The 144179-nt window shown below is 41.0% G+C and overlaps 1 pseudogene; it reads right to left on the bottom strand.

The window, feature by feature from the left end:
* Positions 1 to 116682: 116682 nt before the first annotated feature.
* LOC137204097 (cyclin-dependent kinase 2-associated protein 2 pseudogene) lies at positions 116683 to 117509 on the bottom strand (annotated as a pseudogene).
* Between the last annotated feature and the right edge of the window lie 26670 nt (positions 117510 to 144179).

Genomic DNA, 144179 nt, shown 5'->3' with positions numbered 1-144179 from the left:
GACGCACGGGCTTAGTTGCTCTGTGGCATGTGAGATCTTCCCAGACTAGGGCTCAAACCCGTGTCCCACGCATTAGCAGAGGGATTCTTAACCATTGTGCCACCATGGAAGTCCCTTGAGAGGTCACTTTTTAGGGGATAAAACATTGCTATCTGGGAAGGTAACCCAGAATCTCTGAATATTTGATCGAATTAACTCAGTTTTGCCTGTTGTTTCTGAACTCGACCAGCCCCTCTTGCTGGGGTAGAAGGGAGGAAGGGTTGAAACTAAGAACTAAAAACTCAAGGAATTGTCCACATACTAGGGATGGAATTTGCATGTGGAATGGAGAGACAGTGTTTTCCTCTAGTGCACCCACACAATTTGTTCAAACTTTTTCTTTACAGCACTTGGTTCTGTTATAATGAATATTTCGGTCTACTCATTGACTCCTTAACACCTCCATCACCTGCACCTCTGCCTCATACAGGATCCTAATTGCAAAAAAAAAAAAAAAAAGGAATTAAAAAATTTTCTGCACCTCCTGGTATCTAGCACAATGCCAGACTTTCGGTATTTAGTTAATAACTGTTTTTTGTGTGAATAAAATAAATTTAGGTATATCTAAAATTAAAACACTGAATATGCAATTGGATGGTATGCTGGTTTTCTCAGCTCTGTTTGCACTGGAAATCATGTAAGGGATGATTTGAGAGACTTTTATGATATTGATTGGTAATTTACGTCACCAAACAAAATTCATAATTTGGAAGTAACATAACTGGGTCTATCCTGATAAGGAATAATTAAATTGTGTGTGCAAAGGTTTAGGTCAAGTTATTTAGAAGGGAAACTAAAGCAAACAGGTATTAATAGTCACCACCCTGCTAGAAAATCAGGAATTTATGGCTTTCTGGTTTTGCTTGTATGATTTTAAAAGGAAAATGTAGTTTTTCCAATGAATCCAGAAAGTAATATCCTAGTTTCACCTCCTATAGGATATCTCTATTTAAATGTCTAGCGAATAGCTCACCGTTAATGTGTCTGAGACAGAAATCCTAGTCTCTCCTCTAAACCCTCTTCCTCCCACTGTCTTCCCATCTCAGTGAAGGGCAACCCCATTCTTCTAGTCTCTCAAAGCCTGTAGTCATCCTTGACTTCTCGCTTTTTCTCATACCCTTCATCCCATCCATCAACAAATTCTTTTTCCCTCTACCTTGAATATACACCAAGAATCCGCCCCCTTCTCACCACATTCTCTGCCAGCACTGTGTCAAGCCACTGCATGTCACCTGGATTTCTGTAATGGCCTCTTAACTGATCTCCACCATACCCCAGGGCAGTGTAGCCTCACCCAGCAGGCAGCTGAGTCAGATTATGACCACCTCCGTGCTTAAAACCCTCCACGGGCTCCCATGTTCTCTCCGAGTACAAAGTAAATTCTCTTAACCGTCTTCGAGGTTTTAGACCATGTTGTTTCCTGCTCCCTCTCTGAGCTTTCTTATTACTCCTCCATTCCCGTTTGTTATTCAGCCTCACCAGCTTCCTGCTTTGCTTTAACCATGAGGCCAGATCCTGCTTCAGGGCCTTTACTCCACCAGCTCCTTCTTTCTGGAGCCTCTTCCTCAGACCTCCACACACCTCACTTTTCTCCCCTCAAGTCTTTGCTTAAGTGTCACCTTTAAATTGTAACTGCCCTGCACCCTCCCCTGTGGCACTCCCCATGCCTCTTACGTTATTTTTTTTTCTCTTTCCAATAGGCTGGCTCACCTTTCAGCATATTATATGATTTGCTTACTATGTTTATTGATTATTCTCTCTCTCCCTTCACTAGAACAGAAGCTCCACAAGTAGACGAAGTTTTTATGATTTGTTCACCGATGCAGCTCCAATATCCAAAATCGTGTCTGGCATATGCAAGTTGCTGAATAAATATTTGTTGCATGAATGGATAGATCAGTCTACCCATTCTGGACATTTTAATAGATCCAAATGTCACCATATCTCGGATAGGAATTGTACTACATTTAGTTGTTTTCCTTTTGTTCTATTTCTTCTAAGTTACCTGGAAATATAGTCTAACTGGCATGTCCTTCTTACAAAAGATGCTCATATCTCTTTTATATCATTTGAGTCTCCAAAAGAAGCCCCTTTTTTAGCAGAAAGTACAGCATCACCACCTAGAGGACTTTTGTGCCCTCCAATTGCCCAAGAACATCTCTGACTGTGTCCAGAAGAGGCCAGTTCTGCTTCCAAATAACAGACAGGACCAACAAGTCAGGAATGTAAAGTCCAACAGCTCCTCTGTCACTAGAGCTGCAGCTGGACACCAGTCCCACTTCCGTGGCTGCCCTCTGTATCAGCTATCTATCGCCACGGTAAAGCTGCAGAACATACAACTTCAAAACCTTAGTGGCAGATAACGATAAACATTTTGGGGGCTCACATGTTTTCAAGGTTCAGTCAACACAGGCTGGGTTCAGGTGACCTTGACTGGGTTTACACATGCGTTCAGGGTTTTACGTTTAGTTTAGCTTTGGCTGGGATGGTGGGGCTCTGCTCCTACATCACAGCTTCCAGCAGCCTCCCCCAGGTGTGTTCTCATGGCCACCACAGAGGAGCAAGAGGAGAGCAAGCGTGAACATGCCTGGGCCCCTGAGGCCTGGACTTGGAACTGTCACACTGTGATTTCTGCTGTATTTAATTGACCAAAGCAAGTAACAAGTCGGGCCAAAACTCAAGGGGAGGGGAATAGAGTTCACCTCTTGACTAAAACTGCAAAATCACGTGGCAGAAGGCACAAGTTCAGGAAGGAATGAGGACCATTGGAGACCATTGACTCAGTCTACTATACCCCTCCTGACCCATATTCTACACAGAGCCTAGTCTAGCTCAAGTCCCCTAAGCCATCATGTCCCAAATTTCTATACTGTTCAGGCAGGTCTAGGTTCAGTGGAGCCTCTAGCCTCAGCCAATTGTTACACCAGAATTAACCATGCCCTGAAATTTGACTCTAATTTAGTAAAGCAGAGAACATTCCGATTATCTAAGGAAAATTAAATATAAGGGATAAATAAACAGATGAAGAAACTGATGTCTTATAAAGCATCACTCTATGCCCAGCTCCATACTGGAGTCTGGGAGAGGGATACAGACATGGTTATCACTAGACTACAATTCTCTAATGACCTCAGCCTGGGGCACCAATTTACATAGAGTGGAGGAAGGATTTTAAAAGACAACAAACAGGGTAGAAGAGAGTAGAGCTAAACACAAACAAGATACACCAAATAACCAAAAAAACTTGGGGCTTCAGCCCATGACCACAAAGGAATTATGGGTATATAGGCATATATATGTACTTTTGTGGTATGTATGTACCACATAAGTTTCTGCCATCACCATCCTCTCCTTTGCAGGCTCCTCGTTTCTTCTTTAATAATTTCTTTTCATTTGAAGCCTGTCTTTATTACACACTTTAAATTATTTCAATTCTATGAAAAAGAGTTTAGAAAGGGTTGTGACTTAAAGAGCATAGGATTTAGTCTGATGTTGAACCAAGGAGTCCATGAATCTGGATACAGAAATGTAGAGCAGAGGCTTGGCTTTCAAAAGCCTTACAAGAGAGTTGGACTAGCGTGCATGAGTCCACAGTAAACAGGACAAGATAGAATGGATTTAGAGCTAAATCCGATGGTGTAGACAAGAAGCTCTCAGGAGAAAAAGTACAACCATTAGGAAGACACAGTTCCTGCCTGGAAAATTAGCCACTGCCCCAGTGGATTTTGGAATTACAATGCTAATAAGTCATGTCTAAGACCCAGATGAAACGACCATTTCTCCATGAACCTTCACTTGCTTCTGCAACCTCAGAAATGCCTGTGCACCCAAATCTTAGAATACTCAGAATCTGTACCGCATAACGGAACACCTAATTGTATTTTTTTCTAGTAATGCTTACTGTTTTTTCAGGATGCTTAGTCTTCAACTCCTACCAGATTGCAAACCCACTAAGGCCTGGGAACATATGTGTCTGCATAGAATTGAATGAGACCTTCGAGATCTTTCTGTATAATCTTTTCATTTCTATGCCTGGGAAAATCAAGGACTAACAAGTTGTGACTGGCCCAAGCTCATACAGCCCCTTCGTGTTTAGGAGACTCCTTAAAATTCTGTTTGTTTTCTCTTCCTTTGATTGGTTAGGAAAGAAAAGTGGGTGAAGCTTTTTCCAGGGACTTTGTTACATAGTATAATGTTTTGTTTAGGATTCTGTCACCTTAAGAAGTAGATAGAGAGGTTAGGCTGTAGATTTTTTTTTTTTTAAAGAATGTCGATTAGCTGCCACTCTGTGCAAGACTTGAATGTAGCAATGATGGGATTCTACACACTGCTTAAATTCTTTCTCCCCATGCAGGGTAAGGAACTAGAACATACAGCTTTTCTATAAGGGAGTCAGCTGATGAGCTAAGCCCTGACTATGGGTAAGAAGGAGCAGTTAAAACTGGTCTAGGGGCTTCCCTGGTGGCGCAGTGGTTGAGAGTCCGCCTGCCGATGCAGGGGACGAGGGTTCGTGCCCCGGTCTGGGAGGATCCCACATGCCGCGGAACGGCTGGGCCCGTAAGCAATGGCTGCTGGGCCTGCGCGTCCAGAGCCTGTGCTCTGCAACGGGAGAGGCCACAACAGTGAGAGGCCTGCATACCGCAAAAAAACAAACAAACAAACAAACAAAACCCAAAACTGGCCTATGTTGGTAGGACCAGAGACAGAAAGGGAGCATTGTAATCAGCTGAGTCTGGGTCTGGAAGTGGGAGTGCTGTGCTTTCTCTTCAAAGACCTAAAATGAGAGATGCTTTCTTTCCAGCCAGAGCCTTGAATGGTCCAAGGTGGCTAGCCATCACCAGTCCCATCCATTCTTGAGCTGAAGATGCCTGGAAGCTCAGTGTCTTCAGTCCTGATAGCAGAAGTGGGGAAAAGCTCAGATAAATCATTGTACATTTGCCTTTTTCTCCACTATTGCCAATAAATAGCCCATTTTAATTTTTTCTTAAAAAATGATCAATATAGTTCGATGTGTTAGCTTAGTTAGACAGAATTACCATAGTTCATCTTTAACCTCCTCTCTGTTTAGAAACCATTCTTGCACACTAATACTCTTTCCTTGCATGAAACTGAACTATCCATCCAGTTGGATTCTCTCCAGAGGATTGAATCATTCTGTAAAGCTGATGATTGGGTTTTTTTTTGGTATTGTAACAACCTTATGGAGGTATAACTAATATCCAATAAGCTGCAAATATTTAAAATGTACAACTTGCTACATCTTGACATACGAACACACCTGTGAAACACCAAAATTTCCTTGTCATTTTTTGTAATCTCTTTCTCTTATTCCTGCCCCATGGTCCCCAGGCAACCACGGATCTGCTTCTGTCCCTTTAGATTGGTTTGCATTTTCTAGAATTTTGTGTAAATGGAATCATACATTATATACTCTCCTTGCCTTGTTTCTTTCACTCAGCAAAATCATTTTAAAATTCCTTCACGTTCATCATGTAGTTCATCTCTTTTTGTTACTAACTAGTATTCCACTGTGTGGATACACCATAAGTGAATGTTTATCCATTCGCTTTTTTATGGACATTTTGGTTGTTTTCAGTATTTGGCTACATAAATAAAGCTGCTTTACATGTACGAGGCTTGGTATGGATATTCACTTTTATTTCTCTTAGGTAAATACCTAGGAGCCAAATGGCTGAATCATATGACGGCTGTATGTTTAACTTTTTAAGAAGTTACCAAATAGTTGCACCATCTTATATTCCCACCAGGAAGTCACGTCTGGTTTCCCCGTACTCTTGGTATGGTGAGATGTTTTCATGTTAGCCCCTCCATTTGATGTGTAGTGGTATCTTATTATGGTTTCAATTTGAATTTCCTTAATGACTTAGGACGTTGAGCACCTTTCTATGAGTTTATTTTCCAGTCGTATGTCTTATTTGGTAAAAAGTGTGTTCAAATCTTTTGCCAATTTTTTAACTGAGGGTTTTTGTTTCCTATAATTAAATTTTAAGAGTTCTTTATATAATTCGGGATAAAAATCCCTTATAAAAAAATCCCTTATAAAACATCGGATATACAAATATTTTATCACAGACTCTAGCTTGGTTTTCATTCTCTTAACAATGTCTTCCCAGAGCAGAAGTTTTTAAATTTGATGATGCCCAATTTATCAACTTTTTCCTTTATGGATCATGCTTTTGGACATATATATATACATTTTTGCCTTCCCCAATTTCACAGAGGTTTTCTCCTATCATTTTTTTCTAGTAGTTGTATAGTTCTGGGTTTTGTATTTAAGTCCATGATCCATTTAGAGTTAGATTTACATATGTATCTCTTATTATGATCATATGGTTTTTCTTGTTTGGTCTGATAATATGGTTGATGACTGTGATTGGCTTTTTATGTATTTTTTTATGAAAAAATGTGGCACCATTATAGGAAAAGATTCTGAAACCTCATTCAGGCTCAGCAGGAAACAATAGGGCAATTGATGAGTGATGCCTGATCTGCGTACAGGAAGTGGATAGCTGCTCCCGTGACACGAAGTTGCCATTTCGTCCCTCAATGGTGGCGTATTCACTAAGTGATGCTTTCACCTGTCTCCTTGCAGGCAGCTTGCTGGTCACTTCCGCTGATGAAATGCTTAGATCCAAATGCTACGGTCATCAGAAGGTAGCTTCTGAGACCCCAGTATTGTGGAGGTTGGATGTCATTACATTTTCAAGGTATTCAAAAAAAATATTTACCCTCTTCTCAGAGGAAAAAAAAAAGAAAGAATCTGATAGACAAACACCAGGCCAATGCGTATATTGAAGACTAGAGCTCCCATTTCTTCTGGATAAATTTATCCTTTTTTCCCTCCGTTTGGATCCGCCTGGGGTGTGAGTTATCTGGAGAAATGTGTTTCCTTTTGAAGCTGTGGAGTGTTAACAAGATATTGGCATAGGGATTATTTTCGCCTGTGTCACGCAATCCACCCTAACCTCACATGCCAGTTCTTCTGTCCCCTGCAGAGAAACCACCGAATGGGGAGAGATGTGTTTCTGGTATGTGTTACTGGAATTCAGAATGAATTTCTTATCATCACTGGTGGCTACGTGCCATTAAAATATTGCTGAAAGTGCTTTATACTGATGCATTATGGTTTAAATTATTTTTTGTTTTTCTTGGACTCTACCCTTTAATGCTACCACTGTTTCTCTAGGGAGATGTGTAACATGCTTTAAATGGTTGATAAAAGGGTTTTAGGAACTTAACCCATTTGTAAATTGGAGACAGTCTGAATACTGTCCTTTGCCATATCGTTAAAACACGTATGTCTTGTGTGTGTTGAACAATATGCGAGAGCATTTGAGAAGGCATTGAAAAAGGAAACTTAGTTTTCTTGTGCAACAAAATGAAAATTGTAGGAAAAAGTTCTCAGACTGCTACTGAACTCTCTGAGACAGCTAAAGTTGAAATTGATTCTGGCAAGGACATGACGGGGGTTATTGTCCAAGCGAATGTTTTCTTACACAAGAAATTAGAGACTGGGAAAACATTATTAAAAGCAAAAATTTGTAGATTTTTGAGTCTGCCAGCATGTGTAGCAGCTATTGTATCCCCTTATGGGATTAACAACTGAATTGAATTTTAGTTAGACTCAGATTTTGAGCTGAATTCCAACTTTGAAGAAGCTTCGAGGAGGAGGGGAAAAAAGGCAGAGGGATTCAAGATGTTTTTTGACACAGTGAAACTCACCCCTACAGACCCCCCCCCCAAATCACATGTTTTACAAAGTTACAAAACAAGGTCAAGCAAGGGGGTTTATTGCTTATATTAAATGAAAGATCAAAATGTTTTGATTTGTGCTTTAGAAAAAAATCTGGTCGTGATTCTGTACCAAAATTCACCATATGTACGTGATTCTACAAGTTAGATATGACAAGATATGAAAAATATCTGTCACTAAATCTTATGATTACACTCGACAGCAAAATGGAGAATTGGTTGGCTAATCCAGGAATATGGATGTGTGTTTGTGAGCAAGTGTGTGTGTTTGTTGTGTGTGCTTGTGTCTTATGTGTTATGTGTTGTACATGTTGGGTGAGTGTATGTATTTTGAAGGGGGAAGGAGTGGCAAGATTAAAAATGTTAATTTGAAAATAAAAGTTCTTGAATATCTAAATCACAGTAATGATTCATATTAATTAATTTTGCCAAGTAGTCAATTTATTTTTTGTTTGGCTTATATATCTATAGTTCTCTGGATTTTCATTTAAAAATGCACCTGTATTGATAAACAGCTTCTACCACTCTGCATTGATTTAAAGGAATAGTGATTATATTCTGTCATGTAGATAGACATTTTTGGACCAGACATGATGTGAATTCATTAACAGCTCATTTATTTACCATTATAAGTTTGGCATAAGTGAATTTTCCAGATAACCAACATTAAACCCACGAAGTTTTTACTTTAACCATTTTAATAGAAACGTCTTAACTTTCCGTGTTTTTTTTTTTTTGGCTGCGTGGCTTGCAGGATCTTGGTTCCCCAGCCAGGGATTGAACCTAAGCCGTGGCAGTGAAAGTGCTGAGTCTTAACCACTGACTGGACTGCCAGGGAATTCCCATCCTTATTTCTTAGATAAACCATTCTGATGAGGATTACAACTGAGTACCAGATAACTGTGAGAAGGAAATCCTGTTACCTGGTGAAGAGGAATCAGAATACAATATATAATTTAAAAGATACTTTTGCATGATATTTAATGATACGGAAAAAAAAACCCTCTATAAAGTTGAATGGCAAAAAAGGAAGTAAAGCTATATTCTGTATTATCTCAATAATGAGCTACAGATAGAGTATGTACAGGGAAAAGTAGATCTTTTGATCTACTTTTTAAAAATGATCTATGTGTAGAATATGGGCAGGAAGATAGGAAACACCACAAATTGGTACATGGTTCTCTTTGGGCAATTAAAGAGGATTTTAATTTTTTTCCTCATTCTTTTTTTTATTCTTCAGATTTTCAACACTGAACGGTTTTTTATAATCAGGTTTTCTTAACGTTGTTGGGGAGTTGGAACTTCCTTTCTTAATGTTGTTCTTAACGTTGTTTCTTAATGTTCTTAACGTTTTTTGAATTGTATGACAGGTACACTATTTACCCCCCTCTCAACAGTTCCTATAACATATTAAGTAATGAATACATATTTTATGTAATAGATGCTCAGACAACATTCATTTATTCATTTTTACATAAAGACACTCTCACAAAAATTCTGAGGACATTTCCATGCACAAGCTGCTCTCGAACTATTTCATATAAGAGAAAGATTTTTTTAGCTTTCTTATATAGACTAAGATTTTTTTAAAAAAATATATGCACTCATTTATTACAGAGACTAAGTGATATAACCAGAAGTTATAATATGGGTAATCCCTCACCTTGTACCTACGCTCTACGAAGCAAAGTAAGGATATGCCGTTTACAGGCTTCAGTCAGCGTAAACCCTTAAGGATGTGCTACTCCAGCCCCAAATTTTTGCCAAAAGCTAAAAGTTGTCTGACTTGCTGCTGCCATTAATCATGTGAATGGAAATATAAGCAACGATGTCAGTGCATCATAGAATAAAGATGTTCTCCACCAACAGTTAAATCTCCCCTTCCATTCTCTGTGGATAATCAAAAGGCAGCAAGAAAAAGAGAAGGAAGTTATCATGGCTAAAACGCTTTAGAGTGGTTTCTGAGGTAACGGTACTCAACCTTTAATATCGTTGAGGAATGGGCGATCACCGATGGCACTGTTGTTATTTCTTGGGTTACAGCTGGTTAAAGCACACTCAACGAGTCATTTTCACCGTGGTACCATTGGGCTTATAATCCTCACACCTAGAATCACCTGAACAGTGGTAACTAGTGTGGGCTCTCGAGGCTGACCACTTGGATATCTTTCAACCAATCTTGAGCAAAAGATACTCAACCTCTCTGGGCGTCAATATCCTCATCTTTAAAATATGACTCATATTAGAATCGACCTCATAAGGCCATGGAGCAAATTAAATGAGATAATTCATATACCATGCTTAACACAGTGCCTAGGACACATTAAGTGTTCAAGAAATGTTGTTGTTGTTCTCCTTATTATTAGCTTTTTAACGGTTAACAATGAACATAACTGTGCCCGTAAATATTTATAAATTCTTAATGTGCCAAAAACGTGATAGGATACCAGCAAGTCTGACCTGGCAGGTGATAGTCCAGAACAGAGGCAGGCAAACTGTGACCCAGAGGCTAAATCCAGTCTTCTGCCTCTTTTTATAAATAAAATATTATTGGACCACGGTTACAGCCATTTGTTTAAATATTGTCTGTGGTGCTTTTGTGCTGCAGCGGCAGAGCTGAGTAGTTGCTACAGAGGCAGCATAGTCAGCAAAGCCTAAAATATTTACTATCTGGCCCTCGACAGAAAAAGTTTGCCATCTCCCTATCCAGACCAAAAAGTGAATACAAGAAATCTGGGAAGAATATTTTGGAGCTAAAGGAAATCCAATACTTAGAGAAATACCAAAGGAAGAGACTCCGAGAATGACCCTGGTTCACTAATTAGCAAGTAAAACAATAATAGTAACCATGGTAGAAGCAAGTGATGACGTGAGCAGAGCAACATCAAGGAATAAATAGAAGTTGACTTATTTGAGGACAACAGTAAAGATCCCCTTGAAGGGAGAGGGACTGGATGAGGAAGAGGGAGTAAAAAAAAGTTTCGTGGGCTTCCCTGGTGGCGCAGTGGTTGAGAGTCCGTCTGCCGATGCAGGGGACGTGGGTTCGTGCCCCGGTCCGGGAAGATCCCACATGCCGCGGAGCGGCTGAGCCCGTGAGCCATGGCCACTGAGCCTGTGCGTCTGGAGCCTATGCTCTGCAATTGGAGAGGCCACAGTGGTGAGAGGCCCGTGTACCGCAAAAAAAAAAAAAAAAAAAAAAAAAAAAAAAAAATTAAAACAAATAAATAAAATAAGGTTTTGTGTTATCAGTGAAGGAGAATAAGGAATACCATCTTCATGCCGAATAGCTCTGTATACCAAGGCAATAATAAAACACAGAAATGAATCAATGATGTATACAATTCCTAAAAATGTATGTGTGTGCACATCAACAACATTGACACTATAACACGACTAAGGCAGAGAAAATAGAACCTAGAGAATTCTGCCAAATCCAGTTCTCTGATTCGCTAAAAGTAGGTGTCAACCTCTTGGGAAATATGTGAGGATAACACAAGAGCACCCAGCCTATCCAAAAATAACAATTGGAAGATGTCCTGCGTTGAGTTACATACTCTTTGGAAAGATTAAGGCAACAGCGCTTTCCCGAGACAATAAGTCATAGAAAACATCAGTCCAGAACTACTTTCCTGAGGAAGAAAGCACTGACTCTGGGATAAAGTAGCCAAAGCTAGAAAACCTCCCATCATTCCTCTCACACCGAGCTGACCTCTCATGTATGAAGGCACCAAATGCTAATACTCAAACCTACGTAATTTGAGTCTGTAACGTTTAGGTCTGTAAGCCACATCAGTGACAATTAATATCAAATCTCCATTCTCAGATTTAGAATAACTTCTCTTGTGCTTCCACTGGAGACAAGAGAGTAAGGGTCAGCCTGCTGAGTGACTGATTGTCGCAGCTGAACTTCCAAGGTCTCCTGAGTCCTCATTCAAGCAGCCACACAGCCGTTCAAGAGGGGTAAGCATGGACATGCACAGTCAGATGCAAAGTCCACTCCTACAGAACCTGAATTTCCCACAGAACGATCAACATTTCCCTTCACTTGGACTATGTCGACTGTTTTCTCATCAATCTTTGGTAAAAGACTAAGCAGTGCAGGGAGCAACTTACGCTTTAAGCTAATGGAATCAAAACAGACCTATTACTGGCTAATGTCTTCAGGGAAAAAAAAATTCTTACCATGTATTATGTTCCAATTTTGGAACCAATGGATACCTCCTGAGACATTAAGTTCATTCGATTTATTCTACACTGACACTCTGAATGGTGCGATTTCTTCATTGACGCTGCTTTCATGGTTCCATCATCATTATGATGCACTTGGGAGAGAGACTTGGGAACAGTCTATGGAGGCTCTGCTCTGTGGCACATATGGTTGAATACATCAAAAGCAGTGAGGGATGCAAGGTTGAAATTAACTCAGCGTAGACTAAAACATCATTTCTGCAGGACTCAGGGAAAGATGCATGAACTAAAGGTTCCTGAAGCATTTTGTTGCTTCTTTTCAATCTAGGACAAAATAATACGAATGTATCAGTAATTATTAAATATTTTAGTGGTTTGCAAAAATGTTGCTTTAAACCCGTTAAGTGGTCATAGGGGGAAAAAAAGACTGGAAGGAAGGAAATTCACTAAAATGTTAAGATTTGTTTTCTTTGGGTGGTTAAAAATAATGATTTTTCCCCTCTATTTTTCTTTATTTCAAAGTTTTCTAACAAGTATATTATTCTTGACAGTGGAGAAGATATATAATAAATTACATTACATTAGTTTATCTAATTTTTTCTAGCATATTTGAAAAAGAAAGAAAGAGAAAATTAGTCTATTTCCTGATATGACAGATGGGTGTCTGGGAACTACACTTTTAAAATGATTTTAATAAATGAGAGTCGGCAAAATAATTACATTTTTCTGGCATTTAAGCCTAATATAAATGAGTAAAAAAGGCACAGCCCTACCTTAATGAAATATTTCTGCCAAAAAATCATTCATTTTTATTCGTCACGTGGCTAAATAACTATTATTTCCCCAAACTCCCACCATTATTCTATTTCTGTTTTCTTCCTTTCTATTTTTCTTTCTCCCTATTTCCACCTTTATTGTTCAGATCTAGCAACAAGCCGAATTGTTCAAATACATAAAATAAAGGTGTTTGTCTTTTGAGGTAACGGACTTAGCATTTTGTACATTTATTTTCCATCTTGCTTCCTACTTATAAATTACGTATGTGTGAATTGCTCTATATTGGTCATTAAAATGAGGTAGGTATTATTCTAATTCAAGAAATAGAGAGTAACTGAGATATATTTGCAATTAATGAGAATGTTTGATATGTCTGAATCACAAGTCAACATTTAAAAAGACATTTCTCAGCACATATAGACTAAAATGTGTATTTTAAGCTGTTGTAAGAACTCTAAGAACAAAAATTGCTCATGTCTAAAACGATTTGTACTTTTGCATTTGCAACTTTCTTGGTCTATTATAAACAAACGTGCATTTTGTAGAGCACATTTAAGTGCATTATTTCCGTGCTTAAAAATGTACTCTTTAAAAAAGAGCATTAAAAGAAATGCTAATGTAGCCATTTTACTAATTTCACGTGGGCAAAAGGTGAAGTCAGTTGAAGGTCGGGAATTCAGATCAAATATCCTGTGTTGACAAGATATGTGATCCTGTACTTTCAGTACAGCAGTGAATCCGTCAGGCTGAGCCTGATCCTACGTGTAACAGACATTCCCAGACCAAGGAGATATGCTACAGCATCTAGTACTGTAAGCTTCCAAGTCAGAGAAATCTGTGTGCAAGTTCTACCACTTACACTGGTAAAGAGCACCCATCTCAAAGGGCTTCCCTTGTGGCACAGTGGTTGAGAATCTGTCTGCCAATGCAGGGGACGCAGGTTCGAGCCCTGGTCCGGGAAGATCCCACATGCCGCGGAGCGGCTGGGCCCGTGAGCCATGGCTGCTGAGGCTGCGCGTCCGGAGCCTGTGCTCCGCAACGGGAGAGACCACAACAGTGAGAGGCCCGCGTACCGCAAAAAAAAAAAAAAAAAAAAAAAAAAAGAGCACCCATCTCAAAGGGCTCCTGCAAATGAAACAATGCTTGTGAAACATTTCACGTAATGTGTGTCCTGTAGTAAGTACTCAAGCAAGGTCATCTGCGGCAGTGTTACCGTTGGCACTGCCCTCCGTCATTCTACGACCCACTCATAGAGTCCAATTTTAAAAACACACACACACATACTACCAGGCATTGAAATTAGTAAAATATTAGTAAAATTAGTAAAATTTTCAATTTTAACTCCTTAAAAGTAGCAGAACTTGACCATATTATTAATACATGTATTTGCCCTTAGCCCAGCTGGACACGCTCCTTTCTCTGTCTCTCTGTCTCTCTCTGTCTGTCTCTCTCCCCTGCAGACATAGCACTCTGGAGATAGAAGGCCAATCCTGTCTTTAGAAGGATGAAGAGAAGGAGTCAGAACCCCAGACATGCAGAGGGGGCCCTCTGAGGAGCTGCTCTGTCCATGCTCAGCGGTGGGGCTGCTACCATCTCTGGGAACCATCTCTCACGGGAATCTGCCTTGTTTCCCTGAGCCCAGGTCCATGCTTCAGTGACCTTTCCAGGTCTCCTTCAGAAGGAGGTGGAGAGGCCTGTGGCTTATTCCTGCTGGTACCCAGGGATGGAGGCCTGCACTGAGTTCCCCTCAGAAACTCTCCTTTACCGTAACTCACTTTCTAAACTCTCTCACCCTGATGCCAGGCCCACCCATCTGGAATCCCCCTGCAGCACCCGCTCCCTGATCCCTGGGATGCTGCCACCCCCTCCTTGCCACTCCACTCTCTGGACACAGAATTGCCGTAACTGGCTGCATGTCTTTTGTCATCAGCATGTGTGTGTCACCCCAATCACCATGCCCCCGTCTCTACCAGTGTGCCGCCTTCCCTGGTCTCAGTCACTCAGTCTGCCTCTTCCCAGTGTCTACTGGCTTCTGGCTCTTTCTCTGACGTGGAGGATACAAAAACGCACTTTCGGTTACGGCTTTTGAGCCCCGGAGAGCCACAACTGAAGAACAGGTAGAAATCTTGTGGCTCTCATTGTAAAGGCTTCAAGTAATGTGGATTGTTTTTCCCCTCCATTAATTTCATTCTGACTCTGTAAATGCCATCTGGGATTCTTTAAAAGTTTTCTCAATCAGTGTTTGTTGTTTGAAAAATACCCCAACTTGCTTCATTGCTGGCTGTTGAGAGAATTGACGCTCTGTCCTTTGTTCCACTGTGCTTCTCTGTTTACTAATGCCCCGAGAGCAGTATTTTTAACAGATGAAGGAGTTGGGAAAGTAGCCTTGAAGCAGATCAAAATCAAACAGAAAAAGGATAGTATTAAGGCTGCTTGAGATGGAAATGTTCACATTCCTTCAATACAGATCATATTTATATATATGATCAGGGAAGCTATATATAGGGAGATATAGATCTATATATTTGTATCTGCCAGGATTTGTAAGCGAGCCATCTCTACCTCTCTACCTTCCCATAAGAAAGGGAGCTGGAGCCTCAGCAGGGGTAAATGAGCTTCCTGTAGGTTTAAGAAGCTGTTCCCTCATCCAAACCGTGGTGCTTGAAAGTTCCGATAATGAAATGAAATGAATTTTCAACTGCTATAGAAATGCCGTTCAGCTGACCTAGACAGGAATGTCCGTCGGTGCTCACACAGAAAATGAGTTTATCACAGATGTTCCATCTCTTAAAAGTCTTCCTCCCATTTTATTTTAAGTAACTCACTCTCTGACTGGGTTCTTCACAAGGTTATCCACCTCTTAGCAGCAGAAAGAGCACCTAACCCGTACCTTTCCATAGAGCAATTGCAGCAAATGCATTTTTAACCTGGCCACCCTGATAGAGGCAGAGGAGTGAGGCTGGACGATCACCAGCCAGCAGCCACCTGCATACACAAATATACCCATTCCCATCTACAAACTATTTTAGGAATGTCCTGATTAGAAAGATTTATTTACGTATGCATTTACATTTGTAATCCTTTCCAAGTCCCTGAGATTTGAACATATGAGAATATTACATTCCTGCGACTGAAAATGACCATAAGAAAGCCAAATATCGAACCGAGAAAAATATTTACAATAAATGACAAAGGTTTATTGTTCTTTTACAGAAATAGTTCTTACTAACAAATAAGGAACAAATAAGACCTTCCATTCCCACTTCCCACCAAACTATATAAAGGAAAAGACCAGGTAATTTGCAAATGATAATATATGGTTGGTCAAAAAGTACATGGAAAAATTTTAAATCTGCAGTAATCAAATAAATATTTTCTAAAAATTGAAGACATACCGATTTTTATTTGTTTAAAATGAAATGAAATGAAATATTTAGTGCTTGTAGGTTTAAAGATGATGAATATTCTTCAACACGAGTGGAACTATGGATTGGTTCTCTTGCTTTAGAAGTCAGTTTATTTAGGCTGTATGTCGATTGATGCAAGTGGTAAAAAGTATTTAATAATATGTTAAAATGTTCACTTTATTATGTTAGTCATGCCGGCACTTAAAAATATATAACATAGTTGCTAAATATATATATAGTACTAATCAATACATTTGTAAGAAAAAGACTAGAAAATAATAGATCAAAATATTAGTGGTTATGTTTAAATTATAGACTTTGGGGTGTCTTTTTTAGTTTTGCTCTCCTATGTTTTCTAAAATGTCATCTTTTTTTATGTTAGGTAAAAGAAATTAAAAACATTGTATACATGTCTTTTAAAAAATACCTACCTAATAATTTTCTTGCTAAGAACTTCTAGCATCTCGTTCTTTGAACAGTTTTACAAACTCCCTTATATTTAACCAGTGCATAGTCAAGAAAGACTTTCTGGCAGCGGAAAGGCAAGTCTATGTGAGTTACGGAGAGTGAGAACCACAGGTGGCCATCAGCCTCGTTACTCCGTAATTATATGTAATGCTGTAAATCCTAGCTTTCAGTTTTCTCCTGGTAGAGGTTTCTGTTTAAAAAGAAATCACTGGCACATCTTATTGTACAACCGCTGTCAGTCTACTTTTTCAGAAAATTAACTGAATTTTGTAAAGTGGTTTTGTTTTTAGTTTTCTGGCTCTGAGGTTAGTGACGTCCTGGGCACTGGTTGCACTTCACTGCAGAGTCCAAGTGTAGTTTAAGCGGAGTCTTTGCTTATGCCTGCATTTTATAGAACCCTGCAATCTACAGTCCACTGTGTAACTCCAGGGTTGAGGGGTTGCGCCTGGCCCAGATGAGCTGGCCTGGCAGGACGCAGGCTAACAAATGCAGAAAGCTCCTATGTGTAGGAGGATGGACTCAGAGAGAGCCTGACGCGTTTCCAGAAAGTCTGATGTGACCCTCACTCATCCAAACCTTAATGCTTTGGGGACCAGCAAACGGTACGCTGTCAATCTTGGAGAAAGTAACTATCTTTTGCCATGAATCCTGACTCCAGTGAAGTTCTGTATCAATTTGCTACTATAATAAAATGACTGTGTCATTTACACAAGGGATTGTCTGACCTGGTTTTGATGTGTAAATCTCTGATTTTCATATGTCAATAGGGCGGTCATTCAGTTTTGTGTGCATTTCGTATGTGTGTGTGTATATGACTGAATATTTTATAAACATTATTTTTGTTAATTTTTTTAAAAAGCCTCTGAATTTATAACTATCCCATTATATAAAAAGGGGAAACTAAGTCTTACCAGGGGTTAAACAACTGCACGTTACCACAGAGCTAGAAAAGGAAAGGTTAAGTGTACGAGCCTCAGAGACAGACGGAAGTGGGTCCTAATCCCACCATTGACTAGCCATCTGACATTGAGATTTCACCTAACCTCTCTCTCTCTCCCCTCATGGTCTATCTCTCCAGAAATCTACTTGGATTCTTTACTTGGTAATGCCTTGTGAGAGACAAAGGTGAAAGCTGTCAGACTCTTCAGGTCTCAGACTCCCTTGCAGTCAGAAATAGCCTCCTATCATGGTTCTGGACAAGAAAATGCCTGCAAGAATCCTTGGGGAAGGAGAAACTGACAAACATAAAGGGCAAAACCTCCGTAGGAGAAGTTCAGCTTTTCCCCCTCGTTCTAGCGCCCCTTTCCCCTTTTCCCTGCCCAAACCACATATGTGATACTTATAACAGCAACCACCATCTTGTGACCGTGAGGTGACAGCGGTGAGGACAAAGCCTACATGGTAAGGATGGCAAAGCAGGAACATGGAATGATCTAGGTTTTCGATGGCCCTGGACTGCCCCGTACTTCACTAAACAGAAAAATCCCTGTATGTTTTCTCTCGCTGTTATACTTGCTGTTTTGATGGCCCAACCCTTTCCAATGGATGTTAAAGGGAATCCTTGTCATCTGAACCCCAATTCATATTTACTGTACTCACACTGCTCAGTTTCACTTTTATTCAGTAATCTGTTCATTCAACAAATATTGGATGTTATACGGCAGGAACTCTTCCAGATGCTGGTAATACAGTGATAAACTAGATCAAGTACCTGAACAACTGGGAATGATATTCCAACTCCTGGAAACTCAGACTCTGCCGCAAGACACTCTTCCAAATAATCCTATTCTTCATTCAAGATGCATGTTTTTGTGAAATCCACTGATTCCCAACATAAAGAGGAGCTTAACTAGGGAGTGATTATCTTGTTTCACCAACTAAACTGTAGGATTCTCAAGGTGAGAGACGCTGATTTGTGCTTCTTTTATGCCTTCATTTTTTTCCACTTGATATTTTATCATAAAGTCCTGTTGGTTGACTCATTTCTTGGCCAAAGGGGAGAAATCTTAAATTTTGCCAAAAATACCTTTCCAGCAGCCTCTACCTCCCTTTCATCTGCCACATGTCCTTCCAGGCAGGTTAGAAACCTGGACCAGGTCACTGACATTTCTGTTCCTCTCTGCTGTCTCTCTGGCTTATATAGTCTGTGCAAGTCAGATTTATTTACATTGTTCTTGGTTGAAATTTAGTTCCTACAATTTCTCCTTTGGGTAGGTTCCTGCAAATCTCCTCATGCTTCATGCCATTCCTTTAAGCTATGTTTCAGCACAAAGCTTTCTTTGTTCACAGGAATTCTGAGAGTCTCTCACCACAGCTACACGCAACCTATGCAGAAATGTTTCCACCCCTGCTTCAGGAAGGGAGATACATGCATGGTTTCCCAAGCACAGTGGGACAATGGAAGTGTAGAGGAAAGCTGACGTAAAAAAGATTTTCATTCTCTAATGCCAAGACAGTCGTAAGCTTGAAACAGAAAAAAAATGCAAGTCTGAAATGGAATGCCCTTGCTTTGAGCAGGCAAAGTGTGTCAGCTCAGTGTAGGAAAGTATCCTGTTCCACATTGGTTGACTATTAGCATATTGTAACTGAACATCATAGTTCAGAGATTCTTCGTGTAAATGGTTTAGAAAACTCTGTAGGCAATTATTGTTAATATCAAGCAATTGACAGCATACAGGGATCCCAAAGCCTGTTACAAACTAGTAAACAGCATCGTTTCAAGCTCACCATTATGAAAAGGATGCTCGGAGAGGTTAAATGGCTTGCAAAGACCCCATGGCCAATCACAGGGAACAGTGAAGCTACAAGAGTACAGGAGTCAACGGAATTCATCCCTGAAGCACCATTTTCCCCCAAGTCCCTTGCACCATAGCAATCCCACTGACACTGTGGTCCTCTTCTCTCTTGCATTCCCATCTCACCCATTCATCAGATTTTTCTGTATGGTCCATTTAGCTTTCAACGAGTTGAGCAAATATAGTCAAAGACATCACCATGGATATATGGACACAGTGGAATTTGAACACCTGCATGGGAATAATTAATAGGCAAAAGAAAACTGACAAAAACAAATTATTCCCCAAGTAACAGATTATTTTAATCAGTGTATAGGTGACTAGATATTGTTCATTTGGACCCCGACGATTCTTCTTCCTTACTCTCCCCGTCAGAGATTTTTTTTGTATAATGAGTCCCAAGTTAGAGAAACAGTCATAGTGGAAGTAAAAATTAAAAATAACTTGAAATCCACAGAAACCAAGGAAAGATGTTCCTGTTACCTTTCAGAGAAAATGAAAATATCCTGCAAGGCAGATACATCTGTGGAGGATACATGAGGGTCTGTAGGACCTATAGTATCTTTTTTGGGACACAGGGTGAGCTTTAAGATTGACAAGACTGACGGTTATAGAAGTGGAGGCTGAGTAATATTTATTTGAGGGAGAGAGAAAAAATAGCTGTGTGTGAGTTTTTCCACCATTCTGCACAAAGGGATTTATTGGCTGGATTCTAGCTCTGGTTTAAGCTCGTCTGTGGAATGCTGTGGCCTCACCCAGTAGAGTTTGAAGATCCTCTTGCATAATTTCTCCTTTCTTGCTTGCTCTTGTGCCAACTTTTTTTGTGATGAGGCTGTTTGCACCACTTCAATAGAGGAAAGCCTTTCGAGCTTACATAGCCAGCAGGTGAGAAAGTTCTCAAGACCACTGTGTTCCTTGAAGCTCTCTTCAACTACTCAAGCCAACCAATAGAATCCAATGCAGCTCAACAAAACTCTATAGTAGGTTTTGAGGGTGAGCAAAGGAATGAGAAATTATCTCATCCCCCAGGAGGATGCAACCTCCCTCTTTGCTAAATATCCATTGTCAAAAATATCTGTATCATGCATGTGACATTTAAATATATATGGTCTTTATTTTTATTTAACTTTTCAAGAGAGGCTGTCTTATCTCTCCAATTATGTTGTCAACTCTTAAAAGCCAGAAATTTTGCCCTTTGTGCTTTCCAAAGCACCCAGTAAAATTCAAGGCCTATAGTAATTGCTACTCTATAGATAGTTTTGGTCAATCAATCAATAAAAGAATATTAATTGCACCTTTATAGGAAGGATTATATTAGGCTCCTGACTCTTCACTTTAGAACTTCATCTTAAGAGCTCCCATCTAAAGGAGCAAATGTGATATTCACAAGAGATCAAAGTTCATAACCATATTCTGGAAATTAGAAATTACCCCTGTATGTATATGGAATTAGCTAGGAATTTCCCAGAACTTTCTACCAGTCTTTCCATCTCACTAAAATTATCTGGACTGTAACACAATGAACGTAATATGGCTGCAGTCAAACAATAAACAGAAGCCACAGATATTTGATAATATAAAAATCACCACTGGGCTTTCCTGGTGGCACAGTGGTTGGGAGTTCGCCTGCCGATGCAGGGGACACGGGTTCGTGCCCCGGTCCGGGAAGATCCCACATGCCGCGGAGCGGCTGGGCCCGTGAGCCATGGCCGCTGAGCCTGCGCGTCCGGAGCCTGCGCTCCGCAACGGGAGAGACCACAACAGCGTGAGGCCCGCATACCAAAAAAAAAAAAAAAAAAAAAAAAAAAAAAAAAATCACCACTGATATATAAAAGCTTGATCAAAAGCTCCTTTTTCAAAAGTGTTGTGCAGGGTGTTAATAGTTTACCAGAGAGAGAAATAAGGGTAAATAAAAATTCTTACATCACAGGATGTCTCAGTCTTCACTTGATTAGAGTGAATTGTGAATCTTGATAAGGAACATATATTCTGCAACATTTCCAACATACACGTGAAAATGGGACTCATGTTTTCAAAATACCTTGTAGGACTGGGGTTCCAATGGGACATAAATTGGCCAATCTATGAGGTTTGTAGGACACTGTATCCAACCTTCAGAGAATATGCAGAGCATGACTCAAGTTCTTTGTCAATCTGAACATATTTAGAAAATATGTATAAGTAGAAATTTGCTATAACTTTCAGCTCTACATTGATTAAAAAATCTTATTCTTATTACAAACTGACATGTGACATTGCTCTTCTCTAAACGTACTCTTAGACGATCATTCTGACCTGATTCTACAGCACTGTGCAAATAGCACACTTTCTTGCATCTATGCTTCCAGAGTATCTAGCCATGGTAGCCTGTATATGCCATTCTTGAGATAACGATCAAGAATTAGTTAGATTCATTTCCCTGATACGAAAGAGCACATTTGGACACTAAGGTCTAGGCCTTGCATATCCTCAAACACAGTATATTGCAGAATAAGTAATAACAGCAAATGTAGAGAAAATCCTGATGGCCTCCCTAGGGAGAGTTCTTTGTTTTCATGGTTTCTATTGCTTTTGTAACCGCCTTGACCTTCATCATGACTCAGGCCTTATTTTTGCAGAAGAATTCACATCAAAGCAAAATATCTGACAGAGTTTTTGTGTCTAACAAATTTTTTAATTAGACCCAAGAGTTCCTTTTCTTTCTCACATTGAAGATTTATGTGCTCACCCAAAGGTACCATATGCCCCTGAGTTTCTGGATCCTCAAAACCACCAGCCCTGATCTTTACTGTTTTAAAAATGGAATACACCCACACCTGAAATAACTACAAAGGTTCACTCCTCTGACCGTTCACCAATCAGACGACACCTGGTCTAGTCCACCGCTAATTGATCCCATGCGCAATACACACAGAAATGCACGTTGCTCTACTGAGTCCTCTAATGGCTTCCAGATCCCAGAATGCCATGAATCACAACAGAGCGTGTGTCGAAGTTTTAACTGGGAGGTTGTGTTATATATTTTTTGTTATATATTTTTAATAAGAATTCCTCAGAAAGGAATATTTTCTGAGATCTTTGCTACCCAAAGAGCAGCCCTCAGGCCAACAGCGTTGGCATCTTGTGGGATCTTGTTAGAAATTAAAAACTAAGGCTGCAGTCAAACCAGCCTAATCCAAATCTCCAATTGAACAAGAACCTCAGGTGATCCCTGCACACATTAAATTTGAGAAGCACTGAAATCTGGGAGAGATTTGGTCAAATTTCCCTTTTCTAGATTTAAACCTCACCCACACTCATTGTATGGCTAATGATTTCTTTCCTCTCGTACAGAAATAAAATGTAATTAACAAATCATGGTATATTACAAAGTGATACTAAAAGATTCGGTAGTTTTCCCAAAGATAAAAATCAGATGTTGCAACAAGCAGGGTGTGTAAAGATCTCAAAGTTCCTTTAAGAAATCTTTCCTAACCAAAATTTTGCTTATTAACTATAATGTTGCCGCTAAGTTATAGGGGGGCCTGTTAGTCTCATGTCATATAAGGTAATGGGTTTATGATTGACTTTCACAAAAGTTGATCATTTCTGCCTTGGGGAGGTAATAAAAAAGGTCAGCAAAACACCTCCATTTAAAGCAGTTTGCCTTGTATCATCTTCCCCACTAAGTGCCTTGGATTTTTGGAAAAAGATTATTTTAAGCCAAGGACTTGAACCAGAGTGGTACTTAACACACTTGAGATAGAGCAAAACAGCAGGGTAGAAAAGTGCCCTGGTCTCCATCTTTTGGTGTGCTATTTCTGCTTTGCTGTTAATTTTAAAAAGTCCCGAAATTAGGTCTAGCCCAGGAAAGAGAGTCATCCACTGATCTGAAACAGCAAAGAGCTAAACGGGACAAAGCACAACCCTAAGGGAAAGCTGTCAATTTTTAACAAACTCCAGATTTTGTATATTCAGGTTTGTTGGATCTCCTTCAAATTAAACACTCTAGGACAGCAGTCCCCAACCTTTTTGGCACCAGGGACCGGTTTCATGGAAGACAATTTTTCCACGACGGGGAGGGGGAGATGGGTCAGGCGGTGATGTGAGTGACGGGGAGTCACAGATGAAGCTCTGCTCACCAGCCTGCCACTCCCCTCCTGCCGTGCGGCCCGGTTCCTGGTACCCCTGCTCTAGGAGGCTCCTATGCTTTCATTCCCAAGGTGTTGCCATCACCAGAAGCATATTCTTCTAACTCATCTTTGAAGACTGACCTCAAAGTAATCTAGTGAGCATCACAGAAAAATGACATGATTTTGTCCTCACTGGTTAATTTTAGATGTTTCTATCCAGCCTGGTCTGCCACCTTGTCTCCCAAAGTTACCTCCCAGGGATCTCGAAAAATTTCTCTAAAATTCAGAAAGTAACTCTAAAATATATCTTGTACTCTTTGATTAATTAAAAGTTTGTGTCCCGGTTTTGTTATTCCAAAAAAGAATTCTAGGACTTCCCTGGTGGCGCAGTCATTAAGAATCTGCCTGCCAATGCAGGGGACACATGTTAGAGCCCTGGTCCAGGAAGATTCCACATGCCGCGGAGCAACTAAGCCTGTGTGCCACAACTACTGAACCTGCGCTCTAGAGCCCTCGAGCCACAACTACTGAGCCTACAAGCCACAACTACTGAAGCCCACGCACCTAGAGCCCGTGTTCTGCAGCAAGAGAAGCCACCATAATGAGAAGCCTGTGCACCGCAACGAAGAGTAGCTCCCGCTCACCGCAACGAGAGAAAGCCCACGTGCAGCAATGAAGACCCAACAAAGCCAAAAATAAATAAATAAATTTATTTATTTAAAAAAATAAAAAGAATTCTAGGGCTTCCCTGGTGGCGCAGTGGTTGAGAGTCCGCCTGCTGATGCAGGGGACTCGGGCTCGTGCCCCGGTCCGGGAAGATCCCGCATGCCGTGGAGTGGCTGGGCCCGTGAGCCATGGCCGCTGAGCCTGCGCGTCTGGAGCCTGTGCTCCGCAGCGGGAGAGGCCACAACAGTGAGAGGCCGGCGTACCGCAAAAAAAAAAAAAGAAAAAAAGAATTCTAAAGCAGTTTGGGGCAACAGCAAAATGATGGCAGCACCAACTCCCCCAGTTTCTCTTTGTGAAGACAGAAATTACTCAGATGAAGATAAAATGTTCAAAGAGTATTTGTAGACCACAAGGAATATTATAGTCCAACAAACTCAGGGATGTCTGTAGGCATTCTGGTAGGTGTTTGCAGATATCATTCAATTCACTCTACTGGCATGTCTCATCATGTATAATAGCCATCTAATTACATATATGTGAATTATACAACTAGTAAACTCTTGAAAGATTTCTCCATCTCTCAAGGCCCTTACCCCCAACTCCTCTGCCCTAGCTCCCTAGAGAGTAAACCAGAAATAGAGGGAGTGTGATGTCACAGAGAGATCTAGTATGTGCATAAGGCTGTGTGCGTATGTATGTGTCTGTGTGCGTATGTGTGTGTAGCTGTGTTTCTAATGCGCATTCATAACCCTATCACATCACTCTGAGTCTATTTTTCCTGCACACCCAAGTCAGTTGTAATATTTTCAGTGAATATGTGTGCTCCCCTTAATAGCATGGATATTTGAGAAATAATATTGATAGTACTGCATTTGAGGGCCCTATCCATGGGGGAATAATGATAGAACAGTCTGTCCCCATCATGGGGATCAGGGCAGGCATTGCCACATGGTCTCTAACGAGAGAGCGTTTTACAGAGCCAGGGCCAGGGCAGGAATTGTGAGTTGCAGCAGTGCAGGGCACCATGTGCAGGAGGGCTGAGTTGTCCCAGTGTGTTGGGGAAAACACAGCCCTGCACTGGGGATGCCCAGCACTACCTTCCAGTTCCAGGGGCCAAAGGTTGAGTCAAGTTTAAGTGAGAGAGTCCAGTGTTTGAAATCCATCAGCACCACAGAGATGTTCAGGAGATATCACAGATGACTTGTCATTCCCACTGGAGCCCCACAGTCATCCGCAGACAGAACTCTTGAGAGTCCTTGGAGGTACCTGTGCGCTGCTTTATAAGAGCCCCGGTGGTCTGGAGGGAAGACTGGTAACTACTCACAGGAAGTCTGGAATCAGACAACCTGGATTAAAGTTACAGTCCTGCCATTTGCAAACTGTATGATCTTATGATTACCACTCACTGTACATAAAAAAAGATAAATATTTTCATTAACTACTTATCCAACAAGTATTTAAGTTTCAGGGGACACAGCAATAAAAAAAATCACTATCTTTGATAATGTCACTAAAATGATGACAGCATTCATTTATCAGGCTCTTGCTCTAGAGCTGGATCGATTAAGGTGCTTTACACACATCATCATCATTAATTCTTCGAACAGTATTAAAACAGGTATTAACTACATCTACTTTACAGTTGAGGAAATTGGGGCTTAGGAAGTTAAATTACTGAAGTTTACAAAGTAAGCTTTGTAGATTGGGAGTTTGAACCCAGTTGTTCTCTGCTCACAAAGCCTGAGTGCTTAACCTCTTATACCATCCAATAGATCATAGGGAAAAAGCATGATAGGATCATAAAAGTCACATTACAGATACAAATACATCCTGCAAGGGTCAGGGACCACATGAGTGTTAGAGAAGGAAGAAGAAGCACATCTACATTTAACCAGGGGTATCAGTGAAGTCATCCTGAAGGATGAGATGGCAGAGATGGATTGGAAGAGCTTTCTAGGTAGAGAAAAATATATAGATTAATAATAATGGTCTTCCCTGTAGGAATTTATAAGAAATTGCTTATACCTTTCTCTATGGAACTCAAATAACTGCCCCAGCTTTATACTAATTTGCTTTCTCCCTTGAGAGGAAAGGAATAGGGTACTAATTTTGGTCTCTCATTTGCAGAAGAGGAAAACGACATTCATAGAGCTTAAATAAATCTTTCAAGATCATGTAGAACACCAATAAAACAAAAACAACAACTACAAATTGAGATCTGGGACTCTGTTTCAGTCCACGGTCTGTTCACATAATCACTCTCTTATTTAAACACAGGCCTGAGCATGGCTTATGATGTGTGCTATTATTATTTGCTTTGCAAATACTTTGCAAATCCATGCACATCTTTTCTTTTCCTTTTTGCACATATAGAGCTTTCTCAGGAAGACTGTGGGAACATGTTCAATTTTTGAGAACGATGTGGAGAATTCATTTTTCCACATTTTTCTTGGCAAACCTGGGGATCACAGTATATTGCTTTAAAAAGTTTATCTGGGGTTATTTCATTGGCTCTTCTCATCTGTAACCCTAGTGCAAGTGACTGATGCTTACCAAGGTGGAGAGAAGTAAAGACATGGTGATGATAACTTAGCTTCACCAAGCCATTTAGTCACTCAGCCAGGACAAGAAAGAAGTTATGGTAGGGTGTGAAAATGACCAGAGTCTCCATCCAATTTTTTACTTCTGAATCTTGTCAGGATGTGGACTAGCCTGTCAAAAAGTATTTGAGCTGGTGCCCATAAATGGTGATTTATGAGGCAGTAGGGCAGAAACTGACAATTGTCTTCTCCACCTCCCTCAGTAACAGAAATACTTTTATCCGATCATTTAGCTACCCAGAAAAAAAAAAACTGTATTTCCTAGCCTTTTGCAATCAGTTGAGTCAGGCAACTAACTTCTGGCCAGTACAATAGAGGCAGAATTTGATTGTACAGCTTCCAGGAAGCATCCTTAAAGATAAGCGGAAGATCCTTCTCCCTCTCCCTCTCTTCTCCATCCAAACGGCTGGAATATAAGCTTAATAGCTGGAGCTCCAGCAGCCACTTTGAACCATAAGGATCAATGCAAAGGAAACCCACAGATAGAACAAGAGAGAATGAACCCTAATACAATGTCTTGCCATACCAGCTTTAGACTTCATGATTTCTTGAAGTGACAAAGAAATAAACTTCTATCTCGTTTAAGTCACTCTTTCTTGGGGTTATTCTATTACTCATAGCTGAACCTAGGAGAGACTGGAACAACCTCTTGGGTTTTGTAGTGTGCTCCTCAATCAGGGGGAAAAAAAGTATCTTTCTCCTGATTTCTCTAAATAGTGGCTAGTGCAATAATTATTAGCTAGAATAGTTAATTTGCAATTTATCAAGACTATCTTTTGACATTTTTGTTTTCATTGTTTTAAACTCACATTTAAAGCATTAATTACAATTCAACTTTTTGTATATTTCCATGCATTACACCTGTTTTTTTAAACTAAATTGGGAATTTCTTCCATTATTGAGTTTCACTCATGAATTCCAGATTTTCAAGTTTCAGTGATAACTTAGGGATACATTTACCACCTGTGTTAAAATTGGAAATGCACTTTCTTTCAGAAGTTGTCTGTGCATTTGTATATGCAGAGTTACTGAAAAGGAAAGCAGCATGGGGTTTAAGAGCTTGGTTTCAATCCCAGATATATTACTAGGTGAGTTATTTACTCTCCTTGTTCCTCAGTTTTCTCATCTGGAAGACGAAAATAATAGATGATAATAACATAGATAGAAATGATAATAGAAAGTACTAATTTAGCAAGTTGATGCTATAATCAATCTTGTTTACAGATGAATAAACTGAGACATGGAGAACATAAATTGCTCAAGGTCACAGAATTAGTAAAGGGTGCCTGAGGGATGCACAGGCTGGCATCCTGTGTTTTCAACAAGTACTGTGTCCCTGAAGATGTGACAAAAGCAATACTGATATTTCTGCCCCAAACCAACTAAAAGTCTACCGTAAACCTATTACTTCTACCATTCATTTTACACTGACTATAAGCTACCTTGTAACTTTTGTTTTTACCTTGTTAGGATGCTTTCCAAAACTTAATAAAAATTAAAAATAATACAAATATAGTATACCTTTGTCATCTAAACACTTTTCAAGCCGTCAACAGATAGTGTTTATGCTGATGACGTTTTCAGGTTGGAGAGCATTGCAAATTATGGGTAACAAAAAGGGGCATCGATTCTAATAGTGTTTGGTGTTTTTTTTTTTACCACATTCCAAGCCTTTTTATGATAAGAGGAAAATGGCACAAGTAATACAGGACCCAAATATAAATCCTACAAACCTACATTGACCAATGCAATTTGCCATGGACACTCTAAACATTAAAATAATTATTCACATGATCGTTAAGACATTCACTGCCTATGTTTCTGTTTTAACAAGTAGTGGTTCATTTTGTACATTAAGTGAATTTATTATTTTTGGCTTATCAAAATTAGAAGGAAATTGCTTAAATCGAAGGATCAAGCAGTCAAATTCCCAATCTGAGCCATAGGAGATTTACCTAAGAATTATTTTGGGACTCCCTAGATGACCTCAGGGAGTCCCAAAACTACGTAACTACTTATTCATCACTGTTAAAAATGGCCATAGTGTAGTCTCAGCCTCTAGTAAAATCAACTGAGTGGAAAAATATTTAATAATGTGACTGTTACAATCTATCAGAGACTTACTACTAAAAATGTGTGTAATTTTAGAAGTAAAGTTATCAATATGAAAAATCCAAAATTAGAGAACAGTTATGTTAGGAGGTCATAATTTATATTTATAAAATAGTCTTCACTACTCAAAGATAAATCATAAATTTACTCTGGAAAATATGTATTTTGAGTGTCTATTAATAAATGTAAACATTCTACAAAATGGAAGTTGCATTGAAGTTAGTTCCATTTTTAACTGAAGACCAAAAGAGAATAATTGTAACAGTGTCTTATTTGTTTAGGACTACAGTTTGTAAATCATTTTGGCCTCTACTATCTCATTTAATTCTCCTATGAATTCAGAGGTAGCAGGTATTATTACCCATCTCTATTTTACAGAATGGAAAGCCAAGGATCAATGATCAGAGAAGTAAAGTCTCTTACTGTCTTTACATAGTAACTGACCTATTTATTTTAGGTCCAAATCCTGCAATCTTCCTAACACAATATGCTTCAAAATTTTAGCATAGGTTAGTAACAAACTCAAGTCCAAAAATCTGATTTTTAGCAAGCTTTCCAAGAAAAGTGAATGAAAAATGACTATAATCGGTACCTTGCATGAGTATGCTAAGTTAAAATATATTTGTCCCCAGTCTAGTGAAAAAATTTTTAAATCCCTAAGAACAGATCCATTAACTCTACTCTCAATGCATGTATATTATCTACACTTAGGCACCAAGTCTACATTTATCTCAGGAGGTACAAGCAGAAATAATTTGAATTAATTCCTCCCCATCTCAAAAAAACCAGAGTCAAAAATCCTTGATTTTTCCCCCAATCAAAAGAACAAGACAGAACTGCTAAAATCTTCCTTCCACCAATACTGAGGTGCACATGCTTTTTCGTCAGCTATCCCAGTAGTTTGTTTCACAGAATTAAACACTGGGTGTGGAGTCTGTGGCCATCCAATGACTGAGTACACAGGGGAATGGGCCCGAATGATCCGGTCCAGGTGCAGAGTAAACAAATGTTCTTCCTAAAGTGTTTCCCCTTCTTAATAATAATAGTAAAGTTATAATCACTTTTTCAATAAGTTTTTTCCCATTTGGAAAAGCACAGTCCATGAGTGTGGATCTCTCTGCTCCAAAGTGTGCTGTTTATGCCTGTTAATGATCGACCCCCATAGTTTACTAATCATAAGCTCATCTCACTTTGGTGGGTTCATATTGACACTCAGCTCACTTACAAAGACTATTTATTATCAGTTTTTCAAATCAGCAGTTGATTGGCATTCAGCATAACTTCTTTTGAGGGACAGTGTCTTTGTATACAAGTAATTAAACTAAGAAGCTCATCTGTTCAAAGTTGCTAGAATTAGGATTGTGAAAAAATAATATTTTTTGCCTCAAAATTGCTATACTCATATATACAAAGTTTCTATATAATGTGATGAAATAATTATTGTAATTAGCATCTTAATTTGAATTTAGATGCAATTTATTTTGTCTTTTTAGAAATCTAAATTAATTCCCTGGGAAACTGATGAGAATTTTTCAAAGTAGAAATAAATGCTGTAATAAATCAAGAGATAAGGGAACAGGCAGACATTATTCTGCAATTAAAGTTTACTAAATTAATCCCACTTAAACTCCTTGGAGTTTAATGTGAAAAAACCAGGAAGTATGTATCTTCTTGAATTAAAAAATTCACACACTGAAATTTAAAGGCAAAGAAGAGAAAAGAACCACATAATCAGTATTTCCCTAAGCACTAATCAGAAAATAAATGTTAATATTCCTCTCACAGTTTGATATTAAAAATATAAATAAAAGGCACCAAACTTAAGAAAATTAAATGAAAGCATGGACAGGTGATTGGAAGTTGAATGTGAATATTTGTTTTACCCCAATGAATGTAAATTTCATTAGTTGATAATTAAAAGGAAATTATACAGACATTACAATTACTGCCAACGGCATAAATTATGAAGCTGTATGGCAAAACAATTTAGGAACCCATATTACCATTATTATTGTCCAACTGGTTACCAGAGAAATCTAGGGTAAATAATATACTCTGTGACTATGGAAATGAGGCCTTGATGTGTTGCTAGACGGTTAAGGCTAATGTCATTGTATAAAACAATAATGTTAAACATTATTAGTTTTTTAATTATGTCGGTTAATTAGAATTGTTCCTGCTAATTGCCTATGATTCATCTCCGAATGAAAAATGCTCAAGTGAGAGCTTTGGTTTCTTCTCCCCCAATACACCATCTACAATAAGGTCTGAGTTTTGTACCATTGGATTTTACAGATACCATTAGCCTGAGCAACAACGATAATGATGATCAAATTCATCCATAATAAAAGGTACTTTAATAAAGATATATTATTAAGGAAGGTGCTCAAGAATAAAAGGCCATCCTTTTACTACTGTGGACTCAAAAATAAACCCTCATTTCCCAAATGTTGGTTTTATGTCACAGATTTTCACCAACAAATTAAAAAATTAAAAGCATATCGTAAGGTTAAACTAAACACTATCTGACATTTGCTTAGCCTACAAAGACCAAAACATTGAACTTCTATGAACCCTCAGCTTCTTCTCTTATATTTCATGACCTCAGGAAATATTTATATTTTCTGAATTTTACTCATATGGTTCAATACTTACTGAGCACCTTAATATACGATTAAGACCATGTAAAACACTGGATGTCCAGTTGTGGGGAAACCTTATGAGCCTGCCCTTGCAGGGCTTAGAATTTAAAACCACAAGGCAATAGTAAACCTTTGCTGTCATTCAGACCATCAAAACTTTAAAACCGTGCCATAGCTTCATGGCCAGAATACCAACAAACTAACTCTAACTTCCTCAGTTTTCCCCCATCTTGAATAAAAACACAAATGCTTGTTCATGAAGTTTTGTCCATTATTGCATTCCTAGTGACCAAACAGTGGCTCATAATAGGTGTTTACTTAATATTTGTTGAATGGATGAATTACCCATTACAGAAAATGCAAACAATATCAAATAAGCCTCTCAATATAGATTTTTCCATTGATATTAAATGTTCTTAATAGAACACTGAGATCGTTTACACTGAAGAAAAACCATTTTTTAAAAAAATAGGTTAATTTTTCAGTGGCCATAGTTTAGTATTAGGTACAAGGAAATGTTGTAGAATTTCGTTTATATTTTGATGAGAAGGCCTCGTTTTAAAAATATTTAAAGTGTTTAGGGAAAGAGGAGATTCCAAAGAGCAATTTTTCATACCACAATAAAATGACATCTGTGATATGATTGCTCCAACCTTCTACAATATGTGATATCAAGGAAGACTCATTTTATAGATAGCAAAAGAATCTGAACAGGACAGGCCTTTCCACCCTACCAGCCATCTGCAAGATAGACCCTTCAAAGAAACTTTCAGAAGTGTTTACCATCATCTGTGGGGTGGCTTAATTAAGTCAAGATCCAATCCTTACCTTGGTTCTGAAACAAAGCTGGTATTTTAGATTTTATATTTCCATTTGGGTTTTAATGAGAAGGAGAATTTTCTGCTCCTAAACCACTTGAATTGGTTACAGTGATTTCAATTCAGTGGCAGGAGGGACTGACTAGGACAATGTAAAGATGCTTTAACACCTGCAAGTTTCTGGAAAACATCACGTGTCATATCCCATAACTAGAATCTGGACCAATGGGTCAGGATGGATGTATTGCAGAAACCTACTATCCCTGTGTTACAAAGGGAGCGGTATTGAAGAATAAAGAAAGGACTAGACAATGTTAACACACAGAATGATGAACCCTGTACACATTCGTACCTTTCTAGAAAATTGCCCAGCTTCTTCCACATGCTATTCAGTAGTCAAACTGCCAAGCAGACTTTTTGTCCTTCCAAAGATGGTCTCATTCCTTGACGTTTCAGTTTTTGTAATTTGGTTGATTGGAGAACTTGGCTGAGCAAAGCATCATCAGAGATGATTTCTCTTGTCGTGAATTCAAAAGGCTTCAGCATACAGCATAAATGATCCATTAGCGTTCATTGTCTAGAGTTCAAGAAAACACCTTCTGCAGCATTGTCACTAATGTGTGTGGATTTTTTTCTTTATCTTTCTTCTCCTTCTATGGGGAAAGCCCGCCTCCCGACGTATAGAATGACTGTGTTTTCAGTATGTGAGCGCTTTGTGTGATTAACTAAAGTTGGGGGAAACTGTCACGTTTCAAAAATTCTCAAAGAATTCTGGCAAATGGCAAGAACAAGTTCCAAAGAGACTGGGAAAGACGGCCGTATTTCTAAGTTTATTGAAAAAGCATAAATCAGATAAAATTGCTAGACAAAAAAAAAAAAAAAGGATTTAGCGTGCATGGTGAAATATTTTCAGGTGGTCAAGATAGAATAAAACATTGCCAACTCTTTTTTTATTTTCTTTTTTTTGGCGGTACGCGGGCCTCTCACTGCTGTGGCCTCTCGCGTTGCGGAGCACAGGCTCCGGACGCGCAGGCTCAGCAGCCATGGTTCAACGGGCCCAGCCGCTCCGCGGCATGTGGGATCTTCCCGGACCGGGGCACGAACCTGTGTCCCCTGCATCGGCAGGCGGACTCTCAACCACTGCACCACCAGGGAAGCCCCATTGCCAACTCTTTTTAGCTTACAGTTCTAGTGTAAAAACAAGGACGCAAAACAATACATTGAAAAAAATAGTAACCAAAATAACTTTGAGAAAGCACAAAATTGGAGGATTAACACTATCTGATTTCAAGACTTATTAGAAAGCCATAGTAACCGAGAAAGTGTGGCAACCGGTACAAAGATCAATGCATAGAAAAATGGAAGAGAGTAGAGTCCAGAAATAGACTCATACATATATGAAATGTGGATCAATGAATTTCAACAAAGATGCAGAAGTGTTAGTTGGAAAAAGGATAGTCTTTTCAAAAAATGGTGCCTAACAATTGAAATTTCAGATGCAAAATACAACTTACTTTGATTTATACCAATACAAACATTGATTCAAAATGCATCATAGACCTAAATGTAAAACCTAATAGTTTAAAACTTTAAAAGAAAACATAGGAATAAGTCTTTGTGACCTTGGGATGGGCAAAGATGCCTTAGATTCAACACCAAAAGCATGATCCATGAAAGAATAAACTGATGAATAAGACTTTGTCAAAATTTAAAATTTCTGTTCTTAAAATCACTGTTAAGAAAATGAAAAGACAAATCACCAAGTGGGAAAAAGTATTTGTAAATCATATATTGGCTAAAAGACTTGTATCTAAAATATATAAAAAATTCTCAAAACTCAATAATCAGAAAACAAACAACCTTTTTTTAAAATGGGAAAAACACTTATACTGACTTCTCCAAAGATATACAGGTAGCAAATAAGCATATTAAAAATATACTTGATATCATTCATCATTAGGAAATGCAGATTAAAATCACAATGAAATACCATTACACACCTAATTTAATGACTAAAATTTTTAAAAACTTACCACCCCAAGTGTTAATAAAGATGTGGAAGAACTGAAACTCGCATATACTGCTGATATGAATATAAAATTATCCAACCATTTTGGAAACAACTTGGTCATTTCTTAAAAAGTTAAAGGTACACCTACAATGATATGATTCAACCATTCAATTCCTGTGCAGTTACACAAGAGAAATGAAAACTTGTCCATACAAAGACTTGTATATAACTGCTCATAGTAGCTTTATTTGTAATAGCCAACCCAATGTCTATCAATAGTTGAATGACTAAACAAACTGGGGTATATCTGTACAATGGAATACTATTCAGCAGCAAAAAGGATTGAATTACTGATAACCCAACAACATGGATGGACTCAAATTATGCTTAGTGAAATAAGGCAGACAAAAAAATGAGTACATACTTATGATTCCATTTATATAAAGTTCTAAAAAATACAAATGACTCTGTAGTGACAAAAAGTCAATCAGTGATTATTTGGGGAGGGTAATACAAAGAGAGGTTAAGGAGCACAAGGAAATATTTAGGAGTTATAGATGATGTGTTAATTTTTGTAATCGTGGTGGTTTTTTCATGGGTGTATAGATATGTCAAACCGTATCAAATTATACACTTTAAATGTGTGTAGCTTTTTGTATGTCAATTATACCTTATTAAACCTGTTAAACCAAAAACAAACAAAAAAGCAGTATGTGATGAAGTTGGAAGAAGATTTGGGGATGATGAATTGTAGGAATTCTAACAGGATCAATATACCGCATGGTCGATTGGAAACGTTTCCCAGAGGAAATGACACCTGGCATTGTCCCGAATGAATGAGGAAATCTTAGTTCATGCAGATCAGTTCAATAAATAGTTTTTGAGCACCTACGATGTGCCAGGTGTGGTTCTAAGGAGCTTATTGCTTAATGGGATAGACAGAGCTATAAATACTGCATTTCAAGGTAATTTGGAGTTAGAGCTGGATAGAAGTTTGCACGCAATGTTCTGAAAACACAAAGGAAGGTGGATTAGCTTCACTTAGAGATTCTGGGAAGGCTTCATAAAGAACACTTCCTGAGCTAGGTCTTGTAGATGAGAATTATTAGCCAGGAAAAGAAAGGCAGAGTCAGTGCCCAAGAAGAAGGATACATCTGAGCAAAGATTTGAAGGTGCGGACAGTATGGTGCCTTCCGAGAAATCAAAGCAATTGACATTGGTAGATAATAAAAATGAGGTAAGGAGTGACACTCATGTATTCATCCACTCAGTTTGTTATTCAACAAATATTTATTAAGTGGTTTCTATGGACCAGGCGACATCAGGACAAAACAGGTGAAGTTCTTGACCTTATAAAGCTTCCATTGTGCAGAGGGAACTCATACTAGAGGGTGCCCTTGATTCAAAAACCCATAAAGGTCAATGAAGACCAGACTATGAAGAGTCTTGGATACCATCCCAAGGTACTCAAGCTTTATTCTGGAGGCAAGAGGGATCCATGAAGAATGTTAAAAGAAGAATAATGTGATCAGGTTCATTCTCTGAAGATCATGCAGACTTAGAGGGGAGGGTTGATCTGATGAGAACAAGACTAGAGAAGGGGAAACCTGTTAGTTCACTGTTATAAGAACCAGGATTGGAAACAGGAGAACAAAAGGTTTGAGGGCAAATCCATGATGAGTTCAGTTAGAGACATGAAGCTTTGACGCAACCAGGAAGCAGCTGGCTGTATTCGTCTGGGGCTCACCACGAAGGTCAGACTTAGAGATGCAGACTGGTGCTGAGAATCTGAATCAAGAGAAGGAAGGAAGCCTGAAGGGACGTATTTCCCACTGGTGTATCTGTTAGACATTGGATGCTCACTTAATTTTTGCCTAAGGCTTCCTTTGTCCTAGCTATTTCCTCTTATTTCCTATTCTTACATAGCCACCCCCAGCATAATCTACTGCCCCTAGGAGGTGCCAATCTGTGGCAGCAGACTCAAGATTATCAAATCAGGCAATGTTGGATTCAGAAGGGGTTTTAGAGATCATCTCACTCATTCTCCTCCACTTACAACACTATTGCTTCAAAAATACTATTTTGATAATCTACCATCGATTAACATATAAACTATCCAAAATGACCTCACATCTGGGAACTAGAGGTGCAAAAATCCCCCTGTAGAGTTAATAATCTGCCTAAACATTGCTTAATGATTTAAAGAAACACAAGCAACAGACATCTAAATAGAATGACGTTTTATTTGTATGTGAATCTCTCTGAGTGTGAGGGAGGATGATACCTTCATCATGCTAAATTGTAACCCCTAAAATTTAGACTAATGATGGTGTCACTTGTCCTAATGTTTTTAAGATGCCCAGAGATGTAAATGGTCACTTATGTCTCCCATAGACCTCACACTTGAACTGCCTATCAAGACCATATCTTACACATATCTTCATGTTGAAGCGATCATATATGAGAAATGAAAGGCAGTTACAGAATCATAGTCCTTGATACGTCGATAAACCAGGCACATATCCTGGCCATTAAAATGAACAGAGCAACTTCTGGGTGGGCGTTTCCATAATCCCATTTCTTCCTTTTTGACAAAAGGGCCCCTGATTTCTGTCCTTTGCTGAATGTAGCCTAAAAACATTCTAACCTAGAGTTTAACCAATAAAGGCAGCAGTCCTACATTTAATACTGAGTGTTGTGATGGAACAGAAGATTTCCATCCTTGTGGAAACAATGTAGAAACCTGTAGAAGCCCAAGAGAAGAAAGAGTCACACCCATCTTTTATTTCCTGTCAAGGATATTCCAGCTTTCTTGACAGAAAAATGGCCTTTTCAGTGACAGGAAGATAAAACTCAAAACTTTTGAGTTGTGGTGAAAGTTATCGTTTTGATGGTAGTGATGGTGTCGCTGCCTCTCCCCGCTTCCTCCTTCTATGCCTCTATATGACTGTCTCATCTAATTGAAAACAATAGCTCTTATTCATCCTACCTGATTCCAGGGACCCTAAGTAGACTGTGTAACTCTCACGGCTCAGAGCAGCTCAGACACCATGCAAATATCGATTAGTTTCTGTCTCACACAGCCAATTATATTTTTCTGGATTTGCTTTGATCTGCTTGGTGACACTTTGGTCCTCTGTACTTCCGATAACAAGGAGAGTTGGAATGCCTTATGGGACGCCCAGCACAGCAGCCTACACACAAAGGTCCTAGCTGCCAGGTGATGTAGAGGCTCTAGGTCAGAATGTTGCTACCTAAAGTCATTATTTTTGCTAATATCTATGGAACCCCCTTCATCCTGTGCTTTAGCACTAATGTAGGAACAAGAATCTAGCCTCCCTCTTCACTCTTATAAGAGGCTCCCTTATTTAGCTAAACTATTGTCAAACTTCTTATGTTGAATACTTTAAAAACATAATTTGTATCAGGTTTAGATGACTAACACATATTTACTTTTGACATTCATCAGAAGTCTTTGACAAAATAGTCACAATTCATTTCTTAGTTCAGAGTTTCATAGTAGAGAATGTTTGTGTGTACTGTTTGGGACTGTCTTTGACTGGGAGATCGTTTCAGTATTTAAATCCAGAAATTATATGGAGTAGTTCTTATCAAAGTGTTTATCATTTCTAAATGAAGTAATCTTAGGAAACATTTTGTTATAACTTTCAGTTCATAGAAAAGGTCAATCACCATTCTAAAAAGAAGGTCTTAAAACTTCACTAGACGGAGTGTTTGTTCCTCTTTCTGAATTACAAGGATCAAAGGCATTAACTCCAGCGAGCATATATGCTAGTTTTGTTTGGCACGGTGAAGGCAACACACAGCACCTCTCATGTGAGTTTATTGAACTCCCAAAGTACAGGATCTGGGTCCTACAGTGGTTATAAGTGAAGACATTATAAATTTCTGACATCTTCTAGAGACTGACAGTAAAGGAAATGGGCTTTCATTGTTTCTCCCTTATAGTTCACGAATACAACCCAGGCAATTTAGGAAGAAAATGAAAGACAAATCACTAGATGCCAAATTACAATTTCCATACTTCGATCTTGCTTCTCCACTGCGGGATGGGGCTCTTTAATATTCTACAACGCCTGTGACAACTACTTCTCCAAGTGTTGGATATGCAATTTCGATCTTTTTCTCTGAGTCTTTGTACCTTTTAGTCTAACAACAAAGAGGAACAAAGATCCTAATTATACCCATAATCATTATTATCTGAAGAAGTTCCCAGTAATTAAATTTTAAAGAAAATTTATTTAATGAGCTTCCTACAGTCACATCCAAGCAATACACATTCAAGTAGATAGTGATTAGTATGAAATAGCACTAATTTGAATGACTTGATAAAAGCTCCTACTTCACTACTATGTTTTTAATAATTGTGTAATTACATAGAGAATTATTCCTGTAAATATCGCTTGTTTTATATAGAATAGAGGACATGAAGATGTGTTCTATCCAGAGCAAATTTCCAATATGTTGAAGCTGTAGCTCCTTGTGTCAGCTAAAAAGTTAATATGTATGTCTTAATTACACAAACACACACACTCTCTTGCATCGAATATACACCTTTCATTTGCATGAGTTCAGAAGAAGTGCTTAGCTTGGTAGATGCAGAGGTGGAGGGAAAATAAATCTTCTCTGAAGGAGTGCATGGTCATTACCAGTGAATGGAAATGAAAAGCATATTTCAGTGAACATCTCCTAATTATCCCATAAGAGAGGCGCGATAATTGGCATAGACTATATCGATGTTGTCGCGTCTATATCATTTCCAGTGATTCATGAAGCTTTAGAAATGTTAGCATGTAATATTGTGCATTTGTTCTTTTCATTTCAGGGCAAAATAAAGTGCTGATCTTAAATACAACTATAGAAAGAACTACGGCTCAAAGCAGACCTCGTTCATTTGAATATTTTTTCATATCATGGGACTAAAGTAACAAAGGATCCCACACATCCTCAAATAACTATTATAAGAGGCAATGAGACAAAGGCGACATATACTGGCCAAGGACTCAGGAGACCTAGGACCAAATTCCTGCCCTACCTCTAATTAGATGGGGTAACCTTTAACAGATTACTTGCCCTCCCTGGGTCTCAGTTTCTTCATCTATAAAATAAGATTAGAGATCTAATTTCTAAGGCACTTCCAACTTTCAGCTGCAGTTTTTCTCAACACCACTAGCTCTATGATACGTAGCACTTAATTTTATAAACAGAAACAATCTGCTAGATATATTTCCCTCTTCCTACAATTCAAAATGAAAGGCAATATTTATTACTTTCAAAAGGAAACATTTGGATATAAAGCATCTAATGCAGCTCTGGGTACCCAAAATATTTATTCAATATTTTATTCTATACATCAGTGATACAATGTTATACTGACTTGTTCAATGGGCAATAAAAAGTCAACAAGGTTAAAATGAGAAAGTAAATAAGATAGATTTGGCATAAAGTTTTGATGTCACGCAAATAAAATTAAAATGGTCCTTCCTTCCTAACTCCTACCAAACCCTCCTTTTCAACTGCACACAATTTTATCCTTGGGAAATAGGACTTGGGATAGATGGAAAAAAGAGAAAAGCATCCAAAGTCATTGGAATCCAGCTCCTTATTAGCTGACACTTCATCAGTAGAAGTAATTGGCCATCCTTTGTGCAATCTATAACTTGCAGAGAGATATTAGCAGTTTTAGTGCTGGAATGGAATAAAGAAAAGTTGAGTAACTCTAATGGCAATGCCCTGGGACTCAATTCCAGAAGCAAGGTTAGTGTGGCTCCGGCTGGTGTGATTGGCCACAGAAACCCTTGAATTGCAAAAGAAAATGTACTTGATCTTGATCTGGCCGTGTCTGATTATGCATTGTTAGAATTCCTCTTCTGGTCAACTTAAACATTATCATCCCTGCTGATATCAACAAAACACAAACGAAGTATGAATAGCCCCTGGAAAGTCCATGGTTTTCCTAAGCTGAAAAACAGGTTTGGAAAGAGAAGTTTTATCACCATTTATGTAGAGAAGTAAATTTGGGTGCAAAGCATCCCGACTGAATTTCGACCATTACATAATTCACTTAGACTTTCAGGAATCCAGGACCTGGTCATTCACATAGGAAATAACTCCAGGTAAAGCTACTAGAAACACAAATCCAAATTCAGGTTGGGTATTTATTGAAGGTTAGAAGAATTAAGGAACTAGTCTTAGGCATTGTTCACTTGTCCTCTTTCTTATGGTTCTTACTAAATAAAAATTCTTTTTAAAAAGCACTGTAATTTTTGAAGCCAATTCAGCAGCCATATAAGATTCTAGAGATGAGGTTTTTCTTTCTTTTTTTTCTTTTTTGCGGTACGCGGGCCTCTCACCGTTGTGGCCTCTCCCGTTGCGGCACAGGCTCCGGACGCGCAGGCTCAGCGGCCATGGCTCACGGGCCCAGCCGCTCCGCGGCATGTGGGATCCTCCCGGACCGGGGCACGAATCCGTGTCCCCTGCATCGGCAGGCGGACTCTCAACCACTGTGCCACCAGGGAAGCCCTAGAGATGAGTATTATTAAAGCCAGCCTCCGTAATCAAAGTGGGGCAAATGACCAAATGATAAGAACACAGTTAAATTGTTCCCCAACACCCAGATTCCATGAAAAAGGAATCTTTGCATATGCTTCCCAATTTGGTGTGATCCTTTTGTGGAAGCTTTTTCAAGATGTATGGAGAATCAAACATAGCTAGATAAAAGGACAAAAATTAAATCTTCAAAAATTATAGATATTAAGAATTCTGTAGAGTATCTGCCACTTAGGGTTTTCTGCTTCAAGTCGGCTTTCAAATTAATGGTCGAAAAGATATTAATTGCTTTCAATCCAAAATTGTATTTACATTTGCTTTAAGTTCAATAACTACCACATTTCACATAATTGCATTCTAGTCAGCGCACTAGTCTTCATTTTAAAGTGTTTTGTGAGTCCTTAAGATGCGAAAAAATTAACATATCATGAAAAGGGCAATTCATTTGAGGATGAAATCTGGGTAGGAGAATTTCACTCCGTAAATACATTATTTGAGCAGGCTAGACTCAATAGGAATCATCTTCAGGTTTTCCTGTTTAATTTCAGAAATAAAGCAGGCAAATTTAGGAACAAGAAGAAACCTGAAAATAAAAGTAAGTTTGATAGCAACTCGTTGGCAATGTCGAGAAGCTGCCACTTTTCTGGCTGATTTTATTTTCTATGCCCATGTTGTGGGAGAAGAATGCCAGCACAGAAAAAATAAAAAGCTGAAAAGATGCATTTTGATTAGTAAGGAAATGGTCCTGATTGTGAATTTCTAGTTTGTCTCATTCTTCTGGCTTTCCTTTCAAAAGACTTTTCTTTCATGTTTTATGCTCCCGGGCTGTTAATGTACCCTGATTTGTTGGTTCTGCTTTCAACTCAGGCATTCAGTACCTATACCTGTACTTCTCCATCTCCTTTATTACACTACATCTTTTGATGCTGGTAGTTATTTAGGTACGCTTTTTATCAAGTCCCCAAGATACACTGAAAAGAAGTCTTTCTTCCAGCTCAGCAGGATACGTAAGAGCCCATTCAGCTTCATTCAATTCAATTTCACAGAGCTTCACTGAGCAACCTACTATGTGCTAGGCAGCTGGGCAGCAAGAGTAGGGACCCGTTAGTCTCAATGTACATGCAAGTTCTTCTTAATGTTGCTTCTTGCAGTATTTTCTTGCTTCTGATGTCTCATTTCTCTTAATTCCATCACACACCTCACATAAACGGCAGCCTAGGTCATTTAGCCATAAACTAAGTTTCACAGCTGGGTAGAGGCAGAACTTTGTATCGTGAAGCAATACCCAATGACCAGAACAGTACGCTGTCACCTTTTCTGTGTCTGAATTCAGTGACTGATTCAGTTGGCATTTAATTAGTTAATAAACAGACCCGTTTCAGGGAGAGCATGCATTAGCATCTGACACCGGCTGGCAGATGAGCCTTCTTGATTGATTAAAATATACATTTAAATATATTCCCTTAATTTATATCAGTTGCAAAGTGAGGCAGTTATCTTTATAACTGAGAGCATTAGCGTAAATTATTTAGTATCTTCATTCTAATTTGCACCATATTATAATATCTATCTTGATCTCAGAATGAAATAAATCATCTGTCCCAAACTAAGCACACTGACTCCTGAGATTTTTCTATCTCTTTCCCATCTTTGCCTCACAATTCTTCCAAAGGAGACTGGAACTTCAAGGAATAGCAGTAGATTACTTGAGTGGAGAAAATAAACTTTAAAAAATGTTGTGGTTATTTTCAGAAGAATGACGAGCTTAGACTCTGACTTATGTTTATTTAAATATTTTATGATAAATTGAAAATAGAGAATAGTCTGAGCTTCCTCAAGACGTTTTGAATTTTTTATTTTGTCGCTGTTGCTGTTTTGGGGGTTTTGTTTCTAATCTGGATTAAAAATCCTTCTCTTGCCAGTCACTGCTGATAGTTGATTATGTGGCTGGTTTTGTCCTGGGCTCCCTAGGCAGGATGGTACAAAAAGAAACAAAAGATTTAACTGCAGTCATGTTTGAAGAATGAAGAATACAAGAGGTAAGTGAAAATGTAAAATATTGTACAGTGTATTTAGTACAAATACACATAAAGAAAACACTTTTTCAAAATAATTTTTGCTGGTAATAAATACATATTAATTATAAAAGATTTAGAAAATATAGGAAAGGATCAAGAAAAAACTAAATTACCTATAATCCCATAATTCAAAAATAACCATTACTGACATATTGATGCTTAGCTTCCTACACTTATCTGGCTGTATTTTTCTCCCTAAATTATGATTATACTAAGCTAACTGTTTTGTAGCCTTCTTTTCCACTTAATGTTTTAACATGAACATATTCCCATGTTGTTAAATAAAATTCTTCTGGAACGTTTTTAATGACTGCTTAGAATTCCATCATGTGGATACAATGTAACTAAAGTTAACCAGTTCTCATTGTTGAATACTTTTATCATTCATTCTCTGTGAATATTTAAAGTAATACTTGAATATTTTAAATAAACTTTTCACACATCCGTGATTAGGAAACTATCTTGTGGTACACATCACTAGCACTCACTAACATCCAATCTCCTCTATTGCATGGGCAATTGGAAGAGAGAGAGATTTATGGGGCAGAACATGGAGGAATTTTAGAATCCATTTTAGTGAAGTTTGAGGCCAGATACCACATTGACCTTGGTGGTGATGGCGAATTACAGATATTTGTTACTAGATGGAAACTAAGAAATGAGATCACAAGGAATTCCCTGGTGGTCCAGTGGTTAGGACTGGTGCTTTCACTGCGGTGACCAGGGTTCAATCCCTGGTGAGGAACTAAGATCCCGCAAGCGCGAGGTAAGACTGGGGAAAAAAAAAAAGAAAGAAAGAAAAGAAATGAGATCACAGGTCCAGGAAATGGTAGTGTAGATAAGCTTTCATCCATTTAGGAGATAATACCCAAAACACAGGAAAAATTACATAACAATAAAAGATTTCAATAAGCTTCAAGACAAAAATGCGGGCACAATGAGGGAGTGAATGATTGTCAAAGGTTTTTCTACACCAGAAAATTCAAATATTTTGTTTATGTACCCTCTAAAATTTTTTAAATTTTGTATTCCCTTAAACACTTTAAATGTACACATATAAATTTTATTGTATATTTATAATTCCAAAAAAAGTGTCTTGCAATGTATTACATAATCTCTAAGTGTTTTTGATGTATTTTTATCAATATATTTTGAACTATGAATATATGTTGAATTTTAGATTTAGCTCACTCTAATAGTCTGTTAGTCCTCATTCTCAAAAAAATCAGCCAATCAGACTTACTTTATGCCGGAAAAATAAAATCTGACTTTATTTTTCTAATTCAAACAAAATGCTAATGAATGTCCCGATGGCAATCTTTTTTAAAAAATTTATTTATAATTAATTTATTTATTTTTGGCTGTGTTGGGTCTTCATTGCTGCATGTGGGCTTTCTCTAGTTGCATCAAGCGGGGGCTACTCTTCGTTGTGGTGCGTGGGCTTCTCATTGCAGTGGCTTCTCTTTGCTGTTGAGCACTGGCTCTAGGCACACGGGCTTCAGCAGTTGTGGCACGTGGGCTTATTGCTCCACGGCACGTGGAATCTTCCCAGACCAGGGCTCGAACCCGTGTCCCCTGCATTGGCAGGTGGATTTTTAACCACTGTGCCACCAGGGAAGTCCCCCGTAGCAATCTTTTTATTTCTGAATTCTATCTCTTTTTTTTCTGAATTCTATCTTTAATTATATCTGTGATAGATGATAGATAGTTAGATAGAGAGATAGATAGATAGATAGATAGATAGATAGATAGATAGATAGATGATAGATAGAGTAGGCATGATGCTTTCCCTGAGTTTTCCACCTTGATGAAATAAAGTACAGCATCCTTCAAGATTTCTTATAGTAGCTTTTTGCTTGGATCTTAAAGGACAGTCCCTTAGGAGTGAGTCATCCACAAGGAACACGTTTGCTTTATGTTACAATTGTGTTTACACCTTTTGCAATGATTTTTGTGCCCCAGAGGCTTTCACACAGTGGAGTAAGAAGATTCAGAATGGATGAGATTTGCATTTCTTTGGTAAAGTGGAGTAATTTTTAAAGAGCAGGCAGGAAAGGAGCATTGACCTACCACAGACCTCAGGCAGATTAACTGCAGGGGATAATGTGATTGAAGTTCATAATCAGAAGAGTGATTCCCTGAAAGTTATCCATGCCCAGACACCCTCTGGAAAGCCTTTCTTATGCCCCACGTTGAAGACTCTTGTTTAGATAAGGGATCAGCAAACTGTAGCCTATGGGCCAAATCTGACCTGCTGCCTGCTTTTGTAAATAAAACTTTATTGGAATACTGCTTTGTTCATTGTCTTACATATTGTCTCTAGCTGCATTTACACCATGACAGCATGGCTGAGTAGTTATAACAGAGACTGAATAGTGCTCAAAGCCTAACATATTCACCATCTGGACCTTTACAGAAAACTTTGCTGACTCCTATTCTAGAAATTATAAAGTTGCATAAGTAGATCAGAGAGAGAGAGAGTACTTTAGGTTGGGCTGGGCAGCCTAGAACGTGCTACTTAGCTGGAAAAGATTTGGAAATGTGAAGAGAATAAAAATGGACAAAAAGCATGCTATCACTGTATCAAATACCAAAATGAGGACTCCATATAAATAAGCAGGCCCATGCTAAATTTTATAGACAAGATAATTATATATGAAGAAGAAAAGCCCACGAATAATGCTTTAGTCAGAGAATGAGCCATTACAAACACATGCTATCATCCCAGCCAAGATGAGGGTAAATTGTTCCCAGTCACGGGGGCATTTCCCCTGGAAGTCTCAAAGTAGCAGCTAACAGTGAATGAGATCCTTAAGCAGGCTTTAATAATGGTGGATGTCTTCACTAATGCAACTAATTGATTCAGATATGAAACCCAAGCTCAGTAATGTAATCTAAGTGATATTTAGTTTTCTAATGTGACTCTGATTTCCCAGAAGAGGCTAGAGTGTGTAGGTTAACCCTCACTAATTTTTTCTTCTATCTGTTATTTCAGGAAAATTTCTATGTCAATCCTCAATATATTCTTAAAATCACCACCTAAAAGCCATAAAGAACATCAACAAAAACATAAGTAACAGACACCAATACTCCACTAATTTGACTTAACTAGGGTTGGGATTATTTTTAGAAATATTAGGAATGTGACTTTTGTGTAAATGCAGTAAATCCAGCTAGGGAGGCTAGGCGTATCTTAGAAGAAGGTCCTAGAGAAACTCCTTTAATAAACTGAAAGATTTGGTTGTATTCACCCCATCAGGTATAGCATTATCGGCATGTATGAAGGACCTGCCACATAGAATACATTGGGTATATCTGAATGTAAGGTGGCAATTTTTAAACCTTACCTTTGCAGATGTGATCATACTGTTCACATACAATAATTAGAAGAAAATTTTTGTAAGGAGTTTTTGAATTATTAAAACTTCAAAATTGATAGTGTCTAAATTCATATTTTTTTCTCTGTAGTTTCCAGTCCTGTCTTATGATCAGAGACTATTTCCAAATTCAGCGTTTAAAATTTAGTATAATAAACATTAAACATCTTATGTAGAGATAGATACATCCATAGACTTCACTATACCTTGACCTTGGTTCCGAAGTTCCAAAATTTAAAAAAAATGTCTTCATACCTTTATTTATTTGGCACTTGATGTATCGGTCAAAGCCCAACCAGGAGACAAAAACCACATGGTAATTTGAATATGGACAGTGTAATATAAAGAACGATTAACAGAGAGTTGGAGTAACAAGGGCTTGGTTAGTAGGAGTTAAAGAAAACAACAAAGAATACAGGAATAACACATATGAGGAGTAGCCACTATGCCTAGGACTGAGCTAGAGTGCCAGGAAAGACCCTTCCCCAAACAGGGCTGAGATACAGACCTCATTGAAGGGGGCCTGGCTATAGCTCAAGGGATAACAAGGAGTAGCTGAGGTGCCACGCTGGCAGGACTTGCTAGAAATCTGTCCTCTGGAGGTGCTGGGGAAAGCAATCCTCATGCTGGTGCCAAGCCTCAGAAATCACTATAAAGTCACCCAAGAAAGTGGTGAGAGAGGGTGTTCATGAGTCTCTGCCTCGCCAGCAGCACTCCATGCTGAAGCCATCACAGGAGATTCTGTGGAAGCTTCTGACTGCTGTGGGCCACATTAAGCTTCAGGAACTGGGATCTAGAATAGCCTTCCACAAAAGGAGCCAGGTATGGGGGAAACTGTGCCCTGTAAAAATCTGGTGAGCCAAGCACACCGGAACATGGAAGAGAAACCCCTTTTTCCTTATCCTGCCAGCACCCTCTTTAATGACAACTCTTAATGCTTTTCCAGCTGGCAGAGGAGAAATATTTACAAATCCCACCTCCATTATTACAGAGCAGCAGACAAAGAAGGGTATATTTTGAGCTAAGAGGTAATAAATCAATAACTGTCACACTTGGCTTTCATAAGTATGTCTTCGATATGCTGTAGATCTCCACACTGCTGAGAATTCCACAATTGTCCATTTTTCCATATAATACCTGGAAGGCTCTTGGTAACCATTCATTCAATATGTATCTATTGAGTACCCTTGGTAAGTCTAGAATGTTCTCAAAGTCAGGAGTAAAAGATGAAACTTTGTAATCCAGGCCATTTTGTACACTTGAGTAGGAGAGGTAAACGGATATCAGCAGTTGGATACGATGGGCTGGATACTCTACCAGAGGGGTAAATACCCAAAGCCCATGAACCCCAGGGGTGAAGAAACTAAGTCTGCCTTAGACGAGAGGAAGGTGAGGATGAACAATATCCTGCAGAGAAGGTGACATCTTATTTGCATCTTGAAGGAGGACTGGAAGGTTTCCAGAAAGACAGGAGGCCTCTTTTGAGGGTGCCAAACATGCAAAGGCCCAAGGTGCCAAAGATAATGAGTTATTGACTAAAGGGCCAGTAGTTCCAGGAGGCTGCATACACGAAAGTAGTTAGCAGCCACATGGGAAGACCCATTCGGATAGAAAAATTACAATTTGACTCTAAAGGTTATCTTTTCTCCATCTCCTGGAACAATTTTTTAGAGAAATATACTATTTTCATTCATCTTCCTAGGGAGTTGAAGACGGTAAAATTAAATGCTTAGATTTGTACTTGCTAAAAGAATCAAACTGAATGCAAAAGAGAACAAACAGTATTAAGAAAGAATTGACTTGCTCTGTTTTTTTCTTTTCTTTTTTTTAAATTCAAATGTGACTCTGGAGAGCCACCAACATAATATATTGGAGGATCAGAACATCTGAGCCACATCACTGATTAGCCTGCTTTTCACCCAAACTGAAGGGAAAAAAAAATATTGATGAACGAAATAAATGACTCATTGAAAATGACTGAGCATGCAACATTTCGGTAAAGGTGGCATGGCAACTCTACTGAGCCGTATTTTAATTTTGAACCACAGCAAAGGGCAATACAATTCCCTGGTCATCAGTTTAGAATTTTAGAAGAGCTAATAAAGGTTTAACATTGTATTATGGAGATCTGAGGAGCTTCCCGGAGCAGAAGAGGAGTGGAGATTTTTGGGGAAGATTCTGTTTTCTTGTTTTCTCTACTGTAGGGAAAATGTGTGCCCTGGGCATGGAGAGAGTGGGGAGGGGGTTCTTGCATCCAGAACTCTTGTTGGGACTTAGAATCAGGTCCTGTAGCAAATTTTATTCCAACTCAGGTTAGAAGTCAAATGTTAGCTCTAACACTTCTACGTGGCTCTGGAGAGACTCATTAAACTGGCTATAAAAGCTGGTTAGGGTTCATGGCTACTTTGACCCATGGGTAGAGCAAGTAATCATTTACATAACCCTCTTCTCCCAAGCAACGCCCCAGAAGACTTGTCCCAATGTCTTCTGCATGGCCTGGCATTTTACTGTGTCACATAATTCTCTGGGCATGTTGTAAATATTAAGTGATTGCATCAAGCTACTGCCTTTTCCAGAAATCTTCTGCAAACGGCGTATACCTCTAGGATAGATAATAATGGCTAACATTTATTTGGCACTTACTAATTCATCCCATGTCTAAATTATTAAAAATCATGTACCCATTTAATCCTCACTGTGAAATAGGTTCTTTGAGCAACCCTATTTTCCAGATGAGAAAAACTGAAGCGCAGAGAGATTAAGTAAGGTCCTACAACTAGTACTTCTTGAAGCTGCTACTTGAAGGCAGGTGGATTCTAAGGTCTTGCATGGACTCATCACTTGCCACTAGAACCTTGATCAGGATTACATTGTAGGATAAATCCTGATGAGGGCTTACAGGAACCAAGAACTGTTTTAAACATTTTGTATACATTATTTCATGTTTTCTTTAAATGTAATACTCCCATTCAGTAGGTAAATATTGAATGAAAAAGGAAACTGAGGTGCAGAAAGATAAAGAAAAGTTCCCAAGATCATGTAGTTATTAAGGACTGAAGCCAAGGTCCTTAGTAAGGACCAAGGTCAGCCCGATTCCCAACCCTACAATTCAAATAGATTGCTCAGTTCTCCCGATGACTATACCCCCTCAACTCAAACTGTCATCTACATTTTTGCCATATATATTCTTATTTCTGTACATTTTAATAGAATCTCCAGAGTCAGAGTTGGTAATATAGTTGGAAGAAGGAGGCGAAGAATTTTTCTTAGAGTTGATTTGCATAGCAAGCCCACTGGACTTAGTGGGGCTGATGGTAGTTGTGGGGAGGAGGTTGGTACCACTGAAGCAATCTCTAGGTGCCACTGTAGTTCCAGCATCTCTTTGCTTATCCTTTCTGTCCAGCTGTGGGCTTCTCTTCCATGTAGCAATTTTGATCGATTTCAAGATACTTACTCCTCCTCTGAACATTCAGTCTTTTTTTTGGTAATGCCTCCAATTTGACAGCTATAGTGTATGCAAAAAAGAAGGGGAAAGAACCATTATTTTAAAGCCATCTACTAAGTATGGAGTACGTATGGTACTGTACTGTTGTAGATCTGTATCTCATGGATTCTAAAATATACAGTATTTTTTACATCTTAATGCCTCTGGAATCAGGATGCCCCTCACAATCTACTGGATCTGGCCATCACTACTGACCATCCAGCAGACATGACATAATTCTTATTGTCCAGTTATTATTCTTGGTAAAATGACTGGACGACTCCAACCCCTTGGCATTTCAGTCAACAAAACACTGAAGGACAATTTGAAGAAGGAATAAAAGTGCTGGTTAGTATTTGAAAACCTCTATCGATTGACACCCCCAAATCAAAACATGTACTGTTTGTGAGAGCATCCTGGGAGAAATCCCAGATGTAAGAATAGAACATTCTTTTAGGAAACGCTGCATCACCATCGATCGTGCAAGCCCAGAGGGTGAAGTTGTAGAAAAAGCAGAGACATCAAGAACTCTGAGTCCAAAAGCTGGTAGGAAAGATCAGATGAGAAGTCTAGGAACCCTTGGCTTGTTCGTTTCTCTTATATTTCCCCTTTTATGTATGACCAAGGTCAGATTTGATTTTTAAAAGACCTATGTCTAAACAAGTCTAAAAGAACTCTTTGAATAAATAATAAATTCTAAGTAATAAGAAAGATTGTATTTGGAAATTAACTGGCATTTTTCTCTTAGTGAAACAAAATAATGATGCCACTTATGGTAGGTGATATCTTAAACTTGGGGAGGCACAATGCACCTCATTTTATTCTCACAATAACCCTGTGAAGCAGGGCTCATCATTCTCAGCTTACAGATGCAGCAGAGATTGCTCAGCTAGAAAGAGCTAGAGTGGAGGTTAAGGTTAAGTCACACTCTTGCCTTTTTATTACCCCATGTGGCCTCTACAGGGCTTGGGCTCAGTCACTTACCGGTTTTGGAGTCTTAGGCAAGCCATTTAATTTGCCTGGATTTCAGTTTCTGCTTCTGTAGAATAGAGATGCAAACACCTATATCACAGACGTGCCGGCAGGATTAAATGTGGCCAGACTTCACAACCTCCCAAACCTGTAAAGATGGGAGGCATCCTCCATGTCAGGAATCAGCCTTGGTCCCATGGCAGCTTCTTGAAATGCCTGCCTTTCGTTAGAGCATGGTTAGAAATGTTTTCCTGTGAATGTCCAATCACACCTAGATGGTCAGCATTTTGAGGACAGAGATTTATTGTTAAAAATCCTATCCTGTATTTATAGCATCCTGTGCACATAGCGGGCGCTGAATGGATATTTGTCTAAATGAATAAAACCGCATCTGAAAACTTGTGAAACTTCAATGCTACTGATGTTATTCCCTGTGAACCTGTTGGAACAGAGGACAGGCTGGGAACAGCATATGTTGGTGATGATTTGGCTGCAAAAAGCGTGAGACTTTTTAATAAAACTGCACTAGACCACATTCTCTCCCATAATGATATTTATGACATTTTAGGTAGCAGGAGACTCTGGAGAGAGGAAATAACAGAACAGGAGAGAGAATAAAGACTTGCAAACACTGATTTTTTTTTTTTAAAGGATGCGTGGCTACAAAAGAGTCCCACTTGGGGTGTGATACATGCCTTTTCATCGTGTACTAAGTCATATGAGATCCTCTGGAAGGAGCTTCTGTCCTTAGAAAGCAATTTTCACTCAAGTTCCAAAAGAATGTCAAATAATTATCTTTTTAAGTACATGTTTATGTATTGTAATTAACTTTAAAATCAGCCTTTCTAATTCCCAGTGCCTAAGAAATTCCCTGGTTGTAAGTTAGTTATTGAGGGAGGGGCGTTCATCCAGGGCCCGTAGATTTTGTTTAAAATTGAGCTGTCTTCCTGCTGTTTAACAGTCCCTGTGTTGTTTGCAGAAAAGTAATGCATCTCCCTAAATGCACCTAACTCTCTACCAGCCAATGAGTTGGACACAGGGGCCTCGATGTGTAATACCAAGAAGAAATTTGTGCATATGAACACACGCTGACAATGCAGTTTTTTGTTTTTTTTTTTTAATAGCCAAGATGTATGTGCTTTTGTCTTCTGGAGCTTCTCAGCCCAGCTTGACACCCATTCCATAGAGAGGGTTCCTTGAAGCCCACATGCAGGGACGCTGAACCAAGAGACTCCACAACTGTTCCCATTCGTGGAAGACTTAAAAGCAAATGAATAAACACGGAGCTGGGGAGTAGGGATGTGTTTAATAATTCTGATATATTGCAAGACTGGAGCTACATGTAGCAGAAAAAGAAAGCTGAGTATGACATTTGATTTGAGGGGGGCTCCCAAGTCCTGGGGCCCCAAATTCTTCACCTACCCTCTTGCCATGGCTTTCAAATTTCTTGCTATGATTGCCATTTAAAAAATTTTTTAGTTTTTTAAAATTTTATTGGAGTCTCGTTGATTGACAAAGTTGTCTTAGTTTCAGGTGCACAGCAAAGTGATTCAGTTATACATATACACGTATCCACTCTTTTTCAGATTCTTTTCTCATATAGGTTATCACAGAATATCGAGTAATGTCATTTTTTTAGATAAGGCCCTCTCTCCAAAGTCAAAGTGATACAAAGGACTGAGTATAAATCGCTTATCACACAGTCCTGAATTATCCTGAATCTCTTTCCCTTACATTAGACATAAGACTTTTTGAGACTAGTCCATTTTAACATTAAAGTTTAGAATTTAAAATGGCCTGGGATGAGTGGTCCAGCTAAAGAAGACTGATCCAGGTGGGGACGGTATTCCATTCTGGGAAGCATGTTCCCAGGAATGGAGCAGGTACAGCCAGCGGGAGAAAGTCAAAATAGCAAAGATCAATTCTATGTCTTTAAGGATTGTGGTGAGCTTGGAGGTGTCACATTCTTTTAAAATAACAATACACCCTTAAGATGACTGTCTGCTGTATCTTAATTTGAGGGATGTTGCAATGTAGTATAAGGCCATGGGAATTTATAACACATTTTAGTAGGAGGGTCAGCCATGACAACACATAACCGCTGCAAAAACCCGGCCTACCTTCCCGGATGGTAGAAGAACTCACAAAACCAGTGACAACGGGCTGCGCCACGTTACAGAATTCAAAAGCTATAACCAGTTGTTATAAAAAGACAATTGAGCCACATGCTACAGTTTTTCTTCCCCCCCTTTCCATTAAAGCACAACAGAGTATCTTTGGCCTAATGTCCCCTGTGGGACGGGTTAGGGTGATTTGTGTAGAAATTCTCCCTTGACAAGCAGCTGTGAGTGCAGGCTTGCCGAGTTGACAGGCAACGCAGAACACCCTCCACGCAAGAACTCAGGAACAAAAAGCAAATCAATAGACATAATATTGCAAAACACTGCAGCAGGATCAACAGAGCTCTCACATCTATTTGATTTTTTTCTCCCTCATCTGTCAACACAATTGAGAAGTCGCGCTTGCTGATTGTGTTCAACTGGCAGACTCCACCGACTCTGGAGCCGTGACACTTGGATGTCACAGTCTCTGCGGCTCTTGGTCGCCAGCCTGGCAGCCTTGGAAGCAGCCTCCCTTTCGGGCGAGCTGCGTGCATCGGCCCTGCTTCTCTCGGTCTGGATGAGGCTCACTCCCCATTATGCATCTCTTCTCATCATTAGCACCGGCAGAAGAATCTGTGCCATGTTCTCTGTATCCAAAATATTTGAGGGAGGCAAAGAATCCCAGGAAGTCAATGAAAATGCGCTTCTATTGCCAGCTAGCATTTGCAACTGCCAGACTGCCTTGCATTCAAATTAGATTACCCAGCCAAGGAAGGACAGGGAGGGACTGGTTTCCAATTCAGCTTGCTTTTGTGACTAAATGGCTACGTTTAAAAAAGGTACACTCGATTCTCTTCCTGAGAGGTTATGCTCTGCTGGCTCCCTTGCTCACTCCCTGCAAGATTGTGAAGTAATCAACAAACCCTGAAACTCCCCCAGAGACGGGAACAGTGAGCCGGTTGCCCTCTGCCCACCCAGCCTGGTGCTCGGCAGACAGTTGGGATTGACCAGTACCGGCCATGTTGAACCAAGGGTGCTAGGACCACAGAGAACAAATGTATGTTGGCCCAAGAGCCCATGGACCTGAACTTTTCTCGAAGGGAGACCAGGATGACCGCATCCTTCTCTAACACTCTGGATAGGATAATTCGTCCAGTCGGTCTGGCAGTGGTTGTCCAAGTTGCCCTTGCCAGGCCCTAGGAAGTAGGTCTCTGAGAACTTGACCATCAAGGTATAATAGGCTTTACAGGTGAGCCAGAGTGGGCAGGTCTGGTGGACTTGGTGAGTAAACGAGTTGAACTCCCTGTATTCCAGGCTTGAAAGACCTTTCACTAGTTGCCAGAAGTAATGCTGGGAGCTTCCCCTGTTGGTGCCTCTGCCTCCTTCACATTCCTGGGGTCCCTGAGCAAAAACTGATCTTCCGTTTGCAGATTGGTGCCCTGAAACAAGCTATTCTCGCTGAGCTGTTCCACTTTCCCCAGGCACCTTTGCCTTGTTTTATAATCTTAATCTCTCGCTGTCTTTCTGTCTCTATCTCAGTCTCCACAGATACACACACACACAAACTTCCTTCCTGTTTATTATGGACAATTTCAAATACAGCAAATAGACAGAATGTATAATTAACCTCCGTGCTCTCAAACCCAGCTTCCACCGAATATCAACTCATGGCTAACGTATTTCATTCATTTTCCCTCTCTCACCGTGATATCATTGTGATGCAAATCTCAGATAGCCTAACACATCATTTGCAAATAGTTTGATATAGATCTCTGGAAGGAAACGAAGTACCATCCGCAAGAAACCTCTGAGCCCTCCACAAAGGGTCCCTCCTTTGAATTTCCGTGACACTTTGCATGCTCACCACTAGAACAAACTTGGTAGCCCATCTGTTTCCAGATTGTCTTCCTTGCTAGAGGGTAAGATCATGGAAGCCTGAAAGCCTAGCCTAGCAAACAGAAGCTCACCGAATTGCACTGTATTCGATAGGTCAGCGCCCCTTCCACCCATCACCGATCACCCTCCCAGCCCCTAACTCACAGAGGCACAGAGGGAAACAAATCATTCCCTTTGTTATTCCCCTTTCAGATAAACCATCGAGATGGTGTGAGCGTGGTTTTTAGACTCTGGATTTTAAGTGTTTTTTTTGTTTGTTTTGGTTTGGTTTGGTTTTGGTTTCTTTTTTTCTTTCTTTTTTTAATTTTAAACTAGCTACTGTCAGTGCCTGTTCTCAAAGGCTATGGGAATCACCAGCCTCGTTTCTCAGCATCCTGCAGAGGACCTCATGTCTTCACACTTCTGATCCAGGCACTGAATTTTCCTGCCAGAAAACACAGCTTTAGGTTATAAAATCACAGCCACTGAAATAAGCAGCTGCCCGTTTCCACCTAGATTTCTCAGCTGCAAAAATCATTGTCTTTTCAGTGTCTGTACATTTCATCAGTAAGTAGCCACCCTCTACTTTCATTTTTGGTGGTAAAATAGTAACAAGGAGGAAAAATATGGATTTTATGAGTGTTCAAAGTTTTACATTGCAAGTCCGATCCCTATTTGTAATTTCCCTGTTCATAATTCTCCTTAAGTTTTAATACACGGTCAAATTACTTGGCTATAAAGCCACAGAGTGAAGCACAATTTTGATATTCTATGTTAAAATAACCATTTTACAGAATAATCAGGAGAGCCGAGTGTGGCTTTTACATTAAGGTTTTTAACAGTGTCATTTTATGGAACAGAAAATGTCTTTGGACGTGAAACATCTGAAAAATGAGACCAAAATGTTTTTATTTTTAAAAACCACTGATTAAAGATATTTGTCCATAGGAGAATTATGTAGAGCAACATGCCATAGAATGGAAATAATATGATTTTATGAGACCCAAGTTCCAAGGGTGAATGTGCCACAAAGTAGCTCCTGACCTTGAACCCATCACCCAAGTTCCCTGCTTCTAGGGTTGCCAGATAGAATACAGGATGCTCAGTTGAATTTGAATTTCAGATAAATGATAACTACTTTTTCAGGATAAAAGTATCCCAAATATTGTACTGGACAAACCTATCCCAAAATATTATTTTTTTACTTATCTGAAATTCCAAGTTAATTGAGGGTTCTATATTTTGATTTGCTCAATCTTGCAACTTGTCCTGGGTCTCATCTTCGGAGGCCCATTGTCCCTTTCTCAGCTCTTGCTTTTCCTCTTTCAATTTTCAAGAAATATTTTTGTTAACCTGAATTTAACTAATCTGTACATTAAGTTATTAAAGGAATAGTATTTCTATTTTCCCGTTAATTTTACAAAGGTGTTTCGAATTTATCCTATTCCCTTTGAATATGTAATTATTTCTGGATACATTCTCAGAATATAGAACTTATCCAGTTCAAAAATAAAAAAATTACCAAGTTACTTCAAGCCTTGTAGAATTGAAAACAAAGAAATAAATAAACCCAAAGTGTCTTTCCTTTCATAACCATTTTTCCTTAAGTAAACACAGCATTACAAGGCGTGGCCTCCATCCTCCTGTATGGCCAAGTACAGAAAGGAGATTCGAGCCCAATAATTATTAGTAAACATCATGGTTAATAAGAGAACATAAGGTTCATGGCCAGAGTGTTGGAGAAAAACAGCTTGGTACAACATGAACTGTTCCTTATTTACTATTTAAATCAGGAAGCTAATTGCTCCTTGTTTACTTAACCATTTACACCTGAAAAAAATGTCAGTCAGCTAAAAAATAATACCAAAAAACTGCATTAACTATTAACAAGCTGGAACTTCACAAGCTCATATATTCAATTCTGGGCAGTCTGTATTAGTGATACCTGAGACCAAAGTATAAATCGTGCCTCTATATAATGTCCTCGGAAAGAATAAATAGAAAAATATTTGCTTAAGACCTGATTTGTGTTTCTCCCCCTCGCCCCTGTGTTAAATATATTCCTTATTGGTACTCTTTTAGCCAAAACTTATATCTTTAGTGTTTGAGCTTCTAATGAATTATAGAACAGGTTTTTTTCTCTGAAATCTCACAAAGCTAATGAAAACCATATGTTATTGCTCTAACTCTAATCAAAAATAAAATATGGTTTTTGTTTGTTTGGTCTTATTGAAGAGAACATTATTGACATCCTTAATCTTGTATTCTAGAGATTCAAAATGGATATCCAAGCCTCATCAGGACAGGTGGCAACTAACAAGAGTCTTTCCTGAATTCTTAGTTTTAATGGTATTTTAAATTCTGTCAGTACCCCAGGCAGAGAAGGATAAAAAAAACAACCATAGTACTGATGGTATATGAGTTAATGGGAGGATAACTGATAAAATGAAACCTTTGTAACCTGCTGAGCTAACCCAAACTTGCTAAGCTACTAGAACATTAATGAGTAAGAGAGCTTAATTAAATTGTTTGTAATTAGTTCTCCCAAGAGGAAAAAGCGTAAAAGTATCACAAACTAAATACCTGTGGCACTTAGTTGCAAAAGACAATGTAATTACCACACAAATGATATGCATAGATACCTAGAAAATATAGGTGTGCGTCATGTATATCAACGCCCTACAAACCACTGTGATTTCTCTTCTCTTGAAATTCCTCCTAGCGATAGTTTTAAATTATTGATATTAATATCTACCTGTTATTTTATGAAAATGATATATTCTGTCTTATCTGTAACAACTCTGAGTCTTAAAATGAACTAGGGATCTTCAGTTAAAGGCATAACATTTTCTATCTAAGTTTTAATGAGATTTAGATCATCCGTAGACTCTAAGACAAATTTGCACGTCAGAAGACCTGGTTAGGAAGGGGCCAATGAGCAGTGAGTTTACGGACGTGTCAAAAGTCATCTCTGACTTTTCCAGAGGAATCAATGCAGCCATTTCCAGTGACAGTTGTGCATCCCCCCTCTCGGGAAGCCTGGCATGACGGTGAGCCCACTGGACCATAACGCACCGAGCCCGCCGAACTTACAACGTAACTGTGTTATGAGGGGCTTATTCGTGAGCTCAGGGATTGCATTAGGTGCTGAGATGCAGAAATGCAAAAGACACAGCCCTTGGCTTAAACACCTTGCAATCCAGTAGAGTTACGGCACAGAGAGGTAAAAGCTTTGACCAAGTGAGTTCAGTTTCCTAAAGCTCATTTTCATTTAGTGTTTTTTACATGTTCCTCTAGAAACGTCATTGGTTATTACATGAAAACTTCCAATTGTGATGAACTAACATAAATGATAGTGTATATGAGTATATTCTGTGGGACTTGTGATGGCTTCTGCCATTATCAACAATCCATATCCTCCATCCATGCCTTTTGCTCGTTTATATTTAGTCATAGTCGTCGGCTTGACTGGGCCATGCAGTGCCCAGGTATTTGGTTAAACATTACTTCTGGGTATGTCTGGGAGGGTGCTTCTGGATGAGATTGAATCAGCAGAGAGAGTAAAACAGATTGCCCTGCCCCCCAGCGTGTGGGTGAGCCTCAGCCCGTCCCTGGAAGGCCCAAACAGAATAAAAGGCTGAGTAAGGAAGAATTCTTTGGGCTGGGACATCAGTCTTCTCCTGCCTTTGGACTTGGACTCAGACTGGAACTTACCACCCCTGGCCTTCCTGGTTCTTGGGCCTTCAGACTCGGACTGGAATATGCCATCAGTTCTCCTGGGGCTGAACTTGGCCTCCATAATTGAGTGAACCAGTTCCTTATTGCTGTAAATATATCTTTCAGGTTGTTGCCTGACTTTTGATATTATTACTTCTTTGTTTTGACATAGCAAGTTAAACATTTTTATGTCATTCCCTACAATTTCTCAAGACTTCCTCTTAACAACTGTAGAATTGAATAAAGCAATTCTGCTACTTTTCTTATGACTTCTTTTCTCATTTATCTTTCTGTACTTCACTTCTAAAAGAGAGCTTTCCCCAAAGATATGCCCTGTGATTTTTTTTCTTTTTGCACATGTTATCACAGTATAAAATATATACAGATGCAAGTCATAAGTGTTCACTCCAAAATTTTTTTAAATGAACACACGTGTATAAAAAGCTTCCAGATCAGAAAAAAAAAAATATCCAGAATCCCAGAAGACACTTGTGCTCCCCTCTTGAAGGTAACTACTCTCCTGACTTCAAAAAGCAAAGACAACATTGCCTATTTTTTGAACTTCATATAGATGTAATCATAGCGTATGTCCTCCTTTGAATTTGGCCACTTCTACTCCGCATTTTGCTTGTGAGATTCAGCCATGCTGATTATGGTTATTGTCTGTTAATGCTCATTGGTGTATAATATTCCCTTGAATGAAGAAACCACAATCCATTTATTCATTTATTGTTGATCAGCTTTGGGGTTGCTTCCACTTTTGGCTTTCATGTATTATGAACATTCCTATAGATGTCTTTTGTGAATGCATGTGCCCATTATTGTTGGTAACTGTGTAGGAGTGGAATTGCTGGGTTATAATAGGATACTTCTGCTTCTTTGTCTTTTCTTTCAACACATTTTCCTTCATGAGTTTCATCAACAATATATTCTGGATTATCCTCTAAAACATGAGTAACTTGCTATTTTATATTCCCCACCTCTCTGCTCTCTTAAGCACCAACAAAATTATACATTAGTCATAAAAAAAAAAAGTCCAAGTTCAACTCCTTGACTGTCATCCCCTCCTAGATTGTGGACTCACCCTCCTGCTATATCCCAAGGCAAAGGAGCATTACTTCCCGTTGGAAGTTTGCACTCAGATATCTACCTGGTCTGCTACCTCTGGGACCACAGATGAAATATAAAGATTAATTTTTATATTTAATTTAAGGCCCAAGAAAAAAAAAAAAAGGTTAGAAGTGTTTAAAGATGGAATGGAATGCCTCCATAGCAGGGAAAGTTCCAATGCCTGCCTTACCACACCAGCTGCAGGAGAGACAGTTCTAAGTTGGAGGCGATTCAAGGAGGAAATGGTCCTTGCATGCAGAAGAGAAAGAACTAACCAGCCCACTCCTCCCTGGCGCCTTAACCCCAAACGCCTGGGTCTGCTTACGATGTGGACCAGATCACAGCTCCTCCTTGGGCACAGAAGGAGGGGAGGGGAAGTTTCATGTGGACCACGAACCCTAGTCCACAATGTCATAGTTCTTAATCAGAACACCTCCAGCTTAGCAAGTCGGAAACCAAACTCTGGTCTTTTCCCCAAACCAAGTCCCCTTTCAGACTTCTCAGTTTCTGTCAGCTGTAACATCACAATCACACAGCTAAAAATCTTAGAAACCATCTCAGATTCCTTTCCTTTATCTAGTCAGTCAAATGTTTTCAGCTCTTCTTCAAAGCTGTCTATTCTTCTTCAAAATGGCTTTTGTGTCCATATCAGCTTTTATTAACTCCCAAGCTTCCTGACTATCTCCCCGACTCAGTCTACTGCCCCATCCAGCTTGGCCACCACCTTGACACTAAGCTTTTCTAAAACAGTAACATCCTGAGGTTGCTTGTCTGACTACAAGCCTCCAAGGTCTCCACCAGAGCAACAGGAACCACTGTGGACTAATGGACTTTTGAGTTGATAACAAGCCACTCTAATTTACATAGTGAAGGAACTTTTTTCAAGGAAAGTATAGATAAGGAACTGTTGAAGGATGACATCTAGAAGAATCAAAACTAGGAAGATTTCACCCATTTGGGAATCCAGGTTTACCAGCACACTTTAGAGGACAGTTCCAGCAGAATACTTGGAGCTGAGGGCTCGCCGGTGGATTGCAGGGAGGTGAGGGAGGAGAAGATATCTTGTGGGTGGCAGATATGGGCCTGTGCAGGACACATAGGCAATGGGTTTTGAATAACGTACAGAAGCCAGCATTTTCCTTCATGAGAAACCCAAGATGGACTGCCTATCACTGCATCTCTTCAAAGAGCACTTGAACTTGAGCACCTGATAAAATTTCTTCATGCTTGAGATGGGCCATCAGTCTAGTTCCCCTTTCTGTCTCTACCACTTATGTCCAAAGCTAACCCAGGTGACCTGGCCACCGACCTACTCACCCACCAAACCACCAGTCTTGTTCTAGTTCAAGGGCTCCAGCTTCAACCATGACACCTCCCCCCTTCTCTACTCCTGTTCCGCATTCCACCATATACTTGAGCATACCTTCAAGATTCAACTGGGAATCCTGAAAGCAATGAAAAAAGTAGACTTGGTTTGATTAATCTCTCTTCTCTCCCCTCCATCTTCCTACAGACATTTGGTGAGTACCTGTTATATACCGAACACATTACCTGCTATAGGCTGAATACATTACTATGGGTTTTTGCAAAGGCAAAAGTAAATATCATACACTTCCTATCTTCGAGGAACTTACTCCCTAGACAGGGATGTAAGACTCTCTCTTTTTCTCCCTTTCTCTCTCTCTCACTCACTCACAGGCACACACATGTGCACACACACATACACAAGATAATAATATTGTGGTTAAATAACAATTGCGTATGGTCTGGCTTTTTATTGTGCTTGTCTTAGAGGATCAAGTAAGTGGTAGGATGCTCTGAATCTAATGGGCCTCATTAGCTTTAGGCTTCTGTAGCTAGAGGCACCCTTCCAGGTTATCTGGACAATCTGGCGACCACCAGACCAAGATGCAAGTAGAGAGAGAGATTGGAACAACACATAGAAGTGCCAAAGGAGGCCAACAGGAAGTCCAGTCCCCTCCTCCCACGCACTTTGTTTGTAGAGCTGATGTTTTAAGAGACTGTGCTCTGAAGGGCACAGGTTGGTGATGTGGCCTCCACTTCTTCCAGGAGCTTTGCTTTTCTGGATACTCAGCCTGTCATTGGATCCCCAGAAGACAATAAATAGAACAGGTGAGAGCTTCACTCATGGCTGCTTTGAAGAGATACTGAATGAAAGAGTCCTTGGGAGGAGGCGAACTAATTCCTGAAGCATGAAGATGACAAGCTAAGACAATAAATATCTGGGAGCTTGCTGACTTGTGAGGAGATCCTGTTCATCCCTTTTTGTTTCCATTTGGGCTTCCTAAGAGGTTCCTGGCCTGAAACCGGACCTTCCACAAGGGCTCAGACTTTTATCTCCACGGGTACAATTTCAGCTATAAAAAATGCAAATAAGAAGCTAGGAGTGCTTCTCAAGGGGGTACCTCACACCCAGGTACCTAGCCCTGGAAGTACTAGAGTAGAGACTGGAAAAAAGTAGAGATTTTCCTCATTTCCTTTGCTACCCAAGAGATGTGGGGACTTCCCTGGCCATCCAGTGGTTACGACTTCGTGCTTCCAATGCAGGGGTTGCGGGTTCGTTCCCTAGTCAGGGAACTAAGATCCCACATGCCACAAGGCATGGCCAAAAAATTAAAAAAAAAAAAAAAGAGAGAGAGAGAGAGTGATGGGAAGGTAGAATGTGGTTGTTGTTTAATGGCTGCACATTATTCGATTCTCATCCTATCAAGAGGTAAGGTCTTTGAAGCCTGCCCCGGAATCTGGGTGGGCCTCTGTGACCAATCTGACCAATGGACTGTGATGGAAATGGTAATTGTGGCTTTCCAGGTTAGGTCATTAAAGGCCATGCAACTTCTACCTGGCTTTCTTGGGACATTTATTCCAGGGAAAGCCAGTGTCCACGCAAGAAGTCCTAGTAACTTGCAGCCACCGTGCTCAGATGCTACGTGAAAGGATTTCAGTCACCAGAGCCTTACTTCCCAGTCATCCCCACCAAGGCACCAGACATGTGAGTCAGGTGGTCCTGGTTTCTCCAGACCAGCCCTTCCACCAGCAGAGGATGACTTATGGACCTTAGAAAATGCCAGGGGGAGAAAAAGAATCACCCAGATGAGCCTGCCTGAATTCTTGAACTATAGAATCCATGAGATGTAGTAAAACACAATTTGTATTAAGTTTCTGTGTTTTGAGATAGTTTGCTAGTGCAGCAATACTGTATACAGCCTGGGAATAAGTGTCCAAAGCCTTGTTGAAGGAGATTTGGGTGCAGAAAGGAATGCTTGTGTATAAGTTGATTTGCTGAGTGGGTCTAAAGTGGGGAACTGGGGAGATAAAAATGCTTCCTCATTGGCTTTTAAAATGTTAACGTTGCCATGGCCCTCGCATTCTCAGCTCCCCCTTGGTACAACATGCCTATAGCACTAGTAGAGAAGGATCCAGAAAACCTGTTTTATGTCCCCATGCTGTTGCTTGGGGGCTATATTAGTTTGCTAGGTCTGCTGTAACAAAGTACCAGGACCTGGGTGACTTAACTGAAATGAATTGGCTCACAGTTCTGGGGGCTAGAAATCCAAGATCAAGGTGTCAGCAGGGTTGGTTCCTTCTGAGGGCTCTGAAAAAGAATATGTTCCATGTGTCACCTCCAGCTTCTGGTGCTTTGCTGGCCATCTTTGGCATTCCTGGACTTGTAGAAACATCACTCTCATCTCTGCCTTTATCTTCACAGGGAGAACACCATGTGTATGTCTGGTATGTCTACTTCCAAATTTTTCTACTTTATAAGGACACTAGTCATTGAATTGGGGTCCATCCTAATAATCTCATCTTAGCAAATGACATCTGCCATGACCTTATGTCCAAATAAGGGCACATTCTGAGGAACTAGGAGTTACAACTTCTACATATGAACTTGTAGCAGGGGACACAATTCAACCATAACATGGGCTGTGTAATCTTTACTACGAGGGAAAATAATAATAAGACATTTACTACCACCTCAAAGAGATGCTGCAAGAGTTAAATAAAGTAGGGAAACCGGAAGGCTGTGCATTGGGTGCCAATGCTTAAATTTCCCTGCTCCTGTCCAAGCAAGAAGGCACGTGAGGTACACGGGGTGATGTGCCACATGTCAGGTGCTCAGCTGCTGTGCTTGCGTAAGGGTGCAGGCTGAGTGGGTGTCTCGGTGGCATTTTGCAAGGGGATTTTTTGGGGGCTGGCGTTTCTTTGTTGCGTGGGATGGAGTGCATTGATGTTATTTTCACTTCCTACATTAGCAATGGCAGGTGCACGGTTATGGAGAACTTCATCCCCCCGGTCTGCTTCGGGGGTTTGTGTGTGGTCAGGTTGTTGTGACGAAAAGCAGTTCACTGAACAGAAGAGGGCACAAAGCAGCAAAGAATTCAATCTAGGCTACTTCCCGCACCCTGTTCAGCTGGGGCTTGACGAACCATGATGAAAAAGGGGCAGTCACCTCTACGTGGAGGTCCTGGGACAGGGGTCTCCTTGTCGAGGAGACAAAGATGCCTGCCAAAATTCTCCATCACAGCCGCTGCCATCGTCCCTCCATCACATCAAGTGGACCCTTGACCCACTGCCCCAGGGAGCCCAGAAGCAGGTACATACTGCAGCACTGTGTCCGTGACTACCCTGCCAGAAGGAGATGTTCTGGGAAGCCCTCCCGGAAAAGCCTGATTTTATAGAAAGAGGCCAGTTTCCCAGGAAATGGAAACAGACGTTACTTACTTATTTTACTGGAACCAGGTTGATTCTGAAGTGGTGCCCACCAATGGCCTGAACAGAGGTCAGGACTGTGTCGGAAATCTGGGCACATTGCCCTTTAAGCATTTGCACATTGTACATCTGAAAGCCAAATCTGAGTCCGGGGACAAAATCAGCCTTAGTGAGGGCATCTGGGTGTCCTGGGATGAGATGATACAAGGAAGCACATTGGCTTCATTGGGATAAGTGGAAGATTACATGACTGGAACCAAAGCTCATGGAGAAGGGGACATTTCAAGGAATGGTGTGTTGAGTGACATTCTCTGTGTCTACTATCCCAAAGCCTACAATAGAGAAGTGGAGGAAGGCCTGTGATCCTCCTTCTGGGAAAGTCTTCTCACTGGTGAGAAGCAAAATTACATTTCAATTGCAGGATATGTATTTGATTCAAAATCCCTCCCCTCCCCCCATGCATCGTCCCGCAGCTTCATCCTACACCTCCCCAAGCCTTTTCTATCCTCCTCTGTGATAATGTTCTCCACTCTATTTATATGAAGGAAAAAAAATTCCAGGCATAAGAGTTGGGTTTCTCAAAGTGTGTTCTGAGGTCAACCTACATCAGAATTACCTTTCAACGTAGGGAAGGTCATCAAAAAGCAGAGCTCTGTCTTACACCCGTGGAAACAGAATCTCGGAAGGTAGGGTCTGTTTAGGTCCTTGGTGCTCAAAGTGCAGACCAGCAGCACCTAGAGGTTTGTTAGAAATGCACACTCTCAGGCCACACCCCAGACCGATCAAACCAGCAATGGCGTTTTAGCAAAATCCCCCACTTTTATACACATTACCAACCAAAGGTCCATTAATTGGTCTGACTCTCCAGACCCAAAGCTGGTTTCCCACCTCGGAAAAATGACTCAGGTACTTTGGTGGCCCTTGATTTCCACCTTCATCTTATTTTTATCTGGATACAGGTATCAAAGGCTACAAGGAAGGTTTTTCTAACCCCTGGATTGTCAGCAGCCTATATTCTCTCTCTCCATCCCGACAATGCCTTTGAACCTCACATTTCCTGACTTTCAAAGCACAAAGCCTCTTTTTCTTTTTGAGATTATTATACCAATTTATCATCCCACCAGCAGCATATAAATTTTTTTTACATCCTTATTGGAGTACAATTGCTTTACAATGGTGTGTTAGTTTCTGCTTTATAACAAAGTGAATCAGTTATACATATACATGTGTTCCCATATCTCCTCTCTCTTGCGTCTCCCTCCCTCCCACCCTCCCTATCCCACCCCTCTAGGTGGTCACAAAGCACCGAGCTGATGTCCCTGTGCTATGCGGCTGCTTCCCACTAGCTATCTACCTTACGTTTGGTAGTGTATATATGTCCATGCCACTCTCTCACTTTGTCACAGCTTACCCTTCCCCCTCCCCATATCCTCAAGTCCATTCTCTAGTAGGTCTGTGTCTTTATTCCCGTCTTACCCCTAGGTTCTTCATGACCTTTTTTTTTTTTTCTTAGATTCCATATATATGTGTTAGCATATGGTATTTGTTTTTCTCTTTCTGACTTACTTCACTCTGTATGACAGACTCTAGGTCCAAGCCTCCTTTATTGGAGCATGAATAGAATCTTTGCCTGAAGCAAGAGATCAGCTTCACCAGCTGACATACTATGTGTCACCTCCTTCTGAAAGCATCTGATACTGTTCCTTGGTGGCTAATGCTAACCTTCCATTGTAACAATTGTATATGCATAAAATGCCTGTGAAATTGTAAAGAGAAACCCACAATTAGCAAAGAGGAGAGGAGACTGGTGGCTTTGGAACCAGGAAAGGGTGACATGTCTCCCTGTATTCCTATTTGTAACCATTAAGGTATGACCTTACAAATTAAAAATAGATTTAAAGTAAAAATTAAATTGAACACAACATTGTAAATCAACTATACCCCAATAAAAGTTTTTTAAAAATTAAGTTGAAAAATCATCCTGTCCTTAAATTATTCCACTCAAAGACCTTTGCCAGCTTACCCCCTTGCTGTTGGCTAACCAACCGTGTCATCACTCAGCCAAAGGTTTGTGTATCAGTTACCGAGTACCTTCTTGGAGGTGAAAAGAAAAGAAATGTGAGGGTCATGAAGGAGGAAAGAAGGGAAAAAGAAAAAATAACATCTATCTCAGCACACAGATTTAACCTAGAAAAAGAACTCAAAGTTAGGGAAAATGGAAGTTGTGTGATGTGCTTTTCTCCTTGCCCCATTCTAGCCTGTTTTTGCTTTCTTTGAAAATCTCTACATGATGCTAACAGAAGCCAAAATGTCCATCTTCCCTGGCTGGCTTCCCAAATGTTACACCAAAGTCAATGTTACACGTTCTGGGATTCACTGAAATGACCAAGAGACCTCTAGTTACAGCTTCAGAGAGGCACCGAATGAGATGGAATTAGGACAGGAAGAAGGTGAAAATAAATTACTTTCTGAACCTTCTTGGAAGAGGTCCCAACCTCACGACTTCATTTTGAAATGGCAGGAAAAACAAAACACGTTGAAACAGGGCTTCGGTAGCAGCCCCAACTCAAACGGATGCAGAGAAGTGCTGAAGTATTCAAAATACTGCCAACTGGCACTTACGTATGCAAATGAGTTACAAATGTGAGGGTCCAAATTTTGGGTTATGTGTGCCAGGACGGAGGGGATGGAGGGAGCATGTGTCTATTTCTAGACAGCACCTTTTTTAGAAACTGATTTCTATATTGTCAGCTTCCCGAAACCATTATCTCACATTTTAAATGATAAACATATTTTTAATTCCATAGCCTGGTACACATTTCAGAAAGACTATTACGTGTATCTGGAGGTTGTAACTGGTATCAAGTACCGCGATGTTGAACGGCACTGTTCTCACCCATAGCATCACTTTTTCAAAGATCATCAAGGTCTGATCTGCTGGCAAAATGCAGGTGCTGAAAAGTGTAAATGTCAGTAGAGCTGGGGTTTAGTGAGGACACACCAAGAAAGATGAACTACATTCTTATTCTCCTCCAAGAAAATCCATTATAGTGTTTCAAAAAGAAGATGTCATCCTCAAAGCAGCTTTTCACCTACCTGAGTTAACCCAGGGTTAACTTGCAAAGCACTTACTTAGTCTCCTCTGAGCCCTGCCCTGGGACTGGCTCTGCCTGGGGAAGGACCCTCCTGCTGGGTGGGTACTCACTTCACTGACCAAGGTCCTTCCTAACTGCTGAGTCTCTGCTCACCCTGCCCTGAACCTGCCTTGCCCTTTCAGGTCTCCTGGTTCTCGGCTCTGTATAATGTTCTGGGTTTGCATCTAGCCTTACAACCTGGCATTTGTGTCCTGATTCTTATCTGCATACCTGGGCTCTGACCTGCTCCTTGCTTTAAATGTCACACTTCCTGGTACCTCATGTGGCCTGTTGACCCCTTGGGGACTCACTGCTCTTTGAATGCTCTATTATGACAAGTTCTGGCATCAGCACAGTTGCCTCTGATCCCTCCAGCTGCATCCACTGTGTGGGCATCCACACCCTTGTGTAATACCCCCAGTTTAATTCAACCTAGAATTATCAAAAAGAAGGCTTAACTAAGGCAAGCACCCTTCTGCTCGTTCATATTCTAAACCCACAAAGAGTAGAGAGACAAAGAGAGAGCAAGACCATCCTCAGGTAACAGACATCTCACTAAAAATGGCAAACAGGGGCTTCCCTGGTGGCGCAGTGGTTGAGAGTCCGCCTGCCGATGCAAGGGACACGAGTTCGTGCCCTGGTCTGGGAAGATCCCACATGCCGCAGAGCGGCTGGGCCCATGAGCCATGGCCGCTGAGCCTGCGCGTCCGGAGCCTGTGCTCTGCAGCAGGAGAGGCCACAGCAGTGAGAGGCCCGCATACCGCCCCCCCCAAAAAAATGGCAAATAGTAAATGTGCACCATCACGCTTGAACCGTGAATAAAAGTATTTCCTTTGGAGAGAAAGGAAGTGAGGAACAGCAACGTCCACCTTCTGCAAGTCTCCACAGCAGATTACACACGGGAACAAAATGGGTTCCAGGCTTTTCTTGCCAGACATGCAACCTGCCTTCCCAACCTGAACTCCCAGCCCTTATCAAGAACTGTGCAGGCTCTGAGATTTTTTCCTATGATAAGCTAATAAATTAGCTTGATATCATTTCATGGACACCAGCAAAAGAATCAAGACTCCAGGATCAGAGCAAAAGGTCTTTTCACTCCTAGTAAAAGCAGTTTTGAGGTCTTCGTGTTCTCATGGGTTTGCCCTGTGCCCCAAGCCCCAAGCGGTGATGCAAGGGCTCATTGTGGATGCCCACACAGGCAGGGGGTTGCATTACAGGAAAGGAACGCTGAACTTGGGAATTCGCCACTTTTATAGCAAGCAGAAGCAAGCCGGCCTGACCTCAGCCCTCAAGCTTGCACACAGCAAACACTTCAAGAAACAGGGCTGCTCAGATGTCTGGGTCGGAAGTAGGCAGGCGTTCTCAGCAAGAACACACAGGACTTTCAGAGCCATGGTGGATGGCCTCTCCCACCATCCCTGCCCCAAACAACTCCAGATACGTGGGACTCCAGGCTCTGTCCCACAGACTCTCGGTATGCTCCTGTGTCCTGCCCTTGGTCGTGCTCAGTTGCTCCACTGCCCTAAAATACGCTCTCCCAAACCTCCACCAAGGAAAGCATCCTCCAGTGATCTCTGCAAAGATTGCTTTCCCCCACGAAGCCTTCCCTGACCCCTATTCCTCCCTCCAGAGGATGCTTCTCCTGCATCTTGGAGTGAGCATAGCATTTCTTTTCTGGGCATGTATGTCTGACTCTCCACAAGACTGGGGGTGGGGAGGCCTGTGTATATTTCCAGGTATAGGACAAGCTCATGCACGTGTCAGATAAACAAAAATGACCAAGACACACAGAAGAGAAAAACGTTGAAATCCAAAGAAAAAATTAATTTGTAGACATCCTTAAAACCAACCACCTCCCTTTCAGTTCTTGGTTTGTAAACACCATTCCTGGACGGCAGTGTGGGAAGACGCAGAGTTAACATCTCCCCACAACTAGGGCGCCTGCCGGTCGCTCGTGAGGGCCTCTGACACCCAAGGAGATGGGAGGAAACCCAAAGTGAACCCGTAGGACGTAGAGGGACTGAGGAGGGAGGAGAAGTGGAGGCCAGACAGGATTGGCGCCCCTGAGGCCAGGGAGATCAGGAGAGGCAGGCGGGAGGGACTCTCCCGGAAGAACAGGAGAGGAGCAGAGGGCGATCTCCTGGCCCACTGAGGCCGGGGAGCCTGCCGAGCTCCCAAGCAGATACACCCCGCAAAGCCCCATCCAGGCCACGTGGGTCCTGGGGGCATAGGAAGGAGGCCAGGGAGATCAGGAGTAGAAGGCGGGACGAGCCACCCAGGAGGAGTGGCAGAGGAGTGGAGGGCGATTGCCCCACCCACTTGAGCCCAAGAAGCCTGCTGGGCTCCCATGTGAGGTCCCATGCCCTCTGAGACTGGGGGGTGGGGTGCAGGCCTGGGCCCCTTCTGTTTCTTGAGCCTAAGCCCCACCCCCACAGCCCCCAGAACCATTTCCAGCCCTGTGGGTCCTGAGCATTGGCCCCGCCCACCACCTAAACCTTGCCCTTGCTTAGGTCCCGCTGCTCAACATCCACCCTCTGTGGATTCCTGCTTCAAACCAGATGGACATTCTCCCATGAAGGATGCCAAGTTCCATTTGCCTACAAGCATCATCATAGCTGGAATCCATCAACCGCCTTTGACAACTTCTATCACCCCAGGCTGGATTGAGCTTAGTTTTGCTACCCACCCCCTCTTTAGGACACTTATTCTCATGACCCCTCCAGAGGACAGTGTTAAAATCAGATCACTCCACAGTTCCTCCTCATTCCCTTTTGTCACTGCTGAGGTTCCAACACACATCACTGCCAAAGCCAAGTTGATGATGTGCAGTCCTCATATCAAGGAACTTTGCAAACTTTGCAAAGTGTGAATGCTAATAAAAATTAATTCTTTTTTTTAATTGCATCAGCCACTGTCCAATTCTGTCACTAGAGACCTGGCTCACAAAATACAATTTAAAAGGAAAGATTTATTATTAATTAGCGTTCAGAAAGCTTCAACCACAAGCTCAAAGTATTCATAGGCGTGGGTCTCCAGTGATTCTAATTAAGCAACACTACTGTTGCAGCTTTCTTTGGGTTCTGCCGAATTTCACATAGGCAGCCGTTTGGGGTAACGTTACTAATACACACTTAATGCAAATGTTAACCAGGTTTTCTTTCCACCAGGAATAGTGTTAGATCTTCCAATTTTCTTCAGAAATGTTGAAGTTGGAAATCCACTTTTAAAATGATATATACATAATCTCACTCTTTCAAACATGTCAGCCACTAATTAAATTTCATTACACAAATAAAATTAAGGCCGCAACCTCTGATTTTATGAAAGGCACATATATTTAACGAAGATATAATAAAAAGGACCGTTTATGAGACAGGAAACAATGAAAAGAATATTTCTTAAGTATCTATTTGCTAATCATTGATTAGCATTAAGACATGTATTATCTCATTTATACGAAGAAGCTACTAAGAGTTGGGGGTGGGAGACAAAAGAGTGAAAAGAGGAAGAAAGTAAAGGGTTTTGACACAGATTTCTGGAATGTCTTGTTTATCACCGCAAGGGTCAGCCTACAGGAGAATTGAAGGTTTCACTGAGGGAGCAAGATTTCTAAGGCAGGAAAACAGCAGTCTTCTCAGGAAAACTTGGCTATTTTGTTAATTTATTTCCTTCATATGTTTACTTTTATTTTTAGAATAACGGATATACTTGGAATCCTAATACATCACCCATTAGGGAATGAAAGTCTTCAGCTTCCTGTCTTCAATTCTCTGATTAAATTTAAAAAGAGTTGGTTATCGTGTCTCGTCTGTATGTATGTGACCTGGAATTCTCGCTCCCTTGCCTCTCTCCCATCACTGTTACCCTGCGGGCTGTTACAGCATGGAGGACAAGGCAGATGCTTGGAAAAAAACAGTCTGGGGCAGTTGGTGGATCATGTCCATGGAGGGTTGGACACGTGCCAGCTTCCCAAACCTCTCTACTACAACCCCACTGCTGGACCCTGCTCCCAAGATCTGCTCCGCTGCCCTGCCAGCCCACTCTCAGCACATCGTTCCCCGTGTCTGATTTCATGCTTGAAGATGGGGTATGTATTGGTATCCCAGCAAAGCACCACCAACGGTGTGGCTTAAACAAGAAAGTGATCATCTCACAGTTCTAGAGGCGAGAAGTCTGGAGTCAAGGTATCAGCTTGATTTCTGAGTTTTATTTCCTACTAAGGGCTGTGAGGGAATCTATTCCATGCCTTTCTCGGAGTTTCTGTTGCTTTGCTGGCAATCCCCAGTGTCTCTTGAGTTATAGAATCATCACCCCAATCTTCCTGTGGACTTCTCCCTCTGTACATGTTTCTGTGTCCAAATGTTTCCTTTTTATTAGGACACCTTTACATTGGATTAGGGCCCACTTTAATGACTTCATCTTAATTTAACTAATCACACCTACAACGACCCTATTTCCAAATAACATTTCATTCTGAAGTACTGAGACTTCAACATGTGCATTTTGGGGGAAATGTTCAACCCATAACAGGGAAGGAATCTCAGAGACAAAATAGGAACTGCAAACCCAAGAAGAGTGAATAGGGTTGAGATCTGATCCTGCTCCATATTGTTCTGTGGGAAAAATGCCAATGCCTAGGATTTGGAAACAGTCCAGGAGCCCTTCAGAGCCCCCAAACAACCCGAGAGCTTTGGCAGAAGCTCTGGGGCTGAGCACTGCCTGACCGTGCAATGCCAGAACCGTCTCTGTTAATAACATTGCCTGGCCCCCGTCTCTTCTCTAACTTTGCCTTGGACGTGGACAGCTCCTGCAACCAGACCAAATGCGTGGAGGGGACGTGAGATCTTCTTTTGAGAACCGAGGTGGCAATTACTCCACTCCCCGTGGTAGTCAGCTGGAAAGAGGCAGAGCCAACAACCTGTTTTCCGTTTATTTTTGTCAACTCTGCTATAGGCACATCTCTGACTTCCGGCTGTGAGTCCTAGGGCAATGGGTAAGATCTTCCACATCAGGTCGCGAAAGACTGGTCTCTAGTCACTACTATTTATTTTCCTCATTTTGGAGTGAACTCTGTTCACCATGAGATGCCTCCTGACTAGTCGGAAACTGTCTGAGTCCCCACCTGTATTCTGTGAAATCCTTCCTGAGCGTTCCTTTGGCTGCTTCCAAGCAGAGCTGAGGGACGTGCCTGAACAGTAAGACAAACAAACCTGGATGGGCTCCAAGCCCCCTGGCAGGGCTCCCCCCAGCCTCCCCTGTTTTCTGAGCATCACTATAGGCATCTAAAATCATCCCCAGCCTGCTGTCACAACATCAACACAGCTCACTACTCACTCAAAAGTATAGCATCTTCATGCTTCATGAATCCTAGAGGCTCTATGGCAGCCAGGAGAACCAGAAGGGATGTCCCTACATTTTACTTTTGTCTTTGGGCCAGAAAGTGCATATATTAATGCCTCTACTGCCATATGCCGTTCTCATACTACACGTCTATAGCTATGCCTAGTACAGGGAGGGTTGGCCCTATACCTCTAATTTATGGTTTCCTGTTGACATTTCTAAACCAGACTCCCTTAATTTTGCATTTGGGACCATTCAATGGGGAACAGGACCAAAGTTTATCTTTAGAGTCTACCTAAAGTGTTAGTTATGCAAATGGACAATGTCAACAAGATTTCCAGGAAGAACTCTTAAACGGTTGGTACTCGTTTCCCAGGGCTGCCAAGAACAAAGTATCACAAACTCAGTAGCTTAAAACAATAGAAATTCATTCTCTCACAGTTCTGGAGGCTTTAAGTCTGAAATCGAGGTGTTGGCAGGGCCATGCTCCCTCTTTGACCTGCAGGGGAGAATCCTCCCTCACCTCTTCCCAAACCCTGATGGAGGCCTTCAGTCCTTGGCATCCCTTGGCTTGCAGCTCCATCACTCCAATCTCTACCTCTGTTGCCAGCATTCTCCCCTCCCTCTCTCTGTCTCTGTGTTCCAATGTCCCACTTTTTATAAGGACATCAATCATATTGGGTTAGGGCCAACCTTAATGACCTCATCTTCACTTGATTACATTTGCAAAGACCTTATTTCCAAATTAGTTCACATTCAAGGTACCAGGGATTAAGACATAAATATATCTTCTGGAGGCGGCGGGGGACACAATTCAACTTATAACATTGTTTAACTGTAAAATTGTGTTCAAATATTTCTAAACCACACATTTAAATACTGACAATAGCCACACTGACCAAAAGTAACTTGCTTCAGAAATCCTCAGTGGCTCCTTGTTACCCACATAATGTTGAAATACCAGGGTCTATGTTATGGACCTAATGCATCTTTCCAATCTCATCTTCTAGACCTCACCAGTGAGACAGCTTACCATTTTTGTGAGCACATGTTGGACTTTTCTACCTCTGATATACACTTCTTGGAATACTTTTCCCACACATCAACATCTTTCAATATCTCTCCTATGAAATCTTATCCAATTGCTCACTTGTTAGCTTACAAGTATCTCTTGAAGACACGCTATCTGCCAAACAGAGTGGAAGCAGATGAAAGGCATACACCCTTCTTTCAAGGTGCCCCTAGTCTATGGGGGGTTACACAAAACAATTGTGGTGCTAAAAACAAGCGTGAGCACCATGGAGGTAGATTATGTGTACTGAGTCCCTCTACTATATAACAGACACAGTGACAGATATGTTATGTCCATCATCGTCTCACCTGATCCTCACGTACACACCGTGGATGGCATTCTTAACCTTATTTTGCAGGTAAGAAAATTGAAGCTAAGAGAGGGTCAATATTTGATCTCGGTCACATAGCCAGCAAGTAAAGAATTAGGTCATGATCTCATATGCACCTCATTCCAAAATCCTTGCTGATAATGTTAAATGTGTTTAAAGCTGAATGATGGCAACATGGAGGGTTTTTTTTATAGTTTTCTCTCTAATACTGCATATGCCTGAAAATGTCCATGCAAAAATGTCCGTGCTAAAAGTGTTTCCGAAATAAAGAATGAATCCTTGCTATGAGCCACTGCATGGTAGTTGTGGGGTTAGAAGAGCAGGGCCTTGTATGTCGGCAGCTAGGATTGCCTCTTCTGAATCCTCATTGCTCTGGTTTGGAACATCACATAGAGCATGATATTTACACGTGCACTCTATTTTCCATCAACATCAAACCCCAACACCCGTGCACACACACATACACACAGCCAAATCCAAAGAAAGGGTAGAGAAAGGATATATTTATTGTACGATCAATATATTAAAATACTTATTTGAGCAGCATGGGGATTTGCATATATTACCCGGAAATAAATATTTATTAAATAAATAAATACGAAATCAGTGAAAAGACACTAACTACTTGGAACTCCCATCTTGTTTTCTTAAGCCCTTGACAATAGGAAAACTGTCCTACTTACAAATGTATGATTTAGACTTTTTACTATTACCTTATCACTGTATTATTTTACTACATATATATAGCTCGTCTTATATTATCTTATACATCTTTATCTTATTAATACCAATTAATAATATAAACTCACCCATTCCTAACACATAAGTGTGTATTTATTACCCACATGAGTGTAATCCAAACCTGACAAGGGGGTGAGCTTTGTCTGCTTTTATTCATGAATGGCCCCAAGCACCTGTGGTGCCATGCACACAGCAGGTATTTAACAACTGCCTGTTGAGCGAGTTGGTGAATGGACCAATACACGTAAGTCCTATGGATCCTATGGACTACCTTATAAAAAAAGAGATGCAAGTGATTCGGTAATTTTCTGTCAGTCTGTTAAAAATCTCCACATAATCCCAGGGATCATATATGTTGAGCTGTGTTGAAATACACCACTCAGCTCAGGTGACCTGTTGTGTTTCTTTTACGTATGGCGACACCTCAGTTATCCAAATATCACTTATAGAGTCCTCCCAACCTCCTAGGGCACAACTCTGAGCAAGGTGCAAGTAAAAAGACCACTGAGTTACCACAATAGGTATTACAAAGCCTCTGTCCCTATGGGCTATTCTAATACATTTGGCTCTCTGGTTTTCTATATCGCAACAGAATAAAGAGACATAGAAAACTGAGAGCTATGGTGATATCAGAACAAATGGACAACCATATGCAGAAAAAAAATGTTGTAACCTCACATCTTACACAAAAATTAACCCAAAATAAATCATAGACCTGAAGGTAAAACACAAAACTAGGGACTTCCTGGTGGCACAGTGGATAAGAATCTGCCTGCCAATGCAGGGCACACGGGTTTGATCGCTGGTCCAGGAAGATCTCACATTACACGGAGCAGCTAAGCCCGTGAGTCACAACTACTAAGCCTGCGCTCTAAAGCCCACGAGCCACAACTACTGAGCCCGTGTGCCACAACTACTGAGCCCGTGTGCCACAACTACTGAAGCCCGTGCGCCCTAGAACCCATGCTTTGCAACAAGAGAAGCCACTGCAATGAGAAGCCCGCTCACTGCAATGAAGAGTAGCCCCCGCTCACCGCAATGAAGAGTAGCCCCCGCTCACCACAACTAGAGAAAACCTGCGCACAGAAACGAAGACCCAACGCAGTCAAAAATAAATTTAAAAAAAATTTTTTTAAACCACAAAACTATAAACATTTTAGTAGGAAAAAAAAGAAAAATTTTTATGACATTGGGTTAGTCAAACATTTCTTAGATACAACAGCAAAAGCATAATCTAAAAAGAAAAAATTAATACATTAGAATTCCACAAAATGAAAACTTTTGCTCTGCGAAGGACATTGTAAAGAGAATGAGAAAACAAGATGCAGACTGAGAGAAAATGTTTGCATATCACATATTCACAAAGGACTTGTATCCGGAATATATAAGGAAACTTTAAACTCAGCAATAATTAAAGATACAACCCTATTTTAAAAATGGACAAATGATTTAAAGAAGCACTTCACCAAAGACCGTACCTGGATGACAAACACTTAAAGATGTTCATTATCATTAGTCATGCAGGAAATGCAAATTAAAACCACAATGAGATGCCATTCCACACTGGTCAAAATGACTAAAATTAAAAAGTATCAATAATACCAAGTGATGGTGAAGATGTGAAGGAACTAGATCTCTCATACATTGTAGGTGGAAATGTAAATGGGATTGCCACTCTTCAAGGCCGTTCTTTAAAAAGTTTAAATATACATGCACTTTCCATATAACCCAGCAATCCCAGGAGAACTGCAAATTTACTTCACATAAAAACCTATCCACAAATGTTTCTAGCAGTTCTATTCATAATCACCCTAAACTGGGAAAAAACTCAGATGTCCTTCAATGGAGGAATGGGTTAACAAACTGATGTCCATCCTTACAATGGAATACTACTCGGCAATAGAAAATAATGGCTTCCTGGTGCATACAACAACTTGAATGCATCTTATAGGCATCATGGTAGGTGAAGGGAGACAATCCCAAAAGGTAACAGACTGTATGACACCATTTATACACCACTCTCTAAAAGACAAAACTGTGGGGACAGAGAACAGATCTGGGAGTGTCAGAGTTTAGGGATAGGAAGACACCAATCAGAGATACAGGAAACCATGAGTCAAAGAAAGCTCTCATTCAGAGACAAGAGACTCAGGCAACCCAATGAACCAAGCTGGATCACCTCGACACAGGGGTAAACACAAAACAGGCTGCAAGGAAAGAGGAGTCCCCAACGGGAGCGCAAGGGGAAAAGGGGATGCACAGCCAGGGGCCAGCCAATCCCAGAGCAATTCTTTTCTTCTTTCCTGAGCTACCTGGTTTCCTCTCATCAGCCTGAGAATGGGATTTTAAGTGGCAGTCTCCTGCCAGAGTAGCCTGGAAGTACACAATGATTATTTTTTTTTAGTAGATTTCTATGCCAAATGATTAATGCTAATATTTCTAACTCATAATAGGATACACTTCGTTTCTTGACAAAACCACTTACAAGGAATAGCTCATTTACTGACAAAGTTGGATAATTGATGTGTTACTATCTCTGCCTTATGGTTTCTATAATGGCAGAATAATGAAGTATTATTTAGTTTAATACAATCACTGAAGCTTCTCGATGTTCTTGGAAGGAAGAGACACAAGCTAGGAACCTTTAAAAGGTATAATCAGTTTCTTATACAAGACTTTATACAAATAAAAAGTGGAATTAATTTAAATGGCAAGTGGTTCATTGTAGATCTTCATTATGTCCTAGGACTAGTGGTACCAGGAAAATTAGTCAACCAAGACTATTTTGAGATTATAGAGGCTGTAAGAATCTAGAATAGATCTATATAAAACAACCTTTTAAATAAGATTAGAGTTAAAGTGTATTATGAATTTTTATGTTTCATACGACAGCAAAACTCAGTTAAGTGGGAGAAAAAAATAAAAATAAATAATATTTAAAAAGGGACAAGAATAAGAGGTCAGAGTGGACTTTTCATTGACTCAGATTAGGTCTCTACCCAACTCCACCATCTGGCATTTGGCATTTGTCTGTCAGCAACATAATTTCTAAATGAGTTGACTGATTTTTAACCAAATTCAATACCTTCCCTAACAAAGAGTAATAAGATACGACTTAAATCCCTTTTGCAGCTCAGTTCTTTTCTTGCAACAGCTGATAGAAGCCTGTAAAACAATCCAACCAAGAAACTGTACCAGCCTGTTTTGCAAATAACTGCTTAATATTAACAAAAATATGTGTGTGAAAAAATATGTGTATGGCCGTGGCTTATTTGCAAATCATGGTTACTACTATATCCCTGAACTAGGAGTCTCATTTGGGCTAAACACATGCCGTAGCTCACAGCCTTTCCCACGTGAAATCTGTTGAAAACAAAGATATCACAACTTGAAAACTTGCCACAGAATCACAGGGCTATAGATTTGAGCTGTGGCACAGGAGTCCCGGAGAGTTAGTGATTTCTCCATAACCTGCTGATTCTTTACAACAACTGGTGGAGAAAACCAGTGCAAACTGAAGCTGAAAATTTGGGTTGCACAAATTGGAAAATTAGAGGTTCCAGAAGATAAGTAAAGTTATCTGTTTCAATGACAATGAAGCAATTGATAATAAAACATTTCAGAGTCTCCTTGGTCAAGTTATCAAATACAATCATTAATCCAGGAGGTCACCTAGTTAGGATGGAGCCTTCATTTGTCCAGTGGAATTCCTGAGTAAGAATGGAGCTTGTGTCCTCTATGGGAGATAGAAAGCAGTTATTCTCTTCAGGACCAGCGTCACAGCAGAGGAAAGATATTCATCCAACATGACTTCAGAAAGGATGTAAATTCCAGGGACGCGTAGGCTACAAATTGTGGGGCAAAGGAAGTGCAGAGAAAATATAAGAAGCAAGGGAGGAAAGGTGTCAATTGTTAGAGACTCTAACGGTGGTGCAGTCATGTTAATTAAAGGGTTCCACTAAATTTTCTGGGCTATTTTCAAAATGTGTGAGTGTGTCATGCTGTACCAGTTGGATCTTTTTAACTGAATCGTAGAATTAGAATAGGAAACTCAGTAAACACAATGCATCTGAATTTAATAAAACACCCGAAACTAAAGTGGTTTCCTGAAACGTGGTTTGAAGAATTGGATTGAACTGGGTCAGATGGAGGCCAGCCACGGAAGCAGAAATTTGGCCAGGGGTCCACACATACGATGGGGAACATAATCGACCAACTGTGAGGAACCTGGGAATGAGGAAAAGAGGGTGAAGCTCTACGTGCACCAAAAATACTCATTTGGGTTTCAAAAGGCTCTGAAAGTATATATGTAAAATAATTAAACTTAGAATATTGAGTGGGAAAAGAAAATTGTTAGTTCCTTAGAGATGACAGCAAATTCACACATTAGTTCTGGACAAGGCTATGGAAAAAAATACAAACTCTACACCTCAGCTTAACCCACCCTTAACTGCATCACCCCATTCTGTGTTCTTTGAACCCCTCTGATCTCCTATTTTAGTAGAACCATGCCAGCCTTCATTTCATATTATTATATCATATGTATTGGAAGCTTTCACATATAAGGCCTTTAAAACATTTAATTCTAATGGCCCTATAAGGTAGAGATTATTATACTTTTTTTTAATAGATGAGGAACAGAGGCTTCAAGAAATGAATGGTCCATGGTCACAAAACAGGTACTATCCAGACCCCAGCTGTCGGTCTCTACAGCCCGAGACCCTAACCCATAACTATTCCTTATTCTATTGTATCTTTTATTATACCATGTATTTAGTAAGTTTTTTTTAAAATCTAGATAGTAGTAAAAAACTTCATCTACTTTGTCCTGGTTCTCTTTCATATTGGACAAGCCGTAGATATTTCGAAAGAACCCAGAACAAGCAGCCCTCAGGCAGAATGAGAACTATATTCTCTTATTAGAATGTGGGAAACTGCCGGCTTGTAACCATGGTTCCTGGCGGAGGGGAGCTGGGGGGAAGCAGGCTTGGAGAAGCACCTAATGCCTTCCTAAGCACTGCTGGACTCATTTCTGAAGAGCAAATACCTTCCAGGGATGTTGGAAATCCTGTGAGGCTGAAGGGCCAAAAGAGCAAAAGAAGGGAGTTAGAGCTTAAAACAGCCTTTGGAATAAACGTCCTCTCTTCAATAAAATCAACATGACATAAATTGGGTCTTTGGATCAAACTTCAAAATGGAGCATTCAGCAATGTCTCTGATCTTTGTAACATGTTTTAGCTTTCAGCTGTCACTCTGTGTTCAGCTGCTGAGGTCTCCAAATGTGATTGGTTCTTTGCCAGAAAATAATTGTACAGGTCCATTCTTAGCTTCTTTCCGAGTGAGATCTGTGTTCACAGGAAGGCATGTTGTTTCTAAATAAAGTCTCCATCTTATTAAATTCTTTAGCCTATATTTTTTTCCAGAGCGAAAAAGATTTTCAAGAGTTTTATTTTTCCTAAGGGGAAAAAAAAAACCTCCTAAGTCTTGTCATGGCTATTCATGGCTCTGTGCCTGTGTTTTTTTGGTTTGGAACATGAAGGGGAGTTGAAAGCACCCAGATCAGCTGTTCTGCAACAGCACTGAGCACCTTTTGGTTCCATTTCCTTCTGGGACGCCCTCCATTAAACTTTCCAAGGGTAGGTTTGCCTATATTCCCAGAGTTAAAGAACATGATATTTTACCCAATTTAAACAAGGACCCCATAAAAGCCAATATGGCAATATGCTCTCCAAATGGTTTCCTGACCTCAACAGCCTTGAAATTAGCCACATGCTCCAGGAGGCAATTAAGTAGGGAGTGGAGACTAGTCAAAAATGACATGAGTCGAGGGATAATGGAACCACCCTCCACACCCCAAATGATTTCCTTTATAAGTCAGCCCCAACTTGTATGAACAGAGTTTTCTTTCTTTGCAGAAAACAATTTCATAAGTGCAACTATACTCAGGAGGGGTCCAACCAATTTCAGTCATTAATAACTTAATGTGAATTAATCCAGGGCATTGGAGAAAATTGGACATTGGAAAGACAAAGAGTCATCTACAAAGCATTGCCCCAGCAATGGCAGGGAGTAGATTGCTGGTCTCTTGGAAGATGTCTTTAAGTGGTGTTTGGGATGGGGCTGGTGAGAGATACCTACAAAAGGAGAAATACAAATAAGGAGAAAGTAGCCATGACTTCCCTGACGGTCCAGTTGTTAGGACTCCGTGCTTTCACTGCAGGGGGCACAGGTTCGATCCCTGGTCAGGGAACTAGGATCCCACATGCCACGTGGCACAGCCAAAAAAAAAAAAAAAAAAAAGGAGAAAGTAGGTAATTTGCGTATTGCACAATTTTAGTTCACCCCTGAATAAAACCATTTAACTTCCAGGAAACCTGCATAAGGCTATGATTCCAATGATGATAACTGCAGAGTTTGAAAGCAACCAAAGAACTTAGGTTTTGTTTGTGGCTAATTTGCAATACTTGAGTGACTACAACATACGGATTCTAAAAGCAAGTCACAGAGGCCCCAGAGTCAAAGCCCCAGGTAGCCTTGCAGCTTCCTGGGCAGTGCAAGACTGGAGTTTGTCCTCTAAGCAGGGAAGCTGAATGGGGACAGAGTATACCCGCATTTGGTCAGGTTAGAAACACATATACCTTATGATCCTCCCCACCTCATGGAAAACCATAACTGAATTTGTGAAGGACAGACAGAGGAATTACCGGTAATATCTTCCCTCTTCACAAATCTCTCATTAATCTCCAATTCTATATTTTCTTTGGGATGGAGTTCCTGGGTCAAGGGTAATGAATGCAATTACAGAAGGATTCCAGGTTCTAAAACATCCAGGGGAAAAAAAATCTAAAAAGTTATTTGTTGATGATGTATTTTCTATTTCAATCTTTCTCACATCTCCTGCTGCTAGCTCACTCCCTGCCGCTTCAGTGTGGTTATCAAAAGCAGAGTTTGCAGGATTCAAGCTCAGCCAAAGCAAACAGACCCAAAATTGAAGATATGATTTCTCTTAATCCAAGAGTAGTAATCCAATTTATTTGATTCGAATGCTTTAAATTTCGTCAGCTAAACTAGCAGCGTTAGGGTTTGGCCAAATGACGTCTAGCAAAAGCAGTCCATGAGGTGTTGACCACTTGTGAACAGGATGATTCTCCCCTTAGAAACACATGTGCTGTGCTAGCTTTTCACGTTGGTGGCTGGCTAGCACAGTTGGTGATAGGTTGAAACCACTTGGGAGGGGTGTCTTTGACTGTGATGTCCTGTATCCCCTGCCTGACCAGTCCTTGCATAAATGTAGTTGCTGATGGCAAGAGAGTGAGGAACGGTGGGTGAATTGGTGCGTGTCTATCTTCACAAGTGGAGAACTCTTGGGCCAGAGTGCAATCTACTTTTCATGGAGTTAGTGTAATATTTGAGTGGAAGAAGAGATTACTTGGTCAATGTCCCTGATATTAAGCAAGATGGAATCTCTCCTACTGCTTATCCACAATACAGAAGGAATAGAGACTGCGTCCAGATCTTATGGGTTCATTAAAAGCTTTGCATTTATTTAAAACTACTTTCAAGGCTTTGAAAAGTAGCAACATAAATAGAATAGCATCAAATGGGGCAAAAGAGCTCTAATTTAGGAATCTACTGACCTGGGTTCTAGTAATTCTCTGCCCCTAATTATAAATAATTTCTGTGATTAAGCCTAAGTCTCCAGGTATGAAATAGATTCCTGAAGTCTTTATAATGACCAATTTTAGAGTTAATAGAAGTAACTTTTTTTGTCCATTTTACATCGCTAGATTCCTATTATTATCATGTTTAAAGAGTCATTCCCAATTTTGTTCAAACTAATTTCTACGGTAGTCAAAAATACAGAATCTAACGTTCACAAGCCCAGCAATGGTGGGGAACAAGTTGTTGGTCGCTTGGAAGATGCATGTAAGTAATATTCAGGACAGGGGACTGTGGGAAGTACGCACGAAAAGAGAGCACAAATAAAGAGAAAGTAGGCAGTTTGCCTACTGCACAATTTTAGGTCATCCCTGAACAAGACCATTGGTATCATTTACTTAACCACCCAGGAATCCTGTATGAGGCTCTGATTTCAATGACAGCCACAGAGTTATTGGGCCATGATATCATGCCATGGCCAAAAGTGCTAGAAGTATGGTAAATCAATTTGCCTTGATTATTTCCTCCCTTGTTCTTTTATACCTTTGGCCTGTGGGCCAAATCAGTCTACTTCCTGGTTTAGTCAATAAAGTTTTATTGGAACACAGCCACACTATTTCCTTATGAATTGTCTATGGCTGCTTTCCTACAACTATAAGAGAGTTGAAGGGTTGTGATTGGGACTATATGGCCCGCAAAGCCAAAAATACTTACCATCTGGTCCTTTGCAGAAAAAGTTTGCCAGCCCTGTTCTACACATTTAGATCTATGTTCACTGTCTTTTCATTGCAATATATAATGGTTTCTCTTATCTTTCCTTGGACTTTTGGCTTCACATCTAATCAACATCTTCGACCTCATTAATGTCCCCACTCTTCTTTCAGTTCATTCTAGGGTCATGCTTTATTTGTTCATGCAATCTTTTCTTTCGACCTAGACTCATCTGCCAATTTAATATCAGCCAACATTCCTCCCTTTAAAAGCCTCTTGGAAAGTTTGTCCCGGAGGAAGATTTCAGTGACAATGACTGATAGTTAACGTGCCCTTAGTCTGTGCTGCGTTGTTCTGAATTCTTAGGTCATTTGTAGTGATACATTGAAAATTGTTCAGGGTCAGAGACTAGGTCCTTTGTTACATTATATATACAGAACTGCCTAGAGCCACCAATGTTTACAATGCTATGTAAATTACTTTTATTTTCTGTTGTGGACAATTCTTCTCCAAGAATTCTCTTACTGACCCCCAAACTAGGCCTATCCAAAAGCATTTCCATTTCTAAACAAACTTAGTTCTAATATATATTTGAATCTGTTGCCTCAAAAACTTGGTATACTTCTTTTATAGAACTTTACAGAATGATGGTTGTACACAGCACCATTGAAGAGCCTTGTTCCCAGTTGACAAATGAAGAAATTTAAGCTTGGGAGCTGACCCGTGGTCTTCACTAGAAAACTTGATGACATCTATTACCATATGTAATTGGGTAATAAAGCATGGCTCATAGCAGCTTTAAATATGGTAAAAGAAAGCAACCAAAATTTGCTTCAAACATTGTAGAAGAATACAAATGTAGTATAAAAAGTAATTCACCATTGCGTTGTTTACCATCGTTAGCCTGGTCTGACTCTCTTGACGTCAAAGATAAATATATAAGAAACAACTATGCTGAATTTTGTCCTTATAAAATTAGCTCTGGTGCTAGAGACACTTGCAATTTCACAAATATTAGTAAAAATACACAGACACACAAAAATACTATTGATTTTCCATCTAGCTGGAGTTGTATTTCCTATAATGGAGGTGTTCTTCAAAGCCACCTACTTTTCCTCACCTAGTAAGAGAAAGGCATGCTGTCTCAGAATGCAGGAGGTGATAATTCTCTTTGGGAACATAACTGATCTATATGAGGATTGACTCTGTAACTTTGAGTGCTGTGACCAGAGGAGCTTAAACAAATGGCATTACCAGCCTGACACACAAGTTTAATGATCAAAAATAAGAAATATCTGGTATTTCTGGCTTTCTTTCACAAAAGTTCTTAAATGTAAAAGTGTAATAACCATCCAGTAGTAGACATAAATTCATTTAAAAAATATTGAATGAGCGAGGGCAAAGGAGTAAGTGGAGATAAAAAGAACAGGGGCTGCTGGTGCTGTAGTCATATCACAGGTTCTATTATTTGTGAGATAATTCTGCTGTATCTTATCCACCAAAGGAATTACTATAAGAAAGTTAAGATAGCATTCAATCCCAATGCAGATTCCCCCCCGGGAGGAAATCAACCCCTGTTTGAGCACTTCCAGAGGCAGCATGGGAAGTTAGTTATAAAGTTTTTTGGTTTTCTCCTTGGTCCAAGTTTTATCATTTGTAACTAAACAGAAAAACAGAATAAGTTCTGGTAAACCCTTGACTTTGTACTTAGGATAGTCATGAAGCCTTGTTTCAGTTTCTGCTCTGAGCTAGGGATCTTGGTAGCCATTGAGGATATGAAGAAGTATATAGCATAATACTATAGTTCATGGTTAATTGTACAGAAGGCAAATAAATAATCGCAATCAATGTAATTATGTGCAAAGTGCTGTGGGGTCACAGAGAGTAGAAGAGATTTCTCAGAAGAAGTCTCAGATAAGCTGCCTCTTAAAAGACAATTAGGAATCTGGGGGTAAAGAATTTAGGGGAAGGCATTTCTGGACATAAGAAACATCATGGGCACGAACACGGAGATCTAAAAGAGGGCAACACAGTCAAGGAAAGGTCAACAGTTTGGAGTTGCTTGACCTAAGGTATGTGATTAGGAAGACTGGAGAAGGAAGATTAATCTCAGATAAATCGGGATCAAACAGAAAAACAAAAATCTTTGTCCATTTTCAAATAAGTTTAACTTTAAACATCAGGCAATAGGGCTCCCTAAGCAAAGGTGTACCTTGAACAAATTTATATTTTAGGGTAGGTATAGAATATAACTAGAAGGTAGAAAACCTGGAGACAGAATACAATGCAAAGATAGAACAGTAAAGATATAGACTAATAGGCTAGTTTGGTGATGGGCGTGAAACTTGTAATGAAAATTGAAAGGAGGGTATAGATTCAGGAGATATTTAGACAATAAGGTAAATGGAAGATGGGGAAGAATTGGGAAATGAGTGGTGAGGCAAAGAGTGAAGTTAAAGGATCACTAAAGATTCTAGCTGAGATTCCTAAATTGTATTGCAATAAAAGTGGACCATAGAAGACAAGAATGAGGAGAACGTGAGTTGGTTTAAGACGTGTTGAGGGTGTGGCCCCTCAGGAATGTCGAGACAGAGTTGTCTAGATGTGCACTGAAAGTATAGGTCTAAATCAGCAGAGAAGAGGGTGAATGTGTTTGTTTCAGAGTTGGCATTATTTGGTGATGGTTGAAGCCTTTAGAATGAATGAGATCCTCAAGAAATATGTGCAGAAAAAGAATCAGAACCAGGACCAAAAATCATAAATAAATCCATAAGGACTATCAAATGTTGAGGAACAAAGATATATAGGCAGTGAAAAAAACAGAAAAGGAGAGGAGAGACACAAGGGACCCTGGAGTGGCCTTACTGAAGTCAGAAAGGAGAGTTTTAGGGTCATGTCATCAATGTCAAACTGTAAATGATAAGTACAGTTTAAGTGGGACAGGTACAGGTACCGTAAAGACAAAATTAAGAAAACATTGGTACTCACCCATAAAAATTCAGAGCAAATGATGGTGGCGGTTGAGTGGAGTACAGGTGCTGGAGGTGAGAGCCAGGTTGCAGTGAAGTGAAGAGTGCAGGAAGTGTGGGGAAATAGAGACAGAGGGTTCAAATGCTCTCAGATAATTTCCAAGAAGCTTGCATTTTGAACCATACATTCAAACAAGAACACTACCATGAAAGTGTAAAGCAATAAGAATTGAGTGAAGGGGAAAAGATCACATAGAATCTGGGAGCTACAGGGCAAGCTCTGTGGGTCCAGAGACCACGTACTTATACGACACAGCCTTTGTAGGGCCAGCCTCATAGGCATGTGACTTGTGCAGTGGTACAGGGCCACCTGCTTAGAAGGACCCCACACTCCATTTAATGCTCTGCCCTCTTGATTTTGAAATTCTTAATAATTTTTGAACAAAGCACCACCGTTTTATTTTGCACTGGGTCCCACACATTACATAGCCAGTCCCGGGCCTTTTATCTCCCACTTGGCCCAAAGTATAGCTGATTGGTGTGTAACTCAGATGACCTGCCAACCTCTGACTATGAAGGCGGTCAAAAGTTGAACTCCTTGCCTTCCTTTTTGTTACTCTAAGAGTTTCCAGATCCAATTTTTCCATTAATTTCAACAAGGACATAATAATTGCTAACATGCTTTGAACAGTTACTATGTGCGAGATTGTTCTATGCATTCTATACCAGCAATTCATTTAATCATTACAACAATGCCATGAGTACATACTGTTATCACTATTTTTTTAAATGAGCAACTAGAGACAGAGCACAGTGAAACAACTTACACAAGGTCACATGATTCGTAAGTGGTAAACCTGGGGTTCGAAACCACACACAGTCCCAGTGCGTAGTCTGCACTTGAGCACTCAATTCCGTTGTCTTCCTTCCCTGGGTTCACGGTTATGGAGATTTTTCTTACCTCTGCCTCTGTCCTCATGTAACATACAGTCTGCCACCTGAAATCTGCTCCACATACAGCTGCTGCCTCGCTGCAAGAGGAAAACATTCTTCTCTCGACTTGAAGCATAAAGACCTCCTGCATGTGAGTTTAGGGATCCATACCCACTAAAATGTCTTGAATTGGCGCACACCTCTCTCCCATGTGGGAAGTGATAAGACCATGAGACTGGGGTATGGAATGGGTTATGGTCCCCATCCTACGGTCTCTGTCTCTTCCTCTCCTCCCTCTCCTCGACTCATGCACTTGGGTGTCACCAGAAATTTTAGTTCTCGTCCAGAAAAGTTGAAATTTGGATTTAGCTCATTCCTTATACAAGCATCAGATTGAACATTTGGTCACTGTTCACAGAGAGTTTTCCCATTACTTCTGTCTCCCAATGCTCCCATTTTCTCAGAGAGTTAAAGTAAGGGAGATCACACTTACATATGGAATATAAATTAGTCAAACTCGTAGAAGCAGAGAGTAGAATGGTGGCTCCCAGGGGCTGGGGGGAGGGGGAAAGAGAGGATGTATGTCAAGGGGTACAAACTGTCAACTCTGCAAGATGACTCAGTTCTGGAGATCTAATGTGACAGTAGGTAACAATACTGTGCTGTATACTTGAAATGTGCTAAGAAGGTAAATCCTAAGTGTGCTCTTCCCACCAAAAAATAAGGGAACTGTGTGAAGTAAAGGATATGTTAATTAGTTTGAGTGTAGTAATTATTTCACAATGTATACACATCAAATCACCTAGATGTGTATCTTAAATATCTTACAATTTTTAAAAAGAACGTAATTAGGGCAAGTCTTTTCTGGAAGGCAATTTGATAAATGTATTAAGAATGTTTTAAAAAACACACACAAAGAGAGGTCACTAACAATAAGATTTGCAGAATGAGATTGGCTAAGATAGAGTCCCTCAGCACTTCTGTGAAAAAAAAAAATCATTGCAGAGATGAAGGAACAGAGACAATGGAATGGACTTGAAACTTCTCAGCATTGAATGCTTTTGAGGAAATGAATCTTTGAAAAAACGCCAGTACCTATAAAGGCATAAAGCAGTATTTTCGCAATATAAATTTATCATTTCAAAATTTTACAACTATAACATTGGTTCCTTACAAATTCCGTCAAAGGGGCCATGAAAGTATTTCTAGAAGCATAAATATTTTCAGTTTTTTAGCAAAGCTTCTGTATGGTAATTTAAGACTTCGTTCAGCCTCAGCATCCGTGGGATTCTAATACAGTATTTTTTAAAGTTTTGAAAAACACGTTCATTTTTTTAACTTTAAAAAAATTTTTATTTTATTGAAGTGTAGTTGATTTACAATATTGTGTTGATTTTTGCTGGACAGCAAAGTGATTCAGATATAGATATAGATATAGATATAGGTATAGATATATGTATTACATTCTTTTTCCTATTCTTTTCCATTATGGTTTATTACAGGATATTGAACATTGTTCCCTGTGCTATACAGTAGGACCTTGTTGTTCATCTATTCTACATACAATAGTGTGCATCTGCTAATCCCAAACTCCCAATCCAATCTTCCCCAACGCCTCCATTTAAAAAATATGGACTTAGCCTATAACAAAAGATCTCAAGCTGGTGCTAAGGAGAAAAACAACAACTGTTCATGCTTGTGGCTACCTTTCCAGGAAAGGTAAGAGAACTAAAATGTATTGGACTTGATGGAGTGTTAGGTAAACAGAGCCCTGAGTATTAAAGTTTAGGCTCTAGTGATTAGGAGGGAAGTACAGGACAATAAGCCCAACAGGGTGTCCCTCAAGGTACTTTAGACTCCGACTGTGTTTACTGTCCAGTATCACTATGGAAGTATATGCCTGACTACATTTAGGGTACCATTTAGAACTCTAAATTAGGCTCTTACACTTAGAAAGAGGTTACTAAATTACTCACCCTGTAAGGTTTTCCTTGATTAGCGTAATTCCACCCATTCCATGCCTTATCAAGAATACGTTTCCATGGTGGGCACGTGTTTGGAAGAGACATTCAGGGGTATATTTTCACGGTATCATGTCAATGCTGAGATACCCACCTTTAACTGACATGAATGGCAAACTTTGGGATAAAATCCCTTTGCATAATTTGCAAAGGAAACTTTTCAAATTTCACACCTTTCCCTGTTGATGAGCAAGGGAACGTTGATAGCAAGTGACAATCTATTTATTCTTCCTCTGGCTTTCCACTAAAGGCTTTTCCTTTGTTAATCACCTTCAATTTCAACATTTTATTCAGAGAGAGAATGTGTGGATACCAATGGTTGGTGCCCTAAAGCTGGAACCTTTTCCGTGTAGAATTCAAGGTTCTGTCCTAAGTGGTAAGAAAGCTAGCGAGAGAAGCACACATGTCCATAACTAGAAGTGGGGTTATCACAAGGAGAAAGGAGGCCTCAGTAGTCCCACCGTTTAACATGAATGGTGCCTCTGTCTGTGAGCCTCTGGGAACTCCTGGCTTCATTTCTTTTTGTTCCTCAGTATCTCAGGAGCACACCAAGAAGTTCCTGAGCCCACACTAGGTGGCAGCATGGTATACTGGTCATGTGGGGAGAGCTGAGGCCCCAGCAGTCAGAGCCCACAAGGCTCAATCACAGAACACACACACACACACCTACACACACACATGACTTCTAAAGGGTCCCAGCTTCTCAAGTGTCATCTGTGACTGTACTTTACCTGGCAACGTGGGTCTCAGTGCTGGAAACGTCACCCTAGGATTTCTTCAAACATGATTAAAGGACTTTTACTCTGTGCAGCCCAGATCCTAATCTCATCCTCTGATGCCTGTGGTTTTATAATGTGAACAAGGTCTGCAGTTGCTTTCTGTTCACTTTGTGAGCACCCACAAGGTCCTTTCCATTGAATTCCTGCAACCTTGTACACTGGGTGTGTTTGAACGCTTCCCTAGCAGAGCTATTTCATTTAAAAATGACTTCCAGGGCTTCCCTGGTGGCGCAGTGGTTGAGAGTCCGCCTGCCGGTGCAGGGGACATGGGATCGTGCCCGGGTCTGGGAAGATCCCACATGCCGCAGAGCGGCTGGGCCCGTGAGCCATGGCCGCTGGGCCTGCGCGTCCGGAGCCTGTGCTCCGCAACGGGAGGGGCCACGGCAGGGAGAGGCCCGCGTACCGCAAAGAAAAAAAAATAAATAAATAAATAAAAAATAAAAATAAAAATGACTTCCAGTCACAGCCGGGTTCAATATTTCCATCTCAAGAGGAAAAGTCAAACTTGAATAGGACCTATGCTCAGAGCAGGAGCTCTCACCCTACGATTTCCAAGGCCTGGGGAGAGGGATCTGCCCACAGCATTTTAGAGCTGAGAGTCCATCAAAGCCAGTCAATCTCGTTTGACAGGAAAGGAAACTGAGACCCAGAAATCCAGCTTTGTCCGAGGCCACACAGCTTGTTAGAAGCCACGCCACAACTGGAAAACGGGTTTCCTGACTCCCTGTCCAGGGCCTCTTCCATCACTCCCTGTGTGATTTATAGAGAGTCATAAACACACAGCAGATGGAACCTCAGAGCCCCCCCTTCCCACCCCGCCCCCTGGCAGCTCTGGACCCCTCAGGCCAGCCCAGCCTGGACACCCCATCTCTCTGCCCCCAAGATCCTTCTCTTCATGAGCAGGAAGGTGGAGGGACAAAGAGAAAGCAGAGAATCAATATTCATTGGGAACTTGGATGACAGATACAGAAGTACTGAAATAGTGCAGTTCTTCTTTGGCATTTCCTTTTGACCAGAAGAAGGAAATACCAGAAATCTCATAAGCCAGCCCATTTGGGCAAATTTTTTATACTCAGTATTCATATAGTTCACATTTTTCTCCAAACCTTTGAGTACTAATTCAAACCGTCCAGCCTCCAGGTTCCCTAGGGGTTCACCTATCACTAAATAGTGTTGATTTGCAAAACACACAGATTCTTTTCATAGAACAGGCTCTTCTTTCATGACTTTCTTCAGATGCTGCGCCTTTTCCCAATTAAGCGATGGCCCAGCTTCTCTCTGGTTAGGATTACAAACAAACACCACCACCCTTTGCCTCTGCTCCAGCCACCCCTCCCTTCACTTTGACACATGGTTCTTTTGATCTCAACCCCAGACCATAGCAACAGGTTCCTAATTATTCACCAGCCATAAATCATGGCAGTAATGTGGTCCTTGCGAAGGAAGAGTATTCTGGGGCCATCAGAGTCTGGAAAACTTGGTGTGTTTAGTGTTTTCAAAAGCAAAGCAGTAGGGGGAAGGAAAGCAGGAAGAGAAAAGATGTTTAAAATGTTTGTCGAAATAGTTGCTTTGATCTTAAACCCTCTCCCAGAGGAAGTCAAGAGTCTGAAAACTCAGTCTATATTTTTTCATATTTGGAGGGGAAATGAAATCCACAAACCCACACTAGAGGCAGGTGTAAGTAGGGCCTCCTAGGGTGAAGACCAAGTACGTTTCCAAGTCATCAGAGCAAACAGAGTAAACATTTCTTTCCATCTACCTCTTAATTTTGTTAATTTAATTTTAGCTACTCACTTATGGGAAATCTTTTTAATTCCTCCATGACCTTATTGAATGGTAGTTAATCTGGTTAAATTTGGCATTTTCACCAGGAAACTCTATGCGAATCCCAAGTTGGTTTTTTATTTTTAATTGCCCTGGGCCAGGATGTGCTTCCTGAGTCCTCAAAAATCCCAATAATATCAGTAAAACAGGTCAGTATCAGTCTAACCTGTGGCCAGACTATGTGAATATAATATCATCTTGTTAATGAGGTTTGTGGCTTCATTGAACTGAAAACCATTCCTCTTTTTTATTTCAGGATGAGAAATGTGACATAAACATTGAGAATAGGCTATAGACATACTTCCTCTGGTAAATTCTTCCTCAGAAATAAATAGAAAATACCACAGACTTTTTTTTTTCTTCCATTTAATTAGTCATTCTACTTGGCTCTAACATGTGGACAAGACTGGGCTCGAGTGAAATTGTGAGGTTTGTCTTTGTTCAAAAAATAGTCATCAGGCTTCCCTGGTGGCGCAGTGGTTGAGAGTCCACCTGCTGATGCAGGGGACACGGGTTTGTGCCCCGGTCCGGGAGGATCCCACATGCCGCGGAGCGGCTGGGCCCGTGAGCCATGGCTGCTGAGCCTGCGCGTCCGCGTCCGGAGCCTGTGCTCTGCAACGGGAGAGGCCACAGCAGTGAGAGGCCCGCGTACCACAAAAAAAAAGAAAAAAAAAGTTATCGAAGATCTACTCTGGGCTAGAGCCTGGGGTGATGACAGCTATGAATTCAAGAGCAGACAAGGTTAATGCAACTATTTATCAAGGTGCGTTAGAACAGGAGCTCCAGACTAATGTATAATATAGAGCAGAGGTTGGCAAATTTTTTCTGTAAATGCCCAAGTAGTAAGTATTTCAGGCTTTGCAGGCCGTACAATCACTATGTTCTAGATTCTGCCTTATAACATGGAAGCAGCCATATGCGATACATAAAGAAATGAGCATAGCTGTGATCCAATCCAACTTTATTTAAAAACACAGGAGGGGGCCCAAATTTGGCCCATCTCCTATAGCTGGGAACTCCTAGTCTAGAGGGAGACACCTTTAAGTTTAGAGAAAATTACAAACCAAAATGATAACTGCAATGAAGAGGAAATACAGAGGACTGGGTGGCTCAGAGAAGGGCAACTGGCCTCATTGGAGCGTTAATGGAAGGCCTTCTGGGGCAAGTAATAACTAAGTTAAGACCTGCTGGGTTGGTAAGAGTCAAATTAGAGAAGGGAATTGGGGAAGCCGTTTCAAGGCAAGGGAATGGCACATGTCACAATTCAGAGGATGGGAACTGAAAGAAGTTCTGGATCACTGGACTGGAGAGAGCAAGTGTGGAAAAGATGAAGTGAAGCTGCAGTCATACAGTAGAAAGAGGCTCATCTGGAGGAAAATGAAAAGTCCATGAAAGATCTGAGCCAAATGCAGAATAGATCAGGCACATCAAAGAGACCACATTGGCACTTACATAACAAATGTTTTCAGGACCCTTTTAGGAACCTCACTGCTTCCATATGCAAACAGAAACAGAAAAGGCTTTACTGCTTTACCTTCTCTCCAAAGGTGCTCCCAGGGATAACTGAATGCAGTACGTGGAATTCCTCCCTCAGCATCTGTATCTTAATAGGGATCAAAGCCTTGGCTAAATGGATGACGTTCTAATGGTAGAATTTCAAGCAACAGCCCATGCAAGGAAAAGGGTTTTGTTGTTGGAGGAGAAGAGAGCGATTAGAGCAATTTCAGCCCCCTTGAAACCATACCACATAGTCTTTTTTTTTTTTTTTTTTTCACCAAAGCATAAGGTTCTACTTAGGGGTTTCCCTTGTGCCAAGTTTCCTAACTCATTTGTTCAGTTGGATCCTCAGAAATAAAGAGATTTTACTTTAACCAAGTGACATTGATCCTATGAACCCCTTGAAATGAGGCCCTGAGGATACAACATCATTTCTGTAATACTCTTACCAAAAATGCATAACCTCATTGTAACCATGAGAAAATATCAGATGAACCCAAATTGAAGAGCATTCTGCAATACGAACCAGTACTTCTCAAAAGTGTCAAGATCACAGAAGACAAAGACTGAGGAACTGTCACTGATTGGAGAAGGTGAAGGAGAAATAACAAATAAATGCCATGTGGGATACTGGATTGGATCCTCAAACAGAAAAAAGATCATTAGTGGGAAAACTGATGAGACCCCAATAAAGTCTATAGTTTAGTTAATAGTACTAGACCAATACTATTGGGCTGGTTTTAACAATTATGCCATAGTTTCATTAACATGAGGGGAAGCTCGGCTAGAGGTATACAGGGAACTCTATTATTTCTGCAACTTTTCTCTAAGTCGAAAATTGGATGAAAATAAAGTTTTTTTTTAAGCAACAGATTTCTTATTAAAATAATCCTGCTATAGTCTCCCATTCTAGACATAAAAGACTGATAGTATGTTTCCTTGTCGAGTTGTTAATTTCTCTGTTAATCACCATGAAGATTGCCAAACAGCTTTTATATTCTTCAGATCTCAGAGTACCAAAAGTCATCAATAAAATAGAGAATCTTACCACTTAATCACTGATGCATGTGGAATCTCCCCTTCCATTTGGTGCTGACCATAGCCCGCAGAAGCTTCCCCATCTAATGCCACCTCTTCCTTTCTTTCCCTTGTGGTCTTGGGCCAGTGGTTACCCAACGCTGTGCCTGTTTCTTCAATGAGTAACAAAACGGTTCCCTGCTACTTCACAGGGTTTGTGGAGGAGTATTAGAGTTCTGCACACTGTGCGGCAGAGTTTTGTCAAGTATAGAATCCTGGATGGAGAGTCAGGAAACCAGGATTCTTGACCCTGTTCTTCCATTCTTAGGCCCTGGAGTCTTGGGTAAATCACAGGTAAATCACTGACCTGAGATTCCTAACCCATAAAATCAAGCCTTTTCAGGAAAGATCTAAGATCTAGATCAGTAATTCTTACACTCGCCTAGGCTTTAGAATCATCCAAGAAGCCTTTTTTTAAAAAATATTCATGCCTGGCCCCCCTCATATTTCCTGATTTAACTCTTTTCACATGCAGGCTGGGCAACCAGAATTTTTTTAAAGCTCCCCAGATTAGTACTGACAGGTAATGGGGCTTGAAGACTACTGATCTAGATGATCTCTAAATTCTAACCTTCTAGGGGTTATCAATAATGATTATTTAAACAAGATGAGTCAATAAAACCAGGTCGTGGAAAGTATTATCTTACATCTAAAGGAATCCTGGCCGTGGGTAGATAAGACTACAGTAAGAAACACTTTCCATCCTTTCCTCAAGACTCTGTTGTCTGTGCCTGTCTGATGTGTTATCATCTTGACTAATGACTTACACAAAGAGCTGGAGTATTTGGCTTGTGGAATACGCCCTGAAGAAGATGAAAAACTATGTACAGACACTTTAGAACAGGGACGTCATTTTTCTATCTTCAGCACCTCTGTCACTGTGTCCTCTTTCTGTCACCTCCCTTTCCTCCTTCAGCTCCATATTCCACAATCTACACTAATATAGAGATTTACATTTAAAATAAGGTGAAAATGGCTGACATTGGTGAAGTATGTCTATTTGCGGGGGTGGGGCTGAGGAAGGAAGAAGGAGATCATTGCACTGTTTAAAAGACAGCAAGTACTTAAAGTAGGAGGAGCAAATCCAATGCCCACAGGAAGACCAACCTGGCAGACAGACAAGAGGGAAGTGGGGCCTCCTGGGAATCAGAGAGCTCACGGCCTTCCCTAATGGTCCCCCCTGAACAGGTCAAGTTTACTCTGCTCCACCCAATTGTGGCTGGAGCATGTTGGCTCAGCCACGCCAGAACTTTTGATTTTCAAGGGAATCAAAAATCCATAATTGACTTGTAAATGTTGAAAACCAACTTTCTAAATGCATACAAACACTATGTAAGCCAAATCAAACACTTGTACAGGCCAGATCCTGGCAGTTTGCCATCTCTCCTTTAAAGGTTAAAAAGTATGATAGGGGCTTCCCTGGTGGCCCAGTGGTTGAGAGTCCGCCTGCCGATGCAGGGGACACGGGTTCGTGCCCCGGTCCGGGAAGATCCCACATGCCGCGGAGCGGCTGGGCCCGTGAGCCATGGCCGCTGAGCCTGCGCGTCCGAAGCCTGTGCTCCACAACGGGAGAGGCCACAACAGTGAGAGGCTCACGTATTGCAAAAAATATATATATATATATATATATATATATATATATATGATAGGTAGAATTGCAGGTAAAACTTAAGAGTGAAAGAGGTGTTTTGTTTTGTTTCATTTTGCTTTGGGAGGTGGTAATATGGGAGCCTTTTGGTTGCCCTAAGACAGGCCAGACCCTCTCGATCCAGGCTTGCTGGGAGCCCACTGAGACGGGGACTAGGTAAACCAGAGCAGATGCAGAAGCTGACCCTGGTGAGAGTAACACGGCAGGACACCACACAGGGTCCAAGCTCGGATGCGGCTCAGGTAAGCATCAGTGGCCAGGGCAGCCCATTTGGCAAGTAGGAGTTTGAGAGTCAGAGGGTGTGGAGGTCAGGGGACAGTCAACCTGGAGCCACGTGATTCTGAGATGTATCAGTTCTGCTGGATGCCTTCCAGCAGATGTGATAAGGTAGGAAAATTCTAACAATTCAGGTAAGGAAGGAAGAAAAGAAGGAAAAGGTGTCTTGCCCCAGTCGGAAGGGCTACAGTTGAAAGAAGGGCTCAAATCAATAATAAACACTATATAGACCAAAGCAAACACTCCTACAGGCCAGATCCCACCTGAAGGGGAGATGGTAAGGTATCCCATGGACTGGAGCAATGGTTCCACAGACACAGGAAGAAGCAGTGTTCAAACTTTAAGGTTGACCTACAGCAACAAAAGCAATTGGACTGCCATGGCTCACTGCAAATCAAACCTATTGGGCAAGGTTTTTAATTCCAAGCCCTACCGGTTGTGAGACTGAGACTTTAATTTTTGCCCTGGTCAGGACTAGAAACAGAATGGAAATAGATCTTGGTTATACAGGTGCAGTTCATTTGACCAGTAGAGATCTGAGTATGAAAAGGGCAGAAAAAATGAGCCCGTCCCAATACCCTGAAATCACCCCAAGTGGATAGCTATCATCTCTGCTGTGTTCAAAATGCTTGCGAGAGAGAGAGAGAGAAACTTGATACCATCTACCTGTGCCAGCTCTGTCTTAGGTCACTGGGAACCTTCAACCTTCAGCTTTACTTATTCACATGTGAATCTGGTCTTAGAATACCAGAGATCAATGCTAGATAGACTATTCCAGAAGCAGTTCTGAGAACTACCCAGTTGTCTTTGCAGTGGGCTTGTTTGTTTGTATGTTTTGAGATTTCTGATTTTTTTTTTATTTTTAATAATTGAAGTATAGTTGATTTACAATGTTTCAGCTGTACAGCAAAGTGATTCAGTTATACATACATATGTATATATACTTATATATATTCTTTTTTGGATTATTTTTTATTGTAGGTTATTACAAGTATTGAATATAGTTCTCTGTGCTATACAGTATGTCCTTGTTGTTTATCTATTTGATACACAGTAGTGTGTATCTGTTAATACCAAATTCCTAATTTACCTATCCCCCGCCTTTCCCCTTTGGTAACCATAAGTTTGTTTTCTATGTCTGTGAGTCTATTTCTGTTTTGTAAACAAGTTCATTTGATCATTTCTTTTTAGATTCCTCATACAAGTGATATCAAATGATATTTGTCTTTCTCTGGCTGAGTTACTTCACTTAGTAAGTAATGATAATCTCTAAGTCCATCCATGTTGCTGCAAATGGCATTATTTCATTCTTTTTTATGGCTGAGTAATATTCCAGTGTGTGTGTGTGTGTGTGTGTATCACATTTTCTTTATCCATTCTTCTGTTGATGGACATCATTTAGGTTGCTTCCATGTCTTGGCTATTGTAAAGAGTGGTGGGTTTTTATTCTTTCCAAGAGCAAAAGGAAGCAAATGTGGACAGTTGTTCTTCAAAAGAGTAGATTTCTTAGCACAGTTATCTACAAATTCCCATTCACCAGATGAATGCCATCTTCATTCTATTCTTGCTTTGGTTAACAATGCCAAAGTGGTAAGAGCATAATGGAAAGAAATTTCCCATGAGTAAGTTCTGGCTTCACTGCTTATTAACTGGAATTGGGGCAAGTAACTGTACTCTTTGAGCCTCAGTCTCCTTGTGTTTAAACGAATTTAACAACATCTGCTCTACTTACCAACCTCACAGGGTTGGTGAGAGAGTCAATGTGATAACTTGGTTAAAGAACCTCATATGCCAGCAATTGTTAACGCAGAGGGGCAGTCTCTCCTGGAAAGAATATATCCACATTTCTAGGCATAGTGAAAAAGCACTGAAACTACAATTTTATTTAGAAAGCAACACTCAGTAAAACCTTCTATGTTGATTCTCACCTGGTGGCAGCTCCTCATAGGCAGATAGGGCCGTGACAAATATTTAGATTTTTTTTTTCCAAAAGGGATAGGATTTTGAAAAGTTGTATAACACTCATCTATGTAAATATAAGATTTTAGTTCTTTGATTTCCATTACACTTAGCATGCTTATCTGCCTTGTGTTAACGAAGAGGTACAGATTATAAACAGGAGGCAAAGACTTCTTGTGTTGCTTTAATCTGGTGTTTTTGTTTGGTTGGTTGGTTGGCTGATTGGTTGTTTAAAGCAACTTTACACTTAGAACCTTGAACCTGACTCTCCTTTAGGACCCCAATCCTTTGAGAGACTTCAAAGGAAACCTGATAGGAACATGGCATTTGAGCAGGTAACCCCAAGGAATGGCAATCTCACAGGAGGTTTATTTTATTTTATGTTATTTTATTTGGGAGACAGAGTTTTACAAATTTCATCCTCAATGGTAGAAACAGTTGCATTGGCTTGACGGCAGCTGTGATAAACAGAGCATTCCTTGCTGCTTTGCACGTAGATGTTTATGCATGGCCAGCACCGTTAACTCACACACCTACGGATCTCATAAAATCTGAGTGAAAACAATCAGTGCAAAGGTGCAAATTCTGAGTCACACTTTAGAAATTTCAGTCCAAGCTCCACGTCATTATAGTGAAAATGCTAACGTTACTTCTGTGTAAAACATTAATTTTTTTACCTGTCTTTATCTTTTTGTAAGCATTTGTTTCTCCCTGTATTTAAGGAAGAATTTCTATGATGAAAAAACCTTTTGGGGGAGGAGAACTGATCAATTTGCTCCTTTCCACGTTTACAGTTTATATGTCTGGGGGCAAGGTATCCTATCTTCCCTACTTGTTGTAAAATGGAGATAAATCCATAGTGTTTTGATGAGAATAAAAAGTCAATATATATATAAAACACATGGAATATCACAGTAGATGATTCATAAATAACTGTTGATTTTACTCTGAACTTTTTTTTCTTAACAACTCATCTGCTTCTATCTCACTTTGATTCTCAATTTTGTTTCTCAAATTTCAGGTCTAGAAGGGCTTAGAGGTAGAAGTAATCCATTATGACACTAATTTTATAGACTAGGGAAGACGCTAGAGGCCAGAAAACTGAAGTAGGTTTCTGCTTCATGAGATCTTGGAATCCCAAGATCCCATGACGTCTCAGAACCAGGATTATCCATGTTTCCTGATTCCTAAACCAGTGATCTTTCCATGAAACAATATTTAACTATTTCTTCTATTAATCAGTGGAACTTATTTCAAGCCTACTTTGCCTAAAGTTATTTGTAAGACCGTGATATAAGTTTTTAATTTGAATATTTTATTTCCAACTCATGGGATCTTTTCAGTCCCTGGAGTTTCACTGTACTGCTATCTTCAATGTTCACACCAATGAAAAGGCCTGTATCAGAGGTTATTTACAACAGGTACTCTTGCAATAAACTATTCTTAGATGATCCAAGCATGAGTCAAGACTTCCAGTACCTATCACAACCACAAACCCTTCCAGGGACTCCTGTCCATAGCTGCTGCTGAGCAAGGCTGCCCTGGGAGCTTCCTTTCTTGTTCTTTGGCCATGGTTCTCTACTACTTTCTGCCCTCAGCTGATTGGAGCAAAGAGTGGGCACCTGACCAAAGGCAAACAACACGTGGGTTTGTCAGCATCCTATGAAGAGGCCTGGAATGAAAGCTTTAACCAAAAAAGATGAAGATGAACAGAACCAGTTAGATTCTGCTTTGGGGAAAGAACCCATTAGTGACTAACAAGTGCTATAATTCATACTTTGCATATGACACAAACTCCAATACTATTCTATGGTAAAAGTGAAGAAAATTGAGTCATTAATTCACTGTCTATAATGGTGGTGATATGAGTAGAAACTTAAAAACATAAACAACATGTTCATAAAAAACATAAAGCCATGGAGGAATTCCCTGGTGGTCCAGTGGTTAGGACTTGGTGCTTTCACTGCCATGGTCCCACGTTCAATCCCTGGTTGGGGAACTAAGATCCTGCGAGCTGCCCAGTGTGGCCAAAAAAGAAAACAAAACAAAACTACAAAAAATATGTGTATAAAGCCATGAAAGTGAAATGCATTACGTTTAAGCTTTGGTCTGGATATCTCAACAAACTAAAGAAAGAATAACATAAAAAAATCTAGAAATATGAACCAGTACATATCCTTAGGTCTTAAATCTTCTAATTTAGAAAAGTGTGATCTGTGTCGTGTTTCATGTTATAAAGTTTTTCAAACTTTAATCAAAGACATCTTTCCTGTCCAAGCAAAACACACACCATAAAAGATATCTCTAAAAGCCAGTGGTTAAGAACCTGCCTGCCAATACAGGGGACACGGGTGTGAGCCCTGGTCCGGGAAGATCCCACATGTCACAGGGCAACAGAGCCCGTGAGCCACAACTACTGAGCCTGCACTCTAGAGCCCGCGTACCACAACTACTGAAGCCCGTGTGCCACAACTACTGAAGCCTGCACGCCTAGAGCCCATGCTCCGCAACAAGAGAAGCCACCGCAATGAGAAGCCCGCGCACCGCAAAGAAGAGTAGCCCCCGCTTGCCGCAACTAGAGAAAGCACGTGCACAGCAAGAAAGACCCAACACAGCCAAAAATAAATAAATATAAATAAATAAATAAAAATAAATTTTTAAATAAGTTTTTTAAAAAAGTCTTTAATATTGCCAGTATCATTATCAAGAGAACTAAAGGATCTGTGTAAACATTTTGTAATAGTGATCTGAATATCTTAGTGAGGAGACTTGGAGAAGCCAAACTAGGTAAGAGAGTGAGGTTAAGAAGGGCAAACAGCACAGAATCCAAGGTCAGGTGTGGGCCAACGGGTGTCCATAGGATATGTCAGTTAGAAAATTTCATGATCGTGGATCAAATTGTCTTTATAATTTCATGAAAAATACCATTTAAAATTGGTTTTAAAATGATGGTTCTTTCAAACTACCATACCAGACAGTGTCATTTGTAAATCAGTTTGTGGTTAATCTTGTAACCTTTTGGAAAAATATTCATTCCAGGGCTCCAGATTTTCTCCACATTTGGTTGACTTAGACCTCAGATTCTTTCATAGCCTGTTGGCCATTCTGACTGAAGCAACACCTCTCCAAAAATTAATACTGGTCATTTCAGTCCAGAGAAGATGTGCCTACTTATAAGAATCACTTTGAAAAAAATCTTGATGGATTTCAGGAAAATATTTAGAAATCAACTTTGGAGAATTTTACTGTTTTTATATTAACATTTTACCCCTTAATTGAGTTTCCCCTCTTATTTTTCCATTTGGTTTTATGCAGAAATGATTGGAATGTAAAACATGAAGAGGGGACAATACACTCATTTGGCATTATTTGCATCAACCACCTGGTTGATTTAAATCAATTATATCACTTCTCTCCACCTCCACTGCCAAGCACTGGTCCAGGCCACCCTCCCCCTCACCTGGATTATGGCAACAGCTCCCAGCCAGTCTCTCTGCTTCTCCTGTCACTCCTCCAATCTATTCTCAACAGACACACAAATAAAGGAATATTAATTGTATCACTTCACTCCCCTTCATTCATTTAATAAGCCTCCATTACATCTCTTCAATAGATTTCCATCCATCACAGTGGGAAGAATAAAACCCCCACTTCCCACTCTAGATTTTAAGGCCATCCTTGATCTGGTCCCTGCTTCTCTTTCTAGTCTTGGCTCCAACTCCTGGGGTCATAACCCTCCACTGGGCTTCTTTCATTCAATGTCTGGAACACACAGGCTTTCTCCCCTTAAGGCTATGCTCATGCTATTTGCTTTCTCCGCAAAGCTCTCTCCCTCTCCTCCCCAGTTTTTGCTTACAAAACTCTTTCTCATCCTTTTGAGGTTAAATACCACCTCTTTAAGTAGGACTTGACCACCCATCTAAAGTGTTCCACCTCCTCTACTTCAGTCCCTTGCTGGTTACCTTCATAGCACTTATCACAATTTGAAATCATCTTATTCATTTATTGTGTTTTATCCATAAGGGTAGACAAACGGCTGGCTTGCTGACTCTTTTATTCCCAGCATCCAACACAGTGCTTGGCCCAGAGTAGGTATCCAGTAGGTATTTGTTGAATGAATGAAAACAAAATGAATGATGTTTTCCCTTCTCAAATCTTTGCCATCAACTTGATCTGAGAGTTGAGAGTATAATGGCTGAATTTTCTAAAGAAAGTCTACGTATCCCTTACATTTCTTATATTCAGAAAATGGCCCAGCTCTAGTGCTGGAGCTGAGTGGCTAGACCTGCTTTCCTGTGGGAGGGGCTGGGGATACCATCCATCCCATGGAGCCCATCATTTCCCATCGTGTGTCATGTCTACACTCAGCTTTTTGTTGTCCCGGTTTTAGTGCCATGCGGAAGAGATGGGAGAACATAAGAATAGGAAAGTCCCAATGTAGAGTTTCCTGCACTCCACCAGGGAATGGAGGGTGGTTTAAAGCAGGTTCTCTGGACTAGAGTCCAGTGATTAAAATGCAAATAGTCAGGACAATAGCAGATGGGTATCCCCTGAGCACCACGCAAGTTGTTCCAAAGACCTCAGATTGAGTTTGGGAGCTACTGGAAGAACTTGGAACACAATCGTGCATCAACTTGAGAGAACACTTTCAGATGCTGAAAACTTTCCGTATTCCAAGGGCATGTTTGTGAGCTCTTTTCTCCAACACCCAACTCTCTTGCACTTGGTGACATGTGACTCTGGGTGGTGTTACATAAGCCCTAAACTCTCTCTCTAGTGGATATAGACTGGGATCTTCCACGGGAGATTCATTTGTAAAGGGATATGTCTTTCCATGGGTTCTTCGTAAATTGGGGCGGAAGGTGATGCTATCAATTGTTCTTTAGTGCTAAGCATCAGAATTGTATGGTGGAGGGGAACCTCACATAGTCCAGGGGATGCTGGAAGTTTCTACCCTCTGGGTGAATAGAGTTTATCATCTAAGCTCCTCTGGGGAAGATGACCTGGTAAGACTGGACACCCAGAGAATCTGACTGGGGCCAAAGCCAGAACTGGAGCTCCAAATTATGACCCAGATGTCCAATGAGAGAAGTAGCTTGAGAAAGTCCTACAGAAAAGTCCCTCAGTGGTTGTGTTTTTTTACAAGCTCCTCCTTGACTTCACCCCCACCTCTACCTTTGTTTGTTCAACCTTTCATTTATTGACTTTAAATTAAAAATAAACTTTAAAAAAAATGTAATACAATAGTGATTCAGTGGCTCAGTGATCACGCAGCCCTTGCCCTAAAAAATGAAACAATTAAAATCCAATCAGTCCTGATAACGTTTTGTAATATGATGCTAGACTTCCCTTTGCTTTGACTCCTCTCCTTCCGGCATCCTGTTCTGGGACAGAAATGACACCACAAAGGTTTCCTGTGCCTGTCCTCTCCACTTCTGACCCCTCACTACATCCTCTGCCCACCTATTTGGAGAGCAATGATTTGGTTCCTCTGGAATTCCTCCCTGTCCATATGCTTGATGACACTTGTTGCTAATTTGGGATGCCATAAATGCTGGGCAAGGTCCGGACTGAACTCTTGTCGACTGTTAGTCTCCTAGTTACTTGCTTATTAGCAAAACGGGAAATGTAATATTCCCAGCTATTATCGGTCCTAATTTGTTGGGGGTCTCTCCTCACTGCGGTCTGCCTGACTGTTCTGTATATCTGAAACAACTGAAATCCTTAAAATCTTTCAGATACTTTCTGAATGCTCACTTATTTTGAAAAGACATTCTTGAGGTGTCAGGAATCAGTGTCCTTTGGGGCAACCAGAGAGAGGGTCCTCTGGATGGAGCCTGAGGTCAAGGCTACCAAATCGGGGACTGAGGAGGGGCCCCCTGCTGTTCACTCTTCAGAGCCTTCCCTTGTTCTCTGGGGATCTTGTGTACATAGAATTAAGGTTTCCACCTATTGCATAATAAGCAACGGGCATGCTTAATTCTGTGGTCTGCAGAACACTTCACACATTGTTGTCAGTCAGAATATATTAAATGGTAGTTATGACCATAATACCATATAAAAATAATTAGAAGAAGTTGGGTCCTGTCGCCTTCATGGCACTCTCCTCCCAGCAAGTTAACCCCCAATGGGGTTGGGAAGTCGGGCCAGGTGCAGAAATGAGCCCCGGGCTGTAGATGGACATGCTGCTTGCTGTGTGCACATCCGCCCTGTGTCAGGAGGCCTTGGTCCCAGTCCCCGCGCTGCCTGCCTGCTGGCCCACCGCCTCTGGACACTCAACACTGCCTTCTCCTCCTCCAGACACACAACTGGAATTAACTTCCCAACGGCACACGTAGGCCACATATTTTTGTCTTCTTTCTTAAAGTGAAATCATTTTTTCCTATCTATTGAGAGACCTTGTTAACTCATTTTCTCTGAACTCACACCTAAACAGGATCACTGATGCCTCAGAAACCAGGACTTAAATATTGGCCTTCTTGGAGTCTGCATGTCCAGAGCTGAGAAATTCTAGAAATGTTTAGCCAAGTGCCTGGCCCAGGGATCGCAGTCAGAATGTAGTTTTCTGAAGGAAGGAAAGAAGAAGGAAGGGGAGCGGTGATGTTTTCTGACATTCTAAAACCCAGAGACATTCAAGGGTTAAGCCCTCTTTGGGTCATTCCAAGCCCGTCAAAGTGATCTAAATCTAAGAGAAAACACCTACTTCTTTGCTCCATGCTCTTGTGACAGAGATCTGGAGAGGCTGGGAAGGATAGAATAGCAACAGTTACATTAATGGTAGCTAACAGTAACTGAGAACTTTTTACAAGTCACTTTGTAAATCTTTTACATGCACGGGCTCACTGGATTCTCAGAACAACCCTACGGATGATGTAGGTTATACTGTTATCCCTCTTTTAACGATAAGCAGACAGAAGCTAGAGAAGTTAAGTAACAGGTAGGAAGTCTTAAGGGGACTGAATTAGATCTCACATTCACTTGGGAATTTTTGTAAGAACTTTTGTGAAGGTTCTGGGAGGCTTCTCCTCAGTGCCAAGTTCTCTTTGGCTTTGAGCTGGCAGAGTGTGAAGTAAGGGGCCCAGTGTCCCCATTTGCTGTTGCTCTAAATTTGAGTCTGACTTGACAGTGATGCTACACTGAGTCCTCTTCCCAACTCTCCATCAGCCAGGATCTCCTGGTTCTCAGGACCCCCATCTCCCTGATCCTGGCAGTCTCTTGAAACAGCAGCCATGTTTCTTCTCTTTATTGCCTCCCCATCTTCTGGGAGGCGGGGTGGGAGTGTGCGGGGGGGACGACGGTTCGGTCTCTTTCAGCTGGATGTCATCAAGGCTTTTCTGAGTCGCTGCTATGGAGACAAAGCCCAGGTACCGTTTCCATTTGCCACACTTGCTATTAAAAGACAGGCACGGCTTGTGAGCCCAAGATGTTCAGTGAATCAACCTGGAACTTACCCCTTTTTAAAAATTTTAATAGAGGGTAATGCATGCAAGTTTTTTGGCAAGCCATCTGCCTCAGGGACCCAGCACAGGTTAGATAATTAAACTCAACCTGTTCCTGCATGGCTGTCTGACTTACCATTTACCTTGTCTCAGACTCCTCGGCTCCAAAAACCCACTCTCCAAACTGGTTAACTCACTGTTTCCCCCAAACACCTGTCTCGCCTTCTTATTTTACCTCGTGCCATTCCATCCACCTGGAATGCCCTTCCCTTCCCTCTCCCTCTCCAGATCCTTCTCATGTGCTTCACAACGTGTTCCCTGATCACCTCCCTCACAAATATCCTTCTCCCTCCCCTGAATTCCAATCATGATGAATTCTATAGAATTCAGCTGGTAATTAATCATACACAGCCTTATGATATTCCTTCCATTGTTACCCTGAACTGTTATTTAAATCTTTAATTTTAATATAACTGTTTCCATATGTTTGCCTCATTGCCATAATTGGAATATAAGATCATCGAAAGCAGGAGATATAGCGTATAATTGTACTCCCTTTAGTCCCTTGTATGGGGCTGAGTTGCAGATTTTCCTTTTTCTTTGTGATTTATTTATTGGCCAATTAGACAATCAAAATGATAAAACTTTATCAAATTACTTTGGCAATAACAGATCATAGCTAGTGGGTGATAAACATGTGTGGGTGTTGGGAGAATGTGGTATTTTTGTCCTTGAGGTGTGTTTTAAACCAAAGCACTGAGGAATGAATGAGAAAAGGGGAGCCACGCTTGAGGTATAGCAGGATAAGAAGGCATTTGTGAAGGAGTCCACTGGCCAGATCCCCTCCTCCAGACAGCTTCCCTTCTGCTCTTTCTCTTCTAAGTGAGGACATAGTACTCTAGAAAAATAATTCCATAACCTCTTACCTTACCCTTCTCTTCTCCTCCAGCCACCTGGCAATTCACACACTCATATTTCTTCCCCTTTCCTCTCATCTCAAGCCCTCATGGAGACACAGTCTAATGCTTCCACTATGACTGAGGCATCTTCCCCTGCTCCTCAAGTCCAGGTACTTTGAACCCTCATTGTACATAGAAATTTAAAAATTCCAATGTTACCTTAGATGAATTTAGTGTATGTGGTAGACAGCCTCTAGGACAACCTCCAAGGATCTCTGCCTCCCAGTATTCATAGGTGTGTAGAGTCCCCTCCCTTGAATACAGCCTGGACCTAGTGACATGTTTCTACTGAGTGGAATGTACAAAAGTGATGGTTTGTCACTTTTAAGATTAGGTTGCAAAAAAAACCTCTGATTTCTGTCCTGTGCACTTCTCTCTCTCTCTCTCTCTCTCTCCCTCTCTCTCTCTCTCTCTCTCCCTCTCTCTCTTTCTCAGCCTTCCCTTGGAAGGAATCAGGTGGTGGGCTGTGAACAGCCCTGCAAAGAGGACCACATGGAAACTGATGTCTCGAGGGCCCGAGAACTGCCATGTGAATTAGTTTGGAAGCAGATCCTCCCCCAGTTGAACCCTAAGATGAGACTGCAGCCCTGCCAACACCTTAGTGGCAGCCTTGGGAGAGATCCTGAGCCAGGGAACTGAGCTAAGCTGCTGAGATTAAGTCATACTCACTGTGAAATGATAAATGTTTGCTGTTTTAAGCCACCACGTTTTTAGAATTATTTGTTAGGCTGCTCTAAACAACTAATACGGTATTTAATTCCAGTAAACCATCCGGGAAATGGCCAAGATTGTCTGAATGCCTCTGATTATATTTACAGCATTTTCCTTCTGAGAGCTTGAAGAATATGGATGGTTCATTTCAGATACGATCATTGAGTCGACACTCAGGTGGTTGCTACATCTCCTACTTGCTGCCTGCCTTTCATCATGGTGAAAACAGCTGATGCTTAGCAATCTAGATCAAGAGCTGGGCAAGGATTTTACAGCTAGATAATATCTGGTAAAAGAGGGAGCACGAAATGAGTCACTTAGCCAGCTCCGAATTTCAAGAAGTTCAGGGAAGTCTGGTATCCTCGGGGGCTTAGTCTCTGAAGTTCAGCAAAATTTGAACAGCTTAGAAAAGAACTAAGCTATTATTTCACTATTTGTGATAATACCTTCCCTCGTCAGAATAAATCTCACTTGTTTAATGGAGGAACTGGGGCAGCAAACCACAGCCCACAGGCCAAACCTGTACCACTGCCTGTTTTTATAAATAAGGTTTTATTGGAACACAGCCACGCCCATTTGCTTAGATACTGGCTATGGCTGTTTTTGCGCTGCAATGGCAGAGTTGAGTAGTTGCAACAGTCAGTGAAACCCACAAAGCCTAAAATATTTATCATCCAGCCCTTTACAGAAGAAGTGTGTTGATCTCTCCTCAAAGGCAATGATTTGCAGAACGTATTAGAAGGAACACTGTTTCTACGGGATGTTAATTAACGTTATATGGGAAAACAATGGGTTCTGTGGTCAAATGTTTAGGAAATACTGAGTTAAACATGTTGCTTTCCACAAAACTTCTCTGAGCCCTTCATAAATCTCTAAGAGGAGGACATGGAATACTACATTTTTTCAACTTTTTTGACCAGGAAGCTCCTTGTTTCAGATCGCCTCTCAAGAGACTAGTGTCCAGCTCATGGGGAAAAGCTATGAAAGCAGCAGTTTTTAAAGTATTAACTTTGCAAATAAAATGGGGTAGATAAACATCAACAACCTTTGATTTCTAAAAGCATCCGTAACAATTTGAAAATATGCAGAGAGATGGCCTTACTGATCGTGAGCCCAATATGAAATTGACATTCAGAAAGTCAGACATAAACATGAAGTTGTGTGTTAACAGTGGGCTCTGTCTTTGCAGAGATAGCCACACTCAAAATAATTTTAAAGTTGAAAGGAGAGCAATATGTGATTCTACTTCAGTAGGTCTCAAATTTTGTACCGTGGAGTCCTCATGCTTCACATAGATGCCTTAAGGACTATTGCAGCTGGGAATTAAGGATGATCTAGATTTCAATAGTCAATTTGAAAAATGGCTTCTGTTACTCAAAAGAAGTTTGATAATCATTAATCTATTCCAAACTTTTGTTCTAGAAATGAAGGACAACAAAGAATGAAGATTTCTAGAGGACTAGAGAGATCATGGTCACAGACGGTCAGCCCTGGATCTACAAGCCAAGGTTCAGACCTATGTTATGACTGTCCTTTCCCTCACACCACGATGTCCTGGTTAAGGTCTGTGGACATATTTTGTGGGTAACTGGCCAGGGTTAGAGGCCCAGTCTGTAAGCCTGTGAAACTGCTGGCTCTATTCACAACCCCCGTCTGAACCAGCATGGGATGAGGAGAAGAACACCAGGAAGAGTTTGGTGAGTTCAAGTGAAGACGATAAATTACAAAGTATGACACTGATATAATAGGATGTAGAGAGGGATGTTTCCTGTTGTCCCAGAAACATGGCCAAGGTCCAAAGCTGAGCATGAAACTATTGGTGATAAGCACTTTCCCAGAGGGCTCCATCTCCGAACTGTCCCCAGTCAAATTAAGAAATGAACTTAGTTGAAGATGGATGGGTAGTAACTAGTCTTTGGTGAAGTCCATGTTCATGATGAAAGCCTCTTTCCTCATGTCTCTGTGGCCATGGAGGGTGCCTCCCTCTCCCCAAAGCCAAGTAAGGCAGTCTCCAAGAGAATCGTGAGTAAACACTGATGGTGACGCTGAGAAAGGGAGACTGGTGGGGTACATGATGGGCTGCAGATCTCAAGTTCTCCTCTGTTGCAGCCACAGGAATGGGGCCTTGAAAGCTATTGAGAGAACGTGCTAGGAAACAAGAAGTATGGCATGCTTTCCTTTCTATGTTCTAATACCTGCAAAGGCAAAAGGATAAAAGAGTGTTCACTTGATGCATATGACCTGGAGTCTTGGCAGGGGGGGCGGCCAGGGGGAGCATATTTGAGTACAGAGACTAGTGTTCACTTAGAGGTTTCTGAAGGCAGTTGTCTAGGTCCAAAGCTCCAGTCAGCAGGGCTGGCATATGCCTGGAAATTAGATGCTGCAGCCCTACCCCATCTCAAGTCTCTGTGGACCTGGGAAACACAGAAGAGGACTCCAGCAGTAGAGAACTCTCACAGTTCCATGTGAAACAACATGGAAGTTAGAAGGACAGGGGCCACGGAGCCATTCAAGATAACCACTGGACCAAGTGATGAGAAGCCCAACACAAACAAGGGGTTGGAGATGTTTATTAATGCTCAAGCCCAAGATAAAACTGCCTTCTGGGTGGAAGGAGGAGTTCTCAGTGATAGAAGGGGCCAGGGAGAAGTTGAACACACATGAACACACACACACACATTCACACATACACCTCCTGCATGCAGGCTGACACATGAACTGAGAGCACCAAGATCAGAAAGGACTGGACTGAAGGAGGACTAGACCAGGACCCCTTCCTGTACCACATGCTCCAGTCCATCTGCTCCTTCCCTGCTGACCATGCCACGATGGAGGCTTCTGGTGTCTAAAGAAAGGAGTTCAAGGAGAGGAGGCAGGAGGCAAGTACGTGAAGAGCAGACTGCCAACTTCCAAGCCATCGAGTGGAAGACACAACAGTGTGTGTGTGGGGGGGGTGGGATACAAGATTTGAGTCTGATTTGAGACTGAAGTATCAAAATAAATAGGACTGAGTCTTAAATAACAAAATGGACTGTTCTCATAACCAAAAGGGACAGGGAAGTTAGAGGAGCTGGCCAAGTTGCTGTTAAGGGAATTACTTCCCAGCAGGAAAGGTGGGTCAACATAGCCTAGTTGAAGGGGCTGTTATTGGATACGTATAAAATGGTTTCATTTGTATATCCAGAACATGTTGAGACGCCCCAATAAATTTGTTCCATAAGATAAACACTTTGGACAGAATTTTAATGTTTTCTTATTTCTAATGCTTTTCTTCTAAGGGATTCTGAAGGCAACATGCCAATATTTTCCCCGTTCTGCAAATTAGCACACAGAGAGAGTGGTGTTGGTTATCAAAGGGACTCTGAATCTATCTACAGCCTTCTGTCTTCTACTCATATCATGAGGCAGCTGACTCCCTCTCAGACCCAAATGTGATCCACTTCTAATTGGGAACAGAACTTTTCAATGCTTGAGCCCAAAACAAATTAAAAAGTAGAGGCTGAGGAGGAGGGGAAGGAGATGGGAAAAGTTTTGCTTTTCCCCTAATTTGAGAATCTGTGATTTCTCACTGGTTTTTATCAGTACCAAGATTTTTTTTGTTTTGTTTTGTTTTGTGGTTCTTTTCATGTCTCTTTTCTTTTTTTTTTTTTTTAATTTTCACAGTTCTCTATTCAAGACTAAATTTGTCTGTTTTAAAAAGTCCATCTGGCTTTTGTGTTATGGAAGCCCACACAAGCCTGCACCAACCGTTCTAGAAGCAACAAAGAGTTATCAAATAGACCGAGTTTCAAATGAAGGGACAGCAAGCTAATTAAGGGATAAGTTTCTTAATAAGGAAAAAAGCACAGTGGAGAGTTGAATGATGCCAAAACACATGAAAGTTTCAAGACTAAAACTGTGAGAAAAAAAAAAGCAGAAATGAGTTGGCCAATTTTTCAGGCCTCACTCAAAATAAATACATCTATTCCCATTTGTATCAACAGATGAATGTAAATATCACTCAAATAATCTCAAACTAACATTAACATTATACTGAAATATAAATAATTCTGAATATAAAGACAAGTTCAAGACATACCAAAATATAAATATAATAAAACTAGAAATAACATTACATTATATTTATTGTTAAGAGAATGTCACTGGTTTTCTTCAGAAACTTTATTTTTCTGCCTCAACCATACTTAGATTTCCCTCTTACATACTATTCTGGACAGTTTAATTTTCTTTTAACAATGAATGAATAATGTCCAATATAAGAAAACTTTTGCAAGGAAATCATTTTGTTCAAATGATTCCAGTACAAAAGAAATGCAGTTTTTGGCTTTATTTTTAATATTTCATATCAATGTTAATGGACAAGGAAAGAGAAATCACCCAGGAAAGATCAATATTTTCCCATTTATTGAAAAGCTTGTAGATTTAAAATGTATATTCCTTCCATATTTGCATGATCTGGGGTGGGGAGAGTGGTTTGAAGAGGTTTGAAAGCTTTTTTCAATTTTGTCTCAAATGTGTTTAGGAAGCTGCTTTACTGCTATACCTCAGTTCACTTCTCAGAACAAGAAAACTGTTGATAACCACAGCAAACGCTGCATGCCTCTAGGAAATGAATTAAGAATTCATTTGTGAGATGTTTCTTTGAATTTCATAAAGAAATGGCATGTTGTAATTGCGTGATACCCCAAAGTGAAATCAGGGTGTGGTTACGTTGGAGCATTTCTTTGGTTGAACTAAAGATAAACAAGCAGCCCCTTCACAATCTCTCACTTTTCTGAATGTAGATTTCCTCAAGAGAAAATCAAATTGTTGCAAATTATAGAAATGGAGAGAAGACAGAGAGATGGATGGAGAATTTTGAGGAGGGCAATAGACCAGACAAGCTCAGAAAGCTCAGTTACCATCCTGTTAAAATATAACCCACAAAATGTTACACCATAGCATCCTTCACAGCCATCTGCTTCTGCCATTATCTTTGATTCCCACAAACAGATTTCAAAAGTTGAATCTGGCCCTCAGTGAGTTTAGGAACATTTAGCAGGATTTTCTGGGTGGGATCAGAAAAACCACTAATTAACTCAGCATTCCTCGCTTCAGAAACAATCTACCTCTCATCCTTTCAATTAAGACACAGCATGGTCTTATAATTCCTTGTGCCTTTTCACATACTCCACAGGACCTAGAATAGAATTTGAATATGTATATTATGCATTCCCATCCATTTCTCTGCATCTCCATTTCCACCCTCCCCCCAGGCCTCACCACCATCATGTCATCGTTCCACATCTGGATTATTGCAGTAGCCACCTACTAGTTTCCTGTCCTCCACTCTAGATTCCCTCCAATCTCTTCTCCACAGGCAGAGTGAACTTTGTCAAAAGTAAATCAGAGCAGGCACTCCCCTTTTAAAACCTTCAGTGGCGTTACATTGCATTATGGGGAAAAAAAAAATCCCAACTCAATGTAATAGCTGCTAAAGCATTATATGTCAGTTAGCTATTGCCGCATAACAAATTACCCCAAACTTAGTGGCATAAAATAGCAACAATTTCTCTTGTGTCAATGGGATTTTGCTGATATTGGCCAGGTATGCCTGGGCTCATGGATGTATCTGTGAGTTGGCTGGGGTTCTGCTTCATGTAGCTCTCATTATCCTACGTGAAGACTATGTGCTAATAAGCCAGATGTTAGTGAAGTTTTTTTTGTTGTTGTTGTTTGTTTTTTAATTTTAATTTGCAGCCAAACACAGTCTGGGAGTGGATCTGATTAGGCAGAGCATGTACTATACCTAGGGCCCACAGCACTTTCAGGAGTCCACAAAATTATTTTCATTTTACTTTAAAATCAGAAGAAAAAAATGAATATGATAAAAATAAATGTTCAATAATGAGTCCATTAGTGTCTTTGTCTTATACCAACACAGTTATAAAATATCATTTCTAATCATTTTTTCATAGATGATGTAGCCCTTGAAGATCAAAGGGCCTAAGGTCACAAAAGCCATAATGCAAACTTGCATAATCCTAACTAATGAAACTAGAACCCTAGAAAACTGATTGTTGGTCCTGTTTTTTCACTTCTGTAAGCCATGGAGATTTATGAAATTTCAATTTCATCCTTAAAAGAACAGGGAGTTAACTGGTGAGAGTTTCATCTAACCTCCTGGAAAGTGGGTACTGCAAACACTGGGGGATTCCTCCCTGGATTCATTAGCTTGCTCTACCCTAGCACATTTGGATGTTTTCCTCTATCTAGGAGACACAATTTTTAAAGAATATCATCCCATGATTGGTCTATTACTCTGAGGTGCTCATCATCAACTCATGATCATGAGTTGCTAATACAACAAAGCTATGTGGAGAATTACTTTAGGCCTTTACTGAGAGCAGTGGAAGACTCCGTCCTGCAAGAGTTTATGCTATTTTTCCAGGCAGAGTATTTTCTCATTTTATTTACATAGAAGTCCTCTTTACATTTTATTTACATGGAGGACGCAATCACATTGTCAATTCTCTTAGGTTTACAGAAATCTCATGCTGGCAAAACACCATGAGACTCAGAGGAGACATAAAAATGGAAGTTACCATTTGAAAAAGTGAGGCAAAACTATCCTTCACCTTTCAAGATAATTAGATTCAGTTTAAAAGAACTTTCCTTATCTGGCATAGTCTTGTCCTTCCTACAAGAATAAATATGCTTAGTCACCATATATATATATTTAGTTATTCCATCCTTTTTTAAAGAAGCTGTGCAAGTTTTTAGATCACTGCATAGAGTATATTCCAAAGTTCATCTGTCTTGTGAAACTGTGAATTAGCTTTGCAATTTTAAAATTATTTTGACATAATTCTTTATTTTTTAATAGATAGTTCATTTCCTGTTTCCATGTGTCTCTTAATGATTATGTGAGAGCTTGGATTACTTTTCCTTTCTGGTCCCCAAACCACAAGTGGGAAAAACTGCAATCCTGCAAGGGCCACGTAAGCTACCTAAATATTTTCACAGATTCTGTGATTTCTTTTTTTGATGAACTGGGAGAGAACGTTTCATGGCATTTTTACCCTTCCGGAATGTAGAATTCATTTAATATCTTCTCTGTTTACACATATTTCTCGGTATTCAGTATTCCTAATACCCATGGGGCTCCATAAAAATATGGCTTGTCAAGCCCTCCTCTTTCGGAGACTCCACAGGTCTTGTGGCCCATGAATTGAAGAAAACACTCCCTCTTTCTCAGCTCTCTGTTTGAATTATTGTGCTGAAAATTCCTAAGCTTGAGCCAGTCCCCTATTCCTCCCTTTCATTGCACTTCTGAAGGTGATACTTAGACATATCCTCAAACAATGTGGAGAGACAATTGGGAACGCCCTCTGTAGCATCCTGGGCAGGAAGCACAGGGGGCTGGCCTGGGCCGACTCATCCAGGAGTCACCTGGAGAACAAGCTTGTGCTGAGCAAGGTGGCCACTCGCTCTCAGCTGTCTCCCTTTCTCACTTCTAGGAGGGAATCCCTAATTTCCCTTGTGGGACTAAGACAGTGATTCTCAAAGGCTGGTCCCTGGAACAGCAGCATCAATATCACCTGAGAACTTGTTAGAAATGTAAATTATTGAGCTCCACCTCAGACCTCCTGAACTGGAAACTCTGGAGTTGATACCCAGTCACCTGCGTTTTAACAACCCTTCCCGGTGATGACGATTCTCATGTTTGAGAACCACTGGACTAAGACCTGGTTTTTATTGAAACTAAAAGTTAAACACACGACCTATTTACTTAGCACCTCCAGAGGCTTTTTGAAATCTGTGCTTCCTGGTCCCTATTAGAGCTCTCTGCTTCAGGTGCTCACTGCAGCCTCTGCCCTTCCGGGTCCCAGGCAGTGTTGGCAAAGGGCCACTGGAAGAAGTGTGCAGAGTCTGTTTTTGACAGCTTCTCCTAGTTCCTTTCAGCATTCTATCCTTTACATTTCTCTCTGTGTCACAGTCACACCAATTGCTGTTCCCTGGATCTTTTCATCCCCTCCCACTCTAAGATTTCAGGTGGTAAAGGCTGAAATTGCTACTCTTTCCAAGACAACTTGAATTTTAATGCAATATCTTAAAGACCTCATAACCATCATTATCATCTGCATCAGTCAGGATACCTCGGTTATATTGCACTGACAAACAACCCCCTAAACTCAGGGGTTTACAGCCATGAAGGATTATAACCACACTCACACCGGATGTCCAGTGTGATTCAGTGGGGAAAGGAAAACCTGCTGATCGAGGTGAACTGCAGAGGGGACCCCAGCTGGCAGCAACTGGAATCTGACCCACGAGTGTGGCAGAGGGAAAGAGTGTGGCAAAGCACAGACTGGTTCACCAGGCTCTGTCCGGAAGTGACAGTGACATGGCTTTCCTTCCCATGTCATTGGCCAAACCTGCTAACATGGCCACGCCTGACCTCAGTGGAACACTGAAGTTTAGTCATGCCCCAGGGAGAAGAAACGGCTATCGCTGAACCGTAATGTCATCTTGGCCCATCAACCAAAGGACAGACCACCAGTATAGAATTTCAAACTCTGTGGTAGATAATGAACAGCCTCTGGTGCACCTACTGGGTGGGTCCAGGGTGGAGGGAGCTTCCCTGGCGGAGGCTGCTCCTTGATGGTCCTCAAGCATAGCCATGGGGACTGTTCCCCCGAGGGAAAAGGAAACTGACTTGGATGAAGTGCCACCAGAGGGCTGGCAACTGTGCCAGACCTTCTCCATTCATATTCTCACCCAATCCTCATCTCAGCTGGAGACAAAGGAACTAACCTTCTACAGACAGAAAAAGCCAAGGCCCAGAGCAATTTGAAACTTGCCCACGGGGACACGGGATGTGGCAGAACTGGGATTCTGACTTCACGGGCGCCCACAAGACTAGATCTGCTATCAGAAAGATACAGGCTGGAGGAAAGACACCTCTCTCTCATGTGGCAAAGCAAAGCAGTGATTCCTCCCCTGAGCCCAGTGTTTCTGGGACAGAATCAGCCTCTAGTAGTGGGACAGGAATCACTCTCAGGCCAGTGCGGTTACTGCTGTCAAAGTGAAACTGTTTCCCCCACTATGGTTACAGATTTTCAGGATTTTAATCAAAGGAGCAGTTCTTCAAATAAATGTAGGGAAACTATATTATTTTTATTTAATGAATATCAAATTTTTTTTTTCCAAATTATCTTTTACTTATACAAAAAGGGCATGTTTAGCAAGAGACTCACTGAGAAAAGAGTCGCCACGGCCCAGGAGACAGGGCTGGGAGGCGACAGGCCTTCTGAGGCCCTGCTGGGGAGAAGGGGCTGGGAAAAGTGGTGAGAAGTCCTGGGTAAGTGCTGAGTGGTGTGGGCCCCAGAAAGGAGGAAGCTCCAGTTGGATCAACACTGTTGGCAGGTCACGGGTGGGATTCACAGTGACCTCGCTGCTAACTCCTTTGGGGGTTTCCAGTTAGTGCTGCCGACTGGAGTGAGAGCCGCCCACTGGTTCCTGGAGGCCACCCACCAAAGGACACAGGACAGGAAGCCCAGGATGGGAAGTGCAACTCGGGGTGAAGGCCAGGGAGAAGCAGGTGCTCTGCAGTGGCCCGGAAAGGTCCAGATGCTGAGGCAGCGTCGACTCCTGTTATGCGCGGGCATTCCGCCCTGTCTCTGCCAGGCACTCTCTGACTAGGGCCCGGGCATGGATGGTGCCTCTCTTCAGGTGCTCCATGGCACTCTTGCTGCCAGCATAGGTCGGATGGGCCGGATCTCTTTGCCCATCTCCTCTATGACTGACAGCAGGTCAGTGTAAGTGCTCCGGGAGCCCTGGGCACCAGGTGGTTTCACTGCCTGCACGTAGCCCATGGAGGGCGGTCCACAGTCATTAAACAGTGGTCTGAAAGGGGCAGCGGCTCTGGCGTCGAGCCGGCGATGGGACACTTCCGGCTGTAGGGACCGGGGTGCCGGGCCCAGGGGTGCTGCTGGGGGCGGGGGCGGTGGGTTTGTAGGACATCCCCAACTCCTGGGTGCCGCAGAAATCTAGAGTGTCCCTAGATGAATGAAATAAATAAACTAGTTTAATGAAACGAAAAAACTCCAGCATTTTAGTAAAGAATACTTCCTATCTTCTTTGCAGGAAGCTCTCTGGTTTACATCATTAATGGCGTATGGAAAGAAAATCTCTGGCTACATTTCAACTTCTAAACCGTTGAACAATAAGCACCAATAATGCACATCAGAAGGTATCACTGGTGGAGAAACTAAGAGGGAAAAATATCTGGGAAACAGGAGAAGAGAAAGCCTCCTACAAAGTGGGTAACAAGCAGATAACTTTGTCAACACCGGCTCCAAAAGTGCTTACCTCACTCAGAAAGGGCACCAGAGCCCTCGATGCAAACACATCATGAAATTATGTCGATACGACGCTGCACTCAGCAGCTCTATCAGCAGGGCTCCAGCTGACTTCAAACGCCTCCCAAGAACACCATGAACTAATAACCACGAGTGCTGTCCAGGGTCAACCCTGAAACACCCCAGGACACAAACACTCAAAGCCCAAGAAGGATGTGATCTTTCAAAGAGTTTTGCAGAGGTCCAAGCCCTTCTAAGTGAATGCACGCCATAGGGACTAGATATTGGCTGTCCTGTAATCCCCAAACTGTCACGATTATAAAACAGGCAGTCTCCAAGAAATTTCTTGGCATTTATTATCAAACCCATTAGGGGTACTTTGGGAAAAGAAGAGATCTCACTAGCTGAGGACAAATGCCACAATAATATAGCATGGGGGTATCAGCAAACAACCATTTGTTTTCCTTCCAATCCCCGGGAGTGACTTGGGTTAAAATAATATAAACTTGGAGGCACTCATGTATATGGAACTAGCATAAATTAATCTCTAGGCCAACTGCCTGTAATATAGTCACTTGCTGTCTAAATTCTATTGAAATGATAAAAGCCAGCTTAACTTTAATTACTAGGGTATCTTTCTGTGTTTTCAATAAGATACATACATAAATCCTGAAACTCAACAAATAATAAAGGAAAAACAGCTAAATACACATATAGCTTTAGGGAATACTTGGAACTGGCTGGTGATCCTATCATTAGCCTGTTAAAATACACCAGCTCATCCTATAATTTTCCCTTTACTATGCTTTAAACTCTCTTTATTCCAGCGATGATGCTGAACACATTCGTATATCACAATATGTCTCTCCATGTTTTCCAGATGGTATTTGATAAAATGGAAACAAAAGAAAGAGCAAAGAAAAATAGATGTTTTCTACTTTGGTTCTTGAAACAGTTTTTCCCTTGGTAGAGAAAAATACGTACCCGCCCATCCAAGGCTAATGAAAAAGCCCAAGAAATATGGTTCATCTAGAAGTGACACCCACTGGACTCAGAGGTTCAGGCCACTCTTTGGTCTTCAGCGAAGCTCTACAAACCAAGGGTGAAGCGTTCCTTAACTCAGGTGTAAGTTATTGCTAGTTTGGGCTGGAAGGAAATTGGCAATGGTTTAGGTGAGTGGTTTGGGGGTAACAAGACTCATCCCAGTATTTGCCCCCAACCTTGATCACCAAGTTCAAGGAGAAAGACATCCACAGTTACAGTAATTTCTATTTTTTAAGTCAGCATTTATAGACTCAAAGACCTTTAATAAATAAAATTACCAATTTCAAGTGCACCAGAAAAATATTCTAATGGGTCACTTGAGAAGCAAAAATACCAAGTTAGACTATGACTTTTCCAAAGCCACCTATGAGGATTTGATTTTTGTACAGCAGATAACCCTGTGAGGATATTTATTTTCCTTTCAAGACATTTAAATATAAATACTTATATCTTATAGGTCTTTTGTGAAGAAAAACAGACCAAACTTCAAAGAAATAAATTACATGGATGGTAAGGAAGATCAAATCATTTTGAATAAGGAATAAATCTTGTACATAATTTCTCTCATTTCCAATGGTCGTTGCCATTTTGTCTAATTCATCCCCTGGAAATAAGTTGGGGCTGCTTATATACCATAATGGACTGCAAATATGGGCGCCTACCTGCCCTGCATTCGCTCGTAGGGCTTGTACTGATGGTCAGGGAGGAGAATCTCACGGGACCTCAGGAATATTTACTCAGCATCACCTGGCCATGCCCTCCAACAAGGACACCTGGTCTTATTGATTGCAATCCCTTCGCCCAAAAATGTCTCCTCATGTCATTTATCATCTCAAAAAAATGCCCAGAGAGGGGTGCAGGTGTCCCTATTCCGGTGAAACCATCTGCTACTGCAGTCAGGTGAAGGGAGCAGTGACTGGGGCTTCCCAGCTTTGCCTGAATCCTTTTCTCTAAACCTTCAGCCTGAGCCCCGCCAGCCTTCCTAAGAGACACCAGGGAACGTGAAACCTGAATTCATATTTCTCTGCATCTTGAACGAGCTGCACAACTTAGATGAGCTACTAGGACAAGCTGAGCCTAGATTTTGTCATCTGAAAAATGGGATAATAATTCGTACCTTATATGTTCTTCCGAACACTAAATGGGATAACATTTGTGAAAACACAAAGTAAGAAGTACCTGGCATATGACTGACGTGCAACAAATTCAACCTTCTTTCTTTTAGCCAATGATGCATAGTTTTCCAACTGTCCCCAGCTCTCTCTCTTACTGTCCTAATCTCTTTCAGGCTCTTCTAAAAAGTATTCACTAGCAACTACTAGCATCATATGGTAGCAGAGCTGGAAGGGTCCTCAGACATCATGCAATCTTGCTGGGATTTTTGCTATGCTTTGGCCCCACCCATACATCTCCTTCAGGGAGTGTCAAAACCACTTCTCTAAATGCTGATATGACATGTGCCTCTATCGTTTCATAATCTGAATAACCTCAAACATTAGCCGAGGTAAAGGAGCACGGACCATCAACACAACCTTCCCATGTGGTTTCTTAGAGGGGAGCTAGTATTTATTGAATACCTACTATATGCCAGGCGCTCAACCTTTGTTATCCTGTTAACCATCACACCTTTTTAAGAAAGGTTGCATATCTTCTGTTGTTGTGGTATATTTTGTACCTGTGGGAACACAGATGTCACGTGCTCAGTTAGTGACAGAGCCAGTTTCAAAGCCACATCTGTATGACTCAGAGCCTGTGTTGTTTTCGGATATCTTATGGCAGAGCAATGGCAAAAGCCACAACCGCCAGAGGTAGAAAGATGAGCTCGGAAACAGAGAGGGAGATGAGGACTCTAAAGTAATAAAGGCAGCGACTGCCGGTCGTAAGCACGTGGGCAGTCGCCTTGGGGTCTATTGCCGTAGTGAGTTCCAGGAAGCGTTGGAGAGCATGGAACCCTTAACAGGAACCGAACCATCCATTGCTTGGAAAACAAATTCTGAACTTTGCTAACCCTGAACAGAATACAAAGGTACAGAGGAATAAACAAAAATATGTGAGACTTGAGAGAGAACATTTGCAGAATTGAATTCAGGTTGGTTTGTACGAAGGACATATGCCAGGCGCTGAGCTACTCTTAATGGATTCGAATCAATTCTCTTATTACTACATGGTGGGGAGGAAAAGATGAAATGCTTTTTGAAAGCCCTTTGAAAAGGAAAAGGTTTATAAAATGCACCGATTCATTAATTTATTGAAGAGATCTCTAGATTGGGAATCAGAGAGACCTAAGGCTTAGTGTCAGTTTCGCCTCTCACTAGCTGTGTGACCTTGGTCGGGCACTAAATTCTGTAGTCCTCAATTTCCCCAACAGAAAAAGTAAGGTCCCTTAGCAGTGTGTAAAATTTTGTCCCAGTTACTCACGTCATTGTATTCTCCAACCATTCTCTGCTGCCACAAAGAGTTGGGGGTGACTGAAAGCCAGAGCTGAGGTTTGCTCCCTCGGCATTGTTCCAAGGAAGCTCTAAATTTGCACATTGTACAGAATCAGGAGCAAGCGCACACACACACACACACACACACACACACACACACACACACACACACACACACACAGAGAGAGAGAGAAAGAGAGAGAGAGAGACAGATGGCATCAGGCAAAGTTGCTAACCTTTAAAAAGATTCCAGTCTGGCTACCCCAGCAGTCTAGTGGCAGGAATCTGTGCCTAGAGGAGTTGAGACAGGTGAAGCTCTCCCAGGCTGCAGCGCCCAGACCCTGTCGATTCAGCAGCTTCGCCCCCTGCCCCTCAAAAAACAGCCACGTGGCTCTCTAGCAACTGCCCCATCCACGCGGTCTCTGGGCAACAAGTCCGTAGAGGAAGCCCCTGCTTTCTCTTGTTGCAGACCGTTAGGAGCCAAGGAGTTTTGGTGAAAGTTGGGGAGTAAAAGGAACCCCGAGTCAGAATTTGGTACAGACTTATTTTCTTTGTTTAGTAGAGTCCTGGTCTGTTGGTGGGTTTGAACGGTCTCTGCAGAGTCAGCTGATGGCTAAACAGTTTGGAAATCCTGTACCTCAATGAGCACCCTTTTCTGCAGAGTGCATCCCTCAAGAGTCTGTCCACTCCCACTGAGCAAAACCTTTTAGGAATTTGCCTCCAGGGAAGAATCCATGAAAAAATGTATTCTACAGTCAGACGGACTGGATTTTTGTTATGGGTAGTATAGTGTCCTTAACCCCTTCACCAAAGAAAGATATTTAACAGTCCTAACCCCCAGAACCTGTGGATGAGATATCACCTTACTTGGAAATAGTCTTTGCAGATGTAATCAAGTTAAGACAAAGTCATTACGGTTGGTTTAATCCAATATGATTGGTGTCCTTAATAAGAAGAGGGAAATTTGGACACAGCCACAGACGCACAGGGAGAATGCTGTTTAAAGACACAGAATCACGTAGGCACAGATGGAAGAAGGCCGTGTGAAGGTGGAAGTGGAGACTGGAGTTACGCAGCTGCTGGCCAGGGAACCCCCGGGGCCACCAGAAGCTGGAAGAGGCAAGAAAGAATACTTTCATAAGGCTTCACAGAGAGGACGGCCCTGCTGACACCTTGATTTCAGACTTCTAGGCTCCAGAACTGTGAGACAATAACAGTTGCTGTTTTAAGCCTCCCCGTTTGTGGTACTTCATTATGGCAGCCTTAGAAAATGAATATGATTTCTTTTTCAGTTTTACCAAGAACTGGCTGTGTGACCTCTGGGCAAGTTTCCTAACCTGTCTAGCACTCAATAGCCTCATCTGTAAAATGGGAATAATGCCAAGACCTGCTTCACAAAGTTGGCATGGAAATGAAATAAAATAATAATATAAATTAATTAATTTAATTTAATTCAATAAATATGATGCTTGCCACACAGTAGCAGCTTATATAAGTGTATATAGTGATGATGGTGATGATGATGGGCCTATATCGTATCCTTTCTAAACATCATCAATGATGATAAATCTTTACTTTTTAAACCAAAAAGGCATTTAGAGCTGATTGTGTGAATAAGGCGGGCCACCAGGCTGAATTTATATTGTTTTAAAACAGAAACATGGGGCTTCCCTGGTGGCGCAGTGGTTGAGAGTCCGCCTGCTGATGCAGGGGACACGGGTTCGTGCCCCGGTCCGGGAGGATCCCACATGCCGCGGAGCGGCTGGGCCCGTGAGCCATGGCCGCTGAGCCTGCGCGTCCAGAGCCTGTGCTCCGCAATGGGAGAGGCCACAGCAGTGAGAGGCCCGCATACCGCATAAAAAAAAAAAAAAAAAAAAAAAAACAGAAACACGATCTGACTTTTAAATAGTAAGCGTGGGTGTGTAAGCGTGCAGGCATTGGAAAAGCCCTAGGTGGTAATAAATGTCAATCTCAATGGCCCATAACCAAGTGATTGGAAAAAGAGGCAGATACACTGGGGAAATTTGCTGTCATGAGTGGCACACCCACACATTACCCCACTTCTGAATCCACAAAAGGGCAGAGCTGCATCTTCCAACCTAATGGTTAAAGAGAGCAAAGGCTGAACTTTGGTGACACCTTTGCACGGCACCCACATTTCACACAAATATTCCTCATCCCCTGTAGCCTGTGTCTCTGAAGTACCTAGAAAAATGCAGAGACCCAGCAGGTTTAGATACGGGTATTAGCAAGACAGGAAAATATTTTATTTTAAGCACACAATGTTCCTTTTTGGTGGGAAAGCATTATTTCAATTTAGCAAGTTCTTTTCTGATAGTTTCAATAAATGAAAACCCAGGTATGTTTACACCTATCACCTGGTTTGTCCAGGTGCTTTGAAAGGTGAAAAGATGTTATATTCCTGAAGAAGAAATCAGTACTCTACGCTGCTAGAAGCGCATCCTTTTAAGCCTGCTTGGTGGTGGAAATATCTCCCATGTATAGCCTCCAGAAAACCGTCTTTTCTAAAATCCTCTCTCACTTGTTAGAGGAACTTCCTGGTGTGAGAAGAGTGCCGTCCTATTTACAGTTCATGGGCTGACCTTTGATAAAAGGTAAAACTCTAGTTTACTTTTGACTAAGGACAGAGAATCAAAACTTTGAAATGCTTCCCAAGCTCAATAATCAAATTATAATCGAACAATCCATCCTTACTTATGAGCACTTCCCCCCTGCTTCTCCCTAAGCTGTGGTGATGTGAGTCACAGCTTTTGTGCTTTAGAGAGAAAAATAAATACGTATTGAGCATATATTATGTTGTGGTTCACTGCTAATCCTTTCAACACACATTGTCTTGTGTCATTCTTGCTACATGAAGCGTGGGTTATTAGTCCCATTTTATAGGTAGAAATGCAATGTAATAGAATGGAGAAAAATAACTAACCTGCATCTACTGATAGCACAATTCAGGATTTGCCTACTGGTCTTCACTCTCTAAAGCCTTAAATCTTTCCACAATGCTATACTGTCCAATCTTGTTGGTTACCCAAGACTTATACTTTGGGAAAATATATAATAAGGTGTAATGAAGGGTCAAAATGCCAAATTCCACCTGTTAAACGCTACAGAATTTGGAGAAGAGAACAATCTGGCGCATTGGAGGAAGTGAGAAAGGCACATGACTTTGACAGAACTCTGTTTTTTCCGTCTAATGTTAGGCAGCAGATCTTTCACTTGCCTCCCATGTCAGCAGGAGAAAGAGGAATGTATTCATTTCAAATGCTTAGGATTCTAAGATAAACCATGGAGCAGTTCAGAGAGTGGGGCATCCTTGCCTACATAAACGTTTACTGTCTGCATTCTAAAAACTGTCTGAGCCAGAGGGCTTCCATGTGGTTATATCCTGAGATAAAAGGCAATATCTACGTTAGAAATAATAACAGAGACAAGACACAATACATGTGGAGAGTCACAGACCCTGGACTTTCTGGGGTAACCAGAAATGTCGCTCTTGAGGTCTTTTATTCATGGATGTGTTCATTTAATTATTCATTCATTCATTCGAATATTTATTGAGAGACTTAAGTATTCCAGAAACTTCTATTATAGTCTTTTGTCCTTATTTTCTTTCTTTAGGAGTGTTTTGAAATCTGCTTTCTTTCTTGGAAGCCCTATTGTCAGATTGTTAGAAATGTTGGTTCAGAAACATAAGTCAGCAAGACTTCTACGTGACTCTTGTATGAACTGCCAAATATGGAATCCAGACTCATGGTGATATATTCTTAGAAAGGGTTATATTGAAGGAAAGCCTCCATGCTCTCTCTTCTTAATCTCCATCAATTCCCCTTAAGGCCCTTGACCCTAAGAAAAAGGTTCATTTAAATTCTCCAGAATGGTACCATTCAAATCTATAAAAATTTCATAGTTGGAAGATTTAATAAAGAAGTACTCCACATTTAAGAAAAAATGAATTAGAAGACTTTGAAAAGTGGCTTCTTGAAGCTTGTTTGTTATTAGTTTAATCACAAAGACCACATGAAAATTTTAATTCTCTGGAACCAAGCCTAGCCACTAAAATGAGAAATGTGACAGTTATGCCTTGGAACTGCACTAGAGCATCAGAGCAGGGGAAGGGCAGCTGTTGCAAAAGCAATAATAACTGCTTGCCTCCCAATCTTATGTAATCATGAATAGATTCCTATAAATCACAAGGCAGGAATCACTCCTATTTTTAGATGAGCTTATTAAAATAGTTTGTTTAAGTTTCACTTCAATGCACAGAACATGAGCAACAAAATACTTCTTAGATCTGGCAAGAAAAGATAGGCCATAACTTCATCCACTCCAGAAGTATGTCATTTGTTCATTCATTCATTCGTTCATTCATTCATCCAACAAATACTTATTGAATGCCTCTGATGTGTTAGGGACTCTTTAGGCATGGGAGATACACGAGGGCATAAAATATATATATTTTCTGGTGGTGGCCAAAGAGTAGATGAAAATAGAGGCAATCAACAAAATATAAAAGCAAAATAGACAGCCCTTCAGATAGTGGTTAGTGTTATGAAGAAAAATAAAGTGAGGGAGTTTAGGGAGCACCAGTGGTCGGTAGAGAAAGAATTGAGGGAAAGCTTCATGGAAAAGGTGACACTTTCAAGGACGTGAAGGCAATGAGGCAGTGGGACATGCAGAGACGGCATGGGTGGGGTGGAGGGGAGAGAACGCCAAGAAAAAATTCTAAGAAGGAGCATGCTTGAAAGCATTCGAGTCACAGAAAGAAGGCAGTGTGGCTAGAATGGAGTGAATGAGGGGTCACATCATGCGGAGCTCTGCAGGCCAGTGGAGGGGAACGGTCTTTTCCTCTAAGATGGAAGCCATGGGCGAGGAGGGGAGCAGATTTATCAGATGAAAACACAGGATACCAGTGAAATTTTAATTTCTGATAAACACTGTGATAGAAAGAACAATGACTCCCCCCAGATGTCCACATCTTCATGCCAAGAACTTATTACTTTATATGGAAACTGTTACCTTATATGCCAAAAGGGACTTTGCAGATATAATTACGTTAAAGGTCTAGAGATGGGAATATTATCTGGGATTAGTGGGGTGAGCCCCATGTCATGACAAGGACCCTTAAGAAACAGAAGAAGGAGGCAGACGAATTGGAGAAGCAGACGTGATAGGCTACGTTGAGGTTAGAGTGATGTGATTGTTGCCCTTGAAGATGAAAGAAGGCATCACAGGCCAAGGAATTCAAGCTGCATCGATAACCTAGAAAAGACAAGGAAGCAGATATTCTCCGAGAGCCTCCAGAAGGAACTCAATCTTGTCAACACCTTGTTTTTTAGCTTCTGATCTCCAGAACTGTAAGATAATAAATTTGTGGTGTTTTAAGCCACTAACTTTGTGCAAGTTTGTTACAGCAATAGGAGAGGAATACAACCTGTTATAGCAATAGGAAAGCAACACAAAGAACTCATTTTTAGTTTTAATTTTTTAGTTTTGGAAACTCTAAAGTTTCGTGGGACAATGTTTTAAATATGTCCCATGAAACTTTAGAGACAGTTATGCTGAAAATTGTTCACTATTTATCTGAAATTCAAATTTAACTGGGCATCCCATATTTTAACCTATCGTGGGAGTTCAGAAACTTGACATTCTCTTATTTTCATTGTAAAGGAATTACTCTGGCTCTGGTATTAAAAACAAGGGTGGGAAGGAAGGTTAAGAAGCAGGGAGACCTATGGGAGGGCTAGCACAGTCATCCAGATGGAAGATGACAGCAGCTTGGATCAGGGTGGCCATCGTGGAGGCAGTGAGTGTGACCATCTGCATCTTGTCCCTAGGGAGGTGTCTTCACCCTGGAATTTCCCTTATGCCCGGCATTCTTCTATAAGACTAAGTAGAATTTAGCTCTGCAACTAATTCATGTGTCTCCAGTGACTAAAACCCCCCAAAGAAGAGAAGGCTGGACCCAGAAAACAGAAGTAACACATGGAATTTTCATGTGTGCAAAGCGTGGATCACCATTTCCATTCTTTTTCTGCCACCCCAACCTTGTAAGCCATTTAGAAAGAGGGCACTTGGAGCACTTTTTCATCTGTGGACGTTATTAATCTTTCAAAAAAGCAAAACTTTTTTTATTACAAAGACCAGAATTTTAGTGTGCAAGTGGTTTCCTTGGCATAAATACTTCCCAAATACACATTAGTCTGATCCATGGCAAATCTTGCTGGCTTTCTCAGCTGGTCTGAAGAGCATCTTACTCCACTCTTTTCTATTCTTGGAGATCTTTCTTCTGACTTTCATGAAAGACTTAGGAGTCTGGGTGTCCAAAGAACTAGAATATGAATTCTCTTATGTTGGCCATGATTGTTCTTCTGGTCCATTTGGCTGGGAGGGTACACTTTCCATTTTTATTCAACTCTGCTTGTCAGTGAATTCATGTAAGTGGGTTGTTTGGAGATTGCCATCACCAAAATCCCCCCTGCCAAGGGAAAGTGAAGGTGTGTATGAATGAAATTGCTATGCAGATTAGGCGAGCACACTCAGGTTCCCAGGCATCAGCTTCACCAAGATCTATGGTTCTTCCCACCGGGCTCAGACACAGGTTTCGAACTGGACAAGTGGAGGTTCAGTCTAATCTTCATCAGTTTCTCAGACAGAAAGAACGAAGGTGATGGTAGCTATAATAGAAATGGAAGTGATTCAAGTATTTTCCCAGTTGTATTCTACAAATGTTTATGCTGCCCATTTCACAGAAAGCATTATACCAATTATTTTACAGATGAAAGAGATACAATCTCCACCATCATATTTATAGGCAAAACATGCAAACAACTCGAAGAGCCCCTTATATTTGGGAGTCTTCCACCTAATCCCTCTTCTCAGCTTTAATTTCTCTCTCATTTTGTTCTGGAAGATTTGTCAACAGATCTGCAACTCACGATGCATTCAGAACATTTGTACAAGTGTGGTGATGTGACAAAGTCTGAAAAGTGTGCCCAAATCAGGCAGACTCTCCAACGAGACAAGGTTATCTTATCGGTCAAGTTAGCAACCGCTTTTGAGCTCATATAGGACATTTTATGAGGTACCACAAATAAAAGCGTACAAATAAATGGACAAGCACGTTTCTTTCCTTTCAGGGATTTGTATTCTAACTGAAGAAGAGAATTATCAATAGAATGCAACCACTAGAAAGGTATGTAGGCAAAGACAAAAATTCCAGTCTTTGGAAATGGGAACTGGATTGGAGAGAGGTCAGCACCATGTGGGGAAACGGGAGATTGAAAATGGAGAAGAGATGGCTTTGGGCAGGGAGGGGGCAGTTGGTACCCTTCAGATGTTCTTCTAAAGGCCTTATTCTGGCATCTTCTGGAACTCAAGTAGCTGAGTTAGCCGAATCTTTCTTCGCATCGCTGCCTATGAAAGGTTATATCTGTAATGAACCGGTGGTCTCTGGGAAGTCTCACGTGTGTACCGATCTTTCCTGAGAATGTTCTTGAGAGTGTCAGTTCACAAATAACACCCCTACAGGGTCGCATAAGAAACCTAGCGATGAGTCATGAATTTTGCTTTCTGACACAACCCTGGTGCTAACAATTTCATTTCAAACAGTTTACTTAAAATCTTGAAAAAAGGACCAAATGATCACAGCATTTAACTACATACTAAAAAAAAAAAGTTCCCTCCCCAGGTCTGCAAAGTGTCACACATTTGGCATTCCTTGTTTTGTTGACTGCCATTCTTTCTCAAAATATGTACAAAGAATGTGCCAGAGGGCTTCCCTGGTGGCGCAGTGGTTGAGAGTCCGCCTGCCGATGCAGGGGACGCGAGTTTGTGCCCCGGTCCGGGAAGATCCCACATGCTGCAGGGCGGCTAGGCCCGTGAGCCATGGCCGCTGAGCCTGCGCATCCAGAGCCTGTGCTCCGCAACAGGAGAGGCCACAACAGTGAGAGGTCCGCGTGACGCAAAAAAAAAAAAAAAAGGAATGTTCCAGAGGCTACAGCATTGGGAAGTTTCATCTCCTCTTAACATGATCAAGACGAAGCCAGTGGAGAGCTTGAATTAGGACTTCACAGCCTGTCCATGCTGGTTAGAGGCTAGCTCTTCATCCTGACCACTTCCCTCGTCCTCTCCAGCTCCCCCCATCATCCTAGGAACCATCAAATGGACCAGATGGAGAAAAAGAATTCCTACTGACCTGCTAGCTTTACCTGAAGAATTCTATGCGCAGGTGACTCTCCTCTGGTCCCGCTCCTGCTCGGGCCATCTTGTGAGTCATCAAGTCATGCTGCAGGCCAGTGCCCGATGGCTCCCGTTGCCTCATTTCCTGACTCCTTTAAAACCTCGCACCTGTATTGTATCCACACGGGAGGTTTAAATTAATAGCAGCCTCGAAGAGGATGGGCTGACACCCCCGGTTTCTTAAATGAATTTGGAAGTCGTAAGGCTTTAAATCGTAACCTACTTCCCTGGAAATGGTCTGTTCCCCAGGACATGTGAATATGCTAAATGGAAAACACCAATTTTGTCTGTTTTTCTTTTTTAAGAGAACAGAGGATGTGACTTAAATGCATCATATTTCATGTTGGACATTGGAGAAAAGGTAAGGGGCTCCTTCCCTAGGAGTTCTTAAAGATAGTGACTTAGTTTTAATTGACTCAAATCCAAAGATAGAGTTTTCAAGGATGTGCCAGAGAAACAAAATGCCCACATATGTAATAAACCTTCACGACAGTACTGCTCTGTTACTACAGGTTTACTATTATAAAAATCACTGCTACACATAAAAGCCTGGAAAAGACAAGAACATGAAAAAGTTTTGTATTGAGGACCACATGATTCAATGTGCTACATTCATATTTAATTTTATTTCTACAAACATTTATTGAGTTTAAATGCTGGGTGCTAGGGAATTAGATATCAATCAGAAGCAGCCGCTGCTTTGGGGGATGTCCAGCAGCAAATCCAATTGTCTCTTAGGGGGAGAAAGCTGGAAAAGGCCTCCGAGATCTTATCTTAGCTCTGACTTATATAGATGGGGATTCAAGACGGAGAGAATATAAGACACTTCCACAAGGACACACAGGTCCAGAACTTCAGCCTCCTAAATCCTGCTCATGGATCTTTCTAGAAAGCCCAATTTTGCTCATCAAAGACACAGGTGAGTAAAGTAGAGAAAGCCTGGTTTAGAATGAGTGGGTCTCAGTGTCCGCCCAGTTCCACCACTAACTAGCTGCATGTATCCATAGGTACTGGGTCCCTACCTGGGTCCAGTATTTCCTCCCTAATGATACAGATTACCTGGAGGGCTTCTTAAATGAGCTCATAGTCAGGAGTCTCCCCCTGGAGATGCTGACTTAGTTGGTATGGACGGAGGCCCAGACCTCCGCTGGGTCTTATCTTCAGAAAACTTGCAGAAACGCTGGACCAGATGAGCTCTCATCTTACCCTCCAACTATGAGAACATTTAAAGTAAAGTGAAATCAAAGAAGATGCGGCAGCACAAACATCAGTGTATCCAAGGTTCTTGCTTCTACAGGACGAAATCTCTTTCCTAGCTCTATTACTGTGATCAAAATTCTTTGCCCGCTGATCTGACCGGCTTCTTCTGGTCTTCTGAGGAATATCCCTCCCAATTATATATGTGGAAGACTCCTAAAATTCATAGAAACTTCCAGTTACCTGCAGACCATGGCCTATTATAGAATGATTTTCCTCCATGCAAATTTGGGGTATATATGAACATGTGGAAAGAACATGTATTTATATATTTATATCTCATTAGAGAGACAAACACATATATTATCACCAAATTTTGCCTAGCATATTAATAGGTTTGGGGGGATTTTGCTGTTATTGTTGAAACAAGAAAAGCAAAAACTGTATTGGGTTGGCCAAAAAGTAACATCTTACAGAAAAACCGCGAACCAACTTTTTTGGCCAACCAAACACTTGTCTTTCCTCTTGTTTCCAAGATGAATTGTTAGTGTTTAAATATGCTATTTCTGATAGACCAAATACTGCTAACAAGCATAAATGAAAGCCTTCAGTTAAACACACACATCGCTGGATTAAAATCAGAAATGTCAGCGCAGGCACGAGTCTGTGAACACACCCAGGTCACAGGTTTGTGACTAACTGATTAGTAGGAGTTTTGCCAACGTAGAAGCTCCAGACTGAGTCTCTGGCTGGTGGGTCCATTCCCTTTCCCTCCATGAGAAGGCTAGACAGATAGGACCCATTTAACAGTGACGGCGGGATAGTCTATAAGCTTTGCTGTGTCGTTCCTTCCCTCTCTTTGAGACGCAGGATTAAAGACGTTGATTTCTGATATGAAAGAAGATCTGGCTGATGACATCATTCTGGAAATGTCTTGGCCTGAAATATCTGACAAAGCCAAGCAACAGGCTGGGCAGAAAAATCAGAGAGAAACAAGAGACTCGAATAATTCAAGCAAAACCAGATTCCTGATGCCTCTAAGAATGAATGTGTGTGTGTGTGTGTGTGTGTGTGTGTGTGTGTGTGTGCATATTTAGCTCTGAGTTTCTTCTTCTAGTAGGCATGGATCTAACTGTCCCTTTTCTCAGCAGATAATTACCGACTCCTCCTCTGTGCTAACTGCTAAACAAAAAGGGGGTTCCATGAAGGTAGAATAAAGAGGTGGTAGTCGCTCCTCATGAGGAGGTATGACCATCACTTACATTTCCTCATTTATACAATGGGCATGGGGGTGAGAACACAGCAGTGAGGGAGGTAGAATGAGCACGAATCCAGAAACTGCTCTATTCCCAGTGTTGTCCTTCACTCACTGTGTCAAATGGGCCTCAGTCTCCCCATCTGTAAAATAGGAAACATTTTCAATTATATGAGTCAACGGTACCATGCAGCACAGAGGACTTTGTGAAGAAGAACCATTAATGGTCCCAAAGATATACGCAAATGTCAATGTCAGTTATTTTCTTGGGATAACTTTATAGGGTCATTTATAGGACTTGGGAAGGATGAGATGTTCGGGGTTTTTAGGTTTTTTCTTTGTTTCTTCCTTCCTTCCTTTCTTCCTCCCTTCTTTCCTTCCTTATTTCCATCTTTCTTCCTTCCTTTTTTTCGTTTTCTCTTCCTTTCTTGTGAAAGGAGAAGGGACGTGGGTACCTTACCCTTGTCTTTTCTTCTCACTGTTTTCTGAAGAAGGTTCTGGCTCCTTGCTCTGGAGATACAGTTATTACAGAACAAGTCCTTTGTTGGCCTCATGACCTGTAACAATGCAGAGACAAGTCTCCAGGAGCTGATTTTAGAATTCAAACCCCAAGCAGAAGTGGTAGATTTAAAATTCTGAGCCCAGCACAAACCTCTTCATTTTCAAGTTCATTTACCCTTGGCAACATGCAACCTCCTGTTTACTAAGAGGGGAAAAAAAGCTTTTAAAAGGCTCATTTAAAAGGCTGAGGAGTCTTTTGGGATCTCCGAAAGCTCTTTAAAAACATATTTTGATGATACAAGTGTAAACAAATCAAGAGCATATGGATTGAATTTCCCTTAAATTACACAGGGTTTTTTAAATGATGGGAGGGTGGAAATGTGTTTGGAAAAATATGTTTTTGGTTTTACTGACTTAGAAACATGGGAATGAGTTGAAGCTTTTGACAGACCCCAAATGATGGCAGGTTTGTCCATCATCTGTCTTTGAGGGTCTGTAGTCCTTCACAAGCCTTCTCTGGTTTCGTACCCAAGGAGTAGAGATTTCCGTTAGTGAAGACTCACAGAGAGGAAACACCAAAACCATGCGTTGTGAGTTCTATCTTTCCCTTGAGCAGAAGAGCCCTATTTCATGGGGGTTGGCAATGCAGACTCCCCTTGGACCAGTGAAAAGGATAAGTGTTCATTTTGTAAAATACAAGTCTGTACAGGGCTGCACAACCTGGACCCGGTGCCAGTGTCAGCAGCCAGGCTGCCTTTCTGCAGCCCCCAAGCTGGGAGCCACCCCGAAGCCTTTACCCCACGCTTTTCAAAGTCCTCTGCAGAGTCACCTTGTCATCATTACAATTCCTTATCTTTCAACCCAAACACACAACATGCCAGAAAAACGGGGGTCAACAAGCTGGGCCACTGCCTCTGAAGGGTTGCTGATGCCAGGATTTCAGAAGAAGGGAATAAAAGCCAAGGATACGCAGACAGAATGAAGAAAGGTTGTGACCTTATGAATACTAAGGCTTCATCTACAAAGCAGAATGTCAGCATCTCTCATTTTGATGCGTCCATCCAATCCGGTCCCAAAGGAAAATGCTTTAAACACTCTAGACACTTGCTCTACTTTCCTGTTTCCTTTATCTGAATATGCATGATTCAAGAGCTAGAGCAATGCCAGAGAGCTTCTGGAAGATTCAGGAAGGTTCTAGGCGGGCTTGGAGGACCAGGATCCTCTGAAGACACTTTCAGTCAACAGATGCGGGGCCAAACGAACCATCAGAATCACTTAAAGGCAAAAGAACATTGTGCTTCCATTTTCACAGAATTATCTGAGAAAAATGGATTGGGTCCCTGTGAAGAAACTTCACTTTGGAAAGTTTAGTCGGAAAACATGCAATTACATGAGAACTTGACTTACCTGAGATCAAAGGAAACTTTGCATCATTTTTTTTCTTTTTGAGGAAAACAGCGACAAACATTCCCAGTGCCTCTTTCGACACACACTCAAAGAGAGAAGTTACCATTACACCCCCTTCCTGTTTTGTTTTGTTTTGTTTTGTTTTCCTACTTCAGAGGAGTGATGTGAGAAAGTTCTTTGGAAAAATAAAGGGCTCTCTAGTAAAAATAGCTGCTACCTCGACTTGTGTCTTGAGTCCTAGAGACTTCTGTCCCCTGTGACAATGGTGAATGCCTAACCAGCGCATAATTTTAACAGCACAATTTGCATTGCCCGGGCAGCTGTCTGCCACACCAGCTCTTTATGAAATACACCCACGGCATTTGACTCAATTACCTCTTGCAGCTGTGAATTCCACAGGTCCACCGCACTCTGCATGGAAAAGTATTTCTTTGTATCCGTTCCAAATTTCTTAGCCATTTGAACCATTCCTTTGAGTGAATTGTATATTTCTAAGTGTTCATATATCACCATTTTAGGCCCAAGTCCCATTAGCCTGTATTTAATATGCAACTCAGAATATTGTGTTCGAAGGATACAGAATATTGTGTTCGAAGAGTATTGTGTTCAAACGATCTGTGTAAAAGCAGATCTGGTGTGTTGACCTCCACCGGAGTTTTGCTCAGAGTTCTCCAGCAGTGGACATCCTTCCAGCCCACCAGCCTCACAAGCACATGATCACAATCATAAGAGGGAAAAGCACTTCAGGGACCTGGGATGGAACAGTTCAAATTTTCTCCATGGTAGAAATACGAGTTGTGGCCAGACCTGATACACAGGAACATTCCTAAGAGGTAGGTGGGTGTACTGCTTTACAGATGAAGAAACTGAGTCAGAGAGAAGAGAGGTCACCTCCCATAAGAGACAGAGGTAGTATACTGCAAGCACCCAATCCAAACTAGGCATTCTGAAGACAAGTCCAGTGTTCTCACCCCTACCACAGAAGGCTCTGTAAGAAAGTAAGAGTAAGATTCATGGATTATATAAATTAATGTTTCCCTGGGCCAGTAAGAATGGACATTCACAGCTCCTTGGAGGTTGGCCCCAATCATTGAATGCCACGCTTCTTCCCCTGATGGGCACCTTAGAATAGGATGTGAAGGAGCCTGGGAGTTTCTTTCCATATCCTAGAAATAGACCTCAAAACATATGCACAAGCATGGACTTCCAGCATCTTCGTTTAGTCTGGTAAATTACATTCTGGGCCATTTCTAAGTTCTTGCCTCTCTGTCATCATCCTCCAGGTCATATCACATGGAAGTCTCTCCTCACCTCCACCCCAGGCAACCTCAGTTCCTGTCCTGGCCAAGTGTGTGATGTTGGTGGTCCCTTAGCTTCCCTCACTACCATTCTTCTACTGGAAAACAAGGGTGAATGTGAGATGGTCTCCATGTTTCCATGCTAGTGAAGAGCACTCATGCTTCACTGTCAGAGCTTCACAGTGCTAGCTTGGCTGTTTCTAGATCGTGACCACAGGCAAGAGCCTTAACCTCTCAGAGCTACAGTTCCATGGCCCCATCACAGTGGAGAAAATGCCTATCTTGCTTTGCTCTTACAGTGCTTAGCCATGATGGACCCAAAGTCCCCAGCCCTGTGTTCAGCCCATAGTAAATACTCGATATGTGTCAGCTGCTTGCTTTTTGCAAGTTTATGCTATACTTTAATAAGTGGTGCTAAAGGATGCTAAAGATACAACAGGCTATTACATCCTACTGCTTTTGAACGGGCAACTCAACTTAACAGCCTACTCTTAAAACCAGGTGTAGCAGTGACAAAATACAGAACTTAGGGCTATAGCTTAAACCTTTATTCCAAATTAATGTATGACCCAAGAGTAACTTCTCAGGGCATACACCAAAATAGAGTTGCTTGATGAACAGAAAAGAGAGCTTTGTGCCAACACCCCTCCATCCCACCAAAGGAGAAGAAACGCCAGTTGGAAGTGAATTTCATAGCGACATGTTAAGTTGGGCGCATCTGCTTCCATTCCATGTCAAGAAATTACAGTCCACACTTGCATTCGGCAATTTATTCTTTTTCTAAAAGTTTCTTTGCTGTCATGTACAGGCTATGTTTAGGGTTTAATGTTTCAAGATGATTTTACTATAAAGCCAAATAGAAACAACTATGGGATATAGGGAATCTATGATCTCCAGCCTCTATAGGACCAGAATATCATTTGCCTTTTCAAATAATACAATTGTTTTAACCACATTTTTTTTTTTTTTTTTTTTTTGCAAATTCTGGATCAGGGTATTGTTTTCTGATGAGAAATAAAAAACCTGTTGTCGGCAATTCAGAAAAACTCTGAAATGTTCCCAAATAGCATGGAGTCAAAGCACCATAACATTAAAAAGTTCTTTAGCCCTTGTTTCTAACATCAGCTCAAGTGGCCCAAGTGACTTTAGACGAGTCACTCAACCACAACCTGCGTCAGACCGATCATTTGCAACAAAAGAGATTTTGAGCTCCATCCATACCGTCCAACCTGGTGTCCTACGCTCTGTGGCGTGCTATTCGGCAGACAACCAAACAGTTACAACTTCTTTTTTCCCCGACCATTAGAAATCTAATTATTCAATAGATTTTATCAAAACATCCTTACCCCAGTTTCGTATCTGATAACCCCCACGGAGACTGAGTTTGTGACGTTCCTATATTCTCAAGAAACAAGTCTATGAAATTGTAAACTTAAATTTAGATTTGAACACCAACGTCGGCTGAGTCTGCATTAAAAGGAAGGCAATTCAGAATGCCTACCTGATCGGTCTCCAGAAGGACACAGTTTGAGGCAGACCTGAAATTGCTTTTGAGCCTCTCTGTGCTCAGCTCTGGGCAAATCTAGGACTCACACTCTGCTCCTTTACTGACTGAATCATCCCGGACAACTTGCCAATGTTCTCTACACATCCATTAAAAAAAAAAGAGAGATAATTACCATATAATTTTTATATCATACAATTCACCCATTTAAAGTGTACATTTCAAAAAATAAATAAATAAATGAATATTTTAAAAAATAAAGTGTACATTTGACATTTTTTAGCATATCCCCAGGGTGTGCAGCACAATTAATTTTAGATATTTTTGTCCCCTCTAAAAGAAATCCTGTACACGTTAGCTGTCACTCGCTGTTTCCACACACACCCCTTCCCAGCCCCTGGCAACTACTTTGTTTCTGTAGATTTCCCTGTGCTTGACATTTCATATAAATGGAATCAGATAGCATGTGACTTTCTATGGCTAACTTCTTCCACTTGGCTTGATGTTTTAAAGTTCATCTGTTGTAGTGTGTATCAGTACTTCATTCCTTTTCATGGCTGAATAATATTCCATTGTATGGACAGACCACATTTGGGTGGTTTCCACATTTTGTCTATTATGTATATACTGCTGCTGTGAGCATTCATGTACAAGTCTGCACATCCATTTTTGTATCTATAATATTCTATTGCTTTCCTCACATGGCTATTTTGATTACTTTGATTAATGTAAAAGCTCTTAATAAATTACTTGAAAGACAAACTTATCACCTTTCACGTTATCACTTGCTGTTCTCCACTTCCCTGATGGTACCGTCTCTGTTCCAGGTCCTCGAGCTTTTCCAATATTTCAACTGTCCCTGCACTTTTCACTCTACATTGAATTCATTTCTGAATCCTCAATATCTAGGATGTGTCTTAAAATCAAAACCTCATTTCTTCTCACTGAGTATCATCCTCACCATTAACTAGTCACCCAACCTCCAAGTTCGCTTCCTTTCTTTCTACGACAAAATTTTAGTTCTAGCCATCAAAGACTTAAAAACCCTAAATGGCTCTCCACTAAAAATGATAGGGTACTAAGTCCTTTACCAGGTACAAAATTTGCAAGCTACACACTTGGGTACGTAAAAACTTTGACTTGATCATTTTTCTATAAATGAACTTAAATTATCTTTTAAGCCCCATTTAATCTACTGGCAAAATACTTGATCTAGTTATAGTCAGGTAGTAAATTCAGATACTTTATGATTTCCCACAGGCAACCTCTCCCATCCGTGATCCTGATGAGATGTCCCCCTCCCCTCTGTTCTCAGCTGATTCCACAACCTTGCTCTTCACCTTTCCTGCTTAGAACTGGCCTTATGTCAGTTCTGTCCTAAGTCTGCACCCCTTGCTGACACAGAGGGCTTCTCTTCAAGCCCAGTACCTCTCCAGGCATCCAGGCAGGGAGGCACCTGCTTACCTGTGTGGGATTTCCACTGTCCAGTCACCGCCACCCCAGCATAGCAGGCAAGGAACAGGACCCCTTCTCAGAGAAAAAGCCATCTTCTCTCTCTCCATAGCACCTCTTGTACCAGCTCCGACTACCTTTATCTGGTCTATGCAGACAGGCTAGTTGAGCTCTTTACCGATTTTCTTTCCAGGACATTTTTTATATCATAAATTGAAGGTTCATATTCCCTTAAGTGTTTTGTTTTCCAAAACACCCAGCTCCTGGAAATTAGGAGCCTTGGCTCTCAAGACCGTTGTCTCTTCCATGAGTTTCAAGAGCGCTTTTTGGAATAGCTTGCTCTCAGGCCTGCTTGATTCCAATGCCTGGGCCCGTCACCGCTATGTTAGGCTGCCTCCTGAGTTCTGGGGGGTATCAAGGGCTGGGACCCAACTGTCAACACTTCAGGCCCCTCGAGAGCCTGTCGGGGTCCAGGGGAAACAGCAGGGAACTCCTGGCCAGAGCAGCTCCTCCAATTACATGTAAGTTGTTTTTCTTTTGAAGCTGGGGCCACTGATGCGTCCCACCCCACGCAGCCCCTCCTGGTCATGACCGCTGATCTGCAGGGCCTTGTCTGGGTCTGAACTAGCCTTCTCTTTGCAGAGCACCCTTCCAGAAGGTCAGCGAGGTACCAGATGAGACTGTCATACCGTATGACACATCAGCCCTAGTTCTGCTTCCTGGTACCTGTGAGGTCTGGACGGGGCATTGGGGGACATAACCCTGACAGTTAACTAAGGAAAGTGAAAGCACACAGGTGTGTGGAGCCCATTCTCAGGAAAGACATGGAGCAGAAACACACCATAAATATTACTAAAATCTGAGAAAACAAGAAAAAGTAGAAGCCAAAAGTAGGCAAAAGTATAATCCTAGTTCATTGTCTGTCTTCTGATAAAAGTACCAAATGAGTTAAAAGCAAAAGGACATGGTAGCCAATTCCACAAAGAGGAAAAAAGAAAGCCATATAGCAGTTTTTGTTTTTGTTTAAATTGACTATTCCTCACTATTAAAGGAAAAAGATAAAGGCTGTAATTTGTCTATAATCATTGTTGTGAATTCAGAAACTCAAGTTTCTGGTGAAGATGGCTTTTCGCTGCTCTCTTAAAATGGGAAGGATCTAAACTGATTGGAACAAGCAGAAAAAGGATTTGAATTTTTTTTCCTCTCTGTGTGTCCTTCTAACTTCTAACATAATTGAAAGATGAATTCATTTGGCGAGAAGTGCCGCTCAAATTCAAATTTGGTTCCTCAAAGAAAGAGGCCCAAAACGATTTTTCTTTGGAGTCAGAGAATGATGAACCATAGAGATGATACATTTTGCATATGGGTTTGCAAAAGACACAGTGTTCTTGTGGGGTTTTTTTTTTTTTTTTTTTTTTTTTTTGGTCTTGAATATGGGTCGTTGTAAAAGGAAGGTCATCTTGCAGGATTACTTCATTTGGTTATATCTCTTACTCAAGAGCAACTCTTTATCCATATTCTCTGGTGATAAATCCTCTGAAATTCCCTGCTAAAACAAGTCCCATTGATAGCCGATAACCCGGGCTCAGCCTTCTTAAGTTTTATGTCGATTAATCTCTGATTCATGTTAATGATCTTTCAACTGTTTTATTCCTTCTGATGCTGGAATTTTTATCATCTTAATGTGCTTACGGATAACCTAATCCATCTCTTCCTATCGTTGGATGACCATTGCCTACACGATTTCTGAAATCTCCCCTCCTCTACCAGCTCACTACCCTCCCTGTGCGCCCTTGGAGAATTTGCTTGGACTAAACATTTTGAATGCTTGGCTTCAATTTCTTTAAGTTTCTAGTTTGAAGAAATCACCTTATTTTTTTTTTAATTTTTGGTTGCGCATGTGTTTATATATTTAATGTGTTCACTCCTGCATTTGTATTTAATTGTCATTTTCCTGAGGCACCACATTTCCCCCCAGTTACTTTCTAATAACCCATTTTCAGGGGCATCTGCATGGTAGAGGCAGCAGCTGATTTAGATTACCCCCAAATTTTCAGAAACCACCATTGACCTAAGTAAGCCTTCCTTTCACAACTCTGTCCCAGGCACAGCGACAAGCCAGTGGCCATCCAGGCCCTCAGCCTTCTTGGGTTAGTGAGCCGCTATTTCTAATGATTTCTAAATTGTTTCTTGTTTTAATTGCTTAAAGCCATTAAAAACACACACTCAACATTTGTGCATTTTGAAAGAATTGCCAGAGTGCTCAGACCAACGTTTCCACTGACACAATATGACTGAGAAGGAACATCAAAGCCTTGCAGACGAGACCGCTGAAAGCATTCTTGCTTCTCCACCCATTGGAGCTCGACATTGTCTAAAACAATGTGATTTCCAGAAGAAGCTGGCTAAATACAGGCCCTCAGAATTCTGGCAAAGTTAACTAAAGCAGCATTTGAAGAAATGGAGGGTTTGCTACCTGGGGAGAAGATCTTAGCAAGGGGGCATGGAGCCCCCTTTCTAAGAGGTGGGTCTCACGTTATGTTACAAAAAGAGGCAATATGGTCCAGGTTCAAAATCTGTACTCAAAACATTGGGTTCACAGAATCTAAGGGAATTTAAATGTGTCTCTGGGGAGGATGCACCCAATTCCAGTATAACCAGCTTAGTGGGTGATTTAGAATTCAGGAAGTGGGCCACAATGTGCAAGTCTACCTTCTGGTAGGTTCCAAATCTTCATGGGAATTTCAGCTTGACACGGGCAGTTGTGTGGAAGGGTGATAAAGGGACCATGCTGTATGTCAAGCCTGTAGCGCAACACTTGGCAATAAGTATTGGTCAAATGAGTAAATGAATGAATGATTGTATGAGCCAACAAGTTTGGAGTTCAAACATAATAAAACTAGTTGTGAATGTACCTATGTGCCCATTCTTTCTTCCTTTCCTCTCTCATTTTAGTAACAGTATAGCTTTCCAGCAAAAAATATATCTTTCCTTGCCCAAGATTTAGCCTTCTACCCATACCTGGGACCCCATTCACTTCTACCACGTTAGAGACCTCACTCCAAGAACTGACCTTTCCCCCCTGCATCGTTGATGACTCTCTTTCTCACGTTCACATCCCGTAATGTCTACGCCTTTAATCTCTCTCACTGCTACTGCTTTGGTTTGGAGCTTCATCATCTGTTAGTTTGAACTATTTCGACACTCTCCTCACTGAACAGCAGCTCCAATGTAACTAGGACACAGTTCCTTTCTCTGTCCTTGTCAGCCTTGCTTCTTCAGTATTGAATTCGTTCTTGGTAGACTCCTCCTTTATAGTTGTAAGACGGTGGCCGGCAGGTCTTGGGGTGCTTCCTTCTTTGTCACATCTACCAGGAAATAAAAGCATGTCTTCCAGTATCCCCAATAAAATAAGGACAAACTTTTCTCTCACAGGTGTCCCTAACACCTGAGAAATCCCTCCCCCTGTCTCTGTCTCTGATATGCCCATTCCTGAGCTAATCAGTATGCCCAAGGAGGAAATAAAAAGCTTATGGCTTGAAACCAGTCAGGTACCACCTCTACAACTAGAGGTGGGGACAATTTCAACCAAACTCAAAGGCAAGAGGGGGTGGGTGAATTGCCCAAAGAGAAGCCAGAGGATGATGGTGGGAGAAGGAGATGGATGCTTGCGAAGCAGGCAACCAAGATTGCCCAGCGCAGGAGTCAACAGAACAGGATCGACAGCGGGGCCTAAGACCAAAAATCTGTTCCGGTAGAAAGGGGTAAAAAGAAGGTCAGAAATCATGGGCAGAAAATTGAGTAAAGTCAGAGAAAGCAGTCAAACTCTATTAGCCAGAGCATGAAATAAGTCCAGTTCATAAGATTCAGGTGAAGTAATAGTTACTTGAGCTGACTATTCATTAGAATCACCTGGAGGAATTTTTTTGTTTAATACGGATGTCTTGATTCCATCCCCAGAGATACCTGTTCAGTTAATCTGAGGCTCTTAAAATGGGGAGCTGCTGTGTGGAGGATGGGCTGGCCTGAAACAGGGGGAAGGGCCGTGGAGGGATTCTTGGCTGGAATGGCTGGCTGAGGAGGAAAAGTACCAGTTCAGTTTACTGCACCTCCTACCCTCTGATGGGGGTGGGAAAGGAAGGCAGGGCTGCGTGTTTCCTTCTACTGGGCAAACCACAGCAGCAAGTCATCAGGTCACTTTGGAAAGGTCACAAGCAGTGGGTTGGCAGCCACAACAGGTCCAGGATGACAGCCTCTTATTTCCCAGGTACATTGACTTGATGTCTTTGCCTGAAATAGGTGGATTCAGAGCTTTTCATAAAACATGCAATATGGCCCATAATTTGTCAAATATATCTCATGCATATAAACTGTGGTAGGTAATAACAACTACTTAATAATGAGTCTGTACGTAAACTTTCACTAAGAAACTAAAACATTTAATAATTTGTCACTTATTTCCATTTTTGCTAGATAGAGCCCAATATTATATTAAAAAATAAAAAGACTAGAACAATTCAGACATGGAAGAGGAAGTTGAGGGACAGTGGGTGGTACTCTGTTCATCAACCCTCGCTGCTGAAATCAGTCCAATATGTGTTTTCTTCCTGTCAACTTTAACGACCCTTTTCAACCCCTGATAAAAGATAAAGGAAAGAAAGGAACCTGAGGGTTTGGAGGAGATTTTGCTGTTTCCAACAAGCAAAAGGAATGAAAATGCTAAAAGACAGACTAGAACTCTCTAAGCCCTCTCCCCCTTCCCTCTTCCCTACCCTCTGCCCTCCAGCATCAGTCCAGGTGGGGCGAGGTGGGAGCTGCAAAATAACACAGGTCCTACTCTGCCCCTTAGGGCCCCAACATGTGCTTCCAACCCAAAATCCTCCAAAGGGAATCTATCTCCGCGCTGTTGGATGAAAGATGAGAAACACAGTAGCTTCTGGTGAATTTTGTTATGTGTCCGTTTCCAAAGCCAATTGTTTGAAGATTTTTTTTTCCTTTTAAGGTCCAGTACATCTTCTTTGAGTTTCTCGCCTTCCACGGGGAAGCATACACCCCAGACGGCACCAGTGACTCTGCACTAACTTTCCACTCTACTGAGTCCTTCATTACATTTTGGCCAAAGATCAGCATTGATCTAGGTTGTTGCCAGCTGTGCAACAGCTGTGCAATTCAAGAAAACCACAGTGGGCTCAGGAGGCTAAGAGACTTTATTAAATCAGGGGGGAAAAAATCAGTTTGCGGGTTCTTTCTTTCCCTCTCAACCTCCTCTAAATACTTCTCTCCAAAATCGATGACGTGGTATGTGGTGACACTCAGGTGTCACACCTCTCCAAGATTTAATTAAAGAGTTTCTATTTAATTAAAGAGTTTCTATTTCTGTTAGGAGGAAGAAGCCATAGAGATGAAAAGCTACTCGTGTCCTGTTTTGGAGATGGAGTAGGGTGGGAAAAGTTTTCCTCTGTTCCAGCATTCAGGAAAACTTTCAGTGGGCAATCTCTTTTCTCCCAAAAGTCAGAGACTAGATGGGGCTCGTCAAAGAGGGGGCTTGGGGGATTGAAACGGAGCTCTTCAAGTTGCCGAGGCTTTGTAGAATGCAGACAACCTTAGAACTCTAATAAAATGTTCCTCCTTGAGTCCAAAATGCATGAAAAAATTATAAAGGCCTTTCTAATACATTTGGTAATAAACCCACTAGGATAAGTCAAAAGATGGATTTATGTTTTATTTGCAATATGTTATATAGAAGGTCAATAAATGAAGGCTATATTTGTACCAGTTACTATTAGCCTAAAATGAAATAAAGTGTCTAATATGTAAATCCATGAGAAACATATACATTCCTCAAAAGATAAATAGATGAATTTTTTGACTTTAATGAGGCTGTAGTGGTCATAGCCAGTACAGTAATTTCACACTCAAACTCCACCTGTAGTGAGAAGTATAGCACAGATGTGATTTAGAGCAGGTGTGGTTTACAGTCTTCCCGCCT

The sequence above is a fragment of the Pseudorca crassidens genome, chromosome 12, assembly GCF_039906515.1.
Source record: "Pseudorca crassidens isolate mPseCra1 chromosome 12, mPseCra1.hap1, whole genome shotgun sequence".
Taxonomy (NCBI): domain Eukaryota; kingdom Metazoa; phylum Chordata; class Mammalia; order Artiodactyla; family Delphinidae; genus Pseudorca; species Pseudorca crassidens.
Note: the sequence above shows the minus strand (reverse complement) of the source record. Positions and strands in the feature narration are given on the sequence as shown.